Source organism: Pecten maximus, chromosome 11 (genome assembly GCF_902652985.1).
Source record: "Pecten maximus chromosome 11, xPecMax1.1, whole genome shotgun sequence".
In the NCBI taxonomy this organism is placed as follows: domain Eukaryota; kingdom Metazoa; phylum Mollusca; class Bivalvia; order Pectinida; family Pectinidae; genus Pecten; species Pecten maximus.
Genome location: NC_047025.1, coordinates 29,930,633 through 30,045,249, shown reverse-complemented (window position 1 = coordinate 30,045,249; position 114,617 = coordinate 29,930,633). Strand labels below are relative to the sequence as shown.

Genomic DNA, 114,617 nt, shown 5'->3' with positions numbered 1-114,617 from the left:
GTGATCTGGGTATAACAGTGACTGAGCGTCTACAGAAGGTTACAGTATGGTCACAACTGTTGACGGTGTTTACATATCAGTACCAACGAACGAACGTCTTGGGCACGGCGACAACGCAGTGTGCGCGCCTTGGACGCGCAGTGACAACTCCTAGCAATTTGTAAGAGGACAGTTATCATCATCACCATCTAAAACCACAGGTACTTGTGGACATGAATATGATGTCTTTAATAAAAATATTACAATATAGACGAGTAAATTATTGTATTACAATCGCATGCTTAATTTAAAAAAAAAAAAAAAATTTAAGGAGACGAGCGTGTCGATGGCCAACTATATAGATTTCCGTGGGAACGCGATATATCAGGCGCGCGGATCCAGGAATTTGAAAAGGGGGGGGGGGGGGCTCTGGATCCGCTAGTGATTATATAGCACGTCACGAGAGCTTCGTAGAAACGCCTTTGCCATTTGATCGCCGTGATATCTCCGTGGAGTGGATATCTTTTAAAAAATTTGAATGAAATGCTACATGTATTTCCACAGAAATTTACAGTGCTCTCAAGGTGGTATGGGCAATTAAACAGTGCCATGTCAATTACGTGTAGACGCTTGACAATGTAACAGGGGTTTTACTTTCAGATACCGTTAATTATCATTTGTTTAGTGTTATCCCAGGAACGAAGTATCCTATTTCAATCTGGCGTTCATAGGGTTAATCACGTGATTCCCATCAAATCCATGTCATCTTTTTGTGTATTGAGCTGTTGCATTATATATTGTGACGTCATAAAGTACTATCGATTTACATTTTTATATTATGATGTCACAATGAACACAATATATCAGTAGAAGATGGCTCTACAATCCTCGAATGACATGCAAAGTTATGTTTATTTTCATCAATGCTGAATCATTCGGATCTTGTGGCAAAAGAAATGATCAGAATATTATATGTATATCTCATATAATATATATGATTTGTAATTTAACGTAGTGAGTTTAACACTCCGATGCTCTCCCATTTGTGGACTGAGCATGTCCTAACTCCTTATTTTCCTTGTATTCCTTTTCAAACTTTGCATCTAACACCAACAAAACAAACCCTGAATACGGTTATTATCGGCCAGTTAAAATCCTGTCAACGCTGATCATGAATCCGGTCCCGATATTAGTCTGTCCCAAATTTAACCTTAGCTACTACGTAAACAATATGGCGGCAAAGTGTTAGAGACTGTTACGATTTCTCTGTTTTGTGTCCTGTTCAAAATGCCTAAAAAGGGGAAAAAGGGAGGAAAGAAGAAGGGAAAGTAAGATATAGAAGTTTTATATAATAAAGTAGATTATACCTACATGGGATACATGTGAAACCGACCTGGTTTATAATTAGCCTAATGTACAATGTAGTGAAATTTCGAAATAAGACTTTGGTTTAAACAGTATTTTATTTTGTAAACAGCAAAGTTGTACACATTACATGAATGTAAGGATTCGAAAACAAACCTAAAGCTTATATTAATTAAGACTTTCGAATCCTTAGATTGTCACAAAACTTTCCCATTGCATTTCGAAATTTCTTTCTCATTTTACATTTGCAAATTATGGATGCCAGTGTATAAATATTGTTACACAGTGCAAAAAATGAACAATAAATGATATAAATCATTTGAAATTGAAATTAAATTACTTGAAATCAAGTATCGCAAAGTTATTGTTAGACATTTTTTAGCTCAATTATGGACTTGTCAAAGGATTTCGACAACTTACAGCACAAATCAGTCTGTCATTCTTTTGGCATTATCATATTCACTCGAAAAACATTACACAACAGAAATCATTATATATTGTTCGAGTGTCCTCTGTCCTCTGATCCTCATACCACTGACAGATTTCGGATAAATAAAGCCTAAGCTTAGACCAGGCCATTTTGTGCAAAATGTCTGATTAAATGGCCAAAGTCGTTATGTCTAATGTCAATAATATAACAGCTCCAGTACAGCTATAATGCATATGTACAAAGTACATTAATTAGTTTAACACTACCAATATAAAATATAAGTGTAACAGCTAGGATAGGAGAATGTAACAATCTGACTGGATGCGAACCCAGGACCTTCAAACTCTTGACTCTTTAATTACAATTCGAGCTACCTGTCCATGGCACCAACACTCAGCCCTAATAATTAGCTCTGCAAGCATCTACATACAATGTAGTACTATACAGTTACTAGAGTGTACCCCGGTACTTCATGTACACTGTACATACATGTATGTAGTTCACTGTTTCACACACATATAGTATATCACTACAACTGTACATGTATTGTAAGTCTAGCCTATAACACATGACTCTGTTGTGTGTACCAGGAGTGCCTCAGGTAAACATGACTCGGATAAAGTGGAAGGTTTGGAGGCTGATGCCGGTACAATGATGGACATCACTGATGCTGATGGGAAACTTAAACCTGGCAGTGCAGCAGATGGAAAAGGAGGGAAAAAGAAGAAAAAGGGAAAAAAGAAAAAGATTTCCACAGCAGACAAAGCTTTGGTATGGAATCTATTGTATAATACCCAGGGTAACATAATATGGCATAAAAATTGAGTGGCTTGATATTGTGTGACTATTTTCATGTCCCAATGGGAATAATAGTCTAAATAATCTAAATTTCGGTGAGAAGAGGTAAAACTTAGAGCTTGATGATTTTAATTATGCATATATGTTACTTTTAAATTAGCTTAAGTGTGACAATTCCAAACTGTTACTGATTTTCGTAATATTATGATTTAGTTTTTATTTAGTGTATATATTTGTACATGTATATGACGAATTTTGAGAACTTTAAGCATAATAAATATTGAAATGCACATTTAGAAACAACGATAATAATGATATACATTTACTGTTCAGAGAAGCTGCCAATAAATTAACTTCTTCCTGAATGCTGAAATATATTCTAGATATATGAAAATACATGTACATTGTATTAAAAGGCCTGAAAGGAAACCTCAGAAATGTTTTTTACATATGATAATTACATAATCTTGAAATGTAATGATAAAGCCACAAAATCTTTTTATTCTTTTAGGAAAAGCTGGAAAAGGCTGCTGATAAACTAAAGGCAAACAAATTTTTCTTCATTCCGTTTGTGAATCGTATGGATCGTTGGTTAGCAGCTAATTCTCGATTGGCTGTTGAACTCTTTAAGAAATGTGATCAAGAGGAAGAAGGATATATCAACTACGATGATTTTAAGTCAGGTGAGAAATAGGTTATATTTGTTTACATTACAAATTAGCTCTATAGATATTTACAATGCATGTATCTTTTCTTTTCTGACTTCAAAGAATTTTACTCTATAGGATACTGTAAAGCAATTGTATTCCACTTGCTGGTTTTGTGTATGCTAGTACCTTTGGGGTAGCAGTCTCAGTTTTGACAAATAGACATTGTCCAAATAATTAATTAAGAACAGAATTCTTTTTTCTAATTAAGGCAATCAGATACAGCAGGTGTGTTATCCCGAGTTCCTATTATCAAGTAAAATTAAATGCAGTTAACACTTTTTAAACCATAATCAGCCTGTTGTCCAGTGAATTTTCCTGTGTAATATTTTTGCATATATCACTTATGTAATATACCCTGGAGTGTATTATACACTGGAGTGTAATATACCCTGGAGTGTAATATACCCCAGAGTGTAATATACCCCGGAGTGTAATATACCCTGGAGTGTAATATACACTGGAGTACGTGTAATATACCCTGGAGTGTAATATACCCTAGAGTGTAATATACCCAGGAGTGTAATATACCCTGGAGTGTAATATACCCTGGACTGTAATATACCCTGGACTGTAATATACCCAGGAGTGTAATATACTCTGGAGTGTTACAATATACCCTGGAGTGTGATATACCCTGGAGTGTAATATACTCTGGAGTGTTACAATATACCCTGGAGTGTGATATACCCTGGACTGTAATATACCCAGGAGTGTAATATACCCAGGAGTGTAATATACCCTGGAGTGTGATATACCCTGGAGTGTGATATACCCTGGAGTGTAATATACCCCAGAGTGTAATATACTCTGGAGTGTAATATACCCTGGAGTGTGATATACCCCGGAGTGTAATAAACCCCGGAGTGTAATATACTCTGGAGTGTAATATACCCTGGACTGTAATATACCCTGGAGTGTAATATACCCTGGAGTGTTATATACCCTTGAATGTAATATACCCCGGAGTGTTATATACCTCTGGAGTGTTATATACCATGGAGTGTAATATACCCTGGAGTGTAATATACCCTTGAATGTAATATACCCTGGAGTGTAATATTCCCTGCAGTGTAATAATACCCTGGAGTGTAATAATATACCCTGGAGTGTGATATACCCTGGGGTGTGATATACCCTGGAGTGTAATATACCCCGGAGTGTAATATACCCTGGAGTGTAATATACCCCGGAGTGTAATATACCCTGGAGTGTAATATACCCCAGAGTGTAATATACCCCGGAGTGTAATATACCCTGGAGTGTAATATACCCTGGAGTGTAATATACCCTGGAGTGTAATATACACTGGAGTACGTGTAATATACCCTGGAGTGTAATATACCCTAGAGTGTAATATACCCAGGAGTGTAATATACCCTGGAGTGTAATATACCCTGGACTGTAATATACCCTGGACTGTAATATACCCAGGAGTGTAATATACTCTGGAGTGTAATATACCCTGGATTGTAATATACCCTGGACTGTAATATACCCTGGACTGTAATATACCCAGGAGTGTAATATACCCTGGAGTGTAATATACCCAGGAGTGTAATATACTCTGGAGTGTAATATACCCTGGACTGTAATATACCCTGGAGTGTGATATACCCTGGACTGTAATATACCCAGGAGTGTAATATACCCTGGAGTGTGATATACCCTGGAGTGTGATATACTCTGGAGTGTAATATACCCTGGAGTGTGATATACCCTGGAGTGTGATATACCCTGGAGTGTGATATACCCTGGAGTGTGATATACCCTGGAGTGTAATATACCCCGGAGTGTAATATACTCTGGAGTGTAATATACCCTGGAGTGTGATATACCCTGGAGTGTAATATACCCCGGAGTGTAATATACCCTGGAGTGTGATATACCCTGGAGTGTAATATACTCTGGAGTGTAATATACTCTGGAGTGTAATATACCCTGGAGTGTGATATACCCCGGAGTGTAATAAACCCCAGAGTGTAATATACTCTGGAGTGTAATATACCCTGGACTGTAATATACCCTGGAGTGTAATATACCCTGGAGTGTTATATACCCTTGAATGTAATATACCCCGGAGTGTTATATACCTCTGGAGTGTTATATACCATGGAGTGTAATATACCCTGGAGTGTAATATACCCTTGAATGTAATATACCCTGGAGTGTAATATTCCCTGCAGTGTAATAATACCCTGGAGTGTAATATACCCTGGAGTGTAATAATATACCCTGGAGTGTGATATACCCTGGAGTGTGATATACCCTGGAGTGTAATATACCCCGGAGTGTAATATACCCTGGAGTGTAATATACCCCGGAGTGTAATACATGTATACCTTGGAGTGTAATATACCTCAGAGTGTAATATACCCCGGAGTGTAATATACCTCAGAGTGTAATATACCCTGGAGTGTAATATACCTTGGAGTGTAACATACATTGGAGTGTAATATAGTCTGGAGTGTTATTTATTGGCTGTCCTAGGTAGAATTAAATTATGACATCATCATATGGACAATGATGTGACATCATGAATTGTGAATGGTACAACAAAATTGCTGTCTCCGTTTGATTATTTAGCCCTCCATATTTTGTCTTAAAAACCTTCCAAAATGTGAGTTTTCTGATTTAAAGAGTGTCTTTAAGTTTTCCTTTCATGTGAAATTTTATAAAAGTCATCTTGAAATTTTTGTTTTTGCTTGTGAAGGCTGTTTCATAAAATCTCATATGAATTATGAAAATTACCTCTGTAAGATCTTATTTATAATATATAGACTACTGTTACTGAACAGCTGAAAGCGATATTGATCTTACAAAAGCAAAAAAGTTCAACTGTAGTGCAGTCAACAAAATGTTTGGTCTTAACAAATATTCATGTACTAAACAACAAACTATAAAATCTGAGTTATAACTAATGTAAAAATCTCTGTGAGTTTTACATACTGGATTATTTCCCTTTGTTCAAATAACTTTTTTAAAATGTGATTTACCTGTAATGGTACTTACTAATAAATAAAGTTATAATATACTACAAAAAATGTGAGTATATAGATTTAAAATCACTTGCAATCAATAACATAACAACGTTAACCATTAGTGACAGTTTTCATTTTTTTATAATCGTTTTGATGAAAACAAATTAATGGCTCTTTCAAACTTAATTTTTCTTTTTGATAACAGAATAGCCAGGTTATCTGATCACATTGTCCTCCATTTTTTGATAACAGGCATGTTCGACCTTGGTGTTATCTGTAACAGGACAGAGTTACATTTACTGGCCAAGTTGATGGATAGGGAAAACAGTGGTGACATTGACTATTACGATATACCTAAAGGTCTACAGTACGTCCGGTAAGTAAATCACTGAGAGAATCTGAAATACCTAATATATATCTTAACCCACACATCTACTGTACCCGGTATGTCAGTTAAACCCTAGATATCTAACCCCACACATCTACTGTACCAGGTATGTCAGTTAAACCCTAGATATCTAACCCCACACATCTACTGTACCTGGTATGTCAGTTAAACCCTAGATATCTAACCCCACACATCTACTGTACCAGGTATGTCAGTTAAACTCTAGATATCTAACCCCACACATCTACTGTACCCGGTATGTCAGTTAAACCCTAGATATCTAACCCCACACGTCTACTGTACCCGGTATGTCAGTTAAACCCTAGATATCTAACCCCACACATCTACTGTACCTGGTATGTCAGTTAAACCCTAGATATCTAACCCCACACATCTTCTATACCCGGTATGTCAGTTAAACCCTAGATATCTAACCCCACACATCTACTGTACCCGGTATGTCAGTTAAACTCTAATCTAACCCCACACATCTACTGTACCCGGTATGTCAGTTAAATCCTAGATATCTAACCCCACACATCTACTGTACCTGGTATGTCAGTTAAACCCTAGATATCTAACCCCACACATCTACTGTACCCGGTATGTCAGTTAAACTCTAGATATCTAACCCCACACATCTACTGTACCCGGTATGTCAGTTAAACCCTAGATATCTAACCCCACACATCTACTGTACCCGGTATGTCAGTTAAACCCTAGATATCTAACCCCACACATCTACTGTACCAGGTATGTCAGTTAAACCCTAGATATCTAACCCCACACATCTACTGTACCCGGTATGTCAGTTAAACCCTAGATATCTAACCCCACACATCTACTATACCCGGTATGTCAGTTAAACCCTAGATATCTAACCCCACACATCTACTGTACCCGGTATGTCAGTTAAACCCTAGATATCTAACCCCACACATCTACTGTACCCGGTATGTCAGTTAAACCCTAGATATCTAACCCCACACATCTACTGTACCCGGTATGTCAGTTAAACCCTAGATATCTAACCCCACACATCTACTGTACCCGGTATGTCAGTTAAACCCTAGATATCTAACCCCACACATCTACTGTACCAGGTATGTCAGTTAAACTCTAGATATCTAACCCCACACATCTACTGTACCAGGTATGTCAGTTAAACCCTAGATATCTAACTCCACACTCACATCTACTGTACCCGGTATGTCAGTTAAACTCTAATCTAACCCCACACATCTACTGTACCCGGTATGTCAGTTAAACCCTAGATATCTAACCCCACACATCTACTGTACACGGTATGTCAGTTAAACCCTAGTTATCTAACCCCACACATCTACTGTACCTGGTATATCTGAAGTAAAATACACAGAGATAACGAAAAATCTTATCAGATATTGATTGTTTAGAGGAACAAGGACGTATCTCATGTTGGAGATACAATGTACTTCCCTGTTCCTCTAAACATTCAATATCTTACCCATATACAAAAATGTATCTGTGGTATGTCCAATAAGTATAGTAAACTACAGAGAGAAACCAGAAAAACTTACATATCTAACCCCACAAATCTATGGTATACTGTCCAGTAATAAAACCACAGACAGCAACTGAAAAACAACATGTCCTTAGTTTATCCAGTAAGTAAAATATAGAAACATTTCATAAGCCTATTTTGAAGATAAGTCCCAAAATGTGTTTAATTTTGTCAATTCAGTAGACTACAGAGACATTCCAAAACATAAACTACTGGTGTGTCAGGGAGGTAGGCAGTAACTTAAGGTTGAAAAAGGTCAGTTGAATTATGAAAAACACTCGATTTTGAAATCTCCCATTAAAAGGACTTACCTCTCCTCATACTTATGTTTCCATGTGTGAATCTCCATACATAAAACTTATACAAATATTAATATAAAACATATGAAAATGAGCGACAGGCATATTACCATGAAGACAATGCCAGGAGTGACTTAGAGATTTATATCTAACAGAGAACTGGAGGAGATGGACAAAGAGGCAGAGGAGGCTGAAAATATTCTCGTCAAAACAGACAGAAATATGGAACACTGTAAAAAGTGTAAGATGGGGATTAATGGACCCAGCATGATTAAAAATCCCAGGCAAGTACAGAAAAATGCCAGTGTCTTTACCAAATAATGCTTATAGTCTATTAGATATTATCAGTTAATCAGTTAATTCAGCTGTTAGGTATATATTCATCTGGTAGATCAGTAAAGGTTTAGTTGGTAGATCAGTATAGGATCGGTTGGTAAATCAGTATAGGATCAGCTGGTAGATCAGTATTGGATCAGCTGGTAGATCAGTATAGGTTCAGCTGGTAGATCAGTATAGGTTCAGCTGGTAGATCAGTATATAGATTCAGCTGGTAGATCAGTATAGGATCAGCTGGTAGATCAGTATATAGATTCAGCTGGTAGATCAGTTTAGGATCAGCTGGTAGATCGGTATTTATTCATGTGGTAGATCAGTAAAGGTTCAGCTGGTATATCAGTAAATGTTCAGCTGGTAGATCAGTATATAGATTCAGCTGGTAGATCAGTATAGAATCATCTAGTAGATCAGTTAAGGTTCAGCTGGTAGATCAGTATATAGATTCAGTTGGTAGATCAGTATAGGATCAGCTGGTAGATCAGTAAAGGTTTAGTTGGTAGATCAGTATAATATGATCAGCTGGTAGATCAGTAAAGGTTCAGCTGGTAGATCAGTATATAGATTCAGCTGGTAGATCAGTATAGGATCAGCTGGTAGATCAGTAAAGGATCAGCTGGTAGATCAGTGCATTATTTTTGCTCACATAAATTAATCAATATGGGTTGGGGTTGTCTGTTGTCTTCCACCTCTCTGGTCTCAACTTAAGAAAACTTTTCAATAATCAGACTGCCTTAGTTATTATGTAGGTCACAGAAGTCAAATATGTTCAAATCTTAAAATGACGTTTTCCGGCCACTCAGGATGCTTAGGTCATTCAATCTAGAACAATATAGCATGCTGTGCTGAGTCATCATGTTTGTTACAGTGAAGGTCATTTATTACTTTCAAGGTCAATAGAATCAAATGTGCTGAATTCTGAAATAATTTGTTCTTAACAAACCAAGAGCCGAGAGTTACAATATTTGGTATGTAACATTACTGTAAATAAGTGACATTAATTTGGCCTCCATTTGAATGACCTAAGTTATCTTTGAAAGTGACAGTAATACAAATCTTACAACAAAACCTTGTCTTAATTTATAAGCTGCAGAACAAGTGAAGATTCAGGCCCCTTGGGCAAGTTTGTTTAAACCGCAATATCCAGACAGACAGAAATGAAATTTTCTAACGCTGACTTTTGTGTTGACAGGTATTTGCTACTAGAGTTGGTGTTTGTGACATTCCACGCAAATGCAGACCACCCCTGGCATTTGGAGGAGTTGGTCCATACCCACATACCAGTATGTGGTCTGTTACAACTAATAGCTGAGCTAACTGGCATCCAGTCCACCAAACTGTCCCTGTTCAGTGACAAGTCTCGTAATCGTGAGGCCATGCTGCCCCCTGATATGACCCTAAAAGAGCTAGGGTATGAGGGGGCCTCTCAGAATGAACCAGAGGAAACTACACTGTATTATGACTATAAGGTGGAATTCACAGACTGTCCAGTATTACTTTGTGATCATTATTTTGGAGAGGAAATTAAATTAGGACAGCGTTACAGACCACCTGAAAGAACTGCCAAAATCAAGAAATGACATAATTATGCTCCTGTGATTTAGCTATAACGTCAACAAGATCCGTTCCTAAGGAATTGTGTGTAATATCAGCAAATTTCTGGTTATCAAGTAAACATTGTATTGAACAATCTCATGGTGTCATTTGGTTTGATCCCAGGAACCAGGACAGCATACAATGTAGGCCTAGATGTCAAACACTTTGGTCCGTAGAACCAACATATGTCTATTCTCAGGCTCATACATATGTACATGTAGCAACTTCAGTCTGTAGAATAATTTATTATATACCCTGGAGTGTAATATACACTGGAGTGTTATATTTATTATAAATGTCCTACACATATCTAGATCCAGTACTGTGTATGCAGCATACACTCAGGTCTGTAGACCCAGAACTGTGTTTACATCATACACCCAGGTCTATAGACCCAGAACTGTGTATACATCATACACTCAGGTCCATAGACCCAGAACTGTGTATACATCATACACCCAGGTCTGTAGACCCAGAACTGTGTATACATCATACACCCAGGTCTATATACCCAGTACTGTGTATACATCATACACCCAGGTCTATAGACCCAGAACTGTGTATACATCATACACTCAGGTCCATAGACCCAGAACTGTGTATACATCATACACTCAGGTCTATAGACCCAGAACTGTGTATACACCATACACTCGGGTCTATATACCCAGAACTGTGTATACATCATACACTCGGGTCTATAGACCCAGAACTGTGTATACATCATACACCCAGGTCTCCAGGTCCATAGACCCAGAGCTGCGTCTGCACCATACACTCAGGTCCATAGACCCAGAACTGTGTATACATCATACACCCAGGTCCGTAGACCCAGAACTGTGTATACATCATACACTCGGGTCTATAGACCCAGAACTACAGTGTATACACCATACACTCAGGTCTGTAGACCCAGAACTGTGTATACATCATACACTCGGGTCTATAGACCCAGAACTGTGTATACATCATACACTCGGGTCCATAGACCCAGAACTGTGTATACATCATACACTCGGGTCTATAGACCCAGAACTGTGTATACACCAAACACCCAGGTCTGTAGACCCAGAACTGTGTATACATCATACACTCGGGTCTATAGACCCAGAACTGTGTCTACAACATACACTCAGGTCTGTAGACCCAGAACTGTGTATACTTCATACACTCAGGTCTATAGACCCAGAACTGTGTCTACAACATACACTCAGGTCTGTAGACCTAGTACATCATACACTCAGGGTGATACTATGTGTATGTGTCGTGTTGGTCCATAGATCTTATTCTGTGTAAATATTGTTTAGATCCAGTAACGATCGGTGAGTTCCTTTGTTACTGTTATTTACATGTTGCCTGGTGCTGGTCATCGTTGATTTATATGATGTGTATGTAGGATGATATGAACATGTATTCAGGCACGTAGCGTCCATGTGAGCACATAGGCCTGTGCTTGCACATTGTTTTCTAAAATATGTGGATTTAAATCAAGAATGATATATCGCTTGACCTTTGTTCTGACATCAATAAAGCTTTTGCGTCTGCACTACTGTAACATACTGAACAATATGTTTCAAGCTTTATGTGTATACATAAACATTTACTTATCCAGATAATTTTGTCTTATCTGATATATGAATCAAAATACGACCAAGTGGCACCATTTGAAGATAAAACATCAAACTCATTTTTTCCATCTGACATCTGAAGGACACACATTGAGTAAAAAAATCAGGTACAAGCAAATCACTGTGTAACAATTGTTCAGGTAGACCTCTGTTGGCCTGTTCCTAAAGGATACCACTTCGGACAATTCACAGACCACTGTTTTACATAATCAATGAGGATTATTTTGGGGTTTTTTTACATCAAGGACGATCATAAAGAGATAGTGTTCCATATGTTAGTTAATTATAATATCGCATCACTTTCCGTACTCTTTCTTTATGGATGGTCCTAGACTCATATACATGTTGTCGATGAAGTCGAAGACGGTAACCCTTCCAGAACATATGGGCGTATAACGTAGCTCTGAACTATACGATGGATGGGATATATTTCAGACAGATGGTCGTCGTCAGAAGAGCAGTGAAAGCAGGGTATACAATCCTAGTTCGTCTCCTTTAAGTCTATATTTGATTATATTAGCCCTCGTTTTGTCGCTTTCGAGTATATATGGCGCGGATCCAGGAATTTCAAAAGGGGGGGGGGGGGGGGGGGGGGGGGCAGAAATTTAGTGATAATGCGAGCGCAGTAGGCGCGAGACGAAATTTTCGGGATTGGAATAACATTCATGTATGTTTTCAACAGTTAACAACTACAACACTATAAATCAAGTATCCATATACATTCTGAGACCTTATAAAAATCGGGATTATGTCTATGTCGATAACCCCGATTTTTATGAGGTTCCAGAATATATACGAATACTTAATTCATAATGTTGTGGATGTGTCATATATTTTTCTCGAAATCTCGAAATCGAGCTCCTGTGAATCTTATTACTTCAATCTGACAAAATGAACATGTTATAGTGCTGGGCAACTTATCAGGACTAACGTACAAATTAATAAACTAAATTAGAAAATCCGGAATGGAATTTCTCTTTGGACTTTAAATGACAGATATCTCGCTGACCAGTGGTATCATCATATACATTGTAAATAACAAATCATCAATAAACACGTGTTTGGGTGTGATTTATTGGTGTAATCAAGTGATCACGTACGGAGGTCGTGTTTGTGGAACACCTAGCATTATTCCTTCTTCAATTCCTCGTTGAAGTGTTATTAAAACAGATTTACGATTTATATATTACACGATATTTTCAGCGTTCAGACGACCTCAGGGACTTGATAATTTGCTACAGTACTAGTCTACTAGTCTACATGTACATCATGTATTTGGACCTTCCCCTTGTGTGTATAGCACATTTGAGACGTTTTGAGGAGATAGAGGTAAAAATGACACCCTCGGTGTACATTATATACAGCTTAATGTATGTCAGTTTTACCGAATTTTAATCTAGCCCCCAAAACGTCTGAAAAACACGTACAATAGGGAAGGTCCAAATACAAAATGTACATGTAGACTGTAACAAATTCTCAAGTCCCTGTGCAGACGACGAGATTCTCCGAATACCGGAAAGCGTAATCGGCTTTCAGATTAAACTCCTCGTATATTAAACAAAACTCTTGAATTTGCATCTTATAGGAGGGGGAAGACAAATATTTTATACAAATAGATTAAAGAATGCGATAAATGTATATATCAGCTCGCTGTTTATTTCTGTGACTCTGTGATAACCAGGCGTTCACGGAGAGATAAGATATTGTTAAGAAACAGGATGTGTGTACACTCTTGTGTATTTCTGGAGAGGAGGTGTGTGATGTTAATCTTATTAAACGATATAAATGTACATGTACAATCAAAACTGTGTTTAAATGTAACACAAGAAATTAAAGCTTTACAAATCTGCGTAAACAGAATTCTACTGAATGTATTAAATAGTAATGCTCTTCTGTGTGGTGATCGTATGATAAAGCGCTGGTCTCAAGGAGAGGTTATAATAAGGAGTTTATATCTCGTGACAGGTTACTACACCATAAGGAGTTTATATCTCGTGAGAGGTTACTACACCATAAGATTATATCTCGTGAGAGGTTACTATAAAATCATATCTCGTGACAGGTTACTACACCATAAGGAGATTATATCTCGTGACAGGTTACTACAGCATAAGGAGTTTATATCTCGTGAGAGGTTACTATAAGATTATATCTCGTGAGAGGTTACTATAAGATTATATCTCGTGAGAGGTTACTATAAGATTATATCTCGTGAGAGGTTACTATAAGATTATATCTCGTGAGAGGTTACTATAAGATTATATCTCGTGAGAAGTTACTAAGGAGATTATATCTCGTGAGAGGCTACTGTAAGATTATATCTCGTGAGAGGTTACTATAAGATTATATCTCGTGAGAGGTTACTATAAAATCATATCGTGAGAGGTTACTATAAAATTATATCTCGTGAGAGGTTACTATAAAATCATATCTCGTGAGAGGTTACTAAGGAGATTATATCTCGTGAGAGGTTACTATAAAATCATATCTCGTGAGAGGGTACTATAAAATTATATCTCGTGAGAGGTTACTATAAAATTATATCTCGTGAGAGGTTACTATAAAATCATATCTCGTGAGAGGTTACTATAAAATCATATCTCGTGAGAGGTTACTATAAAATCATATCTCGTGAGAGGTTACTATAAAATCATATCTCGTGAGAGGTTACTATGAGATAATATCTCGGGAGAGGTTACTAAGGAGATTATATCTCGTGAGAGGTTACTATAAAATCATATCGTGAGAGGTTACTATAAAATTATATCTCGTGAGAGGTTACTATAAGATTATATCTCGTGAGAGGTTACTATAAGATTATATCTCGTGAGAGGTTACTATAAGATTATATCTCGTGAGAGGTTACTATAAGATTATATCTCGTGAGAAGTTACTAAGGAGATTATATCTCGTGAGAGGCTACTGTAAGATTATATCTCGTGAGAGGTTACTATAAGATTATATCTCGTGAGAGGTTACTATAAAATCATATCGTGAGAGGTTACTATAAAATTATATCTCGTGAGAGGTTACTATTAAATCATATCTCGTGAGAGGTTACTAAGGAGATTATATCTCGTGAGAGGTTACTATAAAATCATATCTCGTGAGAGGGTACTATAAAATTATATCTCGTGAGAGGTTACTATAAAATTATATCTCGTGAGAGGTTACTATAAAATCATATCTCGTGAGAGGTTACTATAAAATCATATCTCGTGAGAGGTTACTATAAAATCATATCTCGTGAGAGGTTACTATAAGATAATATCTCGTGAGAGGTTACTAAGGAGATTATATCTCGTGAGAGGTTACTATAAAATCATATCGTGAGAGGTTACTATAAAATTATATCTCGTGAGAGGTTACTATAAAATCATATCTCGTGAGAGGTTACTAAGGAGATTATATCTCGTGAGAGGTTACTATAAAATCATATCTCGTGAGAGGGTACTATAGAATTATATCTCGTGAGAGGTTACTATAAAATTATATCTCGTGACAGGTTACTATAAAATTATATCTCGTGAGAGGTTACTATAAAATCATATCTCGTGAGAGGTTACTATCAAATCATATCTCGTGAGAGGTTACTATAAAATCATATCTCGTGAGAGGTTACTATAAGATAATATCTCGTGAGAGGTTACTAAGGAGATTATATCTCGTGAGAGGTTACTATAAAATCATATCTCGTGAGAGGTTACTATAAGATTATATCTCGTGAGAGGTTACTAAGGAGATTATATCTCGTGAGAGGTTACTATAAAATCATATCTCGTGAGAGGTTACTAAGGAGATTATATCTCGTGAGAGGTTACTATAAAATCATATCTCGTGAGAGGTTACTATAAGATAATATCTCGTGAGAGGTTACTATAAAATCATATCTCGTGAGAGGTTACTATAAAATTATATCTCGTGAGAGGTTACTATAAGATTATATCTCGTGAGAGGTTACTATAAGATTATATCTCGTGAGAGGTTACTATAAGATTATATCTCGTGAGAGGTTACTATAAGATTATATCTCGTGAGAAGTTACTAAGGAGATTATATCTCGTGAGAGGTTACTATAAAATCATATCGTGAGAGGTTACTATAAAATTATATCTCGTGAGAGGTTACTATAAAATCATATCTCGTGAGAGGTTACTAAGGAGATTATATCTCGTGAGAGGTTACTATAAAATCATATCTCGTGAGAGGGTACTATAAAATTATATCTCGTGAGAGGTTACTATAAAATTATATCTCGTGAGAGGTTACTATAAAATCATATCTCGTGAGAGGTTACTATAAAATCATATCTCGTGAGAGGTTACTATAAAATCATATCTCGTGAGAGGTTACTATAAGATAATATCTCGTGAGAGGTTACTAAGGAGATTATATCTCGTGAGAGGTTACTATAAAATCATATCGTGAGAGGTTACTATAAAATTATATCTCGTGAGAGGTTACTATAAAATCATATCTCGTGAGAGGTTACTAAGGAGATTATATCTCGTGAGAGGTTACTATAAAATCATATCTCGTGAGAGGGTACTATAAAATTATATCTCGTGAGAGGTTACTATAAAATTATATCTCGTGACAGGTTACTATAAAATTATATCTCGTGAGAGGTTACTATAAAATCATATCTCGTGAGAGGTTACTATAAAATCATATCTCGTGAGAGGTTACTATAAAATCATATCTCGTGAGAGGTTACTATAAGATAATATCTCGTGAGAGGTTACTAAGGAGATTATATCTCGTGAGAGGTTACTATAAAATCATATCTCGTGAGAGGTTACTATAAGATTATATCTCGTGAGAGGTTACTAAGGAGATTATATCTCGTGAGAGGTTACTATAAAATCATATCTCGTGAGAGGTTACTAAGGAGATTATATCTCGTGAGAGGTTACTATAAAATCATATCTCGTGAGAGGTTACTATAAGATAATATCTCGTGAGAGGTTACTATAAAATCATATCTCGTGAGAGGTTACTATAAAATCATATCTCGTGAGAGGTAACTAAGGAGATTATATCTCGTGAGAGGGTACTATAAGATTATATCTCGTGAGAGGTTACTATAAGATTATATCTCGTGAGAGGCTACTAAGGAGATTATATCTCGTGAGAGGTTACTAAGGAGATTATATCTCGTGAGAGGTTACTAAGGAGATTATATCTCGTGAGAGGGCACTATAAGATTATATCTCGTGAGAGGGCACTATAAGATTATATCTCGTGAGAGGCTACTAAGGAGATTATATCTCGTGAGAGGTTACTAAGGAGATTATATCTCGTGAGAGGTTACTAAGGAGATTATATCTCGTGACAGGTTACTAAGGGGATTATATCTCGGGAGAGGTTACTAAGGAGATTATATCTCGTGAGAGGTTACTATAAAATCATATCGTGAGAGGTTACTATAAAATTATATCTCGTGAGAGGTTACTATAAGATTATATCTCGTGAGAGGTTACTATAAGATTATATCTCGTGAGAGGTTACTATAAGATTATATCTCGTGAGAGGTTACTATAAGATTATATCTCGTGAGAAGTTACTAAGGAGATTATATCTCGTGAGAGGCTACTGTAAGATTATATCTCGTGAGAGGTTACTATAAGATTATATCTCGTGAGAGGTTACTATAAAATCATATCGTGAGAGGTTACTATAAAATTATATCTCGTGAGAGGTTACTATAAAATCATATCTCGTGAGAGGTTACTAAGGAGATTATATCTCGTGAGAGGTTACTATAAAATCATATCTCGTGAGAGGGTACTATAAAATTATATCTCGTGAGAGGTTACTATAAAATTATATCTCGTGAGAGGTTACTATAAAATCATATCTCGTGAGAGGTTACTATAAAATCATATCTCGTGAGAGGTTACTATAAAATCATATCTCGTGAGAGGTTACTATAAGATAATATCTCGTGAGAGGTTACTAAGGAGATTATATCTCGTGAGAGGTTACTATAAAATCATATCGTGAGAGGTTACTATAAAATTATATCTCGTGAGAGGTTACTATAAAATCATATCTCGTGAGAGGTTACTAAGGAGATTATATCTCGTGAGAGGTTACTATAAAATCATATCTCGTGAGAGGGTACTATAAAATTATATCTCGTGAGAGGTTACTATAAAATTATATCTCGTGACAGGTTACTATAAAATTATATCTCGTGAGAGGTTACTATAAAATCATATCTCGTGAGAGGTTACTATAAAATCATATCTCGTGAGAGGTTACTATAAAATCATATCTCGTGAGAGGTTACTATAAGATAATATCTCGTGAGAGGTTACTAAGGAGATTATATCTCGTGAGAGGTTACTATAAAATCATATCTCGTGAGAGGTTACTATAAGATTATATCTCGTGAGAGGTTACTAAGGAGATTATATCTCGTGAGAGGTTACTAAGGAGATTATATCTCGTGAGAGGTTACTATAAAATCATATCTCGTGAGAGGTTACTAAGGAGATTATATCTCGTGAGAGGTTACTATAAAATCATATCTCGTGAGAGGTTACTATAAGATAATATCTCGTGAGAGGTTACTATAAAATCATATCTCGTGAGAGGTTACTATAAAATCATATCTCGTGAGAGGTAACTAAGGAGATTATATCTCGTGAGAAGTTACTAAGGAGATTATATCTCGTGAGAGGGTACTATAAGATTATATCTCGTGAGAGGTTACTATAAGATTATATCTCGTGAGAGGCTACTAAGGAGATTATATCTCGTGAGAGGTTACTAAGGAGATTATATCTCGTGAGAGGTTACTAAGGAGATTATATCTCGTGAGAGGGCACTATAAGATTATATCTCGTGAGAGGGCACTATAAGATTATATCTCGTGAGAGGCTACTAAGGAGATTATATCTCGTGAGAGGTTACTAAGGAGATTATATCTCGTGAGAGGTTACTAAGGAGATTATATCTCGTGACAGGTTACTAAGGGGATTATATCTCGTGAGAGGTTACTAAGGAGATTATATCTCGTGAGAGGTTACTAAGGAGATTATATCTCGTGACATGTTACTAAGAAGATAATATCTCGTGAGAGGGTACTATAAGATAATATCTCGTGAGAGGTTACTATAAGATTATATCTCGTGAGAGTTTACTATAAAATTATATCTTGTGAGAGGTTACTATTAAATTATATCTCGTGAGAGGGCACTATAAGATTATATCTCCTGAGAGGTTACTATAAGATTATATCTCGTGAGAGGTTACTATAAGATTATATCTCGTGAGAGGTTACTATAAGATTATATCTCGTGAGAGGCTACTAAGGAGATTATATCTCGTGAGAGGTTACTATAAGATTATATCTCGTGAGAGGTTACTATAAGATTATATCTCGTGAGAGGTTACTATAAAATTATATCTGTTGAGAGGTTACTATAAGATTATATCTCCTGGGAGGTTACTATAAGATTATATCTCGTGAGAGGTTACTATAAGATTATATCTCGTGAGAGGTTACTATAAGATTATATCTCGTGAGAGGTTACTAAGGAGATTATATCTCGTGACAGGTTACTATAAGATTATATCTCGTGACAGGTTACTATAAGATTATATCTCGTGAGAGGTTACTATAAGATTATATCTCCTGAGAGGTTTCTATAAGATTATATCTCGTGAGAGGTTACTAAGGAGATTATATCTCGTGAGAGGTTACTAAGGAGATGATATCTCGTGAGAGGTTACTATAAGATTATATCTCGTGAGAGGTTACTATAAGATTATATCTCCTGAGAGGTTACTATAAGATTATATCTCGTGAGAGGCTACTAAGGAGATTATATCTCGTGAGAGGTTACTAAGGAGATTATATCTCGTGAGAGGGCACTATAAGATTATATCTCGTGAGAGGTTACTATAAGATTATATCTCCTGGGAGGTTACTATAAGATTATATCTCATGAGAGGTTACTATAAGATTATATCTCCTGAGAGGTTACTATAAGATTATATCTCCTGAGAGGTTAATATAAGATTATATCTCCTGAGAGGTTACTATCAGATTATATCTCCTGAGAGGTTACTATCAGATTATATCTCCTGAGAGGTTACTATAAGATTATATCTCCTGAGAGGTTACTATAAGATTATATCTCCTGAGAGGCTACTATAAGATTATATCTCGTGAGAGGTTACTATAAGATTATATCTCGTGAGAGGTTACTATAAGATTATATCTCGTGAGAGGTTACTATAAGATTATATCTCCTGAGAGGTTACTATAAGATTATATCTCGTGAGAGGTTACTAAGGAGATTATATCTCGTGAGAGGGCACTATAAGATTATATCTCGTGAGAGGTTACTATAAGATTATATCTCCTGGGAGGTTACTATAAGATTATATCTCATGAGAGGTTACTATAAGATTATATCTCGTGAGAGGTTACTATAAGATTATATCTCATGAGAGGTTACTATAAGATTATATCTCGTGAGAGGTTACTAAGGAGATTATATCTCGTGAGAGGTTACTATAAGATTATATCTCCTGAGAGGTTAATATAAGATTATATCTCCTGAGAGGTTACTATCAGATTATATCTCCTGAGAGGTTACTATAAGATTATATCTCCTGAGAGGTTACTATAAGATTATATCTCCTGAGAGGTTACTATAAGATTATATCTCCTGAGAGGTTAATATAAGATTATATCTCCTGAGAGGTTACTATCAGATTATATCTCCTGAGAGGTTACTATAAGATTATATCTCCTGAGAGGTTACTATAAGATTATATCTCCTGAGAGGTTACTATAAGATTATATCTCCTGAGAGGCTACTATAAGATTATATCTCCTGAGAGGTTACTATAAGATTATATCTCATGAGAGGTTGCCAATGAGCGAAGGAGGTTTGTTCTCCTGAGAGTTGTTAAGGGGGATTTATCTATCTGGGTGTCGATAAAAAAAAAGTTTGGTCAAAGTCTTTGGACCTTTATTGTATAAAATATAACGAATTCGAAATACAAGAATACCTCCATTGTTTGCGTAGTCATTGCGTAGTCTTTACACATGTTATCAACGACGAGCTAAATTGTATGTGAATAGACACATGTTTGGTGTAGTATATTGATATCACAACCAGCATTATAATCGTATCATGTATCAAATCAATTAGTATGTAGATATAATTTACAAACCTCTATTCACAGACCAAACCATTCCCAAATTTACCATGACATATTGTAATGTACATTGTAGTTGTGATTGAATATGAAATCCAATTTGCACTCCTACCTCCTTTTGATTAACGTCAGAATCACCAGTCGGTGTTTTAAATATAAGAGAATATCGATTTGCAAACAAGGTAATAACTCTTACTCAAGAACAGGGAAACGAAGACAAGCGAACAAATATATAGACATTTAGGGAGAAAAGGAACGGTAATCCGGAAGAGTTTTCAACCTCTGCCTTGTCAAAAGATATTAAATCCTAAAAATCTTGGTTCTTGGTCTTTAAAACCGACATGTAGTAACATAAAACAACTTTCAGCCATATTTACAGCTCCAAAGACGTCGTTTTTCAAATTAAACAAGAAAATAGAATATTTCAAAATCACTGTGTATACCCGTACACCGGAAATTGCTACCAGCAAAGCGAAACTGCTGGGTGGACGCGATTAAGCACACGTAAATGTTCAACGTTTTTCATCATTGTATATTTTTACATGGCATATTAATTGTAAAAATATATACAATAACGAAAAACATTAAAAAAAACGTACGCGTGTTTGACCGGGTCAATCCAACAGTTTCGATTTGTTGATAGCAATTTTCGGTGGATGGGTATACATAGAGAAAATGAAAATTGAATGAAACCTTCAACATGTCAGCCAAAGTAAAGGCACAATTTGGTCCTACTAATGCTGTACTGTATACCAAAGTAAAGGCACAATTTGGTCCTACTAATAAGATGTGGAAATAAGAGAAAACACGTTTCTTCAGGTTAGAATGTCATTGTTCAGTTTATTAGGGGAGATATGTTTTTAGGAACGGTTGTTGTTGATCAAACGCTCGTTAGTGTTCTTCAAAACCTACATTCAAGTATTCCACGTTGTCACAGTGTCACGACAGCACAATGCAACTGTTCATTCAATTCAGCAAAAAGATTGTCAATAAAAACTTTGAGATCGATGAGGGGTAAGCTGTACTCGTGGCTCGAGGTTCAAGTTCGAATTCTTTAATTATTAACTTGAGGTATGTATTGTTTCCCCGTGGCTTTATTCCAAAAGCAAACATCAAGGTATTGGATAGCTTCTCTTCCAACATTATTGTAATCTTTCATACAACTCGACATGAACGTGATTTTACTAAGAAACAGTTGTGTTTGGTTTTCGTTTTGGATTTTTAAGTTGCTGATGGTTTAACACTCTCTGGAAGTAAAACATATTTACAACGCAAATTATACATGTTTCACGGAACTAATAATGTAGTTAGTGAAATTCACATCCCATTTGAATGGGAGCTCTCGACTTAGGACTTCGACCATCAAGCCCGTTACTTTTACATCTAACAACTGCTTAAATTGACATGTTTTACGTAGCGGAACCATATACAGATAGTTGTATTACAACAGGAACTATCATATGTGACCTAATTCAGCTTTTTTAGTGGTTCAGAGAAGTTATCGTTTTTATTATAAGCGTCCATTATTATACATTGATTATCTTTGTTTTGGCGAGACTTATAATCTTTTTATTGTCCGATGGTAAACTGCGATATGTTTTCTTTCCTCTTTTTCTAATTTCAAAGGAAATTCCAGGCTAAATGAAAATTTTGAACAATGTCAATCAAAAAAAAAAATTCAACGCATTGGTTACTAAGCTTTCCGGGCTTATTGTTGAAGCCTTTTGTTCTCTTAAGATAACGTTTTAAAGAAATTCGAGAGTCTTTCTTAAATTAACATCCTTAATACTTGAATGTGGATATTTTACCTCTTTCACAACGGAAATATATGACAGGGCTGTCCCTGAGTAATCTAGGTCAGTGACCGTTGGGACAGTATGTATAGGTACTGGGATCCTGTGCGTCATTCGTAACACAGTGGATATAGGTCGCAGCTTACGTGACAGGACATCTGTATCAACTTCGCGTTTTTAGTACCTAGGTCAAGAGCAGAATAGTTGTAATAGGTCACAGTTTCCGTGGAGATTCTGTGTCCGGAGAATGTGAGAAAACATAGTCAGTTTAGAAGGGTTATGTCTCTAGTGCGCGGAGGTCAAGTACAGGCACATTTTGTGTTCTTTTATTGTATATAGATCACAGGGACTCGGTACATACTCACACGGTCCATGCATTTTGTATCACATAATTAATGTCCGGGTCTTGTTTCGAAAATTCGTGTCATGTCCCTGAAATAGAAAACCTTCGTATTTTGCTGCTACATGCACGCTCGGACTTTGTTAACTCGAAGTCGATGGGGATGATGGAAAAACTTCGAGGTATCCCGAATATTCGATGTATTCGAGTATATGTTATATATATAAATCTTACTTCGAAATAAGTCTTCGAGTTACCAGAGTTTGGGATAACAAGGTTTGACTGAATGTCATTTTATTAGCGAATTCGAACCTTAATTGCGATTAAAAAGTAAACGTCTGCGTATATTTGTTCAAATTGTGATAAAAACACTTATGTATACAAACGGTTAAATGCACTTACTCCCGAACAACCTAAAATTCTAGTTGCACGCGTGTATTAATGGCAATCCAAGATGCTCATTCACGCTCTCCCAACATTAAAATGACCAATGGCCTGGACGCTTGACCGGGGGATCACATCAGTGTATATCGCGAGATTTGTCAAGGAGCCGAGAACGAGGCTATAACAACGTGCACTGCACATAAACTACATGTACACACAGGGCCGTTGTTTACATATAGAGCATACGTGAATTTTGCCTAATAATGCTTTCATTTAAACAGATTAACAGAATAAACAAACATAGTTCACATTTAAATACTTATTTTTAAAATGTAGCAATATACATACAACAAAACATCGATGAAATCTTAGATCGGTGAAGTTGACAATGTTCAAAAGCTAACCGGCAATCCAATAGACGTCCGGAAAAATCGGAATTTGAGTCTATTCCTTTTTTCTTCTCTCGAAGTTCCAACCAATCATTTTCTTTCCTAAGGAAATACTCAGGTTTTGCCGATTCCACACACTTTTGTGTCTTTTTTTTTTTTTTTTTTTTTGCAGAATCTGTCTGCGTTTTCGCAGTTCCGCGCTTGCGGCGTTCAGCCATTTTGTATGGACTGTAAAACCCGCCGTTGCATTGTGGGACTAATTTTCAGAGAAACTCGGTCCAGCAGCCACAGTTATAATTTTTGGGAATTCCTCGTATACTTTCATAAATACAATTTTCTTTAGGTTTCTGATTCACGATAATCTGTTATGTATGTATCAAGTCCGAAACCTGTAAAAAGCTCAAAATGTAAACATTGATGTATGTTTCTTCGTGAGTATGTGGTTTAATGTACAAGAGACATATATACACATATGTCTCTGAATGTACGTACCATATTTCTAGTAATTATTGCTATTTTTGTCCGGTTGTCATCATGCCTTAACTGAAGCTTATTATTAAACCGTCGGTAAGAAAATAAAAAAATAAAAACAGCTTTTAACAAGAGAGCCTCTATTGAAAGTTAGAGAGTAAGACAACGTCGCAATCCCCCCCCCCCCCAGAAAGAAAAGAGAAAGAAAAAAAAAAAGGTTTATTGTTTCCCTTCCCTTGGGTGGTGGCCTCTGTTTACAGGTTCGACTGTGGCTCACTGTTCTTTATCTGCCGTTTCATCACATACAAACATACAATGTAAACTTGATACCCATTCCAAAGACTGGTTCCTGTCAAATTCAGTTTTGTTTATATAGATAAGATATAAATTCTTTACACCCAATCAAAACTATAGTTTGTTATGTACAATCACAGCTGTAGAGCCAAACTAGGAACCTATACAATAATGCGGTGGAAGATGTCGCTGTTTTCATCAGACTGTAGGGTCTCCCACAGGGGCTTTCAAAATCTTGATTACTAATATAATTTGTTTAAATAAAAATGTTTCGTTTGTTGGAAGTAGAATCCGACCTGGTGTATGCCCAATCTAATTGAAATATAGATGTTCATTCTCACTACGTTACAGGGACATCTAACGACATCGCATAAGGGGTCATGTTCTGTGACCTTTGTTATCTCAATATTTCACTCTCAGTTCTATTTGCCAATTTTTCGATGGCATCGATCTCACTCATTCGTTACATCATGCACCTCAAGCTAACTATGTTTCGATACAACATGTACATATATTGCTATATGCTTCTTTGGACGAAATGACTTGAAACAGATTGACAGTTTATGAAAGCTATGCACTCTAGTCATGCTATTTCGGACATACGGAATCCACTTCTAAGATTCTTTAAGTAGTAATTTGATTGGTTAATCCAAAAGGTCATCCTGACGTAAACCCTTATGCGATGTCGTTAGAAATTCATGTAACGTAGTGAGAATGAACATCTATATTTTAATTAGATTGGTGTTTGTTACATCACGGGTCTTTTGTAAATGTCGTTATGTCGGAGAGTGGGATAGAGACATGTGTAAATGTCGTCATATCCGAGAGTGAGTCAGACACGTGTAAATGTCGTCATATCCGAGAGTGAGTCAGACACGTGTAAATGTCGTTATATCAAAGAGTGGGTCAGAAAGACATGTGTAAGTGTCGTTAAATCGGAGAGTGGCCCAGACACGTGTGTAAATGACGTTATACCAGAGAGTGGGCCAGAGACGTGTGTAAATGTCGTTATATCGGAGAGTGGGCCAGAGAGACATGTGTAAATGTCGTTATATCAGAGATTGGGCCAGATAATGTGTAAATGTCGTTATATCAGAGAGTGGGCCGGAGAGACATGTGTAAGTGTCGTTAAATCGGAGAGTGGCCCAGACACGTGTGTAAATGACGTTATACCAGAGAGTGGACCAGAGACGTGTGTAAATGTCGTTATATCGGAGAGTGGGCCAGAGACATATGTAAATGTCGTTATATCGGAGAGTGGGCCAGGCACGTGTGTAAATGTCGTTATATCAGAGAGTGGGCCAGAGACGTATGTAAATGTCGTTATATCGGAGAGTGGGCCAGAGACATATGTAAATGTCGTTATATCAGAGTGTGGGCCAGAGACATGTGTAAATGTCGTTATATCGGAGAGTGGGCCAGGGACATGTGTAAATGTCGTTATATCGGAGAGTGGGCCAGACACGTGTGTAAATGTCGTTATATTAGAGAGTGGGCCAGAGACATGTGTAAATGTCGTTATATCAAAGAGTGGGTCAGAGACATGTTTTAATGTCGTTATATCGGATAGTGGGCTAGAGAGACATATGTAAGTGTCGCTATGTCGGTTACTTGGCCAGAGACAAGTATTAAGAAAAGAAAAGATAAGATCCCAAATTAAGTAGCCTCTTACGATCATGCAATTGGGGCCAGAGACATGTGTATATGACGTTATACCAGAGAGTGGGCCAGAGCGTGTGTAAATGTCGTTATATCAGAGAGTGGGCCAGAGCGTGTGTAAATGTCGTTATTACAGAGAGTGGGCCAGAGACATGTGTAAATGTCGTTATATCAGAGAATGGCCCAGAGACGTGTGTAAATGTCGTTATATCGGAGAGTGGCCAGAGACGTGTGTAAATGTCGTTATATCAGAGAGTGGGCCAGGTAATGTGTAAATGACGTTATATCGGAGAGTGGGCCAGAGACGTGTGTAAATGTCGTTATATCAGAGAGTGGCCCAGAGACGTGTGTAAATGTCGTTATATCAGAGAGTGGGCCAGACAGGTGTGTAAATGTCGTTATATCAGAGAGTGGGCCAGAGACGTGTGTAAATGTCGTTATATCAGAGAGTGGGCCAGGTAATGTGTAAATGACGTTATACCAGAGAGTGGCCCAGAGACTTGTGTAAATGTCGTTATATCAGAGAGTGGCCCAGAGACATGTGTAAATGTCGTTATATCGGAGAGTGGCCCAGAGACATGTGTAAATGTCGTAATATCAGAGAGTGGGCCAGAGACATGTGTAAATGTCGTTATATCGGAGATTGGGCCAGGTAATGTGTAAATGTCGTTATATCAGAGAGTGGGTCAGAGACGTGTGTAAATGTCGTTATATCAGAGAGTGGGCCAGACAGGTGTGTAAATGTCGTTATATCAGAGAGTGGGTCAGAGACGTGTGTAAATGTCGTTATATCAGAGAGTGGGCCAGACAGGTGTGTAAATGTCGTGATGTCGGAGAGTGGGCCAGACACGTGTGTAAATGTCTTTATATCGGAGAGTGGGCCAGAGACATATGTAAATGACGTTATACCAGAGAGTGGGCCAGAGACAAGTGTAAATGTCGTTATATCGGAGAATGGGCCAGAGACATGTGTAAATGTCGTTATATCGGAGAGTCGGCTAGAGACATGTGTAAATGTAGTTATATCGGAGAGTGGGCCAGAGACATATGTAAATGTCGTTATATCGGATAGTGGGCCAGAGAGACATGTGTAAGTGTCGCTATGTCGGTTAGTTGGCCAGAGACATGCGTTAAGAAGAGAAAAGATCAGATCCCAAATTTAGTAGCCTCTTACGATCATGCAATGGGGGCCAGAGACATGTGTAAATGACGTTATACCAGAGAGTGGGCCAGAGACATGTTTAAATGTCGTTATATCAGAGAGTGGACCAGAGACGTGTGTAAATGTCGTTATATCAGAGAGTGCGCCAGAGACATGTTTTAAATGTCGTTATATCGGAGAGTGGGTCAGAGACGTGTGCAAATGTCGTTATATCAGAGAGGGACCAGAGACACGTATAAATGTCGTTATATCGGAGAGTGGCCTAGGTGGACATGTGTAAATGTCGTTATATCAGAGAGTTGGCCAGACAGGTGTGTGAATGTCGTTATATCAGAGAGTGGGCCAGAGACGTGTGTAAATGTCGTTATATCAGAGAGTAGGCCAGAGACATGTGTAAATGTCGTTATATCAGAGAGTGGGCCAGAGACATGTGTAAGTGTCGTTATATCGGAGAGTGGGCCAGAGACATGTGTAAATGTCGTTATATAGGAGATTGGGCCAGATAATGTGTAAATGTCGTTATATCGGAGAGTGGCCTAGGTGGACATGTGTAAATGTCGTTATATCAGAGAGTGGCCCAGACAGGTGTGTAAATGACGTTATACCAGAGAGTGGGCCAGAGAGACATGTGTAAATGTCGTTATATCAGAGAGTGGGCCAGAGACATGTGTAAATGTCGTTATATCCGAGAGTGGGCCAGGGACATGTGTAAATGTCGTTATATCGGAGAGTGAGCCAGAGACGTGTGTAAATGTCGTTATATTAGAGAGTGGGCCAGAGACATGTGTAAATGTCGTTATATCGGAGAGTGGGCCAGAGACGTGTGTAAATGTCGTTATATCGGAGAGTGGGCCAGAGACGTGTGTAAGTGTCGTTATATCGGAGAGTGGGCCAGAGAGACATGTGCAAATGTCGTTATATCGGAGAGTGGGCCAGAGACGTGTGTAAGTGTCGTTATATCGGAGAGTGGGCCAGAGAGACATGTGTAAATGTCGTTATATCAGAGAGTGGGCCAGAGACGTGTGTAAATGTCGTTATATCGGAGAGTGGGCCAGAGACGTGTGTAAGTGTCGTTATATCGGAGAGTGGGCCAGAGAGACATGTGTAAATGTCGTTATATCAGAGAGTGGGCCAGAGACGTGTGTAAGTGTCGTTATATCGAAGAGTGCGTCAGACACGTGTAAATGTCGCCATATCCGAGAGTGGTCCAGAGACGTGTGTAAATGTCGTTATATCGGAGAGTGGGCCTGAGACGTGTGTAAATGTCGTTATATCGGAGAGTGGGCCAGAGACATGTGTAAATGTCGTTATATCAAAGAGTGGGTCAGAGACATGTTTTAATGTCGTTATATCGGATATTGGGCTAGAGAGACATATGTAAGTGTCGATATGTCGGTTACTTGGCCAGAGACAAGTATTAAGAAAAGAAAAGATAAGATCCCAGATTAAGTAGCCTCTTACGATCATGCAATTGGGGCCAGGGACATGTGTAAATGTCGTTATATCAGAGAGTGGGCCAGAGACATGTGTAAACGTCGTTATATCAGAGAGTGGGCCAGGTAATGTGTAAATGACGTTATACCAGAGAGTGGCCCAGAGACATGTGTAAATGTCGTTATATCAGAGAGTGGCCCAGAGACATGTGTAAGTGTCGTTATATCGGAGAGTGGGCCAGAGACATGTGTAAATGTCGTAATATCAGAGAGTGGGCCAGAGACATGTGTAAATGTCGTTATATCAGAGAGTGGGCCAGAGACGTGTAAATGTCGTTATACCAGAGAGTGGGCCAGAGACGTGTAAATGTCGTTATATCAGAGAGGGGCCAGAGACATGTGTAAATGTCGTTATATCAGAGAGTGGGCCAGAGACATGTGTAAATGTCGTTATATCGGAGATTGGGCCAGATAATGTGTAAATGTCGTTATATCAGAGAGTAGGCCAGAGACATGTGTAAATGTCGTTATATCAGAGAGTGGGTCAGAGACGTGTGTAAATGTCGTTAATTCGGAGAGTGGGCCAGAGACATGTGTAAATGTCGTTATATCGGAGAGTCGGCTAGAGACATGTGTAAATGTCGTTATATCAGCGAGTGGGCCAGAGACGTGTAAATGTCGTTATATCAGAGAGGGGCCAGAGACACGTGTAAATGCCGTTATATCAGAGAGTGGGCCAGAGACATGTGTAAATGTCGTTATATCGGAGAGTCGGCTAGAGACATGTGTAAATGTAGTTATATCGGAGAGTGGGCCAGAGACATATGTAAATGTCGTTATATCAGAGGGTGGGCCAGAGAGACATGTGTAAGTGTCGCTATGTCGGTTAGTTGGCCAGAGACATGCGTTAAGAAGAGAAAAGATAAGATCCCAAATTTAGTAGCCTCTTACGACCATGCAATGGGGGCCAGAGACATGTGTAAATGACGTTATACCAGAGAGTGGGCCAGAGACATGTTTAAATGTCGTTATATCAGAGAGTGGACCAAAGACGTGTGTAAATGTCGTTATATCAGAGAGTGCGCCAGAGACATGTTTTAAATGTCGTTATATCGGAGAGTGGGTCAGAGACGTGTGCAAATGTCGTTATATCAGAGAGGGGCCAGAGACACGTATAAATGTCGTTATATCGGAGAGTAGCCTAGGTGGACATGTGTAAATGTCGTTATATCAGAGAGTTGGCCAGACAGGTGTGTAAATGTCGTTATATCAGAGAGTGGGTCAGAGACGTGTGTAAATGTCGTTATATCAGAGAGTAGGCCAGAGACGTGTGATAATGTCGTTATATCAGAGAGTGGGTCAGAGACGTGTGCAAATGTCGTTATATCAGAGAGTGAGCCAGAGACATGTGTAAATGTCGTTATATCAGAGAGTGGGCCAGAGACGTGTGTAAATGTCGTTATATCGGAGAGTGGGCCAGAGACGTGTGTAAATGTCGTTATATCGGAGAGTGGGCCAGAGACGTGTGTAAATGTCGTTATATTCGAGAGTGGGCCAGAGACATGTGTAAATGTCGTTATATCGGAGAGTGGACCAGAGACTTGAGTAAATGTCGTTATATCAGAGAGTGGGCCAGAGACATGTTTTAAATGTCGTTATATCGGAGAGTGGACCAGAGACGTGTGTTAATGTCGTTATATCAGAGAGTGCGCCAGAGACATGTTTTAAATGTCGTTATATCGGAGAGTGGGTCAGAGACGTGTGCAAATATCGTTATATCAGAGAGTGGGCCAGAGACATGTGTAAATGTCGTTATATCAGAGAGTGGGCCAGAGACATGTGTAAATGTCGTTATATCAGAGAGTGGGCCAGGGACATATGTAAATGTCGTTATATCAGAGTGTGGGCCAGAGACATGTGTAAGTGTCGTTATATCAGAATGTGGGCCAGAGACATGTGTAAATGTCGTTATATCAGAGAGTGGGCCAGAGACATGTGTAAACGTCGTTATATCAGAGAGTGGGCCAGGTAATGTGTAAATGACGTTATACCAGAGAGTGGCCCAGAGACATGTGTAAATGTCGTTATATCAGAGAGTGGCCCAGAGACATGTGTAAGTGTCGTTATATCGGAGAGTGGGCCAGAGACATGTGTAAATGTCGTAATATCAGAGAGTGGGCCAGAGACATGTGTAAATGTCGTTATATCAGAGTGTGGGCCAGAGACGCGTGTAAATGTCGTTATATCAGCGAGTGGGCCAGAGACGTGTAAATGTCGTTATATCAGAGAGGGGCCAGAGACACGTGTAAATGCCGTTATATCAGAGAGTGGGCCAGAGACATGTGTAAATGTCGTTATATCGGAGATTGGGCCAGATAATGTGTAAATGTCGTTATATCAGAGAGTAGGCCAGAGACATGTGTAAATGTCGTTATATCGGAGAGTAGCCTAGGTGGACATGTGTAAATGTCGTTATATCAGAGAGTTGGCCAGACAGGTGTGTAAATGTCGTTATATCAGAGAGTGGGTCAGAGACGTGTGTAAATGTCGTTATATCAGAGAGTAGGCCAGAGACGTGTGATAATGTCGTTATATCAGAGAGTGGGTCAGAGACGTGTGCAAATGTCGTTATATCAGAGAGTGAGCCAGAGACATGTGTAAATGTCGTTATATCAGAGAGTGGGCCAGAGACGTGTGTAAGTGTCGTTATATCGGAGAGTGGGCCAGAGACGTGTGTAAATGTCGTTATATCGGAGAGTGGGCCAGAGACGTGTGTAAATGTCGTTATATTCGAGAGTGGGCCAGAGACATGTGTAAATGTCGTTATATCGGAGAGTGGACCAGAGACTTGAGTAAATGTCGTTATATCAGAGAGTGGGCCAGAGACATGTTTTAAATGTCGTTATATCGGAGAGTGGACCAGAGACGTGTGTTAATGTCGTTATATCAGAGAGTGCGCCAGAGACATGTTTTAAATGTCGTTATATCGGAGAGTGGGCCAGAGACGTGTGCAAATGTCGTTATATCAGAGAGTGGGCCAGAGACATGTGTAAATGTCGTTATATCAGAGAGTGGGCCAGAGACATGTGTAAATGTCGTTATATCAGAGAGTGGGCCAGAGACATATGTAAATGTCGTTATATCAGAGAGTGGGCCAGAGACATGTGTAAGTGTCGTTATATCAGAATGTGGGCCAGAGACATGTGTAAATGTCGTTATATCAGAGAGTGGGCCAGAGACATGTGTAAACGTCGTTATATCAGAGAGTGGGCCAGGTAATGTGTAAATGACGTTATACCAGAGAGTGGCCCAGAGACATGTGTAAATGTCGTTATATCAGAGAGTGGCCCAGAGACATGTGTAAGTGTCGTTATATCGGAGAGTGGGCCAGAGACATGTGTAAATGTCGTAATATCAGAGAGTGGGCCAGAGACATGTGTAAATGTCGTTATATCAGAGTGTGGGCCAGAGACGCGTGTAAATGTCGTTATATCAGCGAGTGGGCCAGAGACGTGTAAATGTCGTTATATCAGAGAGGGGCCAGAGACACGTGTAAATGCCGTTATATCAGAGAGTGGGCCAGAGACATGTGTAAATGTCGTTATATCGGAGATTGGGCCAGATAATGTGTAAATGTCGTTATATCAGAGAGTAGGCCAGAGACATGTGTAAATGTCGTTATATCAGAGAGTGGGTCAGAGACGTGTGTAAATGTCGTTAATTCGGAGAGTGGGCCAGAGACATGTGTAAATGTCGTTATATCGGAGAGTCGGCTAGAGACATGTGTAAATGTCGTTATATCAGCGAGTGGGCCAGAGACGTGTAAATGTCGTTATATCAGAGAGGGGCCAGAGACACGTGTAAATGCCGTTATATCAGAGAGTGGGCCAGAGACATGTGTAAATGTCGTTATATCGGAGAGTCGGCTAGAGACATGTGTAAATGTAGTTATATCGGAGAGTGGGCCAGAGACATATGTAAATGTCGTTATATCAGAGGGTGGGCCAGAGAGACATGTGTAAGTGTCGCTATGTCGGTTAGTTGGCCAGAGACATGCGTTAAGAAGAGAAAAGATAAGATCCCAAATTTAGTAGCCTCTTACGATCATGCAATGGGGGCCAGAGACATGTGTAAATGACGTTATACCAGAGAGTGGGCCAGAGACATGTTTAAATGTCGTTATATCAGAGAGTGGACCAAAGACGTGTGTAAATGTCGTTATATCAGAGAGTGCGCCAGAGACATGTTTTAAATGTCGTTATATCGGAGAGTGGGTCAGAGACGTGTGCAAATGTCGTTATATCAGAGAGGGGCCAGAGACACGTATAAATGTCGTTATATCGGAGAGTAGCCTAGGTGGACATGTGTAAATGTCGTTATATCAGAGAGTTGGCCAGACAGGTGTGTAAATGTCGTTATATCAGAGAGTGGGTCAGAGACGTGTGTAAATGTCGTTATATCAGAGAGTAGGCCAGAGACGTGTGATAATGTCGTTATATCAGAGAGTGGGTCAGAGACGTGTGCAAATGTCGTTATATCAGAGAGTGGGCCAGAGACATGTGTAAATGTCGTTATATCAGAGAGTGGGCCAGAGACGTGTGTAAGTGTCGTTATATCGGAGAGTGGGCCAGAGACGTGTGTAAATGTCGTTATATCGGAGAGTGGGCCAGAGACGTGTGTAAATGTCGTTATATTCGAGAGTGGGCCAGAGACATGTGTAAATGTCGTTATATCGGAGAGTGGACCAGAGACTTGAGTAAATGTCGTTATATCAGAGAGTGGGCCAGAGACATGTTTTAAATGTCGTTATATCGGAGAGTGGACCAGAGACGTGTGTTAATGTCGTTATATCAGAGAGTGCGCCAGAGACATGTTTTAAATGTCGTTATATCGGAGAGTGGGTCAGAGACGTGTGCAAATATCGTTATATCAGAGAGTGGGCCAGAGACATGTGTAAATGTCGTTATATCAGAGAGTGGGCCAGAGACATGTGTAAATGTCGTTATATCAGAGAGTGGGCCAGGGACATATGTAAATGTCGTTATATCAGAGTGTGGGCCAGAGACATGTGTAAGTGTCGTTATATCAGAATGTGGGCCAGAGACATGTGTAAGTGTCGTTATATCAGAGAGTGGGTCAGAGACATGTGTAAGTGTCGTTATATCAGAGTGTGGGCCAGAGACATGAGTAAATGTCGTTATATCAGAGAGTGGGCCAGGGACTTGTCAAGTGTTCCCTGATCAGCATTGCACTGAATTTATGTTGGTACTGATTTTTTCTTGATTTTCTATGGATGCTTGATTTTGATGATTTTCGCAAAGTTATTGAATCCTTTTGATTAACTTGATTAACCATATTTGTACTTATATAATTGCTTATGTAAAAGAACTGTTTCTAATCGTCGTTGTCCACGGTTCCCTTCAGGTTTGAAGTAACCAGAACACCCAGAGAGTCTCCTCTCTGTTTAATCCATATTTGTCCTTAATCCAGGTTTGCACGCAGAGTGTTGCTTTCTGATTCGTCATTTCTTCTCTTCATACTTCCACGGGGAAATAATAACTAAGCTAATGGTGGAAGCATCGATGGCAACGCGCCACCTAGCGGAACTACCTCTTTTTCAGGAATGGAATTCCTTAGATTATTGGCTTAGTGGATTTATACGTGTGTTTTTGTTTTTACGTTGTAATTAAGAAATAAATTATAAACATCAATCCTTAAATAACATTGCCCATTGTCTCTCGTTGTCCTGGGTAGCGTTATAACAATGCCCATTGTCTCTCGTTGTCCAGGATTACATATCGTTATAACAATGCCCATTGTCTCTCGTTGTCCTGGGTAGCGTTATAACAATGCCCATTGTCTCTTGTTGTCCTGGATTACGTAGCGTTATAACAATGCCCATTGTCTCTTGTTGTCCTCGGTAGCGTTTTAACAATGCCCATTGTCTCTTTTTGTCCTGGGTAGCGTTATAACAATGCCCATTGTCTCTTGTTGTCCTCGGTAGCGTTATAAAAATGCCCATTGTCTCTTGTTGTCTTGGGTAGCGTTATAACAATGCCCATTGTCTCTTGTTGTCCCGGATTACACAGGTGTGTGATGTAGTTTGCTTTTCAGTATTTAAAGATGTAATTTATCTGTTTGTCTTTCATACAGGGCATTGTACGCACAATTGCAATAATCATTTGCATGATGGTGTGTACATATTACTGATCGCGTGACGACCTGGAGGTCAAGGGAATATCTATCTAAATTCTATGTAAGGTCAGTTTAATCAGTTTGGCTCCAGATTGCCCCATCCTTCCATATCACCATGACCTAACATCTTATATTACTTGTTACAAGCAAGATACAATCATTAAACGAAAATAAGAAGTTACTGAGAAGGTTGAGGGTACATCGTTAGACAATATTAAACTATGGGAATAGCTACGACGTTGCTGCCACTATTGTGGTTTTGCAACACGATGAGAGACGATACAACCTCATCCCATTTTGTCTGTAGAATGAACTACCATGATAGTCAGCTAGCTGTCTTCACTGTGTGTGGAAGGGCAATGCCGTCACAACCTATGATTATAATCAAGGACTGAAAGCCGACTTTTAGCTTAGAAGCACCCGATTGTGAACCTAGATGGAGGATACAGATTTACCCTAAAGGGAGTGTCACTTGCAGTTATGTCATAGCTGGAGTCCTTAACTGTGTAAGTTTAGATAAATTCAGTCCTGAAAGCAATACTCATACCGCAAACAACATCCGACTGGGGCAGCCAACGTCCGACTTGGACAGCTATCTAAAACAAGGTTGAACTGAAAACCGGCAGAATCACTCGGTAAATGATATAATTGAGAGCGAATTTAGTCTTTTAAGCGTGACCTTTCAAAGTTGGCGTTATAAAAATAGCTTTAACAACCAGAACTTTGGTATGTAATCCAATGTTAACAGAAATGATTAAAGAAATATTAACGATCATTTTGGTTTTACAACGTTTACCGCACATGACAGCAGTGTTTAAAAATACAGATCGTCCTGGATGGAGGTAATTGTTTCTTTAAGTAAGATGCCACATTCCTCGTTGTTTTTATGCCCCCGTATGTTTTTTGTACTGTAGCAATTGAGTATCAGACAAAAACACATTTCTCTTATTTAGAATGCAACAACCACAACAATTACTACAATAGCGAGTTTTGAGACAACGGACCAGAAAAACAACCAGACCTCAGATGCTAACGTTAATGGTAATGTTAGAGATTTATCATGTTTTATACAGAGATTTATCATATTTTATATAGAGATTTATCATGTTTTATATAGAGATTTATCATATTTTATATAGAGATTTATCATGTTTTATATAGAGATTTATATTTTATATAGAGATTTATCATATTTTATATAGAGATTTTTCATATTTGATATAGAGATTTATCATATTTGATAGAGAGATTTATCATATTTTATAGAGAGATTTATCATATTTTATATAGAGGTTTATCATATTTTATATAGAGATTTATCATATTTTATGTAGAGATTTATCATGTTTTATATAGAGATTTATCATATTTTATATAGAGATTTATCATATTTTATATAGAGATTTATCATATTTTATATAGAGATTTATCATATTTTATATAGAGATTTGTCATATTTTATATAGAGATTTATCATGTTTTATATAGAGATTTATCATGTTTTATATAGAGATTTATAATGTTATATATAGAGATTTATCATGTTTATATAGATATTTATCATGTTTTATATAGAGTTATCATATTTTATAATAGATTTATCATGTTTTATATAGAGATTTGTCATATTTTAAATAGAGATTTATCATATTTTATATAGAGATTTATCATGTTTTATATAGAGATTTATCATGTTTTATATAGAGATTTATCATGTTTTATATAGAGATTTATCATGTTTTATATAGATTTATCATATTTTATAATATATTTATCATGTTTTATATAGAGATTTATCATGTTTTATATAGAGATTTATCATATTTTATGTAGAGATTTATCATATTTGATATAGAGATTTATCATATTTTATGTAGAGATTTATCATATTTTATGTAGAGTTTTATCATATTTTATGTAGAGATTTATCATGTTTTATATAGAGATTTATCATATTTTATGTAGAGATCTATCGTGTTTTTATAGAGATTTATCATGTTTTATATAGAGATTTATCATGTTTATATAGAGATTTATCATGTTTTATATAGAGATTTATCATGTTTTATATAGAGATTTATCATGTTTTATATAGAGATTTATCATGTTTTATTTAGAGATTTATCATATTTTATTTGCATAGAAATTTATCATATTTTATTTTCATAGCGATTTATCATATTTTATAGAGATTTATCATATTTTATATAGAGATTTGTCATATTTTATATAGAGATTTGTGATGATTATGTAGAGATTTACCATATTTTATATAGAGATTTATCATGGTTTATTTAGAGATTCATCATATTTCATATCATATTTTACATAGATTTATCATGTTTCATATTGAGATTGGTCATATTTCATGTGGAATTTTACCATATTTTGTAATGTTATAACCGACGTTGTATTCTATGATATTATATGTTATTATACACGTTCATGTAATAACATAATACTTGTATTTAAAGAAAACATTTATTTAAGACACCTGGGTAATATACCTGTAATCTACTGTCCTACAGGGAGAGTATACGATTTGAACTTGCTGTCCTCATTGCATGCTTCGTAAGAGACGACGTAATTTGGGATGATATTCCCTACTGTCTCTCTCTTGACAGTGCCTTACTGAATTAGGACGTTAGTTGAGCGATCGCCCCTGTGACAATCCGATTTTCCATGTGAGGGGAGCTTTGGATTCTTGTCCGTCTGGCTGCGACGTACCAAAGTCGTTAACAAGGAGACATTTCTAACCAATACCGGTGCAACTTGATGGAATTAGATTTGATTTTGCCTCCGATATGAAATTTCACTTTTAACTGTCACAATAAGAGACTGACGTTAAGGACACTATTGTGCGGATAGGGCGGTATACATAAACACCAATAAACAACTTCCCCAAGTTATTATATTGTTACCTACAGTGAGACTCGGCCTCTAATAGTATAGACCATACCCTAAATGTCAAACGATTTATGTTAAAATGTGTGCCATATTTGTCGTTATTCGATTGAAATCAAAATGTTTTACTCGGAATTTGGGAGAAATCTTAAAGTGTGGTGTAGTGACGTTAATTTAAAATCTCTGTCGCAGTATCATGATTTATAAGTTAATCCTCTTTACTGATTGGCGCATTCAAATCATAAACAATAGACGAACAATAAATACCAAGATCGCAGCTTTATTTGAAATACATCAATGTTTTTTTTTTTTTTAAAGATTATCTATAAAGTGCCATATTGCATTCACTACTATTTAAGCAATAGCAATAAAAGATAACGGCCTTTTATAAACGTATATTCGCTTCTTTGCCTCCTGTTTAAGGTCAATAAAATTAAAGTTAAAGTTAAAGAAAGAAAACAATCAATATATTCGTCATAGTGTCCCGATCACTTTTAACGCTCATTTACAGACATGTTGGTAACCTTTCATCCCGGACCTTGCTCTTCCGAGATATACAAGTATATTTTGTTTCTAAATGAGATCAAATGTCAATCATACGTTTCCTATTTTTTTTTTTTTTTTTATCAGCTCAACTGTCAATCGTCACTATCTGTCACGGATATAGTGATAATGATTACAAGCCCTTGAATATCTTGTCGACTGTTACAAGGAAGTTTTTGATAATTGTCTTAAGATACGACTCCACGAAAAACTTATCTTTAAAACACTGTTTATCATTATATCTACATCTGTTACGAAAAGCCAGCGAAAGCTCATGATTACCAAGCATGTAAGCTTCGTGCACCTTCTCACATACCCTTTAAAATTATTTAAATAGTTCATGAATCAAGTTTAAGTAAAGAATAAATCTGTGGTTTAACGACGTTTATGTGTTGGAGCGATAAGAAGACATTTGTCACTGTGTTGATAATCAAACTCTCCACCAAGGGGAGATACGTTGAAATGTGTCGCACCTAAGCCGAAACCGGCCGGATAACAGCACTTGGAATTTCCTGGCGCATGCTTAGTGGGTCCTATATAACAGATTATTCGCTCCTCAGACGGCAGACATTACTTGCCCATCGTCACGACCAGATCCAGGACTGGAAGACCGAGAAAGCACAGTATGAAAGGTACCGTTCTTTGATTTTGTTTGATTTGTTAATTTGCTATTCATTTCTCCATAATCTAATATCGTTTTCCTTTTTTGCTGGGTGAAAGGTTTTTAACAAGTTATCAATATTTGGTTTGTAGACGCTAATTATGTTAATATGGTAGTGTGCTTTATTGTTAGGGAAATGTTTTTTCAATTTTGAAATTCGAGTATAAAAAGTTTTGGACAAACGTTTTATTAAACTCATAAATGCATTGCTGCCTTGAAACATTTGCACTTTTAAGCATTGAACGGCTTTCAGTTGGCATTCATAGTCAATATGAATGCCAACTGAAAGCCGTTCAATGCTTATATTTACCATCTGCGATTTTTTATTTGTCGTGCGATTTTTTTTTGAAATTTTTAAATTCAAATTTCAGTTGGCAGTTCATAAGCTGGTGAACTCGCAACTGAATTGGTAGGGTTATATAGTGGCAGTGCCATACAATGGTAAATATATCAGAATACATTACTGTCTTGAAACATTTGCACTTATCAGAATACATGACTGTCATGAAACATTTGCACTTATCAGAATACATGACTGTCTTAAAACAAGCACTTATCAAAATGCATTACTGTCTTGAAACATGGATACGTTACTGTCTTGACACATATGGACTTATCAGACAATATTCCAGCTAAGCGATAAATTACGTCATGCAATGAATATAATCGAAGTTTAGTTCATTGTCCACCTGTCCTTTCAAGGTAGTCGGTCACATGTCTACCAAGAGAACGCTTGCGCATAATTTGTTGCAGATAAAACAAAATCGATATTATTTTCCTTTCAATTAATGTATGTTCGTGAGGTACATGATGTATATTATTAACAAAATAATGAGTTAGAATTAATCATAATTTAAATGTTTCAATTTTAATGTCATTTTTTTTATTGTTTTACGGTCCAGGCGAGTGTAGCAACTTTGGTATTCGGGTTTTTAAAATCTATGAAACTGATAAAACCTGGTATCGATCGAAACAGAAACAAACTGTTTATTGTCTTTCTTGGTAAACCAAATATGTATATTGATATATTTATGGCTATTTTATTAGCTTATATCTAAAATTGGGTTATGAATATATGTTAGTATGTTTTGTCCTGTTTGTTTTGGTTTCCCCTCAGTTCCTGTTGTCCCGTTTGTTTTTGTGTCCCCTCAGTTCCTGTTGTCCCGTTTGTATTGGTGTCCCCTCCGTTCCTGTTGTCCCGTTTGTATTGGTGTCCCCTCAGTTCCTGTTGTCCCGTTTGTTTTGGTGTCCCCTCAGTTCCTGTTGTCCCGTTTGTATTGTTGTCCCCTCAGTTCCTGTTGTCCCGTTTGTTTTGGTGCCCCTCAGTTCCTGTTGTCCCATTTGTTTTGATGCCCCCTCAGTTCCTGTTGTCCCGTTGTTTTGGTGTCCCCTCAGTTCCTGTTGTCCCGTTTGTTTTGGTGTCCCCTCAGCTCCTGTTGTCCCGTTTATTTTGGTGTCCCCTCCGTTCCTGTTGTCCCGTTTGTATTTGTGTCCCCTCAGTTCCTGTTGCCCCGTTTGTTTTGGTGTCCCCTCCGGTCCTGTTGTCCCGTTTGTATTGGTGTCCCCTCAGTTCCTGTTGTCCCGTTTATTTTGGTGTCCCCTCAGTGCTTGTTGTCCCGTTAGTTTTGGTGTCCCCTCAGTTCCTGTTTTCCCTTTTGTTTTGGTGTCCCCTCAGTTCCTGTTGTCCCATTTGTTTTGGTGCCCCCTCAGTTCCTGTTGTCCCGTTTGTTTTGGTGTCCCCTCAGTTCCTGTTGTCCCGTTTGTTTTGTTGTCCCCTCAGTTCCTGTTGTCCCGTTTGTTTTGGTGTCCCCTCAGTTCCTGTTGTCCCGTGTGTTGTGGTGTCCCCTCAGCTTCCTGTTGTCCCGTTTGTTTTGTTGTCCCCTCAGTTCCTGTTGTCCCGTTTGTTTTGGTGTCCCCTCAGATCCTGTTGTCCCGTTTGTATTGGAGTCCCCTCAGTTCCTGTTGTCCCGTTTGTTTTGGTGTCCCCTCAGTTCCTGTTGTCCCGTTTGTTTTGGTGTCCCCTCAGTTCCTGTTGTCCCGTTTGTTTTGGTGTCCCCTCAGTTCCTGTTGTCCCGTTTGTTTTGGTGTCCCCTCAGTTCCTGTTGTCCCGTTTGTTTTGGTGTCCCCTTCAGTTCCTGTTGTCCCGTTTGTTTTGGTGTCCCCTCAGTTCCTGTTGTCCCGTTTGTTTTGGTGTCCCCTCAGCTCCCTGTTGTCCCGTTTATTTTGGTGTCCCCTCCGGTCCTGTTGTCCCGTTTGTATTGGTGTCCCCTCAGTTCCTGTTGTCCCGTTTGTTTTGGTGTCCCCTCCGGTCCTGTTGTCCCGTTTGTATTGGTGTCCCCTCAGTTCCTGTTGTCCCGTTTATTTTGGTGTCCCCTCAGTTCTTGTTGTCCCGTTTGTTTTGGTGTCCCTTCAGTTCCTGTTGTCCCTTTTGTTTTGGTGTACCCTTAGTTCCTGTTGTCCCGTTTGTATTGGTGCCCCCTCAGTTCCTGTTGTCCCGTGTGTTGTGGTGTCCCTTCAGCTCCTGTTGTCCCGTCTGTTTTGGTTTTCCCTCAGTTCCTGTTGTCCCGTTCGTTTTGGTGCCCCCTCAGTTCCTGTTGTCCCGTTTGTTTTGGTGTCCCCTCAGTTCCTGTTGTCTCGTTTGTTTTGGTGTCCCCTCAGTTCCTTTTGTCCCGTTTGTTTTGGTGTCCCCTCAGTTCCTGTTGTCACGTTTGTTTGGTGTCCCCTCAGTTCCTGTTGTCCCGTTTGTTTTTGTGTCCCCTCAGTTCCTGTTGTCCCTTTTGTTTTGGTGTCCCCTCAGTTCCTGTTGTCCCGTGTGTTGTGGTGTCCCTTCAGCTCCTGTTGTCCCGTTTGTTTTTGTGTCCCCTCAGTTCCTGTTGTCTTGTTTATTTCGGTGTCCCCTCAGTTCCTGTTGTCCCTTTTGTTTTGGTGTCCCCTCAGTTCCTGTTGTCCCGTGTGTTGTGGTGTCCCTTCAGCTCCTGTTGTCCCGTTTGTTTTGGTGCCCCCTCAGTTCCTGTTGTCACGTTTGTTTTGGTGTCCCCTCAGTTCCTGTTGTCTCGTTTGTTTTGGTGTCCCCTCAGTTCCTTTTGTCCCGTTTTTTTTGGTGTCCCCTCAGTTCCTGTTGTCCCGTTTGTTTTTGTGTCCCCTCAGTTCCTGTTGTCACGTTTGTTTTGGTGTCCCCTCAGTTCCTGTTGTCCCGTTTGTTTTTGTGTCCCCTCAGTTCCTGTTGTCCCGTTTGTTTTGGTGTCCCCTCAGCTTCTGTTGTCCCGTTTGTTTTGGTGTACCCTTAGTTCCTGTTGTCTCGTTTATTTGGTGTCCCCTCAGTTCCTGTTGTCTCGTTTGTTTTGGTGTCCCCTCAGTTCCTTTTGTCCCGTTTTTTTTGGTGTCCCCTCAGTTCCTGTTGTCCCGTTTGTTTTGGTGTCCCCTCAGTTCCTGTTGTCCCGTTTGTTTTTGTGTCCCCTCAGTTCCTGTTGTCCCCGTTTGTTTTGGTGTCCCCTCCGGTCCTGTTGTCCCGTTTGTATTGGTGTCCCCTCAGTTCCTGTTGTCCCGTTTATTTTGGTGTCCCCTCAGTTCCTGTTGTCCCGTTAGTTTTGGTGTCCCCTCAGTTCCTGTTGTCCCGTTTGTTTTGGTGTCCCCTCAGTTCCTGTTGTCCCGTTTGTTTTGGTGTCCCCTCAGTTCCTGTTGTCCCGTTTGTTTTGGTGTCCCCTCAGTTCCTGTTGTCCCGTTTGTTTTGTTGTCCCCTCAGTTCCTGTTGTCCCGTTTGTTTTGGTGTCCCCTCAGTTCCTGTTGTCCCGTGTGTTGTGGTGTCCCTTCAGCTCCTGTTGTCCCGTTTGTTTTGTTGTCCCCTCAGTTCCTGTTGTCCCGTTTGTTTTGGTGTCCCCTCAGATCCTGTTGTCCCGTTTGTATTGGAGTCCCCTCAGTTCCTGTTGTCCCGTTTGTTTTGGTGCCCCCTCAGTTCCTGTTGTCCCGTTTGTTTTGGTGTCCCCTCAGTTCCTGTTGTCCCGTTTGTTTTGGTGTCCCCTCAGTTCCTGTTGTCCCGTTTGTTTTGGTGCCCCCTCAGTTCCTGTTGTCCCGTTTGTTTTGGTGTCCCTTCAGTTCCTGTTATCCCGTTTGTTTTGGTGTCCCCTCAGTTCCTGTTGTCCCGTTTGTTTTGGTGTCCCCTCAGCTCCCGTTGTCCCGTTTATTTTGGTGTCCCCTCCGGTCCTGTTGTCCCGTTTGTATTTGTGTCCCCTCAGTTCCTGTTGTCCCGTTTGTTTTGGTGTCCCCTCCGGTCCTGTTGTCCCGTTTGTATTGGTGTCCCCTCAGTTCCTGTTGTCCCGTTTATTTTGGTGTCCCCTCAGTTCTTGTTGTCCCGTTTGTTTTGGTGTCCCTTCAGTTCCTGTTGTCCCTTTTGTTTTGGTGTACCCTTAGTTCCTGTTGTCCCGTTTGTATTGGTGCCCCCTCAGTTCCTGTTGTCCCGTGTGTTGTGGTGTCCCTTCAGCTCCTGTTGTCCCGTCTGTTTTGGTTTTCCCTCAGTTCCTGTTGTCCCGTTCGTTTTGGTGCCCCCTCAGTTCCTGTTGTCCCGTTTGTTTTGGTGTCCCCTCAGTTCCTGTTGTCTCGTTTGTTTTGGTGTCCCCTCAGTTCCTTTTGTCCCGTTTGTTTTGGTGTCCCCTCAGTTCCTGTTGTCACGTTTGTTTTGGTGTCCCCTCAGTTCCTGTTGTCCCGTTTGTTTTTGTGTCCCCTCAGTTCCTGTTGTCCCTTTTGTTTTGGTGTCCCCTCAGTTCCTGTTGTCCCGTGTGTTGTGGTGTCCCTTCAGCTCCTGTTGTCCCGTTTGTTTTTGTGTCCCCTCAGTTCCTGTTGTCTTGTTTATTTCGGTGTCCCCTCAGTTCCTGTTGTCTCGTTTGTTTTGGTGTCCCCTCAGTTCCTTTTGTCCCGTTTTTTTTGGTGTCCCCTCAGTTCCTGTTGTCCCGTTTGTTTTTGTGTCCCCTCAGTTCCTGTTGTCACGTTTGTTTTGGTGTCCCCTCAGTTCCTGTTGTCCCGTTTGTTTTTGTGTCCCCTCAGTTCCTGTTGTCCCTTTTGTTTTGGTGTCCCCTCAGCTTCTGTTGTCCCGTTTGTTTTGGTGTACCCTTAGTTCCTGTTGTCTCGTTTATTTTGGTGTCCCCTCAGTTCCTGTTGTCTCGTTTGTTTTGGTGTCCCCTCAGTTCCTTTTGTCCCGTTTTTTTTGGTGTCCCCTCAGTTCCTGTTGTCCCGTTTGTTTTGGTGTCCCCTCAGTTCCTGTTGTCCCGTTTGTTTTTGTGTCCCCTCAGTTCCTGTTGTCCCGTTTGTTTTGGTGTCCCCTCAATTCCTGTTGTCCCGATTGTATTGGTGTCCCCTCAGTTCCTGTTGTCCCGATTGTATTGGTATCCCCTCAGTTCCTGTTGTCCCGTTTGTTTTGGTGTCCCTTCAGTTCCTGTTTTCCCGTTTGTATTGTTGTCCCCTCAGTTCCTTTTGTCCCATTTTTTTTGGTGTCCCCTCAGTTCCTGTTGTCCCGTTTGTTTCGGTGTCCCTTCAGTTCCTGTTGTCCCGTCTGTTTTGGTGTCCCCTCCGGTCCTGTTGTCCCGTTTGCTTTGGTGTCCCCTCCGGTCCTGTTGTCCCGTTTGTTTTGGTGTCCCCTCAGTTCCTGTTGTCCCGTTTGTTTTTTTGTCCCCTCAGTTCCTGTTGTCCCGTTTGTTTTTGTGTCCCCTCAGTTCCTGTTATCCCGTTTGTCTTGGTGTCCCCTCAGTTCCTGTTGTCCCGTCTGTTTTGGTGTCCCCTCCGGTCCTGTTGTCCCGTTTGCTTTGGTGTCCCCTCCGGTCCTGTTGTCCCGTTTGTTTTGGTGTCCCCTCAGTTCCTGTTGTCCCGTTTGTTTTTTTGTCCCGTCAGTTTCTGTTGTCCCGTTTGTTTTGGTGCCCCCTCAGTTCCTGTTGTCCCGTTTATTTTGGTGCCGCCTCAGGTCCTGTTGTCCGGTTTGTTTTGGTGTCCCCTCAGTTCCTGTTGTCCCGTTTGCTTTGGTGTCCCCTCCGTTCCTGTTGTCCCGTTTGTTTTAATGCCCCCTCAGTTCCTGTTGTCTTGTTTATTTTGGTGCCCCCTCAGTTCCTGTTGTCCCGTTTGTATTGGTGTCCCCTCAGTTCTTGTTGTCCCGTTAGTTTTGGTGTCCCTTAAGTTCCTGTTGTCCCTTTTGTTTTTGTGTTCCCTCAGTTCTTGTTGTCCCGTTAGTTTTGGTGTCCCTTAAGTTCCTGTTGTCCCTTTTGTTTTTGTGTCCCCTCAGTTCTTGTTGTCCCGTTAGTTTTGGTGTCCCTTAAGTTCCTGTTGTCCCGTTTGTTTTGGTGTCCCCTTAGTTCCTGTTGTCCCGTTTGTATTGAGGCCCCCTCAGTTCCTGTTGTCCCGTGTGTTTTGGTGTCCCCTCAGCTCCTGTTGTCCCGTTTGTTTTGGTGTCCCCTCAGTTCCTGTTGTCCTGTTTGTTTTGTTGTCCCCTCAGTTCCTGTTGTCTTGTTTATTTCGGTGTCCCCTCAGTTCCTGTTGTCTCGTTTGTTTTGGTGTCCCCTCAGTTCCTTTTGTCCCGTTTTTTTGATGTCCCCTCAGTTCCTGTTGTCCCGTTTGTTTTGGTGTCCCCTCAGTCCCTGTTGTCCCGTTTGTTTTGGTACCCCCTCAGTTCCTGTTGTCCCGTTTGTATTGGTGTCCCCTCAGTTCCTGTTGTCCCGTTTGTTTTGGTGCCCCCTCAGTTCCTGTTGTCCCGATTGTATTGGTGTCCCCTCAGTTCCTGTTGTCCCGATTGTTTTGATGTCCCCTCCGGTCCTGTTGTCCCGTTTGCTTTGGTGTCCCCTCCGGTCCTGTTGTCCCGTTTGTTTTGGTGTCCCCTCAGTTCCTGTTGTCCCGTTTGTTTTTGTGTCCCCTCAGTGCCTGTTGTCCCGTTTGTTTTTGTGTCCCCTCAGTTCCTGTTGTCCCGTTTGTTTTGGTGCCCCCTCAGTTCCTGTTGTCCCGATTGTATTGGTGTCCCCTCAGTTCCTGTTGTCCCGATTGTATTGGTATCCCCTCAGTTCCTGTTGTCCCGTCTGTTTTGGTTTTCCCTCAGTTCCTGTTGTCCCGTTCGTTTTGGTGCCCCCTCAGTTCCTGTTGTCCCGTTTGTTTTGGTGTCCCCTCAGTTCCTGTTGTCCCGTTTGTTTTGGTGCCCCCTCAGTTCCTGTTGTCCCGTTTGTATTGGTGTCCCCTCAGTTCCTGTTGTCCCGTTAGTTTTGGTGTCCCCTCCGGTCCGGTTGTCCTGTTTGTTTTTGTGTCCCCTCAGTTCCTGTTGTCCTGTTTGTTTTTGTGTCCCCTCAGTTCTTGCTGTCCCGTTTGTTTTGGTGTCCCCTCAGTTCCTGTTGTCCCGTTTGTTTTGGTGTCCCCTCAGTTCCTGTTGTCCCGTTTATTTTGGTGTCCCCTCAGTTCTTGTTGTCCCGTTTGTTTTGGTGTCCCCTCAATTTCTGTTGTCCCGTCTGTTTTGGTGTCCCCTCAGTTCCTGTTGTCCCGTTTGTTTTGGTGTCCCCTCAGTTCCTGTTGTCCCGTTTGTATTGGTGTCCCTTCAGCTCCTGTTGTCCCGTTTGTTTTGGTGCCCCCTCAGAGTAGTACCATATATTGTATCAATTGCTTAATATGACATATATATAGCCCTTTCAGAGTGAGATTTACAGGTAATCACACAATATAGCACAATGCAAGAATTGCCTTTAAACCTTTGACATTGAAAGGACTATCAAGTTCTTGTAAATCATTAACGAATGTTTAATGCGTCTTGAGTTTAGCGCTGCACGATGAGCAGCTATCTATCTAACTTATCAGTCCCGTCCCTGCCCTAAAACTTGGAACACCTGCTAGGGACGTCACGATATCACTCCTAGATACTCTGTAGTGGGAAACATATCACTAATACCGTGCATAACAAGACTTCCTGGTCTATTCTTTGTTTACTTAGCACTAAAATCGATAAGATTTTCAAATATTCATATTGACGCAATGTGTCAACTACCGAGTATTATCTCTATAGGTACCTGGTAACTTTGAACGATTGTTTTGTGTTTTTTTTTCGGTTCGCCAAACTTACCAACTATATGTAACTACTTGCTCAAATATTAACGTTTTTGTTTCATCAGTATATTTTCAATTGAATGTTAGATGTTGTATATGTAAGCTCACACTGTTGCTCATTATCAGCATGTTTGTTTCAAGGCAGTTGCTGTCTGTTGCACATTTAAGTACTCTCGTTATATCCGGTTTAATAATATGGTTATATCCGGTGTAATACTCAGGTTATATCGGGGTTAATACGCTGGTTATATCCGGTTTAATTAGAAGGCATTTGATGTTCCTTGGTGTCAAATTATCAGAATATTAAAGGAAACGCTGTAAAGAATGGTATTGTTTAGTTTACGATAGAGTTTACAATAATCAAGAGATTTGATATAAAGATATTTAAACTGGTCTTGACTATCCAATCTGATCTATCATTTTCGTTTGTTACAGATAAGGACCCGGATGTAACCAGGAACCACCGAGGAAGCAGCCTAATAGTCGGAATGAAAAATAAAACCGTTTTGTCCGACTACACTTCGTTCCTGATATTATCAACTATTCGGAAATATTACAACTGGATTTTCAATACTGTTTCCTAAAATTATCCATATCATTAGATACAAGTGTATGTATTTTAATAATTAAGTTTCAAAATTAATTTATTCCAATTCGGACAAAAAATGAAATAAAAAATGTATCCCTTTTTGAAACAAATTTGGTTAATTTCAAAACTTCAGTGCTGATGCTTGTGCCCATGGTGCGAAACAGGGGAAAGGTAAAAATGAAAGGCAGCTTATCGACTGTGTAAGTATTCTTATTCAACATCATATAAAGTTTCAAAAAAAATATTCGAAAACAAATTAATTGCTATGGTATATTTTAATGCTCTACGATCAATTTCATCAATTTTAATTTGAAAAACAATCTTGTTCAGATAAAGAAATGTCAAAAAGCTCATTAATTTATTTTAAAGTTTCTCTTTGTTATAACTGACTTTAATAAAGATGATGCTTTCTTCCCCTCGCGTAGATTCGGTGTTTTGATGCTGGAGAAGAGGAGCTGTTGAGGGGTGACAGACAAAGAGCGCGTGTCGCGGTGTCCATTCGCGTAAAATAGAATGTTAGGGACTAACACCATTAACGCCTTTATATTTCAGCCAACTAATCACACTCATCTATTTCAGCCAAATATTTGTATTATCCTCTATATATAAACATAGGTTGTCATGTACTTTACAGATCTCACCACCGACTCCCCAACCACTGTCAATCCTGTATCAACCACTGCCAGTCCTGCACCAACCACTGTCATCCCCGCAAATGCCACCACGAGGTCAGACATCGAGTGCGAAAGCGATTTAATCTCCCTGCATGTTCCCCTCGGCTTACTTCCTTCCGGACAACAAGTGACATGGAACGACCCCTCGTGTGTAGTTGCTAACAACGGGACTCATTTGACCGGAAGTATTGGCCTAGGCGACTGTGGAACCTATGTCGTTTTCAACGATTCCCACGTCACGTTTGAAAATGAACTCGTTTCCCACGCCGGACCCAGAGATGGTACATTGGAACCTCAATCAGGAATCGACTTCGGGGCCATGCCAAACTCCGTAATCGTCGTCCAGTGTGTGTATCCTAGACGCGAGCAGGAATCACTTGCCTTTCGCCCAGTACAAGGACAGGTCCGCTTCTTTGAGAAGACTCTAGGTCATATGCTGGTCCATATGAGACAAGCCCGTGACGTGACATTTGCTGATACGTATGCGCGTCAGGATGAACCACGCACAGTCCACCTTAACGACGAAGTGTTTATAAAACTAACCACAGACCAAGGAAATGTGACAACAGTGGCAATCAATGTAGACCGCTGTCTGGCTACACCATCGCCGTCCCCATTGGATACGGACTTCCAGGAACTGACCAATAATGGGTTAGTAGAACATTGTATTAATGAATATCAACTTCCATCAACTGACCAATTTATAATTCTACATCATAGCAATGGAAGGACATGAGCTTCAAAATAATCAAATTGTTTGTTGAACTGGTTTCGCTGCAGTTTTGGCTCGATATGTCCTTAATATTGCGGTGTCTTCTGGTGCTTATTTTCGTTCACTATTGTTTACAGGTGCCCTGCCATTTCTTCGGTGAGAATCCACAACTCCCCAGCAACCGAGGTCCATCTGTCCTTCCATGCCTTCCAGTTCACCAGCCATCCTGGCGCTCCCGTGTATATCCACTGCGAGGTATACGTCTGCCCCTTGAGTAATCCTCACTGTGTTACCGGATGTACCAATGTAGTTGCGAGGTCGCGTCGAGCAGCAACGGGCGGAATCAAGACCCATCTAGTGTCGACAGGACCTTTCCCAGTGACCGATGAAAAAGAACAAGGTGCGTTTGATAAGTTTGTGCTGAATACATTTTGTCTGGTGCCAATGCCTTTAATTTCATCCAGATTAACCTTTTCAACTCTTTTTGATCTGTAAAAAGCGAAAAGTATGAATAGGAACAATGGTTTGCTATGATCGTGTATATTGTCAGGTCCATTCATAATGATCGGCTGTGGTTTGTGGTTTTTGCCCGTAACAACAATTTTGATCCATGATTCATTTGTCAGATTTCAATTAACTGCATTTTTGGCTCATTTACCTAAGGATTTAAAATTTGGAAATTCGCTTAAGATAATCATTTGATTGAATATCATTATCCAACACAGGTATCGTGGGACAGTCCACAGCCCTTATTGCCGTGACTGGATTGTGTGCCTGTTTAGCAGTTGCTGCCACAGTGTTTGGGATCATGGCCTGGAGAGGAAGGAGGAGGCTGACCGCCAAGGAAACGGTCCAATGATCACTGTACGGTCCAATGATCACTGTACGGTCCAATGATCACTGTAGCCACGTATCCACAGACATTTATGCAATGTGCTTGTTTAGTCACTGTTTAGATACAAAAACATAATTTTGTTTTAATTATTGCTTTTCAATTATCTTATTGCTTAAATGACGTTGTTGTGTTAAATGACAAACAACTGGTGTAGTGCTTTAATATTTACAATATGGATTTACATTTATGGGGTAAAATCTTAAATTGACTTTATCATGAAACGAAACGAGAAAAACGACGTCTGAAAATAACTGATGGAACAATACTATTTAAAAGAATTTCAAAACTAATTTGCCCAAAGACATGTTACTACATTATCACCAATCACCATTTCATGCGGTGCAATCGATGGACGGGAAAGGTACAAACATGGTTGTGGATGATACTATTGACTCAGGTGCAAACATTGATGAAAGTTATGACCCTTTGGATTTGAAATTGAACACGCTCTCTATCACGACAAACACAATGGTTCCGCCGTCAGCTGTAGGGTTGTCGAGAAGGCATTAGTTATCACCAGACATCCTCCCTTATAAATAAAACAATATACACCAAAAGAACGTTTGCTAGTCATATCAATAACAAATCATTATGTTGTTCTATTTCGTGTTAATGCTTTTGTTCTATTTTCACGCCATCTTTCATATTTGTCTTGATTTGTGTAATACTGTTATCACAATAACTGAAAAATTGATTTTTTTTGTAGATTTTTTCAATTACATTATATGATCAGTGTCTAATTTTTAATCGCAATGACCATGGAATACACTTGCAAAGATAATTTAAAATGGCCGATTTTTCATTTCAAGCAAATCTGGTTCTTAAATGTTATAATAATATACATGTATATAAAATAATTAATATCATCTATTGCCTCTTCAAGCATGAATAATTTTCTTTTGTCGTATTTTCCCTATAACTAGGCGCTTCAGTATCAATAAAAAATATTTCTTCAAAATTGTTTTTGTTATCATTGTATCGCGCATGCAAACAATTATCAATCGTGCTTAATACATGTTTTTTTCTTTCTTATTTTGAATAATAGCTGTAACAATAATATACTAGTAAAGCAAACTATCCTCTTCCTAAAAAGGATGTTTTGGTTACCCCAAAAATCCTAAAAATGGTATTCCGATCGTGTTGAAATGTAACAGCACAACTTCCACATGTAGTGTACATATGCATTGTATGTATATTGTGTTGGTTCCCTGAACATTCTCAGTTTGGGCTAATTGGCATCATGAGAATTTCATATGTATACAATGCCGCCACTTTGATATAAGATCCCAGTTTTACACTGAATTGTTCTGTTAGGCAACTAAATGCGTAATGACATCATAACATTTCATCAAGAAATTGCCTGACAGAACCTTAACCCTACATGGACCTTCATGCCTGGATAACGGAGGTTATTTTCAAACAAAACATACACTCGAGTGAGAACGAAGGGATTATACCTGCTGTCCCTATTGCACGATTTGTACGTGACTACTATATTTACGACGTGTATCTCCCCACTGCTTCTTTCTGAACGCCTTTTCTTCCTTACGTCCTCCTTCATGCTGCCTCACTTTCGGCACTAGAGTTGAGCGTTTGCCTCTAGTGAGGAAGTTTATGAAATCTATACCCAGGCCATGGTATTCAAAAGTGTATAAAAATGGCCGTCGATATTCCCTGCTGGAAGGAAACATATCTGACCAATTCGGTATCAGACCAGGGGAGATGTCATACCAATGTGCCTGAGAAGAATGGAACTTAATAAATTTGCCTCATAATTGTCCTCATCACTGGTCCAGACCGTATACGTTATATGGACTGTATGACTTGGGAACAATAGCTAACGCTCGAGTGGGACTAGCTGTACCTACAGTGAAACTTGACTTAACCGATCACTGACTTTAATGACATCCTATGACATCTGACCGTATTCACCGTCATTGTCGATACTGACTTTACTAACACACTGTGTTATCCGACACACTGACTCGGTCCCATACTGTGTCGGTAAAGTCAGGTTTCACTGTACCCGACACATTGACACTGTCCCATACTGTGTCGGTAAAGTCAGGTTTCATTGTACCCGACACAATGACTCGGTCCCATAATGTGTCGGTATAGTCAGGTTTCACTGTACCCGACACATTGGCACTGTCCCATACTGTGTCGGTAAAGTCAGGTTTCACTGTATCCGTCACATTGACACTGTCCCATACTGTGTCGGTAAAGTCAGGTTTCATTGTACCCGACACAATGACTCGGTCCCATACTGTGTCGGTATAGTCAGGTTTCACTGTAGCCGACACATTGACACTGTCCCATACTGTGTCGGTAAAGTCAGGTTTCACTGTACCCGACACACTGACTCTGTCCCATACTGTGTCGGTAAAGTCAGGTTTCACTGTACCCGACACATTGACTGTCCCATACTGTGTCGGTAAAGTCAGGTTTCACTGTATCTGACACATTGACTCCGTCCCATACTGTGTCGGTAAAGTCAGGTTTCACTGTATCCGACACATTGACTCCGTCCCATACTGTGTCGGTAAAGTCAGGTTTCACTGTATCCGACACATTGACTCCGTCCCATACTGTGTCGGTAAAGTCAGGTTTCACTGTACCCGACACATTGACTCTGTCCCATACTGTGTCGGTAAAGTCAGGTTTCACTGTACCCGACACATTGACTCTGTCCCATACTGTGTCGGTAAAGTCAGGTTTCACTGTACCCGACACATTGACTCTGTCCCATACTGTGTCGGTAAAGTCAGGTTTCACTGTACCTGACACACTGACTCGGTCCCATACTGTGTCAGTAAAGGCAGGTTTCACTGTACCCGACACAATGACGTCCCACAATTTGTCAGTAAAGTCGGGTTTCACTGTAAATGGTTTATTGACACCATGTGACATCGGACTGTATTCACTGTCGTTACTGACTTTACAGTTACACTGTAATATCCGACACATTGACATGGTCTCGCAGTGTGTCAGTAAAGTCAGGTTTCACTGAACTCGACACAATGACATCGTCCCACGATTTGTCGGTAAAGTCAGGTTTCCTTGTACCCGACACAATGACTCTGTCCCATACTGTGTCAGTAAAGTCATGTTTCACTGGTTAATTGGTTACCTAGTTTCACCTACAAGTGACATTTTCCCTCGGTCCCCATCGATCTTCGAATTTAAGCTATACCAACTGAGTGAAACAAATGGAAGTAATTTTGATAGATCATAATGAAACAGGGAGGTCCCTTCTCCCCATCTGAAACACGATACATATAAATGACAATGTCAATCTAGAGTAAGTAAATTGTAATTCATTACTCATAATGATTACACTATGCATCATTAAAAATGTCTTCGAACTGTTATTGTGAAACTGTTCACTTCTTTGGAAAAACTTTAGTGGAAAACACCTGTGGCATTAATCATTTAAGGATTGAATAAAGTTATGTTGAGGTGTATGGAGGTATAAACCTCAATAGGTCTTGAGACAAATTTTATGAACTGCTAATTTGTCTCAAGACCTATTGAGGTTTATACCCCTATACACTTCAACACAACTTTATTCAATCCTTATATTGATATTTTTTGATATTTTTGTATACTGGTATACCGGTATTTTGTCCTTGACAAATAGGGACTTGTGCAAGTCTACCACGGAACTTACCAAAATGTACGTCATCACTCTTCGTCTACATATGGTTATCACTTTCATGATTTCTTTCGCGAACAAACTTAATAACGAATTAAAACAAATATTAATTTTAATGGAATTTATTTCATATAAATATGATCACTTTTGAAAATGATATAGTCCCAGCTCGATAAATGTATTCCTACAACGGACTTGATATGATAGTTCATTGAAAAATGACTTGAGTTAACTGTGGTAGGTTCATTGAGTCTGAATTAAGTGGATATATCACTGCTATTTGTTAGTATATCACTGTTAGTTGTTGGTATATCACCGTATTTGTGGGTATATCACTGCTATTTGTTGGTATATCACTGCTATTTGTGGGTATATCACCGTATTTGTGGGTATATCACTCCTTTTTGTTGGTATATAACTGCTATTTGTTGGTATATCACTACTTTTTGTTGGTATATAACTGTTATTTGTTGGTATATCACTGCTATTTGTTGGTATATCACTGCTATTTGTTGGTATATCACTGCTATTTGTTGGTCTATCACTGCTATTTGTTGGTATATCACTGCTATTTGTTGGTTTATCACTGTCATTTGTTGGTATATCACTATTTGTTGGTATATAACTGCTATTTGCTGGTATATCACTGCTATTTGTGGGTATATAACTGCTATTTGTTGGTATATCATGCTATTTGTTGGTTTATCACTGTCATTTGTTGGTATATCGCTGCTATTTGTTGGTATATAACTGCTATTTGTTGGTATATAACTGCTATTTGTTGGTATAGCATGCTATTTGTTGGTTTATCTGTCATTTGTTGGTATATCACTGCTATTTGTTGGTATATAACTGCTATTTGTTGGTATATCACTCCTATTTGTTGGTTTATCACTGCTATTTGTTAGTATAGCACTGTTATTTGTTGGTTTGTCACTGTTATTTGTTGGTATATCACTGCTATTTATTGGTATATTACTGCTATTTGTGGGTATATCACCGTATTTGTGGGTATATCACTACTATTTGTTGGTATATCACTGCTACTTGTTGGTATATCACCGTATTTGTGGGTATATCACTGTTATTTGTGGGTATATCACTGCTATTTGTTGGTATATAACTGCTATTTTCGGGTATATCACTGCTATTTGTGGGTATTTGTTGGTATATCACTGCTATTTGCTGGCATATAACTGCTATTTGCTGGTATGTCACTGTTATTTGTTGGTATATCACTGCTGTTTGTTGGTATATCACTGCTATTTGTGGGTTTATCACTGCTATTTGTTGGTTTATCACAGCTATTTGTTGGTATATCACTGTTATTTGTTGGTTTATCACTGCTATTTGCGGGTATATCACTGTTATTTGCTGGTATATCACTGCTATTTGCTGGTATATCACTGCTATTTGCTGGTATATCACTGCTATTTGTTGGTATATCACTACTACTTGTTGGTATATCACTGCTACTTGTTGGTATATCACTGTCATTTGTTGGTATATCACTGCTATTTGTTGGTATATTACTGCTTCTATTTGTTTGTATATAACTTCTGCTATTTGTTGGTATATCACTGCTATTTGTTGGTATATTACTGCTGGTATTTGTTGGTATATCACTGTCATTTGTTGGTATATCACTGCTACTTGTTGGTATATCACTGTCATTTGTTGGTATATCACTGCTATTTGTTGGTATATTACTGCTGCTATTTGTTGGTATATTACTACTGCTATTTGTTGGTATATTACTGCTGGTATTTGTTGGTATATCACTGCTATTTGTTTGTATATTACTGTTGGTATTTGTTGGTATATTACTGCTGGTATTTGTGGGTATATTACTGCTATTTGTTGGTATATCACTGTTATTTGTTGGTATATCACTGCTATTTGTTGGTATATTACTGCTGCTATTTGTTGGTATATCACTGCTATTTGTTGGTATATCACTGCTATTTGTTGGTATATCACTGCTATTTGTTTGTATATCACTGGTATTTGTTTGTATATCACTGGTATTTGTTGGTATATTACTGCTGCTATTTGTTGGTATATCACTACTGCTATTTGATGGTATATTACTGCTGGTATTTGTTGGTATATTACTGCTGCTATTTGATGGTATATCACTGTTATTTGTTGGTATATCACTGCTATTTGTTGGTATATCACTGCTATTTGTTGGTATATTACTGCTGCTATTTGTTGGTATACCACTGCTGCTATTTGTTGGTATATCACTCTTGCTATTTGTTGGTATATTACTACTAGTATTTGTTGGTATATTACTGCTATTTGCTGGTATATCACTGCTATTTGTGGGTATATCACTACTATTTGTTGGTATATCACTGCTATTTGCTGGTATATCACTGCTATTTGTTGGTATATCACTGCTGGTTTTTGCTGGTATATTACTGCTGCTATTTGTTGGTATATTACTGCTATTTGTTTGTATATCACTGCTATTTGTTGGTATATCACTATATGTTGGTATGTCACTGCTGCTATTTGTTGATATATCACTGCTACATGAATTTGTTGATATATTACTGCTGCTATTTGTTGGTATATCACTGCTGGTATTTGTTGGTATATCACTGCTGGTATTTGTTGGTATATTACTGCTGCTATTTGTTGGTATATTACTGCTATTTGTTGGTATATTACTGCTATTTGTTGGTATATTACTGCTGGTATTTGTTGGTATATAACTGTTATTTGTTGATATATCACTGCTGCTATTTGTTGTTATATCACTGTTATTTGTTGTTATATCACTGATGTTTGTTGGTTTATTACTGCTGCTATTTGTTGGTATATCACTGATATTTGTTGGTTTATTACTGCTGCTATTTGTTGGTATATCACTGCTGGTATTTGTTGGTATATCACTGCTATTTGTTGGTATATTACTGCTGCTATTTGTTGGTATATTACTGCTATTTGTGGGTATATCACTGTTATTTGTTGGTATATCTGTTATTTGTATGTGTGGGTATATCACTGCTATTTGTTGGTATATTACTGCTGCTATTTGATGGTATATCACTGCTATTTGTTAGTATATTACTGCTGCTATTTGTTGGTATATCACTTCTATTTGTGGGTGTATCACTGTTATTTGTTGGTATATAACTGCTATTTGCTGGTATATAATTGCTATTTGTTGGTTTATCAGTTATTTGTTGGTATATCACTGCTATCTGTTGGTATATCACTGCTTTTTGTTGGTATAAAACTGTTATTTGTTGGTATAGCACTGCTATTTGTGGGTATATCACTACTATTTGTTGGTATATCACTGCTATTTGTTGGTATATCACTGCTATTTGTTGGTTTATCACTGCTATTTGTTGATATATCATTGCTGTTGGTATATCTCTGTTATTTTTTGGTATATCACTGTTATTTGTTGGTATATTACTGCTATTTGTTGGTATATTACTGCTGCTATTTGTTGGTATATCACTGCTGCTATTTGTTGGTATATCACTCCTGCTATTTGTTGGTATATTACTTATATTTTTGTTGGTATATTACTGCTGGTATTTGTTGGTATATTACTACTGCTATTTGTTGGTATATTACTGCTATTTGCTGGTATATCACTGCTATTTGTGGGTATATCACTGCTATTTGTTGGTATATCACTGCTATTTCCTGGTATATCACTGCTATTTGTTGGTATATCACTGCTGGTATTTGCTGGTATATTACTGCTGCTATTTGTTGGTATATTACTGCTATTTGTTTGTATATCACTGCTATTTGTTGGTATATCACTATATGTTGGTATGTCACTGCTGCTATTTGTTGATATATCACTGCTACATGTATTTGTTGATATATTACTGCTGCTATTTGTTGGTATATCACTGCTGGTATTTGTTGGTATATCACTGCTGCTATTTGTTGGTATATTACTGCTATTTGTTGGTATATTACTGCTGGTATTTGTTGGTATATAACTGTTATTTGTTGATATATCACTGCTGCTATTTGTTGGTATATCACTGTTATTTGTTGTTATATCACTGATGTTTGTTGGTTTATGACTGCTATTTGATGGTATATTACTGCTGCTATTTGTTGGTATATTACTGCTGCTATTTGTTGGTATATTACTGCTGCTATTTGTGGGTATATTACTGCTGCTATTTGTGGGTATATCACTGTTATTTGTTGGTATATCTCTGTTATTTGTATGTGTGGGTATATCACTGCTATTTGATGGTATATCACTGCTATTTGTTAGTATATTACTGCTGCTATTTGTTGGTATATTACTGCTGCTATTTGTTGGTATATTACTGCTGCTATTTGTTGGTATATTACTGCTATTTGTTGGTATATTACTGCTGGTATTTGTTGGTATATAACTGTTATTTGTTGATATATCACTGCTGCTATTTGTGGGTATATCACTGTTATTTGTTGGTATATCTCTGTTATTTGTATGTGTGGGTATATCACTGCTATTTGTTGGTATATTACTGCTATTTGATGGTATATCACTGCTATTTGTTAGTATATTACTGCTGCTATTTGTTGGTATATTACTGCTGCTATTTGTTGGTATATTACTGCTGCTATTTGTTGGTATATTACTGCTATTTGTTGGTATATTACTGCTGGTATTTGTTGGTATATAACTGTTATTTGTTGATATATCACTGCTGCTATTTGTTGGTATATATCTGTTATTTGTTGGTATATCACTGATGTTTGTTGGTTTATTACTGCTGCTATTTGTTGGTATATCACTGCTGGTATTTATTGGTATATTACTGCTATTTGTTGGTATATCACTGTTATTTGTTGGTAGATCACTGCTATTTGTTGGTATATTACTGCTGCTATTTGTTGGTATATTACTGCTATTTGTGGGTATATACTGCTATTTGTTGGTATATTACTGCTGCTATTTGTTGGTATATGACTGCTATTTGTTAGTATATTACTGCTGCTATTTGTTGGTATATAACTTCTATTTGTGGGTGTATCACTGTTATTTGTTGGTATATAACTGCTATTTGCTGGTATATAACTGCTATTTGTTGGTTTATCAGTTATTTGTTGGTATATCACTGCTATCTGTTGGTATATCACTGCTTTTTGTTGGTATAAAACTGTTATTTGTTGGTATAGCACTGCTATTTGTGGGTATATCACTACTATTTGTTGGTATATCACTGCTATTTGTTGGTATATCACTGCTATTTGTTGGTTTATCACTGCTATTTGTTGATATATCACTGCTGTTGGTATATCTCTGTTATTTTTTGGTATATAACTGCTATTTGTTGGTATATCACTGCTATTTGTGGGTATATCACTGTTATTTGTTGGTATATCACTGCTATTTGTGGGTATATCACTGTTATTTGTTGGTATATAACTGTTATTTGTTGGTATATCACTGCTTTTGGTTGGTATATCACTGCTATTTGTTGGTATATCACTGCTACTTGTTGGTATATTACTGCTGCTATTTGTTGGTATATCACTGCTGCTATATGTTGGTATATCACTGCTATTTGTTGGTATATCACTGCTATTTGTTGGTATATCACTGCTGCTATTTGTTGGTATATTACTGCTGCTATTTGTTGGTATATTACTGCTGGTATTTGTTTGTATATTACTACTATTTGTTGGTATATTACTGCTATTTGTTGGTATATCACTGCTATTTGTTGGTATATCACTGCTGCTATTTGTTGGTACATGTATATCACTGCTGCTATTTGTTGGTATATTACTGCTGCTATTTGTTGGTATATTACTGCTGCTATTTGTTGGTATATTACTGCTGTTATTTGTTGGTATATCACTGCTGCTATTTGTTGGTATATTACTGCTGCTATTTGTTGGTATATCACTGCTATTTGTTGGTATATGACTGCTATTTGTTTGTATATTACTGCTGCTATGTGTTGGTATATTACTGCTGCTATTTGTTGGTATATCACTGCTATTTGTTGGTATATCACTGCTATTTGTTGGTATATTACTGCTGCTATTTGTTGGTATATCACTGCTGCTATTTGTTGGTATATTACTACTGGTATTTGTTTGTATATTACTGCTATTTGTTGGTATATCACTGGTATTTGTTGGTATATCACTGGTATTTGTTGGTATATCACTGGTATTTGTTGGTATATCACTGCTATTTGTTGGTATATCACTGCTATTTGTTTGTATATCACTGCAATTTGTTAGTATATTACTGCTGCTATTTGTTGGTATACACTGCTAATATTCGTGGGTAATGTCCATACTGTTATACATTTTTGTAAATAGTACATAGATGTAATGATTGTTCACATTCAATAACATAAGTATTCATCATGTCAGAGATATAATTCATTACTGTAGTAAACATGTTAAGGCGACGTCTTCTGTTACTGTGCAGGGTTTGCTTTTACGGTCCAGTTAATAGATTAAACCAGATAATTAACTCGCATATCTTTAAGTTTACTGACATTGCTTTATTATCTAGTATGACGCTCAATCTACTCAGGTGACAGGATCAGGGATAGTGTCTGTTATCTGTTTAATATTCTCCCAGTTGTGTTGATTAGCTGTCATCAGGAACTCCACCCACTTCTGATCATCTTCATTACACATGTGGCATTTCCTGCATAGCAATCAACAAGTATAGCTGTACTATCAACTTACTGGCAGATCAAGATACATATGTGACTTCATAATATACAAATCAATTTAAGTGAGCTAGCTATTCATAGTAAATATAGATAAAGACATTGTCAAAATTAAGTGTTGAAGTAAAATCTTTTTAATTATTTGACTTTTTAGACCAAATAAAACAAGGGCCCAATGGGCCCAAATCGCTCACCTGCAATGCAGTGATCTTTTCATATATGGATCCTGCAGTTATTTGAAAGCATGCTACAGGACCAATATAATAATGTCTCTCTGCACTTTGGCTTTTCACTTAAAGTCATTTAAAGATTTAAGCATACTTGATCGACGTGACCTTGAATGCGAGTCAGGGTCATTCATTTGAACAAACTTGGTAGCCCTTTACCCCAGCATGCTACAGACACAATATTAACTCCATGGGACTCTTGGTTATTGAGAAGAAGTCGTGTCAAGATTTTAGCCTTTTTGACTCATGTGACCTTGAATGAAGGTCAAGGTCATTCATTTGAACAAACTTGCGAGCCCTTCACCCCAGCATGCTACAGGCCAAATATTAGGTCTCTGGGACTGTTGGTAATTGAGAAGAAGTTGTTAAAATTTTTAGCCTTTTTGACTCCTGTGACCTTGAATGAAGGTCAAGGTCATTCAATTGAACAAACTTGGTAACCCTTTACCGCAGCATGCTACAGACCCAATATCAACTCCCTGGGACTCTTGGTTATTGAGAAGAAGTCGTTTTAAAATGTTAGCCTTTTTGACTCCAGTGACCTTGAATGAAGGTCAAGGTCATTCATTTGAACAAACTTGGTAGCCCTTTACCCCAGCATGCTACAGGCCAAATATTAGGTCTCTGGGACTGTTGGTTATTGAGAAGAAGTCGTTTAAAGATTTTAGCCTTTTTGACTCCTGTGACCTTGAATGAAGGTCAAGGTCATTCATTTGAACAAATTTGGTAGCCCTTTACCGCAGCATGCTACAAACCCAATATCAACTCCCTGGGACTCTTGGTTATTGAGAAGAAGTCATTTAAAGATTTTAGCCTGTTTGGTCCCTGTGACATTGAATGAAGGTCAAGGTCATTCATTTGAACAAACTAGGTAGCCCTTCACCCCAGCATGCTACAGACCCAATACCAACTCCCTGGGACTCTTGGTTATTGAGAAGAAGTCGTTTAAAGATTTTAGCCTTTTTGACTCCTGTGACCTTGAATAAAGATCAAGGTCATTCATTTGAACAAACTTGGTAGCCCTTTACCCCAGCATACTACAGACCCAATATCAACTCCCTGGGCCTCTTGGTTATTGAGAAGAAGTCGTTTAAAGATTTCAGCCTTTTTGACTCCTGTGACCTTGAATGAAGATCAAGGTCATTCATTTGAACAAACTTGGGAGCCCTTTACCCCAGCATGCTACAGACCCAATATCAACTCCCTGGGCCTCTTGGTTATTGAGAAGAAGTCATTTAAAGATTTTAGCCTTTTTGACTCCTGTGACCTTGAATGAAGGTCAAGGTCATTCATTTGAACAAACTTGGGAGCCCTTCATCCTAGCATGCTGCAGGCCAAATATTAGGTCTCTGGATCTGTTGGTTATTGAGAAGAAGTCGTTTAAAGATTTTAGCCTTTTTGACTCCTGTGACCTTGAATGAAGGTCAAGGTCATTCATTTGAACAAACTTGGGAGCCCTTCATCCTAGCATGCTGCAGGCCAAATATTAGGTCTCTGGATCTGTTGGTTATTGAGAAGAAGTCGTTTAAAGATTTTAGCCTTTTTTACTCCTGTGACCTTGAATGAAGGTCAAGGTCATTCATTTGAACAAACTTGGTAGACCTTCACCCCAGCATGCTACAGACCCAATATCAAGTCCCTGGGTCTTTTGGCTATTTAGAAGAAGTCGTTTAATTTTTTTTTAGCATATTTGACCCCTGTGACCTTGAATGAAAGTCAAGGTCATTCATTTGAACAAACTTGGTAGCCCTTCACCCCAGCATGCTACAGACCTAATATCAACTCCCTGGGACTCTTGGTTATTGAGAAGAAGTCGTTTAAAGATTTTAGCCTTTTTGACCCCTGTGACCTTGAATGAAGGTCAACGTTCTTCATTTGAACAAACTTGGTAGCCCTTCACCCCAGCATGCTACAGGCCCAATATTAGGTCTCTGGGCCTTTTGGTTATTGAGAAGAAGTTGCTTGAATGGAAAAGTTGACGCCGGACGGACGGCCGGACGCACGACGGACGCCGCGCCACGGCATAAGCTCACTTGCCCTTCGGGCAGGTGAGCTAAAAACCAACAACTGATGTTTACCAAACAAATATGAAAGGAATTAAATACATAAAAAACTGTTTTTCTACATAACTAATAATTAACATTGATGTATTCCAGGTATTCAAATCCAGGAAAAGTGATATTATGTTATTTTTTTATGTTTATAAAAATACTTAGACTCGTTGTAACATTGGATAGATTTTGACAGGGTGAATTCCCACCCCAAGTAACAAAGATCAGATAACTCTGTTGTTGTTTTTTTTCTCTCTCAATAAAACCAGTAAAATTTGGAAAAATTAACAAGAGCAATATGGGATGACCTAACATCTAGTGTCACACATACTTACTGGAGGAAAATTAGGATCGTCCTTTGAAGATTATACAAATCTTTTGCCTGAAAAAGATACCTGATTATTATGACACGTTTGCAATGGACAAAACATTATATACCAAAACAAAATAATTCCTTAAACCTTTTCCGCGCATCTGTATTAGCATTTTTTTTTTTAATTTTCATTCATGCATTAAAAACTGTTATCCACATGTTAAAATTGTAGAGAAGATAGTCATTCATCTCACCACACTACATAAAGGTACTTGGCAGTCTTTGTTTTAAATTCCTGACTTCATTCTTAATGCTTCCTTTTTTTCTAAGGTCCTTTTTGCAATGCCTTCAACAAATCCTACCTGGTTTCTATTCTGCCTTTTAACAGTGCAGAGTTACCTGGTCTTGTGAGCAGATATTGATTGTAATGCCATTTGCTTGTGAGAGTAACCTCATAAATTATACAGATACATTTGTGAGAAAATAACGTAATGTAACAATCAATCCCTGTTCACATGAGCAGATACCTCTGTTTTAAAAAAAGACGGAATTGACTTCATTAAATTCTGCCGAAGGAAATAATTAAATGACATCACCATAGTTACTGGTAAAAATGAATGCTTACAGAAATCTGTTACTTACATTTTCCTGAACAGTTGAGTACCTCATAGGGGGGTAGAGGCTGGCAGCGAACTCATCTACTGCTGGACTGAGGCGCCCGATGAAATCTGCACAATCGTCCAACTGTGACACGTGTTCCGCACTGTGACAGGATCCCCACTTGCTGACACTCTCACGTGACTTCTTCAGTAGGGAGCGTGTTGTCTTCAGGAGACCTAAACATGGACCAAGTAATGTCTTGTCTGTCTCTGTCCATGTATCCTCGTTGGAGGGCTCATCCATTTCTATCCCAAAAACCTCTGCCATGTCATTAGCTGGGCCATTCTCCACAGCCTTATAAAAACATTAATATACTTATTTACTATCAATAGGACCATGCAAGCAATACAGCCTTGCCACTCCATAGGCCAATGTCACTGGTTCTACAATTTAGTCTTTTTTACCAATCAAAGACAAATCTGATACATGTTTATGTTAAACATTCTAGTATTTCATTACATAAAACTTTAAGAAAACTTTCAAGAATGATGTCACAATAACAATTTCTTTTCACAATGAACTATATACAGTTGGCTTCATATTTTGGCACAAAGGACAATTTTCTATTAACCTGAGAGTGTAAATAATGTAATCTATATTGCTGAAGTTTACCTATTTCAACATTAACATGTAACAATAACTTCTGTGTTTCAAGATCTGATCTGACATCCATAGAACTGTACTGGTATTTAATGTAATGGGCTAATTAACCAACAACTACAGGTTAACTCACATCCTGCATTTCACTGAGGGCATCCTTCACTAACTCAGATGCTGTCTTCATCAGCCCCAACACAGCTTCTTTGTTATCTAAAATAATACACAGGTTCACCATACACATTGATCAAATTTCTCAAATGCATGGAATAATTGAACTAGAATTACACATAAGTGGATGTACATGCACATGTTGCCTGCATCCACTTGACTGAAAGGGTGTCATTTTGAAAATGTTCATGGTCACCATGTGAAAGCATAATGATCTCTATTCCCGTTTGGTTGATTGATTGAGGTCCGAATTATCAGAATTTATAATGAACAAAGGGCGAAAACTACAGCAAAACAAGATGCCCAAAGGGCCTGCATTGCTCACCTCGATATTTCAGTAATAATGGCAAAATGCTATTAATATATTTCAAATATTTTCCTTCTTTCAAACTGCCTCTCCCAACAATGGTTCAAACTACAGGTGGAATAAATCCTGTCATTCTTGAAAAAGGAAAAGTATTTTAAAGGTGTTTTTTTGCTATATTTTCCTATTGGGCCACCTTTCTACTGCCCCATGGGTGTCACATCCTTCATTTATACAACATACAACATTGCAAAGTAATTCTTCAGACCAAATTTCATTAAAATCCATTTAGTTGTTCAGGACTAGTAGCAATTAAAAATATTTACCTCAATTTGACATATTGGGCCCTGTCCCTCTGGTCAAAGGGAGCCACACTCTGTTTATGCAATAGATAGATCTCCTTTACCCAATAATGTTCCAGATAAAATTCTACCAAAATCCATTCAGACTTTCAGGACTAGTAGGGATTCAAAGTATTTACTTCAATTACCTATATTGGGCTCACTCCCTTCAGCCGCAAGGGAGCCACATCCTCTGTTTATACAACATTAGATCTCCTTTGCCCAATAATGCTCCAAACGAACAACGGATGCTGTGACATTGCATAAGCTCATCCGCCCTTTGGGCCCGGTAAGTAATTCACATTTAACAAGATCTGGATGATATATGGCTGCATACAAAGTTTCATCAAACTGGGTTAATATTTACTCCAGTTATTATTACCGTGTTCACAAGGTCCAATAACGATCATATTATCAAAAGGGCAATAATTCTGCAAGTAACAATAATTTCCATTTTTGACCTCGTCCGAGATCTTGTCATTATATGGCTCCATACATATCCTGTTATCATGTTCACAAGGTCCAATAATAATATTATTACAAAGGGCAATAACTCTGTAGGTGACTGTCGAATAAATCCCATTTTGGAACTCATTCGAGATCTTGCTTATATTTGTCTGCATACAAAGTTTCATCAAACTTGGTAGATATTTACTCATGTTCACAATTTATTTTTGACAGACGGACAGACTGAAGGACAGACATACGCTGCCTGCCAAGGTATGGAATTTTGACATTACATATGGGTTCAAACTCGATTTGAGAAACCACACACCAAGTATCAAATCTGTGCAGCAAGCAGTAGCTAAAAAAAGGCCAAAAAAAAAAAGGATAATTATGGTAATTATGGTAATTATGGTTATTTTATGGAAATAACTCTATAAAAATGGAATACTGAGACAGGAGGACACTAAGTTGCCAATTGATGTGGCAACGATTAGGATTAAAAGTCGATCCAGAAAACAAAAGAGTGATTCTGCCGCCAACACATGATGATGGAAACAGAGATCTCTAAATATTTTGTAAGTGACTGCCATGATTCACATATGACACAAAAAACAACATGCAAATATTAGTAGGATGCACCAACTACATTTCTTAGGTTAAAAAAGAAATTACTGGACCATCAAAGTGATCAATGATGCTTGATATACATTACTGGAACCCTTATTCCTCTAATGCCCCATATCCATACCTTTAGGAAGTTTGGAAAACCTATCTGTGTCTTGCCACACTATGCCAGTAGACTGTAGTTGTTCCGGGGACCTACAAAGAGATTCTAAGGTTTAACAGGCTGTTGTGTAAAATTTTGAATATTTTTTTTTTAATATAAACAACATAAAAAGATAAATATGGTGTATAAAGTGTACCTACCCAGCACCGTTGTTATGTAAGATGTGTACTAAATTTTGTAGGTCCTGTAATACACTGAGAACGGCTAACTTCAGGGACTTCCTCAGACACAACCCTGTACAGGAATATATATAAACATCAGGTACAAACCTGTACAGGAATATATATAAATATCAGACACAAACCTGTACAGGAATATATATAAACATCAGACACAACCCTGTACAGGAATATATATAAACATCAGGTACAAACCTGTACAGGAATATATATAAACATCAGGTACAAACCTGTACAGGAATATATATAAACATCAGGTACAAACCTGTACAGGAATATATATAAACATCAGGTACAAACCTGTACAGGAATATATATAAACATCAGGTACAAACCTGTACAGGAATATATATAAACATCAGACACAACCCTGTACAGGAATATATATAAACATCAGGTACAAACCTGTACAGGAATATATATAAACATTAGGTACAAACCTGTACAGGAATATATATAAACATCAGACACAAACCTGTACAGGAATATATATAAACATCAGATACAAACCTGTACAGGAATATATATAAATATCAGACACAAACCTGTACAGGAATATATATAAACATCAGGTACAAACCTGTACAGGAATATATATAAATATCAGACACAAACCTGTACAGGAATATATATAAACATCAGGTACAAACCTGTACAGGAATATATATAAACATCAGACACAAACCTGTACAGGAATATATATAAACATCAGATACAAACCTGTACAGGAATATATATAAATATCAGACACAAACCTGTACAGGAATATATATAAACATCAGATACAAACCTGTACAGGAATATATATAAATATCAGACACAAACCTGTACAGGAATATATATAAACATCAGGTACAAACCTGTACAGGAATATATATAAACATCAGACACAAACCTGTACAGGAATATATATAAACATCAGATACAAACCTGTACAGGAATATATATAAATATCAGACACAAACCTGTACAGGAATATATATAAACATCAGGTACAACCCTGTACAGGAATATATATAAACATCAGGTACAAACCTGTACAGGAATATATATAAACATCAGGTACAAACCTGTACAGGAATATATATAAACATCAGACACAACCCTGTACAGGAATATATATAAACATCAGACACAACCCTGTACAGGAATATATATAAACATCAGGTAAAAACCTGTACAGGAATATATATAAACATCAGGTACAAACCTGTACAGTAATATATATAAACATCAGGTACAAACCTGTACAGGAATATATATAAACATCAGACACGAACCTGTACAGGAATATATATAAACATCAGGTACAAACCTGTACAGGAATATATATAAACATCAGACACGAACCTGTATAGGAATATATATAAACATCAGGTACAAACCTGTACAGGAATATATATAAACATCAGACACAAACCTTTACAGGAATATATATAAACATCAGGTACAAACCTGTACAGGAATATATATAAACATCAGGTACAAACCTGTACAGGAATATATATAAACATCAGGTACAAACCTGTACAGGAATATATATAAACATCAGGTACAAACCTGTACAGGAATATATATAAACATCAGGTACATACCTGTACAGGAATATATATAAACATCAGGTACAAACCTGTACAGGAATATATATAAACATCAGGTACAAACCTGTACATGAATATATATACACATCAGATACAAACCTGTACAGGAATATATATAAACATCAGGTACAAACCCTGTACAGGAATATATATAAACATCAGACACAACCCTGTACAGGAATATATATAAACATCAGGTAAAAACCTGTACAGGAATATATATAAACATCAGACACAACCCTGTACAGGAATATATATAAACATCAGGTACAAACCTGTACAGGAATATATATAAACATCAGGTACAAACCTGTACAGGAATATATATAAACATCAGACACAAACCTGTACAGGAATATATATAAACATCAGGTACAAACCTGTACAGGAATATATATAAATATCAGGTACAAACCTGTACAGGAATATATATAAATATCAGACACAAACCTGTACAGGAATATATATAAACATCAGGTACAACCCTGTACAGGAATATATATAAACATCAGGTACAAACCTGTACAGGAATATATATAAACATCAGGTACAAACCTGTACAGGAATATATATAAACATCAGACACAACCCTGTACAGGAATATATATAAACATCAGACACAACCCTGTACAGGAATATATATAAACATCAGATACAAACCTGTACAGGAATATATATAAACATCAGGTACAAACCTGTACAGGAATATATATAAACATCAGGTAAAAACCTGTACAGGAATATATATAAACATCAGGTACAAACCTGTACAGTAATATATATAAACATCAGGTACAAACCTGTACAGGAATATATATAAACATCAGACACGAACCTGTACAGGAATATATATAAACATCAGGTACAAACCTGTACAGGAATATATATAAACATCAGACACGAACCTGTATAGGAATATATATAAACATCAGGTACAAACCTGTACAGGAATATATATAAACATCAGACACAAACCTTTACAGGAATATATATAAACATCAGGTACAAACCTGTACAGGAATATATATAAACATCAGGTACAAACCTGTACAGGAATATATATAAACATCAGGTACAAACCTGTACAGGAATATATATAAACATCAGGTACAAACCTGTACAGGAATATATATAAACATCAGGTACAAACCTGTACAGGAATATATATAAACATCAGGTACATACCTGTACAGGAATATATATAAACATCAGGTACAAACCTGTACAGGAATATATATAAACATCAGGTACAAACCTGTACATGAATATATATACACATCAGATACAAACCTGTACAGGAATATATATAAACATCAGGTACAAACCTGTACAGGAATATATATAAACATCAGACACAACCCTGTACAGGAATATATATAAACATCAGGTAAAACCTGTACAGGAATATATATAAACATCAGACACAACCCTGTACAGGAATATATATAAACATCAGGTACAAACCTGTACAGGAATATATATAAACATCAGGTACAAACCTGTACAGGAATATATATAAACATCAGACACAAACCTGTACAGGAATATATAAACATCAGGTACAAACCTGTACAGGAATATATATAAACATCAGGTACAAACCTGTACAGGAATATATATAAACATCAGACACAAACCTGTACAGGAATATATATAAACATCAGGTACAAACCTGTACAGGAATATATATAAACATCAGGTACAAACCTGTACAGGAATATATATAAATATCAGGTACAAACCTGTACAGGAATATATATAAACATCAGACACAAACCTGTACAGGAATATATATAAACATCAGGTACAAACCTGTACAGGAATATATATAAACATCAGGTACAAACCTGTACAGGAATATATATAAACATCAGACACAAACCTGTACAGGAATATATATAAACATCAGACACAAACCTGTACAGGAATATATATAAACATCAGGTACAAACCTGTACAGGAATATATATAAACATCAGACACAAACCTGTACAGGAATATATATAAACATCAGGTACAAACCTGTACAGGAATATATATAAATATCAGGTACAAACCTGTACAGGAATATATATAAACATCAGACACAAACCTGTACAGGAATATATATAAACATCAGACACAAACCTGTACAGGAATATATATAAACATCAGACACAACCCTGTACAGGAATATATATAAACATCAGGTACAAACCTGTACAGGAATATATATAAACATCAGACACAAACCTGTACAGGAATATATATAAACATCAGACACAAACCTGTACAGGAATATATATAAACATCAGGTACAAACCTGTACAGGAATATATATAAACATCAGACACAAACCTGTACAGGAATATATATAAACATCAGGTACAAACCTGTACAGGAATATATATAAACATCAGATACAAACCTGTACAGGAATATATATAAACATCAGACACAAACCTGTACAGGAATATATATAAACATCAGACACAAACCTGTACAGGAATATATATAAACATCAGGTACAAACCTGTACAGGAATATATATAAACATCAGGTACAAACCTGTACAGTAATATATATAAACATCAGACACAACCCTGTACAGGAATATATATAAACATCAGGTACAAACCTGTACAGGAATATATATAAACATCAGATACAAACCTGTACAGGAATATATATAAACATCAGATACAAACCTGTACAGGAATATATATAAACATCAGGTACAAACCTGTACAGGAATATATATAAACATCAGACACAAACCTGTACAGGAATATATATAAACATCAGGTACAAACCTGTACAGGAATATATATAAACATCAGGTACAAACCTGTACAGGAATATATATAAACATCAGGTACAAACCTGTACAGGAATATATATAAACATCAGGTACAAACCTGTACAGGAATATATATAAACATCAGGTACAAACCTGTACAGGAATATATATAAACATCAGATACAAACCTGTACAGGAATATATATAAACATCAGGTACAAACCTGTACAGGAATATATATAAACATCAGGTACAAACCTGTACAGGAATATATATAAACATCAGACACAAACCTGTACAGGAATATATATAAACATCAGGTACAAACCTGTACAGGAATATATATAAACATCAGGTACAAACCTGTACAGGAATATATAAACATCAGACACAAACCTGTACAGGAATATATATAAACATCAGACACAAACCTGTACAGGAATATATATAAACATCAGGTACAAACCTGTACAGGAATATATATAAACATCAGGTACAAACCTGTACAGGAATATATATAAACATCAGACACAAACCTGTACAGGAATATATATAAACATCAGACACAAACCTGTACAGGAATATATATAAACATCAGGTACAAACCTGTACAGGAATATATATAAACATCAGACACAAACCTGTACAGGAATATATATAAACATCAGGTACAAACCTGTACAGGAATATATATATATTCCTGTACAGGAATATATATAAACATCAGACACAAACCTGTACAGGAATATATATAAACATCAGACACAAACCTGTACAGGAATATATATAAACATCAGACACAACCCTGTACAGGAATATATATAAACATCAGACACAAACCTGTACAGGAATATATATAAACATCAGGTACAAACCTGTACAGGAATATATATAAACATCAGTACACAAACCTGTACAGGAATATATATAAACATCAGGTACCAAACCTGTACAGGAATATATATAAACATCAGGTACAAACCTGTACAGGAATATATATAAACATCAGGTACAAACCTGTACAGGAATATATATAAACATCAGACACAAACCTGTACAGGAATATATATAAACATCAGGTACAAACCTGTACAGGAATATATATAAACATCAGGTACAAACCTGTACAGGAATATATATAAACATCAGACACAAACCTGTACAGGAATATATATAAACATCAGACACAAACCTGTACAGGAATATATATAAACATCAGGTACAAACCTGTACAGGAATATATATAAACATCAGATACAAACCTGTACAGGAATATATATAAACATCAGGTACAAACCTGTACAGGAATATATATAAACATCAGGTACAAACCTGTACAGGAATATATATAAACATCAGACACAAACCTGTACAGGAATATATATAAACATCAGGTACAAACCTGTACAGGAATATATATAAACATCAGGTACAAACCTGTACAGGAATATATATAAACATCAGATACAAACCTGTACAGGAATATATATAAACATCAGACACAAACCTGTACAGGAATATATATAAACATCAGTACACAAACCTGTACAGGAATATATATAAACATCAGGTACAAACCTGTACAGGAATATATATAAACATCAGACACAAACCTGTACAGGAATATATATAAACATCAGACACAAACCTGTACAGGAATATATATAAACATCAGGTACAAACCTGTACAGGAATATATATAAACATCAGACACAAACCTGTACAGGAATATATATAAACATCAGGTACAAACCTGTACAGGAATATATATAAACATCAGGTACAAACCTGTACAGGAATATATATAAACATCAGACACAAACCTGTACAGGAATATATATAAACATCAGATACAAACCTGTACAGGAATATATATAAACATCAGGTACAAACCTGTACAGGAATATATATAAACATCAGATACAAACCTGTACAGGAATATATATAAACATCAGGTACAAACCTGTACAGGAATATATATAAACATCAGGTACAAACCTGTACAGGAATATATATAAACATCAGACACAAACCTGTACAGGAATATATATAAACATCAGGTACAAACCTGTACAGGAATATATATAAACATCAGATACAAACCTGTACAGGAATATATATAAACATCAGGTACAAACCTGTACAGGAATATATATAAACATCAGATACAAACCTGTACAGGAATATATATAAACATCAGGTACAAACCTGTACAGGAATATATATAAACATCAGGTACAAACCTGTACAGGAATATATATAAACATCAGGTACAAACCTGTACAGGAATATATATAAACATCAGGTACAAACCTGTACAGGAATATATATAAACATCAGTACACAACCTGTACAGGAATATATATAAACATCAGGTACAAACCTGTACAGGAATATATATAAACATCAGGTACAAACCTGTACAGGAATATATATAAACATCAGGTACAAACCTGTACAGGAATATATATAAACATCAGGTACAAACCTGTACAGGAATATATATAAACATCAGGTACAAACCTGTACAGGAATATATATAAACATCAGGTACAAACCTGTACAGGAATATATATAAACATCAGGTACAAACCTGTACAGGAATATATATAAACATCAGGTACAAACCTGTACAGGAATATATATAAACATCAGGTACAAACCTGTACAGGAATATATATAAACATCAGGTACAAACCTGTACAGGAATATATATAAACATCAGTACACAAACCTGTACAGGAATATATATAAACATCAGGTACAAACCTGTACAGGAATATATATAAACATCAGGTACAAACCTGTACAGGAATATATATAAACATCAGTAACAAACCTGTACAGGAATATATATCAACATCAGGTACAAACCTGTACAGGAATATATATAAACATCAGGTACAAACCTGTACAGGAATATATATAAACATCAGGTACAGCGGCAACCTGTACAGGAATATATATAAACATCAGACACAAACCTGTACAGGAATATATATAAACATCAGGTACAAACCTGTACAGGAATATATATAAACATCAGGTACAAACCCTGTACAGGAATATATATAAACATCAGGTACAAACCTGTACAGGAATATATATAAACATCAGACACAAACCTGTACAGGAATATATATAAACATCAGGTACAAACCTGTACAGGAATATATATAAACATCAGGTACAAACCTGTACAGGAATATATATAAACATCAGACACAAACCTGTACAGGAATATATATAAACATCAGATACAACCCTGTACAGGAATATATATAAACATCAGACACAAACCTGTACAGGAATATATATAAACATCAGGTACAAACCTGTACAGGAATATATATAAACATCAGACACAAACCTGTACAGGAATATATATAAACATCAGGTACAAACCTGTACAGGAATATATATAAACATCAGGTACACAACCTGTACAGGAATATATATAAACATCAGGTACAAACCTGTACAGGAATATATATAAACATCAGGTACAAACCTGTACAGGAATATATATAAACATCAGGTACAAACCTGTACAGGAATATATATAAACATCAGATACAAACCTGTACAGGAATATATATAAACATCAGACACAAACCTGTACAGGAATATATATAAACATCAGGTACAAACCTGTACAGGAATATATATAAACATCAGGTACAAACCTGTACAGGAATATATATAAACATCAGACACAAACCTGTACAGGAATATATATAAACATCAGACACAAACCTGTACAGGAATATATATAAACATCAGGTACAAACCTGTACAGGAATATATATAAACATCAGGTACAAACCTGTACAGGAATATATATAAACATCAGGTACAAACCTGTACAGGAATATATATAAACATCAGACACAACCTGTACAGGAATATATATAAACATCAGGTACAAACCTGTACAGGAATATATATAAACATCAGATACAAACCTGTACAGGAATATATATAAACATCAGATACAAACCTGTACAGGAATATATATAAACATCAGACACAAACCTGTACAGGAATATATATAAACATCAGATACAAACCTGTACAGGAATATATATAAACATCAGGTACAAACCTGTACAGGAATATATATAAACATCAGATACAAACCTGTACAGGAATATATATAAACATCAGGTACAAACCTGTACAGGAATATATATAAACATCAGGTACAAACCTGTACAGGAATATATATAAACATCAGATACAAACCTGTACAGGAATATATATAAACATCAGATACAAACCTGTACAGGAATATATATAAACATCAGACACAAACCTGTACAGGAATATATATAAACATCAGGTACAAACCTGTACAGGAATATATATAAACATCAGACACAACCTGTACAGGAATATATATAAACATCAGGTACAAACCTGTACAGGAATATATATAAACATCAGACACAAACCTGTACAGGAATATATATAAACATCAGGTACAAACCTGTACAGGAATATATATAAACATCAGGTACAAACCTGTACAGGAATATATATAAACATCAGGTACAAACCTGTACAGGAATATATATAAACATCAGACACAAACCTGTACAGGAATATATATAAACATCAGACACAAACCTGTACAGGAATATATATAAACATCAGACACAACCTGTACAGGAATATATATAAACATCAGGTACAAACCTGTACAGGAATATATATAAACATCAGACACAAACCTGTACAGGAATATATATAAACATCAGACACAAACCTGTACAGGAATATATATAAACATCAGGTACAAACCTGTACAGGAATATATATAAACATCAGATACAAACCTGTACAGGAATATATATAAACATCAGGTACAAACCTGTACAGGAATATATATAAACATCAGATACAAACCTGTACAGGAATATATATAAACATCAGACACAAACCTGTACAGGAATATATATAAACATCAGACACAAAACTGTACAGGAATATATATAAACATTGGGTACAAACTTGTACAGGAATATATATAAACATCAGGTACAAACCTGTACAGGAATATATATAAACATCAGACACAAACCTGTACAGGAATATATATAAACATCAGGTACAAACCTGTACAGGAATATATATAAACATCAGATACAAACCTGTACAGGAATATATATAAACATCAGATACAAACCTGTACAGGAATATATATAAACATCAGGTACAAACCTGTACAGGAATATATATAAACATCAGGTACAAACCTGTACAGGAATATATATAAACATCAGGTACAAACCTGTACAGGAATATATATAAACATCAGGTACAAACCTGTACAGGAATATATATAAACATCAGGTACAAACCTGTACAGGAATATATATAAACATCAGGTACAAACCTGTACAGGAATATATATAAACATCAGGTACAAACCTGTACAGGAATATATATAAACATCAGACACAAACCTGTACAGGAATATATATAAACATCAGGTACAAACCTGTACAGGAATATATATAAATATCAGGTACAAACCTGTACAGGAATATATATAAACATCAGACACAAACCTGTACAGGAATATATATAAACATCAGGTACAAACCTGTACAGGAATATATATAAACATCAGGTACAAACCTGTACAGGAATATATATAAACATCAGACACAAACCTGTACAGGAATATATATAAACATCAGACACAAACCTGTACAGGAATATATATAAACATCAGGTACAAACCTGTACAGGAATATATATAAACATCAGGTACAAACCTGTACAGGAATATATATAAACATCAGACACAAACCTGTACAGGAATATATATAAACATCAGACACAAACCTGTACAGGAATATATATAAACATCAGGTACAAACCTGTACAGGAATATATATAAACATCAGACACAAACCTGTACAGGAATATATATAAACATCAGGTACAAACCTGTACAGGAATATATATAAATATCAGGTACAAACCTGTACAGGAATATATATAAACATCAGACACAAACCTGTACAGGAATATATATAAACATCAGACACAAACCTGTACAGGAATATATATAAACATCAGACACAACCCTGTACAGGAATATATATAAACATCAGACACAAACCTGTACAGGAATATATATAAACATCAGGTACAAACCTGTACAGGAATATATATAAACATCAGACACAAACCTGTACAGGAATATATATAAACATCAGACACAAACCTGTACAGGAATATATATAAACATCAGGTACAAACCTGTACAGGAATATATATAAACATCAGACACAAACCTGTACAGGAATATATATAAACATCAGGTACAAACCTGTACAGGAATATATATAAACATCAGATACAAACCTGTACAGGAATATATATAAACATCAGACACAAACCTGTACAGGAATATATATAAACATCAGACACAAACCTGTACAGGAATATATATAAACATCAGGTACAAACCTGTACAGGAATATATATAAACATCAGGTACAAACCTGTACAGTAATATATATAAACATCAGACACAACCTGTACAGGAATATATATAAACATCAGGTACAAACCTGTACAGGAATATATATAAACATCAGATACAAACCTGTACAGGAATATATATAAACATCAGATACAAACCTGTACAGGAATATATATAAACATCAGGTACAAACCTGTACAGGGATATATATAAACATCAGACACAAACCTGTACAGGAATATATATAAACATCAGGTACAAACCTGTACAGGAATATATATAAACATCAGGTACAAACCTGTACAGGAATATATATAAACATCAGGTACAAACCTGTACAGGAATATATATAAACATCAGGTACAAACCTGTACAGGAATATATATAAACATCAGGTACAAACCTGTACAGGAATATATATAAACATCAGACACAAACCTGTACAGGAATATATATAAACATCAGGTACAAACCTGTACAGGAATATATATAAATATCAGGTACAAACCTGTACAGGAATATATATAAACATCAGACACAAACCTGTACAGGAATATATATAAACATCAGGTACAAACCTGTACAGGAATATATATAAACATCAGGTACAAACCTGTACAGGAATATATATAAACATCAGACACAACCTGTACAGGAATATATATAAACATCAGACACAAACCTGTACAGGAATATATATAAACATCAGGTACAAACCTGTACAGGAATATATATAAACATCAGACACAAACCTGTACAGGAATATATATAAACATCAGGTACAAACCTGTACAGGAATATATATAAATATCAGGTACAAACCTGTACAGGAATATATATAAACATCAGACACAAACCTGTACAGGAATATATATAAACATCAGGTACAAACCTGTACAGGAATATATATAAACATCAGGTACAAACCTGTACAGGAATATATATAAACATCAGACACAAACCTGTACAGGAATATATATAAACATCAGACACAACCCTGTACAGGAATATATATAAACATCAGACACAAACCTGTACAGGAATATATATAAACATCAGGTACAAACCTGTACAGGAATATATATAAACATCAGACACAAACCTGTACAGGAATATATATAAACATCAGACACAAACCTGTACAGGAATATATATAAACATCAGGTACAAACCTGTACAGGAATATATATAAACATCAGACACAAACCTGTACAGGAATATATATAAACATCAGGTACAAACCTGTACAGGAATATATATAAATATCAGGTACAAACCTGTACAGGAATATATATAAACATCAGACACAAACCTGTACAGGAATATATATAAACATCAGACACAAACCTGTACAGGAATATATATAAACATCAGACACAACCTGTACAGGAATATATATAAACATCAGACACAAACCTGTACAGGAATATATATAAACATCAGGTACAAACCTGTACAGGAATATATATAAACATCAGACACAAACCTGTACAGGAATATATATAAACATCAGACACAAACCTGTACAGGAATATATATAAACATCAGGTACAAACCTGTACAGGAATATATATAAACATCAGACACAAACCTGTACAGGAATATATATAAACATCAGGTACAAACCTGTACAGGAATATATATAAACATCAGATACAAACCTGTACAGGAATATATATAAACATCAGACACAAACCTGTACAGGAATATATATAAACATCAGACACAAACCTGTACAGGAATATATATAAACATCAGGTACAAACCTGTACAGGAATATATATAAACATCAGGTACAAACCTGTACAGTAATATATATAAACATCAGACACAACCCTGTACAGGAATATATATAAACATCAGGTACAAACCTGTACAGGAATATATATAAACATCAGATACAAACCTGTACAGGAATATATATAAACATCAGGTACAAACCTGTACAGGAATATATATAAACATCAGGTACACAACCTGTACAGGAATATATATAAACATCAGGTACAAACCTGTACAGGAATATATATAAACATCAGGTACAAACCTGTACAGGAATATATATAAACATCAGGTACAAACCTGTACAGGAATATATATAAACATCAGGTACAAACCTGTACAGGAATATATATAAACATCAGGTACAAACCTGTACAGGAATATATATAAACATCAGGTACAAACCTGTACAGGAATATATATAAACATCAGACACAAACCTGTACAGGAATATATATAAACATCAGGTACAAACCTGTACAGGAATATATATAAACATCAGGTACAAACCTGTACAGGAATATATATAAACATCAGACACAAACCTGTACAGGAATATATATAAACATCAGGTACAAACCTGTACAGGAATATATATAAACATCAGGTACAAACCTGTACAGGAATATATATAAACATCAGACACAAACCTGTACAGGAATATATATAAACATCAGACACAAACCTGTACAGGAATATATATAAACATCAGGTACAAACCTGTACAGGAATATATATAAACATCAGACACAAACCTGTACAGGAATATATATAAACATCAGGTACAAACCTGTACAGGAATATATATAAATATCAGGTACAAACCTGTACAGGAATATATATAAACATCAGACACAAACCTGTACAGGAATATATATAAACATCAGGTACAAACCTGTACAGGAATATATATAAACATCAGGTACAAACCTGTACAGGAATATATATAAACATCAGGACACAAACCTGTACAGGAATATATATAAACATCAGACACAAACCTGTACAGGAATATATATAAACATCAGGTACAAACCTGTACAGGAATATATATAAACATCAGGTACAAACCTGTACAGGAATATATATAAACATCAGACACAAACCTGTACAGGAATATATATAAACATCAGGTACAAACCTGTACAGGAATACACATAAACATCAGATACAAACCTGTACAGGAATATATATAAACATCAGACACAAACCTGTACAGGAATATATATAAACATCAGACACAAACCTGTACAGGAATATATATAAACATCAGACACAACCCTGTACAGGAATATATATAAACATCAGGTACAAACCTGTACAGGAATATATATAAACATCAGACACAAACCTGTACAGGAATATATATAAACATCAGGTACAAACCTGTACAGGAATATATATAAACATCAGGTACAAACCTGTACAGGAATATATATAAACATCAGACACAAACCTGTACAGGAATATATATAAACATCAGACACAACCCTGTACAGGAATATATATAAACATCAGACACAAACCTGTACAGGAATATATATAAACATCAGGTACAAACCTGTACAGGAATATATATAAACATCAGACACAACACTGTACAGGAATATATATAAACATCAGGTACAAACCTGTACAGGAATATATATAAACATCAGACACAAACCTGTACAGGAATATATATAAACATCAGGTACAAACCTGTACAGGAATATATATAAACATCAGGTACAAACCTGTACAGGAATATATATAAACATCAGACACAAACCTGTACAGGAATATATATAAACATCAGATACAAACCTGTACAGGAATATATATAAACATCAGACACAAACCTGTACAGGAATATATATAAACATCAGGTACAAACCTGTACAGGAATATATATAAACATCAGGTACAACCCTGTACAGGAATATATATAAACATCAGACACAAACCTGTACAGGAATATATATAAACATGAGACACAAACCTGTACAGGAATATATATAAACATCAGGTACAAACCTGTACAGGAATATATATAAACATCAGGTACAAACCTGTACAGGAATATATATAAACATCAGGTACAAACCTGTACAGGAATATATATAAACATCAGACACAAACCTGTACAGGAATATATATAAACATCAGGTACAAACCTGTACAGGAATACACATAAACATCAGATACAAACCTGTACAGGAATATATATAAACATCAGACACAAACCTGTACAGGAATATATATAAACATCAGACACAAACCTGTACAGGAATATATATAAACATCAGACACAACCCTGTACAGGAATATATATAAACATCAGGTACAAACCTGTACAGGAATATATATAAACATCAGACACAAACCTGTACAGGAATATATATAAACATCAGGTACAAACCTGTACAGGAATATATATAAACATCAGGTACAAACCTGTACAGGAATATATATAAACATCAGACACAAACCTGTACAGGAATATATATAAACATCAGACACAACCCTGTACAGGAATATATATAAACATCAGACACAAACCTGTACAGGAATATATATAAACATCAGGTACAAACCTGTACAGGAATATATATAAACATCAGACACAACACTGTACAGGAATATATATAAACATCAGGTACAAACCTGTACAGGAATATATATAAACATCAGACACAAACCTGTACAGGAATATATATAAACATCAGGTACAAACCTGTACAGGAATATATATAAACATCAGGTACAAACCTGTACAGGAATATATATAAACATCAGACACAAACCTGTACAGGAATATATATAAACATCAGATACAAACCTGTACAGGAATATATATAAACATCAGACACAAACCTGTACAGGAATATATATAAACATCAGGTACAAACCTGTACAGGAATATATAAACATCAGGTACAACCCTGTACAGGAATATATATAAACATCAGACACAAACCTGTACAGGAATATATATAAACATGAGACACAAACCTGTACAGGAATATATATAAACATCAGGTACAAACCTGTACAGGAATATATATAAACATCAGGTACAAACCTGTACAGGAATATATATAAACATCAGACACAAACCTGTACAGGAATATATATAAACATCAGGTACAAACCTGTACAGGAATATATATAAACATCAGGTACAAACCTGTACAGGAATATATATAAACATCAGACACAAACCTGACCTGTACAGGAATATATATAAACATCAGGTACAAACCTGTACAGGAATATATATAAACATCAGACACAAACCTGTACAGGAATATATATAAACATCAGGTACAAACCTGTACAGGAATATATATAAATATCAGGTACAAACCTGTACAGGAATATATATAAACATCAGACACAAACCTGTACAGGAATATATATAAACATCAGGTACAAACCTGTACAGGAATATATATAAACATTATATATAAACATCAGACACAAACCTGTACAGGATTAATATATATAAACATCAGACACAAACCTGTACAGGAATATATATAAACATCAGGTACAAACCTGTACAGGAATATATATAAACATCAGGTACAAACCTGTACAGGAATATATATAAACATCAGACACAAACCTGTACAGGAATATATATAAACATCAGACACAAACCTGTACAGGAATATATATAAACATCAGGTACAAACCTGTACAGGAATATATATAAACATCAGACACAAACCTGTACAGGAATATATATAAACAATATATATAAACATCAGACACAAACCTGTACAGGAATATATATCAACATCAGGTACAAACCTGTACAGGAATATATATAAACATCAGGTACAAACCTGTACAGGAATATATATAAACATCAGGTACAAACCTGTACAGGAATATATATAAACATTATATATAAACATCAGGTACAAACCTGTACAGGAATATATATAAACATCAGGTACAAACCTGTACAGGAATATATATAAACATTATATATAAACATCAGGTACAAACCTGTACAGGAATATATATAAACATCAGACACAAACCTGTACAGGAATATATATAAACATCAGACACAAACCTGTACAGGAATATATATAAACATCAGGTACAAACCTGTACAGGAATATATATAAACATCAGACACAAACCTGTACAGGAATATATATAAACATCAGGTACAAACCTGTACAGGAATATATATAAACATCAGACACAACCCAGTACAGGAATATATATAAACATCAGGTACAAACCTGTACAGGAATATATATAAACATCAGGTACAAACCTGTACAGGAATATATATAAACATCAGGTACAAACCTGTACAGGAATATATATAAACATCAGGTACAAACCTGTACAGGAATATACATAAACATCAGGTACAAACCTGTACAGGAATATATATAAATATCAGGTACAAACCTGTACAGGAATATATATAAACATCAGACACAAACCTGTACAGGAATATATATAAACATCAGGTACAAACCTGTACAGGAATATATATAAATATCAGGTACAAACCTGTACAGGAATATATATAAACATCAGGTACAAACCTGTACAGGAATATATATAAACATCAGGTACAAACCTGTACAGGAATATATATAAACATCAGGTACAAACCTGTACAGGAATATATATAAACATCAGACACAAACCTGTACAGAAATATATATAAACATCAGGTACAAACCTGTACAGGAATATATATAAACATCAGATACAAACCTGTACAGGAATATATATAAACATCAGACACAAACCTGTACAGGAATATATATAAACATCAGACAAAAACCTGTACAGGAATATATATAAACATCAGGTACAAACCTGTACAGGAATATATATAAACATCAGGTACAAACCTGTACAGGAATATATATAAACATCAGGTACAAACCTGTACAGGAATATATATAAACATCAGACACAAACCTGTACAGGAATATATATAAACATCAGGTACAAACCTGTACAGGAATATATATAAACATCAGACACAACCCTGTACAGGAATATATATAAACATCAGACACAAACCTGTACAGGAATATATATAAACATCAGGTACAAACCTGTACAGGAATATATATAAACATCAGACACAAACCTGTACAGGAATATATATAAACATCAGACACAAACCTGTACAGGAATATATATAAACATCAGGTACAAACCTGTACAGGAATATATATAAACATCAGGTACAAACCTGTACAGGAATATATATAAACATCAGACACAAACCTGTACAGGAATATATATAAATATCAGACACAAACCTGTACAGGAATATATATAAACATCAGATACAAACCTGTACAGGAATATATATAAACATCAGGTACAAACCTGTACAGGAATATATATAAACATCAGACACAAACCTGTACAGGAATATATATAAACATCAGACACAAACCTGTACAGGAATATATATAAACATCAGACACAAACCTGTACAGGAATATATATAAATATCAGACACAAACCTGTACAGGAATATATATAAACATCAGATACAAACCTGTACAGGAATATATATAAACATCAGGTACAAACCTGTACAGTAATATATATAAACATCAGACACAAACCTGTACAGGAATATATATAAACATCAGACACAAACCTGTACAGGAATATATATAAACATCAGACACAAACCTGTACAGGATTATATATAAACATCAGGTAAAAACCTGTACAGGAATACATATAAACATCAGACACAAACCTGTACAGGAATATATATAAACATCAGACACAAACCTGTACAGGAATATATATAAACATCAGATACAAACCTGTACAGGAATATATATAAACATCAGGTACAAACCTGTACAGGAATATATATAAACATCAGACACAACCCTGTACAGGAATATATATAAACATCAGGTACAAACCTGTACAGGAATTTATATAAACATCATGATCAGGTACAAACCTGTACAGGAATATATATAAACATCAGGTACAAACCTGTACAGGAATATATATAAACATGAGACACAACCCAGTACAGGAATATATATAAACATCAGGTACAAACCTGTACAGGAATATATATAAACATCAGGTACAAACCTGTACAGGAATATATATAAACATCAGACACAAACCTGTACAGGAATATATATAAACATCAGATACAAACCTGTACAGGAATATATATAAACATCAGACACAAACCTGTACAGGAATATATATAAACATCAGGTACAAACCTGTACAGGAATATATATAAACATCAGGTACAAACCTGTACAGGAATATATATAAACATCAGGTACAAACCTGTACAGGAATACACATAAACATCAGATACAAACCTGTACAGGAATATATATAAACATCAGATACAAACCTGTACAGGAATATATATAAACATGAGACACAAACCTGTACAGGAATATATATAAACATCAGGTACAAACCTGTACAGGAATACACATAAACATCAGGTACAAACCTGTACAGGAATATATATAAACATCAGATACAAACCTGTACAGGAATATATATAAACATGAGACACAAACCTGTACAGGAATATATATAAACATCAGGTACAAACCTGTACAGGAATATATATAAACATCAGGTACAAACCTGTACAGGAATATATATAAATATCAGGTACAAACCTGTACAGGAATATATATAAACATCAGGTACAAACCTGTACAGGAATATATATAAACATCAGATACAATCTTGTACAGGAATATATATAAACATCAGACACAAACCTGTACAGGAATATATATAAACATCAGGTACAAACCTGTACAGGAATATATATAAACATCAGACACAAACCTGTACAGGAATATATATAAACATCAGGTACAAACCTGTACAGGAATATATATAAACATCAGGTACAAACCTGTACAGGAATATATATAAACATCAGACACAAACCTGTACAGGAATATATATAAACATCAGGTACAAACCTGTACAGGAATATATATAAACATCAGGTACAAACCTGTACAGGAATATATATAAACATCAGACACAAACCTGTACAGGAATATATATAAACATCAGGTACAAACCTGTACAGGAATATATATAAACATCAGATACAAACCTGTACAGGAATATATATAAACATCAGACACAAACCTGTACAGGAATATATATAAACATCAGATACAAACCTGTACAGGAATATATATAAACATCAGGTACAAACCTGTACAGGAATATATATAAACATCAGACACAAACCTGTACAGGAATATATATAAACATCAGGTACAAACCTGTACAGGAATATATATAAACATCAGGTACAAACCTGTACAGGAATATATATAAACATCAGGTACAAACCTGTACAGGAATATATATAAACATCAGGTACAAACCTGTACAGGAATATATATAAACATCAGGTACAAACCTGTACAGGAATATATATAAACATCAGGTACAAACCTGTACAGGAATATATATAAACATCAGGTACAAACCTGTACAGGAATATATATAAACATCAGGTACAAACCTGTACAGGAATATATATAAACATCAGGTACAAACCTGTACAGGAATATATATAAACATCAGATACAAACCTGTACAGGAATATATATAAACATCAGACACAAACCTGTACAGGAATATATATAAACATCAGGTACAAACCTGTACAGGAATATATATTAACATCAGGTACAAACCTGTACAGGAATATATATAAATATCAGGTACAAACCTGTACAGGAATATATATAAATATCAGGTACAAACCTGTACAGGAATATATATAAACATCAGACACAAACCTGTACAGGAATATATATAAACATCAGGTACAAACCTGTACAGGAATATATATAAACATCAGGTACAAACCTGTACAGGAATATATATAAACATCAGACACAACCCTGTACAGGAATATATATAAACATCAGGTAAAAACCTGTACAGGAATATATATAAACATCAGGTACAAACCTGTACAGGAATATATATAAACATCAGGTACATACCTGTACAGGAATATATATAAACATCAGGTACAAACCTGTACAGGAATATATATAAACATCAGGTACATACCTGTACAGGAATATATATAAACATCAGGTACAAACCTGTACAGGAATATATATAAACATCAGGTACAAACCTGTACAGGAATATATATAAACATCAGGTACAAACCTGTACATGAATATATATACACATCAGATACAAACCTGTACAGGAATATATATAAACATCAGGTACAAACCTGTACAGGAATATATATAAACATCAGGTACAAACCTGTACAGGAATATATATACACATCAGATACAAACCTGTACAGGAATATATATAAACATCAGGTACAAACCTGTACAGGAATATATATAAACATCAGGTACAAACCTGTACAGGAATATATATACACATCAGATACAAACATGTACAGGAATATATATAAACATCAGGTACAAACCTGGAGACACTGTAGAACAGGGAAACATAGCACAAATACTTTCCCTGAGATTTGGGAAGGCTGCGGAACTGGGAAATCTATACAACACTATAGCTAATATGTAATCAGAGATTTGGGGGAGGTAATTAGGGAACAGGGAGAAATAACACCTATACTCACTCTGACATTTGGGGGAGGAGGCTAATTGGAAGGGAGAAACAACATGTATATTCACCCTGACATTTGGGGGTGGGGGGTATATAGAGAAGGGAGAAACAACACCTATATTCACCCAGAGAATCTGATTTGGGGAGGCTGTAGAGAAGGGAGAAACAGCACTTATATATATTTACCATGAGATTTGGGATGGGAGGCTGTAGAGATGTAATACTGATACTAACCCTGAGATTTGGGGGGAGGGTTGTAGAGAAGAGAGATACAACCCTTATACTGGCCCTAAAAATTGAGAGTGGGGATCCGGAGGAGGCTGTACAGAAGAGAGATACAACAATTCTACTCACCCTGAGATTTGGGAAGGCTGTAGAACAGGGAGACTAGGCCCAATGTTGCTCTCTCACACATTTCCACCAGTGACTTACAAGTCTGTTTGTTCAAGTACATCATATTTATAACAAAGCATCAATATATATGATTCTGTATACTACTAATGATTTCAGATTTACATACATCTATATATAAATTTACGATACACTCATTATTGTTTGGAAGAAACTTTCAGTGCATAATGTTTAAACACATAGATATTAAGTTACAAAATTCTAATTTAAGCTGAACTAAATCTGGTAATTGTTTGTGCATTGTATGGTCTAACATTTGTACAGGAGCTAGGGCATTACTTTACTTTTATGCTTGTTGAGTTTGTACCGGAGACACATTACCTAAAACAAGACCTAAATGGCTTTCAAGTCTTAAAGGAGGGACAGCAGTACAGTAGTGTACTAGAAGGATGCAGTAGTCCCGAGAGAGGCTGAAAATTATATTTTGTTGATAATTTCATGCTCAAACAAAAAATTAAAACCCGATGTATACTTACCATCAAATCTATACACCAGTTAAGTATTGTACCTACCTTTTGGTCTGGGAGTGGAGGAGATGAAAATGCTAATGATAATTTGGTGGCTTCATGGGACAGGGACTTGAACACTGATCCTGAAATTGTAACATTTAATTTATATATACATGACATACCTTTACCCAGAGTTATCTCCCTTGTTGTTGTTGGGTTTTTTATACATTGTACAGAAGTTATCTTGAGCATACATGTATATGGGACAATTTCTCTCTCTTTTTTTTATAATGACAAAAATATAAAAAGCTCTAATGACTGACAGAATAAAAACCAATTATGGACAGAAGAGTTAAATCCTAGCTCTTTATATCAATGATATGTATGAATGTCCAGTTTCCGGATACACCTCAATTCTAACATAGAAATGTTTATTCAGGTAGATTAGCAACACACATCAGGGCTTTTTCTGAGGACTTTTGGGGGCCGTTAATGGGCCCCATTCCCAATTAAAATTATTTCATATTTAAGCCAAATTTCCAAAATTTGCAGTTTACACCTGAAAAATCTTTCCCAATTCACTAATTTTCTTCCCAAAATGAGACGAAAAGGCCCCATCCCAAACAAGTGAGAAAAAGACCTGCACATCAACACAGTATTATACAATGTACTAACCTCGGACTCTCATGCCTTAAATTACATACTTCAATATAAACTTATTAATCACTGGATGCAACAACCTAAACTGACTTCATTCCTGATCAAATGTTAAATGATTATTAAGAAAAAGAAATATAACTGTCAAATTCAATACAAAAAAGCGACTAAAAACCCAATAATCATTAGATCTGAGCTCATGATCATGGTACAACTGTGACCAATATAATAATATACCTTACCCACTTTGGTCCAGTATTCACTCTGCTTTGCTTCAAAATCATCATCAGTTTCTCGTTCAGTTTCACCATCTAGTAAATAAAGAAGGCTTTAAATCACTACCAACTAAGTTATCTTACACCTGTGTGTAGTTCACTAAGTTATCTTACACCTGTGTGTAGTTCACTAGGTTATCTTACACCTGTGTGTAGTTCACTAAGTTATATTACACCTGTGTGTAGTTCACTAAGTTATCTTACACCTGTGTGTAGTTCACTAGGTTATCTTACATATGTTTGTAGTTCACTAAGTTATCTTACACCTGTATGTAGTTCACTAAGTTATCTTACAAGTATCCAATAATATTAGAGGTTTACACGACAGGAATCTTTTGACAGGGTGTCATGTAACATCCACCAATGTTATCAGGTGGAAAAAGACCTCATATACGTATCTTACAAGTTACATTGTATCTTACCAGTGTGTAGTCAATAAGTGATCAGGTTATATCTACACTTCTGTGGTTGTCTAAACACGATCTTAAAAATAATACTCGAATGTTAATGTTAGCGTTCGTACCCTTAATTTGTGTGATGACAATGTCGAGGTTATCTTTGAAATTTTCCAAAACGTTTCCACCTCCATGTGCTTCGCCGCTCGCCATGTTTGTTGTCATTTTGTTGTGCAATCTAATATTACGATAAGTCCGGAACTGCTCCGGAAAAGCTATAAAAAGAATATCGCCTGTGTGCTAAAAATACAAATCACCTTTATATTCCAAACTAAATGACAATATTCATTTTGGTAATGATCTTTTTAAATATTGAATAGATAGCCCATGTTCATCGCAGTAGCATCCGGAGATGACAGGTGATTTGGTTCATAAATTACTCTCACCGGAACTTCTCACAAAATACCAAAAACAGAAATGGAAGACGACGATTTGGAAAGTATTCGTGCCCGTCGGATGGCAGAGATGCAGGCCCAGTATGGGGTATGTGTTATTTTACATGTGTTAATATTTCTTGTTCGTTAGTATGTCATTTATTTCCTAAATATTACTCGGCGTCTGAATATTTGCTCGAATAATACTGTAACTCACGATCGACACACGTGCGTGCGAATCATACCTGTCCTATATTTGGGATCCAAGGGTTCCGTCGCAGGGGCTAGCAACGATTATATGGCATAAAAAAGACGAAGAAAAAATGCGTAAGAGCACGGGAAATGTTTTCTTGTTATCTTTACGTCATAGATCATCGTGATCCAGTAGAATAGAGCATCCTGCAGTCCTGCTCGTGATCCAGTAGAATAGATCATCCTGTTTGTACTTGTGGACACGATTATGATATTTTAATCAAAATATTACATTATAGACGAGTAAATTATTGTATTACAATCGCATGCTTAATTTGTAAAAAGAATATCGTACCTTGGCCTTATAAATATGTAGTACCTGTGGTAGAAGTTAGTTTGTTTTGGCTCCCCAAACTGAGATACGACAATAACATGTCTTTAGTTTACCCTTCTAATTTCTGAGAAATAGTTATTTAACTTCTGAATCAAACCATGATGCCATATGATGCTAGCCCCTGTATGTGGTTCCAATATTTATGTATTATTTCTCCTCTCTTGGAGTAAGATATCATCCTTTATATTAAGGCCATTTAATAATTTTTAGCCTCAGATATTATTAACCAGTTTAACTGTGGAAATATCAATCTCCATGAATCTGTTTAGTCCCAGTTGTGACTGATCAGTTGATGATGTTTCCAAGATTAATATAAGGAAATCTGGGAGCTTGGTGGAGACATTGCCTTGACTTTTCGTTCATCCTTTGACACTGAATTAATTTTAAGAGATATGATCCCTTTGTTGGCCAAGACGTCTGCATCTGGTAATTGTATTTATCAAAAGAATAGTATCCCCTACAATATCAACAAGGTGTAACACTTGAAAAATTGGATGTGTTGGGTGAGCTTCGGTTCACTTTGAATTCGACACATTTGATGCATCATCTGCTAGCTAGACTGTTTTTGGTCCATTTTCTTATCATTATCACATGATAAATGGATATGAAGCATCATGGATGAAAGTTTTCAGTATTAATGCTGAATTCAGTATTTTGTAAATATCTTCTTCCATATATATTAAAATATTTTTTCTGCAAAAACAGGTCTAGACTATAGGCTAGGTATTTCAATACTTTAAGGTTCTCACACTTTCATCCATGTGTAGCATTCATTGGATATTAAAAGTTTCTAATCAGTGAAACCAATTAAAGGTACAAAAAGTAACATTACTCATGTACATGTGCATTTTTCCTGTCCTATTAGAAAATATCAAATTTATATCTTGTTAGTCTGAAACAATTGAAATGTCAAATGTCAATCTTTTAATCTGGGTAATATAATCTATATATATATAGCTACAGTAGAGCTTATAATTAGGCAATGGAAATATCAATTTTATATCTGGATATAGTCCCAGTTTTGACTGACCAGTTGTGATATTTCCAAGATTAATATAAGGAAATCTGGGAGCTTGGTGGAGACATCGCCTTGACTCTTCGTTCATCCTTTGACAGTGGATTTATTTGTCCAATACAAGTGACCTGTATGTCTTCAGTAAAGTTAAATGATCCATATCTCTCAGGTTTCAAAAAGAGAAATATTTATTTTTGTTTTTTTTTGTTATAACTTAACATTATATGGTATCAAATTAATGATTTGTTAAGCAAGATGTTTGGATTATACGAATGTGTCCTATTATCTTTGAGAGAAAAATTTACTTTGCACAGGTATGAGTATATACGTACATATATAGTAATTATATATAAGGATGAACATATCCGGCACCGTGGCATTTTCACTCATTCAGACGAGTAGATGATTATTAATTGATTGGGCATCTGTTTAGAGCTTGGAGGTCCCGGGCTTATATAAGTACCAGCCTGCTGGTTAACGTTATTGTATTTGTCCTGTCCTATTAAAAAATATCAATTTTATATTTTGTCAGTCTGAGACAATTGAAATGTCAATCTTTATATTTAGGTAGTCTATATATATAGCTAGATCTTATAATTAGGCAATGGAAATATCAATTTTATATCTGGATATAGTCCCAGTTGTGACTGACCAGTTGGTGATGTTTCCAAGATTATAACATAAGGAAATCTGGGAGCTTGGTGGAGACATCGCCTTGACTCTTCGTTCATCCTTTGACAGCTTGATAAAGTTGATTTATTTGTCTAATACAAGTGACCTGTATGATTTCGGTAATGTTATATGATCCATATATCTCTCGGCTTCTATCTAAAAACAAAACAAAATCATTTATGAGTTGAATATATGCTCACTGAAATACAGGTGCAAAGATGGTCATGCATGATGTGAGAATACTTACTTTTTTTTCAAATTTACAAGAGGTATAATTTTGATTGGTAGACATATTGCAAGCAATCGACAATTATCACTTCAACCAAATTTTACAATTTTAGCATTTATAACAGATAGGCCTTGTGAGTCCAGTTAGTGTGAAGTCATGATCACAGTCAATTATCTCAGTATAGGTATTCTCCACTTACAGGATATAGTCACACCAGATTTGGGTGACAAATCTTTGGGGTCATAAGAGCAGTAGATACTGTAGCTTGATAGCTGACCATAAATAGGTGTCAAAAGTGAGAACTTTTAAGTCTGTTATTTTGGTCAGGTTTATCAGATTGCTAAAATCCCAACCAAAACGTTCATTTAATCAACTGGATCATGGAGTATGTAACATTAAACCCTGTACATAGAGTATACATGTATTTATTTGAAACTCAAATTATTCAAGGTATTCTCATACTAATTAACCATTAACGTATAAAGTTCCATCTAAACACATTTAAAATAGAAGTTACTGAAGTGCTAAGAAACGGTGATTATATATACATGTACTGTATATATATGTAATGCGAACACCCTGCTCTGACTTGATTATGATGAGGGGATAATATTTTAGTGTCTTATAATAAATATAATAACCTTGTGGAAATAAGTTCAGTGGAAATATCAATCTTATATCTGCACGGTTAGTCCCAGTTGTGACTGACCAGTTGGTGATGTTTCCAAGATTAATATAAGGAAATCTGGGAGCTTGGTGGAGACATCGCCTTGACTCTTCGTTCATCCTTTGACACATATATATATTGTTTTTGGTAACCTAAATGATCTGTTTCCTGCTAGCATGCTTCTATCCCAAAACAAAAAGACTAAAACAGGAGCAAAGATGTTATGCATGATGTTATAAATTTACTCTTTTTTTCAAATTAACTATCTGAGTTAGTTTTGATTGGATGAGTTAGTTTTGATTGGATGACAAACATATTGATTGGATGACAAACATATTTAAATGTAGATGCATGGATAAGCAGTCAACAACACTTCAACCAAATTTTACATATTAGCATCCATACTTGTAACAGATGAGCAAATATATGTCTCATCTAGTCATGTTAGTGTGGAATCACAGACAATATCTCACCAGATTTGGGCAACAAATCCCTAGGGTTTGAAGAGTAGTATTGCAGGTACATGTAGTTTGTTGATGAAACATAAAAACATCTGCAGTCAAGATGTTGTGGATTGAATGGAATTTTGAACTCAATCCATCAATGCAATCATTCATGTATCATGTATATATGTAGTGGAAACAAGAGAACCACAAGGGCCTGAATCTCTCACATGATATTAATCTGACATATCTAATCTTAAAAGTGAAATATATTATGCGGTATATAGCTACAGGAAAAATATCATTGTCAGATATCAAAAGAATGTACTAAAATATTTCAAACATATTTGACCATGGTGACCTTGAAAGTGGGTCATGAAAAACCATCCATTTGAACAAACTTAGTAACCCTACATGCTATATGCCTAATATCAGTATCCTGGGCCTTAATTAGTTTGAAAGTGCTATATTTCCAAGAAAGAGTAATTATGATCGATTGAAACAAGTCTCAATAGACTGTTGTGAATATAATTTCCATATAATACCAATAGTTTCATGTCCTGGAAATTTTATTCTATTTAATTTCTAGCCTCATGCACCACCTCGATGGTTTTTTTCAGTACCTGTGACTCTATTACATACTGTTTTTGTCATTTATTGTTGTTGATTATGGCCTGTATGTATATATATTATGTACAATGGGTACATTTTATGCATTTTTGTGACAAGCAGTATATATGATAGATTATATGTAATATGTGCATACATGTACTTGTGATAATGGATTTCAGTAATATTCTATTTACAGATGTACATAAAGCAATATCACCAAACTAAAAATTGTCATTTTTTTTAACATATAATTTTTTTTAGATACTTAACATTTTTGAGAAAATGGGCAGTGGGTTCGTTAACTTGATAATTGTAAATAACATGTACTCATATCATATACTAGTTTTGCTTCATTTTCTGTGTTTTGCTCTTGCTTCAGGGTGGCGGCGGCGGAGGAGGTGGTGGTCCATCCCAGGAGGAACAGATGGAGAAGGCCAGACAGATGGCCGATATGAAACACAGTATCCTCAGCCAAGTGCTTGACCAGCCAGCCCGGGCCAGATGTGAGTTCTGTAAAAGGTTTACTGGATTTAATTTATATTATTTAGAGGAAAAGGGTTTTGTTACATTTGCATTGTCATGACCAAACAGCTTGAAACTTGGATAGAAATAATCAAGACCAATGGACAGGAATTAAGCCTATATACCGAACATAGGAAATAAAAGGCAGTTCTGTAGTGTCAATCAGTAGTCAAACTAAAAAACAACAATCAGGAAGTAGATTTATGGGTATACCGATATATAATATTTAATACACAATTACGTATATTGCATATGTAGTAACACAAATTAAATGATGAAGGAAGACAATTTTATGGCTTACTTGCAGCTTATACCACTGCACCACATCCATGTTCTAAAAAGAATGATTCTGCACACATTTAAAAAAAAAAAAAAATTCAATGGTGATGCATGGTCAGCCCACTATATCAATACCTGCATCCCAGTGGATGCAAATTGTACACATATTACATTGTACATGTATTCATCTCAGAACAATTAAATTAGGAAATGTGACATTGCAATATAAACATAATCAATTGCATGGCTTTTCATCAGAACAGATCAATTGTTGCTTATTACAGTAATCAGTGTAATTTACATTGAAGTTGGTATTATAAGGGAGAGAACCCTGTAATGCTTATATGAAACTAAAATCCTTGTGTCAGAGTCACTGAAGACATGATCTCAGTTGACTGTGAATCACAGTGTAAAGTTGGTATTATAGGGGAGATAACCCTGTAATGCTTATATGAAATTAAGATCCTTGCGACAGAGTCAATTAAAGACAGGATTTCAGTCGACTGTAAGGTTATGATTATGTTGCAGTAAATACAATAGCTGTTGCCAAACCTGAAAAGGCAAAAATGGTTGAAAACATGCTGATACAGATGGCAAAATCAGGTCAGATCCAAAACAAGGTAAGATTTCGGGTTTCTGTAATCCCCAAACATGAAAGATTATGAACCTTATACAGGTAACACATGATGTGTGAAAATCTATTCATATTACAAACTTAACAAATTTAAACTGAAGTGATATATTTCACCTTCATTTGAAAACTTTTATTTTGAAATTTAAGTATTTGTTAAACCAGAATCAGGACCATGACTCTTCTCCCCACTACATAAAGATTTAAATATTCAAAAATTGTACAAGAACTTTTTGTATCCCAGATTGGAGAGGATCAGCTGAAAGGATTACTTGAGAGGGTCAGTGAGCAGACACAGAAAAAGACCACAGTAAAGGTATATTGAATGTTTTATTCATTGTAACTGAATCTTTCTGGTTATTCCTTTTTCCTCTGAAATTTTTCATTCACATGTAACGATCCTTGACACTGTTCCAGCTTAAAGAAAATAACCACCAATTCAATGTGTAATTTCTTCATTTCTTCTCCTCTCCTTGAATCTACGTAGATTAAATATAATAACCACCAATTCAATGTGTAATGTCTTCAGTTCCTCCCCTCCTTTGGTCTACCCAGGCTAAAGATAAACCACCAGTTGGGTATTTTAACCTTTTATTTCAAACATCAATCCTGCTGATGGACGTGCACCTACATTCTTTTCTCCAATCCTACATTGTCTTTATCTACAATGTAAAAAGATTATCATAGTATATTTTGTCAGGGGCCGCGGTGGCCAAGTGGTTAAGGTGTCGTGACACTTTATCACTAGCCCTCCACCTCTGGGTTGCGAGTTCGAAACCTACGTGGGGCAGTTGCCAGTTACTGACTGTAGGTCGGTGGGTTTTTTCTCCGGGTACTCTGGCTTTCATCCACCTTCAAAACCTGGCACGTCCTTAAATGACCCTGCCTGTTAATAGGACGTTAAACAAATCAAACCAAAGTATATTTTGTCATATGCACATGTCTTTAGGTCACTGAAAACTGTCACATCATAAGCTCTGTTTTATGGGACTGCGATGGCTGAGTGGTAAAATTTGTCCCAACACTTTATCACTAGCCCTCCACCTCTGGGTTGCGAGGTCGAAACTCATATGGGCCGGTGGTTTTTCTGCGGGTACTCCGGCTTTCCTCCACCTCCAAAACCTGGCACGTCCTTAAATGACCCTGGCAGTTAATAGGACATTTAACAAAATAAATCAAATCACATGATAAGCTCTGTGCTACTTCTATGTAAATTTTCCCCAGTAGTGCCATTCTGTTAAATATAACTATTCTGTTATGTTTTTAGAAAAAAAACGTGTTTTGTACTCAATTATATAGAGTATTAGGGTACAAAACACAGTTTGCAGCAGTATGTTTTTGCCGGCCGCTGTCGGCCATCGTAAGAGGTGTCTATAAAGGACACTTTTGCCTTGTCTCTTAGGTGTCCTTGATACACAGGTTCGACTGTATATAGAGATAGATTCCTACGTATGTAACCAAATGATGTTCTCACTCTACCAACCTCATTAATGATGCAATTGTCCTGAAACTCAATACACTTATTCATGAACCATCATGTTTTACAAAATAAAGGTCACCTCTATTGTAAATAGGTTTCTGAAGTCTATGCTCAAAAGACCTCATTAGTTACCTGATAGTCCTGATTAGAAACTTAACACTTACAGCCATCATCTCTTGTATGAGTTCAGGTTTCACATACCTGGGTTCAAAATCGTGGCCACTTACTATAAATAGATTTCCCATGTCATTGCTGTACCAACTTCATTCATTTTCATAGACTTACTCACCACCAACATTTTTTGGGTAGATTTGGGTTTCAATCTGAGGAGAAACTCACCACCAACATTTTTTGGGTAGATTTGGGTTTCAAACTCAATCTCCTGGCCATGGGGTCAAAATTGAGGTTTCTGCTACAATGTAGCTGCTATAAAGAGAGGTTCGTTGTCCTCATTCTACCAACTTCATTAATTATATCAGATTACCCTAAAACTTCATACACTTCACAATTCTGTACCCACTCTTATTATTGATAGATTTTAAACATCGTTTCTTCGTTTCTTCAAATATCAGATATATAATGCTGTTTCCTTTATTATTATTGATAGATTTTAAACATCTCTCCTTCGTTTCTTTAGATATCAGATATATAGTGCTGTTTCCTCACACTCTTACTAACAACTATTATCACTTGTTATATCTTATTAAGTTAGCATTTTGCTGAGCGACATTGTGATTAGACATTGCTTACTGTCTTTTATTGTGTATTGTCAATGTTGAATAACGACGTTATATTTATGGCTTGAGATGCCTTGTTAATTTTAAAAGCATCCCTTAAAAGGATATTGATTTTGTTTCAGTTTAAACGAAGAGTACTTGATGACTCGGATGAAGACTGAAAGTTAAAACAGGAAGCATAAAAGATTTGTCTTTAGCCAAGTACATTTATTATGTACATGTTGTTTGGTGGCCAACGCCTGAGTTAGGATGACTGAGTGGGTGTTTTATTCTTTGTGTTGTACTCCGACAAGGAAGTTATATGACATCAAAAAAAGTTTGAGTTCTTTAAACGTGGTCATTGATGCAAGGAGATAATGTCTATTATAAGGTAGTACAAACTTTGTGTTCACAGCTTTGTGCTAATGACTGATATTCAGGTATGAAACATGAAACGAATTACTTCCCAGTAGTAATGGCTGGGTCTATTTATAGACAGAAGTGTGATGATGTGTACATTAATGTATTTTAGATAGAAACTGATAAAGATGTATATGCATAATTCACTAAATTTAAAAAAAAAAATACAATAAACTGAATATTTTGAGGGAGGCTTTATTAATGGTTATTTTCTGTTTCCATCTGATGTCTTACAGCCTTGTAGTTGGAAGTCAATAATTTTGAAGAATTATTTTTACTTATTTTGTCTTACTGAAGAAATGAAATAAAAACAAATTTCAACACTCAGCTGGCTTATGATGACTATATTGTTATAGTATTAGGTATGAAATTTAGACCGATATTCATATTAAATCAATATGTCATATATATACAGTACACTCTTTGTATGTAACAGTTCTAGAATGGCATATAATGCTCATCAATTATGGAGAAGTTATTTTCTACAAAACAGCACTGCCAACATATATGTACAAGTACATGTACCTTACAGTAAAAAATAGCACTGTGTGCACGTGGCCTTATGTTATTTGTATGTTCAGAACAATATCAAACCTGTCATAGTGTGTTTTCAGTTACCGAATACTGAAATGGTATACTCTGTATGTTTGTGTTAAAAGTTCCTGGTTTTAAATTATATGTACTTAATAAAACTCCGTGATAAACTACATTCTACTGTATTTATTGTCCCTCAGTAGATAAGAAATATACGGACCCGAGTCAATTATGGGATGCTCGGTCAAGAAGAATAATTCTATTGAAGCAGTCACTTTAGGACTTTAGGACTTTAGGATGTGTTATTTCAATTTTTTATTAGCTCACCTGGACCGAAGGTCCGGTGAGCTTATGTCATAGCGCAGCGTCCGTCGTCCGTCCGTCGTCCGTCCGTCCGTCCGTCCGTCCGTCGTCCGTCCGTCCGTCGTCCGTCAACATTTGCTTCAAATCGCTACTAGTCAAAAAGTTCTAACTGGATTTTGACCAAATTTGGCCAGAAACATCCTTGGCAGAAGGGGAACAGATTTTGCATAAATGGTGACTCTGACCCCCGAGGGGCCAAAGGGGCGGGGCCCAATAGGGGAAATAGAGGTAATTCCTTTAAATCGCTACTAGTCATAAAGTTATGAATGGATTTGAACCCAATTTGGTCTGAAACATCCTTGGGGGAAGGGGAACAGATTTTGCATAAATGGTGACTCTGACCCCCGAGGGGCCAAAGGGGCGGGGCCCAATAGGGGAAATAGAGGTAATTCCTTTAAATCGCTACTAGTCATAAAGTTATGAATGGATTTGAACCCAATTTGGTCTGAAACATCCTTGGGGGAAAGGGAACAGATTTTGCATAAATGGTGACTCTGACCCCCGAGGGGCCAAAGGGGCGGGGCCCAATAGGGGAAATAGAGGTAATTCCTTTAAATCGCTACTAGTCATAAAGTTATGAATGGATTTGAACCCAATTTGGTCTGAAACATCCTTGGGGAAAGGGGAACAGATTTTGCATAAATGGTGACTCTGACCCCCGAGGGGCCAAAGGGGCGGGGCCCAATAGGGGAAATAGAGGTAATTCCTCTGAATCGCTACTAGTCATAAAGTTATGAATGGATTTGAACCAAATTTAGTCAGAAATGTCCTTGGGGGAAGGGGAACAGATTTTGCATAAATGGTGACCTACCCTCGAGGGGCCAAAGGAGCGGGGCCCAATAGGGGAAATAGAGGTAATTCCTTTAAATCGCTACTAGTCATAAAGTTATGAATGGATTTGAACCCAATTTGGTCAGAAACATCCTTCGGGGAAGGGGAACAGATTTTGCATAAATGGTGGCTCTGACCCCCGAGGGGCCAAAGGGGCGGGGCCCAATATGGGAAATGGAGGTAATTCATTTAAATCGCTACTCGTCATAAAGTTATGAATGGATTTGAACCCAATTTGGTCTGAAACATCCTTGGGGGTAGGGGAACAGATTTTGCATAAATGGTGACTCTGACCCCCGAGGGGCCAAAGGGGCTGGGCCCCAATAGGGGAAATAGAGGTAATTCCTTTAAATCGCTACTAGTCATAAAGTTATGAATGGATTTGAACCCAATTTGGTCAGAAACATCCTTCGGGGAAGGGGAACAGATTTTGCATAAATGGTGACTCTGACCCCAAAGGGGCCAAAGGGGCGGGGCCCAATAGGGGAAATAGAGGTAATTCCTTTAAATCGCTACTAGTCATAAAGTTATGAATGGATTTAACCCAATTTGGTCAGAAACATCCTTGGCAGAAGGGGAACAGATTTTGCATAAATGGTGGCTCTGACCCCAAAGGGGCCAAAGGGGCGGGGCCCAATACAGGAAATAGAGGTAATTCCTTTGAATCGCTACTAGTCATAAAGTTATGAATGGATTTGAACCCAATTTGGTCAGAAACATCCTTGGGGGGAGGGGAACAGATTTTGCATAAATGGTGACTCTGACCCCCGAGGGGCCCAATATGGGAAATAGAAGTAATTCCTTTAAATCACTACTAGTTATTAAGTTATGAATGGATTTGAACCCAATTTGGTCAGAAGCATCCTTGGAGGAAGGGGAACAGATTTTGCATAAATGGTGACTCTGACCCCCGAGGGGCCCAATATGGGAAATAGAAGTAATTCCTTTAAATCACTACTAGTTATTAAGTTATGAATGGATTTGAACCCAATTTGGTCAGAAGCATCCTTGGAGGAAGGGGAACAGATTTTGCATAAATGGTGACTCTGACCCCAAAGGGGCCAAAGGGGCCAAAGGGGCGGGGCCCAATAGGGGAAATAGAGGTAATTCCTTTAAATTGCTACTAGTAATAAAGTGATGAATGCATGTTCTAAAAACAATTCTTGAGGACTTTCAGACCTTAGATAGTCTGGACTTCATTAATCTTTATAGCAGTTCCGATTCCCACACTATAATCATATATAGCATTGTTTGAGATTTACAAATAAAACAAATTGAATATGAACATTATTTTGACATTTGGTCTAATTCAACCAGGTGAGCGATACAGGCCCCATGGGCCTCTTGTTTATACATGAATTGTATTTATCCAGGATAATCTCATGCCCAGTAATAAAACCTATATTGCGCTTAAATATAATTCATACTATTCTACAGTACTTGAGTTAGAGGCCCACTGGGTTTTGATTATTTCAAGAGAGAACCTGCAATAGCTCAGTTAGATTGGAAAACTAGATTATACCTACAATTTCTTGTGTTCTTACAACTTCTGCAAGATTCTATATCTCCAAAAATTACAGTAAACTATGGTGTCATAATGATAGATGATAGATGTGGCATATTATTTGACATTAATATTGCCAAAAAAAAGCCTATTACTAAAACGGAGAGTATAATAGAAAAAAAAATTATTCCTTTTCCAACTGAGAAGTTTTTTTTTATACTGAACTGATGTTGCCTACATTATATATCCATATTTAATTTGCAGAGTAGTGTTATAATTCCATTTTCTCTTACAATAAACATTTTGAAAATTGGTATACTTGAGAAGACTTTAATCATTTTTGTGTGGTGTTGTTTTCTTATATATTATTTTCCTACTGTGTTGGACATGTATGGCAGTATATATCATAATGCTGTCTTATTTTACCTGTATCATTTTTGTCTTTGGATGTCTTCAACAATATCATGCCACATTTGTTTTGAGACCAATAAAGAAGAGTGATTAGTTTAAGTGATTTTGGCCTAAATAAGGGATTATTGTGCATGACCAACATTCTAGCCGTAGACCCCATCCACCGAAGACCAAGGAGTGGATCACATCCACCAAAGTGTTAGAGGAAGATAACGTCCATCAAATTCTAGGGGTACATAACGTCCACTTAATTTCTTGGGGATGATCATGCCCAACAAAGTACTAGGAGTAGTTCACGTCCATCAAAATCCTAGGGGTATATCACGTCCATCAAAGTCCTAAGGACAGATCACGTTCACTAAAGTCCTAGGAGTAGATCACATCCACCAAAGTTCTAGGGGAGGGTAGCGTCCACCAAAATCCTAGGGAAAGATTACGCCCACCAAAGACATAGGAGTAGATCACATCTAATAAAGTCCTAAGATTATATCGCGTCCGTCAAAGTCCAAGGTGCGAATCACGTGCATCAAAGTTCTAGGATTATATCACGTCCGCCAAAGTCCTAGGAGTAGATCATGTCCGCTAAAGTCCTAGGCGTAGATCACGTCCACCAAAGTCCTAGTAGATCACGTCCGCCAAAGATCTAGGAGTAGATCACGTCCGCCAAAGTCCTTGGAGTAGATCACGTCCACTAAAGATCTAGGAGTAGATCACGTCCGCCAAAGTCATAGGAGTAGATCACGTCCGCCAAAGTCTTAGGAGTAGATCACGTCCGCCAAAGTCCTAGGGGTAGATCACGTTCACCAAAGTCCTAGGGGTAGATCACGCCCGCCAAAGTCATAGAAGTAGATCACGTCCGCCAAAGACCTAGGAGTAGATCACGTCCACCAAAGTCCTAGGAGTAGATCACATCCACCAAAGTCCTAGGCGTAGATCACGTCCACTAAAGATCTAGGAGTAGATCACGTCCACTAAAGATCTAGGAGTAGATCACGTCCACTAAAGACCTAGGAGTAGATCACGTCCACTAAAGACCTAGGAGTAGATCACGTCCACTAAAGATCTAGGAGTAGATCACGTCCACCAAAATCCTAGGCGTAGATCACGTCCACCAAAGACCTAGGAGTAGATCACGTCCGCCAAAGTCATAGGAGTAGATTACATCCACCAAAGACCTAGGCGTAGATCACGTCCGTCAAAAGTCCTAGGAGTAGATCACGTCCACCAAAGTCATAGGGGTAGATCACGTCCGCCAAAGTCATAGGGGTAGATCACGTCCGCCAAAGACCTAGGAGTAGATCACGTCCGTCAAAAGTCCTAGGAGTAGATCATGTCCGTCAAAAGTCCTAGGAGTAGATCACGTCCACCAAAGTCATAGGGGTAGATCACGTCCGCCAAAGTCATAGGGGTAGATCACGTCCGCCAAAGACCTAGGAGTAGATCACGTCCGCCAAAGTCCTAGGAGTAGATCACGTTTAATAAAGCCATAGAGGAAGATCACGTCCACTAAAGTCCTAGGAGTAGATCACGTCCGCCAAAGTCCTAGGGGTAGATCACGTCCGCCAAAGTCCTAGGAGTAGATCACGTCCGCCAAAGTCCTAGGGGTAGATCACGTCCACCAAAGTCCTAGGGGTAGATCACGTCCACTAAAGACCTAGGAGTAGATCACGTCCGCCAAAGTCCTAGGAGTAGATCACGTTTAATAAAGCCATAGAGGAAGATCACGTCCACCAAAGTCCTAGGAGTAGATCACGTCCGCCAAAGTCCTAGGGGTAGATCACGTCCGCCAAAGTCCTAGGAGTAGATCACGTCCGCCAAAGTCCTAGGGGTAGATCACGTCCGCCAAAGTCCTAGGGGTAGATCACGTCCACTAAAGACCTAGGAGTAGATCACGTCCGCCAAAGTCCTAGGAGTAGATCACGTCCGCCAAAGTCCTAGTAGATCACGTCCGCCAAAGTCCTAGGGGTAGATCACGTCCGCCAAAGTCCTAGGAGTAGATCACGTCCGCCAAAGTCCTAGGAGTAGATCACGTCCACCAAAGTCCTAGGGGTAGATCACGTCCGCCAAAGTCATAGGAGTAGATCACGTCCGCCAAAGTCCAAGGAGTAGATCACGTCCACCAAAGTCCTAGGAGTAGATCATGTCCACCAAAGTCCTAGGAGTAGATCACGTCCACCAAAGTCCTAGGAGTAGATCATGTCCACCAAAGTCATAGGAGTAGATCACGTCCGCCAAAGTCATAGGAGTAGATCACGTCCGCCAAAGTCCTAGGAGTAGATCACGTCCGCCAAAGTCCTAGGAGTAGATCACGTCCACCAAAGTCATAGGAGTAGATCACGTCCACCAAAGTCCTAGGAGTAGATCATGTCCACCAAAGTCCTAGGGGTAGATCACGTCCACCAAAGTCCTAGGGGTAGATCACGTCCACCAGTCATATTAGATCACGTCCACCAAAGACCTAAGCGTAAGCCACGCCCACCAAAGGTCTTGGGGTAGATCAAGGCTACCAAAGGCCTAAGCGTAAGGCACGTCCACCAAAGGTCTAGGTAGCACACCACAGTAAGACAGCCTGGCCATAGGCAATTTTTTTGTTAAGCAAATAACTCCTGTATTATGATATGTATAAAAAATGAAAAAATAAATGTACACTATAATTGGTATATCCAGTATGAAGTAGTACATACAGGCTTCACATTTATTAAAACAAAAATCAATAAATTTGTTCCGGATTTTAAATATCCGGATTTTCCGAACGTGTGTTTACACAGGAAATTTAGTTTCGCCTACAGCGCAAAATGGAAGCCCACAGAAAAGGTAAGATAGCGGAAAAACTTAATTTACAACATATGTCCAAACAAGATTAATTCTGTCTTTGGGATAGAGATATTTAATTTTAAATAGGTTTCAGAAAAAAAATTGTGTAGAGAATTGTGCCATTTTGGGTCAAATATCATAATATTTTGCAATTTTTGAGAATTTTTTAAGCTGTTACCATGGTATTCACAGCTCTAAAAATCACAGAAAATATCAGTTTACTTATCCTTCAGAGCTCTATTAAAATTGCAAATGTTGTACAGATTTCAAATATATATACTTTATTAGAGGTTATATGTAAGGTTAACTGGCAATGTTTACATATCTAAAGCATGTGCCATATTTTTCAGAATTTGGCATTTTTACTGTACACTGCTACCCTAGGGGTAGATCAAGTCCACCAAAATCCTTGGGGTAGATCAAGTCCACCAAAGTACTAGGAGTAGATCACATCCATTAATGCCCTGGGGAGGGGGAAAGGTAGGTCACGCCCACCAAAGTTATTGTGGTAGATATTATCCACCAAAGATGTAGGGATAGATCGTGTCCACCAAAATTCTAGGGGTTGTCTACTGAAAAATTAGATTAATATAATATTTCACCCCCTTTGAGGTGAGATATGGGGATCTCAACTCGAGGAGGGAGATTGTTAAATTCCCAAACAGGAGGCTTGCCGAGTGTTTGGGAACTTAACAATCTCCCTCCGAGGGCTGAGATCCCCCTATCTCATCCCGAAAAGGGGTGAATGATTATTTTTCTCTTATCCTGTTTTCCAATCGCAGTGTGAACCAAATCCAAACGTATGTAAACAACAACACGTGGACGGCGGATGACTGTTGTGATAAGGCTGCAGCAGACGCTTTACACATTACGATGTTGATTTCATACAAAATATAATTCCAATTAGCTTGTCAAAAAGAACACCAAACACTCAGTTAAGTTATAGTTATTGAATAGCATTACGAGTGTATCCGAAATATTTTTTGAAGGGGCGGGTACGAGGCGCGTCAGCGCCGAGTCCCCCGCCCCTTCAACAATTAACTCGGGTACACGAGTAATGATTTCAATAACTGGCTTGTACCATGGCACCTCCCACTTTGTGTCAATCAAATTCTAGTTCCTTTGTCATTGACCAATCATATTCGACCGCACCCGCTTTCCCACGGTGAGATTCTGCAGTACGGAAATCATCTGTCAAATTCCCACGTTGCGACACAGTACCATAAAAAAGATGTCGGATTTGGGCAATTTTATAATTGGAGACGGCGGACTCGATTTGAAAGAACTGTCCGCCATTAACGACTTCGACTTCGAGTTATTTGGAATATCGGAGGACGATATTAATCTTAGCCAAATCGTGGATAATTTAGAAGTTACGGGGTCAGTAACTGACGAAGATTTAACACTTTCCCAAATCTGTGATACACTGGATATCAAAACTGAAAATGAAACTGAAAACGTTCCTGAAGGAGCAGCTAGCAAATCTAGTTCTGATGCTAGACGTTTCGGAGATGCCGTAAGCGATGAAGAAATACGGGAACTCATCAATAGTAACATTAATTTGAACACAAAAAAGAACACTTCGTGGGCTTTTGGAGTTTTCGAAATGTGGAGGAAAGAAAGAGATAATGTTCGAGAAATCTTGGCAATGACGGGTGAAAACCTTAATTTTTATCTCGGACGATTTATTGTGGAAGCTCGGAAAAGAGACGGCACAGAATTCCCATCAAAATCCTTGTACCTGATCACGTGTGGCCTGTTACGTTACCTGCGAGATAATGATGTTAATGATAAAAACATTTTGGATGCCAATGACCACAGGTTTGCCGAATTTAGGAAAATTCTGGACTCCCGAATGAAGGATTTGTTAAAAAGGGGCATAGGCGGCAAAACAAAACAAGCAGAACCTATTCTTCCCGAGGATGAGGCCATTATATGGGAAAAGGGTATATTTGGTGACAAAACAGCAGATACCCTCCAATGTACAATGTTTTTCTATAACTGTAAATTGTTTGGCATGAGGGGCCATGACGAACACCATGCACTTGAGTGTGATCAGTTCATTATTGGAGAAGACTCTAAAGGAAAGTACGTCGAGTTTGTGGGAAGAGCTTCGAAGACATTCAAAGGAGGACTCGCGCAGCGAGAGATCGACATAAAGAATATCAGACACTACAGTAACCAAGGTGAGTAAAATATATAAGAATTAGAAATATTATACTATTTGTGAACTATTCTATTCACTAATGTGTTAATCCTCAAATCCGCACTCCGCATTCATTAATTATAAATGTACTGCTTATACTGTCTCGCAATAGTTGTATTACCATCAATGCACTTTTAAAAGCTTTCAAAGAAAAACAGCCGCTTAATTTTAATTGTATATTATTATTATCACAAGTCTATAATGAAGTATTCTAATATTTAGATCTTAACCATTGTAGGTGAACGCTGCATAGTCGATTTGTATGAGAAGTACCTGCAGGCCCTAGTCTCTGGGAAATTCTACAGGCGCGCATTACCTGGCACACCTCCGAGGTTTGGGAACCAACCGGTAGGAGTTAATAAACTGAGAAATCTTATGAAAATTATTTGTGCACGCGCGGGATTAAGTGGAAATTATACCAATCATTCGGGAAAACGCACATGCGCAACACAACTCTACATCGCCGGGGTTGATGAGCAGGAGATCATGAACAGAACTGGACATAGGTCAGAAAAGGCTGTGAGAAAATACAAGTCAGCTGACGAATCGGTGTTACGCAAAGTATCCTCAGTGTTAGATCCTCCACAGAAAAGAAAATGTCCCGAAAACAAAACTCACCAAGAAGAGCCCACTGCCAAACGTGCTACAGTGCCTCTCAGTGATATAAGTAATCTCCCGACAGGAAGTCTGTTTAACAACTGTCAAGTTACTTTTAATGTCGGACACTAGTGACCTTTTAAACGATTTTTGAAGACGTGGCATAGTGACATTAGTGTTTATGATTTTTAAGAAGACATCGGGTATAGTCTTATAACCTTTAAATTGTTTGTTTATAATTTTGTAAAAAATATTACATGTATTAAAATGAAATAAACAGATTTTTTGTTTGTTTTTCAAAATGAACAGTGTTGTAATTTGCATCTTGATTGTAGCGATTTTTCTCTGGGACATGACTGTAAATCGATACATAAACATTGTTTCAGTCTAACTGTGAAAAATAACTTGGAACTTATTGCACAGCTAGGCTCCACCCCAATCAATGTATCGGGGTAGTTAGTGTATGCCTAGGCTCCGCCTCTTCTCGGACTATCGAGATTTACACAACAGTCAACTTCAAAGAAAAATAGCCGCAACCATGGTACAACTCTGATTATTAATACTTATTTTAATTTCTTTTGTGAATAATATTGATACATTCAAACGTTCCGGGTCTGGTCATAGTGACGTCACCCTATCGAGAACAAGAGCACGTTAAAAGAACACGTGCAGCTTGTCTTTTCCCTAGGGTGAACTGCGGATATCCCTGTCCAGGGTGAGACAAATGGTATTCTTTTACCCTGGACAGGGATATCCACAGTTTTACCGGGGTGAGATTTTCTTATCCCACCCTAGGGAAAAGACAAGCTACACGTGCTCTTTGAACGTGATCTTGTTCTCGATAGGGTGACGTCACTATGACCTGATCCGGAACGTTTGAGTGTTAATATCAATATTATTCACAAAAGAAATTAAAATAAGTATTAATTATCAGAGTTAACTGAGTGTTTGGTGTTCTTTTTGACAAGCTAATTGGAATTATATTTTGTATGAAATCAACATCGTAAGGTGTAAGGGTCTGCTGCAGCCTTATCACAACAGTCACCCACCGTCCACGTGTTGTTGTTTATATAATTACCTGAAGGACATTTTGCCATACCTGGTGGTGTTAACTCTAGGAAGGTGTGCTTTGTTCTCTGCCCTGAAATTATACAAATTTTCTTGTTGATTAATAAGATTACAAAGATAATCTGGAGCGAGATTTTAATTGCAAAATATCCGAGTCCGAGTTGTATATCCTGCAACAATACACGAATCATCGTTAATTATTTCTTAAACAAACAAATATAGATTTGAATGGCGACCATTAAGTTAAACCTTTTCCAAACCAGATTCCAGACTATAAGTCAAAAACAAAACCACTTCAAAGACATGTACAAAACTTTGAAAGTATCCTTAAAAACATAACTTGATAGACTTAAAATGACCGAACAAAAAGAAAGAAAGCATGGCAGAATGGAATCGAGGAAGGCAGCAACGTGTGCTCATTATTATTTTTCATATATATATAAAATAGTATTACATAAACAACATAATTTTGAACTTTGTCGGAACCAAAGGCAGGACCTGATGTAGAGGATCTTTAGGGAGGCTGAGTCAGAAAACAATGCTAAGTATAAAACGGGAAGGATACGTTATCGTGGCTTACCATATCGTATCTTACAGCTAATTATGATCATATTTCAAATTTTGAATAGTTTGCTGTGCATCAATGTGTATAATACAGTCTTCGGTAGAGAACAAAAACATTACGTTGGAATCCTAAATGGAATTTAGGAAGAGAGATATAGATGTAAAGGAGAGGGAATTAAATCAATTTCTTAAATTTTAGACATTCAATATTTTAAAATAACATGTTATGCGTGTCACAGGGGCATGTAAAAATGTGTCGGACTGTTACAGTATACTACACAAGCCCCCTCCCCACGAAACATTGTTAAACGCTCATGTGTACGTACATGATTATATACTGTCCATAACAGTACACTGACGTAAAACACAGATTTTTTTTATAAGACACACGTCACAACACAACAGATAATGTCAGATGTGCGATGTACATTTGTTTAGTTACAATGGTTTGCATTGGTTTCTAAACTGTGTGTTTAATCCTTTAGTCTACCAGGAAGTAATCGTATCGGTGCCGTGCTATAATAGGATTAGGAGGTGGCTGTTTTTAAAGTTACGGTGTAAGAATATAGTCTCACTAGTGGATCCAGTTACGTTAAATCTCCGTCCTACCACAGGGACACGTTACAATAATAATGTATTTTTATACATACATTATTATTGTAACGTGTCCCTGTGGTCCTACTAAACTTCGTAACAGGCGCTTGCATAGAAAATATGACTTTCAATTTTTTTTTATATGACAGTGGTATGTGTAATCTGTTAAGTATAAGCAGCTTAACAGATTACACATACCACTGTCAAAAAAAATGAAAATAACATTTCCTATGCAAGCGCCTGTGGTTTTTGTTGCTTCACGTCCATGGCTCGACTGTCGGTAACCGACGTCATTCAATGACGTTGCAAAAAAAACGACGTACATGTAGGCTAAAGTGAAACTACCCATTGCGAATTCGCCGTTACTAAGAAGAATCTTACCCCAGCACACGAGAGTTCCGAAATCGCAACTGACGAATCTTTCTAAGTTAAGTTTACGACGAAAACTTACGAACGCTTTAGTAAAACAGGCAAGTCGTAACTTAAGTTTGTACTTAGGAAAATCGTAAGTTGGATTATTTTGCGAAACTTAAGATGCTTAGTAAAATTCAGCCCAGGACAAGGAATTTTTTTTATAGCCTTAAAACACCTTTGCCAAACACCCCCTGCCAAACATCCCCCCCCCCTTTTTTTTCAAATTCCTGGATCCGCGCCTGAGTCTACTTGCTACACACGTCAGATGATCAAATGTTCTTGCCCTAAATGATGCGAAATAGTAGCATGATTCAGTAATATTGACCCTGTTGCTGACGGTTAACGGTTGTGTATTGAATTTTCCGTTATGTTCCAGTCGATTCAGCTATAAATAAATATGTGGTAGGACAGTTCAAGAGAAGTCGTTAATAAATTGTTAGAGCCGAAATGGCAGCTCCGGCTGTTCGCTCCCCAGGGAGTTGAGAAAACATAGACTGGTTGCTAAAGGACAATAACGACGGATGTTAATTTGTAAACTGCTTTGATACGACTGATATATATATATATATAGCGGTATATAAGACTCTTAATTATTAATTAAGACAACACCAGGAGACCTAAACATATAAAGGGCACCATAATTCTAACTCAGAATCGATAAACTGAGACTACCATCTGAACAAATGTATAGATTTGAATTGAGACCCGCGACCCTATTTACAAACCAGGTTCCAGTCAAAAACAAAACCACTTACAAAAACAAGTATCAAACTGAAATAATCCTAAAAAGCGTGATAGACTTGTAATGACCGAACAAAAAGAAAGACAGAATGGAATAGAGGATGACAGCAACATCAAATTACAGGCAAGACTATATTTTTTAATATAATCTATTTTTGGGAAAAATCACAGATTATCGGGTTTCCTTTATTTTTACGTGTTGTACTGTGTGTATAGTATATTCATACTTATTTTAATTACATATTATAATGTTTAACCACAAAATATACATATATTTTTTATTACAAAAACACTCTTATCTTTAATCATTTTGAACTTTGTTGAAACTAAAAGCAGGACATGTGCACGGCGAGCAAGCTGTTAACGTAGGCGTGACCACACGTCTAATTTCTTCAAATACATTGAGTATAGTGTAAATAACATCCTCTGATGTCCACACCTGTCTCGTGGGCAGATTGAATGCGTTAAAGAGTGACAAATGCGTATATACAAAAAAGGAAAAGGAAATTTAAGTCTGTGAGTAACACTGATACATAACCAAGCAGTGATGTACCCATCAGACAGAAAATAGGGAAAGCAAATTAAACTTTATACATATCAGATAAAATAACGTCAACATTAAACCAAGCTCTAGCCAATGACTAGACCACTTTCAAAAAGACAAATTCAAAAAACTTGAAAATATTATGGGAAAAAATAACGCAACTTGTTAGACTAGAAATCACCGAACAAAATTGACAAAATGGAATCGAGGATGGTAGCAAGGTGCAAAGGGTAAACGAGCTTGGACATTCTACGTTTGTCCGTGACAAAGTTGATGAATTTGAGAAGAAAACACAATTATTCAGAATATTGTACGTAATTTTACTAAAGAACGAGAGAAAATCAGAAAATATCAGAAAGCGTCAGGGAGCTGTCATCAAACCACAGGTAATTAGTTACGAAATTACAAAATTGAAAAAAGTTAAATGTTAGTATAAGTAATAGTCTTGTTGATCCAGAATAAAGATACAGAGTTGTTATTCAGGGAATTCATAGTTAGAACTCCGCCCCACCGTTAAAGATCTCCGTGGCAAAGGCAAATATGTGCGTTTGGTAAGGGATAAACTTTTTGCAGTCTTAAAAAATCCTAAGACTAAAGGTATTGTTGATCGGACACTGTACGACGGGCCAGACTGACGGTAGGACGAACCTGACAATGATCCCTCTCATAATGCGAAGAACCTGTAACGTCACGTAAAGCTTCTTCCAGCGTCAATCCGTGCAACAGCAAATAGTTCTCATACACGGCAAAGGTTTGTTTGTTGTTTATTTGCTAGGTTGTATCACCCCGTGAACAGCCAGGGTCATATAGAGGCGGGGTCCCCTTGTAGTGATTGGTGACTACCTCACTGAACTACATAGGGATGCCTGTTGCATGCCATCCAGAGCAAGTAAACTGTTTTACTCAAGGACACGACAGCACACACCGGCCCTTTCTCAGCTTCCCGGCAAGACAAACAAACACGGATAGGTTGCGTCGAACAACGCATCTCAATCTGATCATCATCATACTCAACGTTTGGAAGATCTGACAGTGGCCGGCAAGGGTTCATTTAATGTTCAATTGACTTCAATGCTTACCATACAATGGTATATTTTAAGCAATCAAAAAGCGTCTCTATCATTCCTCTTCGGCAGTGTTTGCAAATTGAACAGGCTATCGAAACAGTGTTGAAAATGTTAATTAGCTTTATAGCCTCTGATCTATCTCTGGCTTTGCTACTCCATTTCCTTCCGGGGTATTGTCCGTAACAACAATGGAAAATCCAAAAACTACGCATACTTTGTCCACTAGATACATCTTTTTTGGGCGTGAAGTTGCTGGTGATGGGCGCAGCGATCTTAGTTTGGCTGACATTCTGGAAATTCGGATTTTATCTTTTCAATAAGGACCAACCATGAGGTTATCGAAGGGAAGCAGATTCTAGCTAACTTTTGCTAGTTGAGTTATGATTGGTTTGTTGAAAGGTCATCTGTACAAGACCTCTTACTGGCCATCGTCACGTATTGTATTGCAAGGCCTCGGATGTTCTAACCGAGTAAGGTATCGCGACTACAAAGAACCCGGGAGTAAGTCATCAAATACAATCTTACACCTCTACTCTGAACAATCGGCTACCTTCTCTAGGGACGCACCTCAAGAGGAACCAATATCAGTCATCATGATAACCTCGGTGTCGCGAACATGAATCGAAAACCACACGTCCAATGTTTGTTATATCAAAAATAAACTGCATTTACCCGAATATAGCTATCTTAATGTATTACCTGTTATGACACACGTGTTTTTGTCGTATCCAAACCAGATAATGACAGCGATACATTGAATAGACCCCAAGACTGTCCTCAATATGGAGAAAGCAAATATAAATTCAAGAAGAAATTCGGTGGCATTATTGTTACCTACATAACAAAGCCCAATCCATGTTTGAAATTCTGTACTATAGAATGTCCAGTGGGTCATATTGTCTGCACAGCTAGAACGTTATGAAAACATAAATACCAATAAATATTTAATTCATTAAGTTTGATTCAAAACTTTAATTCCTTCCCCACTAGCATCTATAATATGTCCTTGACCTTTGGACCGGTGGCTTTTCACCGGGTACTCCGGCTTTCCTCCACCTGGCACGTCCTTGAATGACCCTGGCTGTTACATGTAAAAGGTCATTAAACAAAATAAACCGAACAAAATGACTTTGACCTATGACTAAGTGACCTTAATTTTTGGTCAATTGACTTCTTGTTTATTTTGGTCTACTTTTCATCAAAATGTCATAGCAAAATGTTCATCAGTGGAAAAGTGCAATACTGTTTTTCTCATACTTGGCATTTCTACGATTTTAATTGATTGGATTCGTGACATTAATAAACGCAGCTCCTCCATAAATGTTTTGAAGGGTTTAACTACCTCGCAACAACCAGGGTCATATGAGGACGGTTTATTGTACCAC

General features: G+C 37.0%; 5 protein-coding genes across 6 annotated transcripts; 4 read left to right on the top strand and 1 right to left on the bottom strand.

The window, feature by feature from the left end:
• Positions 1-1,176: 1,176 nt before the first annotated feature.
• Positions 1,177-11,983, top strand: LOC117337268. 2 transcript variants are annotated; one of them, XM_033898162.1, is made up of 7 exons: positions 1,177-1,307; positions 2,365-2,545; positions 3,084-3,255; positions 6,513-6,636; positions 8,646-8,774; positions 10,016-11,154; positions 11,595-11,983. In XM_033898162.1, exons 1-6 carry the CDS (start codon positions 1,267-1,269, stop codon positions 10,401-10,403), a joined length of 1,035 nt encoding a protein of 344 aa, XP_033754053.1. In that variant the 5' UTR covers positions 1,177-1,266; the 3' UTR covers positions 10,404-11,154; positions 11,595-11,983. The 2 variants fall into 2 exon arrangements, with proteins under 2 accessions (XP_033754053.1, XP_033754052.1); XM_033898161.1 differs by having other exon boundaries at positions 11,322-11,983.
• Positions 11,984-35,747: 23,764 nt separating this feature from the next.
• LOC117337265 (uromodulin-like) lies at positions 35,748-50,677 on the top strand. Its single transcript, XM_033898158.1, has 5 exons — positions 35,748-35,856; positions 36,304-36,391; positions 48,737-49,427; positions 49,626-49,888; positions 50,214-50,677. The coding sequence occupies exons 3-5, from the start codon at positions 49,096-49,098 to the stop codon at positions 50,345-50,347; spliced, it is 729 nt and encodes a 242-aa protein (XP_033754049.1). The 5' UTR covers positions 35,748-35,856; positions 36,304-36,391; positions 48,737-49,095; the 3' UTR covers positions 50,348-50,677.
• Positions 50,678-60,523: 9,846 nt separating this feature from the next.
• LOC117337263 (cyclin-D1-binding protein 1 homolog) lies at positions 60,524-90,664 on the bottom strand. The gene is made up of 10 exons (XM_033898156.1): positions 90,403-90,664; positions 89,847-89,915; positions 89,011-89,090; positions 88,442-88,523; positions 66,757-66,850; positions 66,578-66,648; positions 64,703-64,779; positions 63,952-64,263; positions 63,332-63,378; positions 60,524-60,693 (listed from the first exon to the last, which is right to left on the bottom strand). The coding sequence occupies exons 1-10, from the start codon at positions 90,497-90,499 to the stop codon at positions 60,573-60,575; spliced, it is 1,050 nt and encodes a 349-aa protein (XP_033754047.1). The 5' UTR covers positions 90,500-90,664; the 3' UTR covers positions 60,524-60,572.
• Positions 90,665-90,701: 37 nt separating this feature from the next.
• Positions 90,702-99,689, top strand: LOC117337264 (programmed cell death protein 5-like). Its single transcript, XM_033898157.1, has 5 exons — positions 90,702-90,817; positions 95,312-95,435; positions 96,262-96,353; positions 96,609-96,680; positions 98,704-99,689. The coding sequence occupies exons 1-5, from the start codon at positions 90,752-90,754 to the stop codon at positions 98,740-98,742; spliced, it is 393 nt and encodes a 130-aa protein (XP_033754048.1). The 5' UTR covers positions 90,702-90,751; the 3' UTR covers positions 98,743-99,689.
• Positions 99,690-106,926: 7,237 nt separating this feature from the next.
• LOC117337262 lies at positions 106,927-108,394 on the top strand. The gene is made up of 2 exons (XM_033898155.1): positions 106,927-107,623; positions 107,882-108,394. Exons 1-2 carry the CDS (start codon positions 107,044-107,046, stop codon positions 108,370-108,372), a joined length of 1,071 nt encoding a protein of 356 aa, XP_033754046.1. The 5' UTR covers positions 106,927-107,043; the 3' UTR covers positions 108,373-108,394.
• Positions 108,395-114,617: the final 6,223 nt, after the last annotated feature.

Excerpts from the sequence above, each read along its gene's own strand:
- LOC117337262 (XM_033898155.1), top strand. The coding sequence starts at position 107,044 with ATGTGGAGGAAAGAAAGAGATAATGTTCGAGAAATCTTGGCAATGACG. Across the intron at positions 107,624-107,881 it reads CAGACACTACAGTAACCAAG|GTGAACGCTGCATAGTCGAT; the intron begins GTGAGTAAAATA and ends TAACCATTGTAG.
- LOC117337264 (XM_033898157.1), top strand. The coding sequence starts at position 90,752 with ATGGAAGACGACGATTTGGAAAGTATTCGTGCCCGTCGGATGGCAGAG. Across the intron at positions 95,436-96,261 it reads CCAGCCAGCCCGGGCCAGAT|TAAATACAATAGCTGTTGCC; the intron begins GTGAGTTCTGTA and ends ATTATGTTGCAG. Across the intron at positions 96,354-96,608 it reads CAGGTCAGATCCAAAACAAG|ATTGGAGAGGATCAGCTGAA; the intron begins GTAAGATTTCGG and ends TTTGTATCCCAG.
- LOC117337263 (XM_033898156.1), bottom strand. The coding sequence starts at position 90,499 with ATGACAACAAACATGGCGAGCGGCGAAGCACATGGAGGTGGAAACGTT. Across the intron at positions 88,524-89,010 it reads CTCCACTCCCAGACCAAAAG|ACTTGTAAGTCACTGGTGGA; the intron begins GTAGGTACAATA and ends TTGAACAAACAG. Across the intron at positions 63,379-63,951 it reads ACTCAACTGTTCAGGAAAAT|GCAAAAGATTTGTATAATCT; the intron begins GTAAGTAACAGA and ends TATCTTTTTCAG.
- LOC117337268 (XM_033898162.1), top strand. The coding sequence starts at position 1,267 with ATGCCTAAAAAGGGGAAAAAGGGAGGAAAGAAGAAGGGAAA. Across the intron at positions 1,308-2,364 it reads GGAGGAAAGAAGAAGGGAAA|GAGTGCCTCAGGTAAACATG; the intron begins GTAAGATATAGA and ends TGTGTGTACCAG. Across the intron at positions 6,637-8,645 it reads AAAGGTCTACAGTACGTCCG|AGAACTGGAGGAGATGGACA; the intron begins GTAAGTAAATCA and ends TATATCTAACAG.
- LOC117337265 (XM_033898158.1), top strand. The coding sequence starts at position 49,096 with ATGCCAAACTCCGTAATCGTCGTCCAGTGTGTGTATCCTAGACGCGAG. Across the intron at positions 49,428-49,625 it reads CAGGAACTGACCAATAATGG|GTGCCCTGCCATTTCTTCGG; the intron begins GTTAGTAGAACA and ends TATTGTTTACAG. Across the intron at positions 49,889-50,213 it reads GACCGATGAAAAAGAACAAG|GTATCGTGGGACAGTCCACA; the intron begins GTGCGTTTGATA and ends TATCCAACACAG.